This window comes from Neovison vison, chromosome 1 (assembly GCF_020171115.1).
Source record: "Neovison vison isolate M4711 chromosome 1, ASM_NN_V1, whole genome shotgun sequence".
Taxonomy (NCBI): Eukaryota; Metazoa; Chordata; class Mammalia; order Carnivora; family Mustelidae; genus Neogale; species Neogale vison.
The window spans coordinates 164,755,073-164,861,221 of record NC_058091.1 but is presented as its reverse complement, the minus strand read 5'-3'; the positions used below and the strand labels follow the sequence as shown (position 1 = coordinate 164,861,221).

General features: G+C 45.1%; 3 protein-coding genes, 2 non-coding genes and 1 pseudogene across 9 annotated transcripts; 3 read left to right on the top strand and 3 right to left on the bottom strand.

Moving 5' to 3' along the window:
* Positions 1–1,015: 1,015 nt before the first annotated feature.
* On the top strand, positions 1,016–12,792 carry LOC122916180 (annotated as a pseudogene).
* Positions 8,890–8,961, bottom strand: TRNAE-CUC. The gene has a single exon. It is a non-coding gene; the product is annotated as a tRNA-Glu (tRNA).
* TRNAL-CAA lies at positions 9,261–9,366 on the bottom strand. Its single transcript has 2 exons — positions 9,329–9,366; positions 9,261–9,306 (listed from the first exon to the last, which is right to left on the bottom strand). It is a non-coding gene; the product is annotated as a tRNA-Leu (tRNA).
* Positions 12,793–21,295: 8,503 nt separating the features above from the next.
* On the top strand, positions 21,296–29,634 carry ZNF692 (zinc finger protein 692). Of its 5 annotated transcripts, none has more exons than XM_044261989.1 (12): positions 21,296–21,352; positions 21,990–22,177; positions 22,448–22,479; positions 22,820–23,083; positions 23,615–23,663; positions 23,783–23,905; positions 24,227–24,445; positions 24,533–24,610; positions 24,721–24,799; positions 26,205–26,319; positions 28,919–29,018; positions 29,153–29,634. In XM_044261989.1, exons 2-12 carry the CDS (start codon positions 22,002–22,004, stop codon positions 29,454–29,456), a joined length of 1,539 nt encoding a protein of 512 aa, XP_044117924.1. In that variant the 5' UTR covers positions 21,296–21,352; positions 21,990–22,001; the 3' UTR covers positions 29,457–29,634. The 5 variants fall into 5 exon arrangements, with proteins under 5 accessions (XP_044117924.1, XP_044117914.1, XP_044117904.1 ...); XM_044261979.1 differs by having other exon boundaries at positions 23,780–23,905; XM_044261969.1 differs by having other exon boundaries at positions 21,297–21,352; positions 24,224–24,445.
* A 546-nt stretch (positions 29,635–30,180) lies between these two features.
* Positions 30,181–51,811, bottom strand: ZNF672 (zinc finger protein 672). The gene is given in 7 exon segments (XM_044262011.1): positions 30,181–31,694; positions 31,696–31,827; positions 31,830–32,036; positions 32,038–32,992; positions 33,930–34,876; positions 38,230–38,313; positions 51,343–51,811. Coding segments are annotated over 4 exon segments (1,353 nt in total). The 5' UTR covers positions 32,419–32,992; positions 33,930–34,876; positions 38,230–38,313; positions 51,343–51,811; the 3' UTR covers positions 30,181–31,061.
* A 595-nt stretch (positions 51,812–52,406) lies between these two features.
* Positions 52,407–65,650, top strand: SH3BP5L (SH3 binding domain protein 5 like). The gene is made up of 7 exons (XM_044261947.1): positions 52,407–52,496; positions 52,966–53,578; positions 59,452–59,514; positions 59,676–59,804; positions 61,404–61,565; positions 62,304–62,477; positions 63,016–65,650. The coding sequence occupies exons 2-7, from the start codon at positions 53,396–53,398 to the stop codon at positions 63,460–63,462; spliced, it is 1,158 nt and encodes a 385-aa protein (XP_044117882.1). The 5' UTR covers positions 52,407–52,496; positions 52,966–53,395; the 3' UTR covers positions 63,463–65,650.
* The last annotated feature ends 40,499 nt before the right edge of the window (positions 65,651–106,149 follow it).

Here is a 106,149-nt window from a genome sequence, read left to right as displayed (position 1 = left end):
AAACAAACTGAGGGTTGCTGGAGGAGAGGCGGGTGCAGGAATGGGATAATTGGGTGATGGGCATTGACAGGGTACATGATGTTCCATGCAACTGATAAATTATTGAACACTACATCTGAAAGTAATGATGTATAGTATGTCGGGTAATTGAAATTATTTATTTTTTAAAATATTTTACTTATTTATTTGACAGACAGAGATCACTAGTAGGCAGAAAGGTAGGCAGAGAGAGAGAGAGAGAGAGAGAGAGAAGAGGAGGAGGAAGCAGACCTCCTGCTGAGCAGAGAGCCCGACGCAGGGCTCAGTCCCCAGGACCCTGGGATCATGACCCCAGCCGAAGTCTGCCTGAACCACCCAGGTGCCCCGGGTAATTGAATTAAAAAAAATTTTTTAATGAATTATTGAGATTTCATCTATAAAAAAAAGTTTACAGCAAAGGAAACAATCAAGAAAACTAAAAGGTAAACTTCACGATGGGAGAACATATTTACAAATGACATTTCTGGTAAATGGCTAATTTTCAAAATCTAGCAATAACTTATCACTGTCAATACCCCAAAAACAGAATAATTCAAATAAGTAATGGGCAGCAGATGTGAATAGATACATTCATATCTATTATTATATCTATTATATATATGGAGAAAGCATAAGGAAGATGTGGTATGTATAGATATGTATGTATAGATATCAGATATAGAAAAATATATATTCTTATTTTTATTTATTTTTGTGTGTGTGTGTATGCAATGGAATATTACTTGGCCATCAAAAAGAATGAAATGTTGCCATTTGCAATGACATGGGTGGAGCTAGAGTGTGTGATACTAAGTGAAACAAAGTCAGTCAGACAAAGACAAACCCCACATGATTTTATTCCTGTGTGGAATTTAAGAAACAAATTGTTGAACATATGGGAGAGGGAGAAAAAGAGAGGGAAACAAATCATGAGACTCTTAACTATAGAGAACAAAGTCGTCAGGGGAAGGTGGGTACGGGATGGGAGAGATGGGTAATGGGGATTAAGGAGGGCACTGGTTATGATGAGTGCCGGGTGTTATATGTAAGTGATGAATCACTGGCTTCTATTCCCAAAACCAATAATGCACTGTATGTTAACTACCTAAAATTTAAGTAATACAAAAATAAAAATAAATAAAAATTTAAAAAGTACAAAGGAGGCTAAATAGTATTTTCCCCTAGAGCTAAAGCTGGGTGGCCCTTTATGATCAGTACACTCAGTGGGAGGGAGTAGTTCCTCCCGCTTTGTGGGGAGGGGCTTGCTGTCCCGAATCTCTGGTGGACTTGCCCTGGTGGAAATACACCTCCAGGGCGCCTGGGTGGCTCAGTGGGTTAAGCTGCTGCCTTCGACTCAGGTCATGACTCAGGGTCTCGGGATTGAGTCCCGCATTGGGCTCTCTGCTCAGCAGGGGGCCTGCTTCCTTCTCTCTCTCTCTGCCTACTTGTGATCTCTCTCTGTCAGATAAATAAATAAAAAATCTTTGGAAAAAAAAAAAAAAAAAAGAAACATACCTCCAGAGCACAAGGAGGCCCAGCTTGGGGCGTGTAGCTCCTGTCTCCACTGGGTGGTGGTGTTTTGCTCCCTGAAGGTTTTCAGCACTGATGGGCACCAAGAATATGGCAGTGCCTTGCTGTCCAGTCCCTGAGCTGAAAATGCAGTCTCCCCTACTCCACAGTGAGCCTTCACAGAAAAACACTCAGTCGCTCTGGTCTTGCGGGTTTTCGTCAGAATCCTGTGCTTACCCTGCCTGTGTCTGAGCATTTTTTTTGTCTCAGGTTTGCGACCGAGTTTCAAACCTCCAAGGCCTGGGACTCCCTCCAGGCCTGGACCCATGCGGTTCCTCCCAGGAAGGGTGTCTCACCAGCTCTCTGCTGTTTGCTGGGCCATCCTAGGAAAGCGGTCACAGGACCACAAAGCAGTTCCCAGTTTATGGCCACATAGAGCAGAAAGCCAGCATCTCCACCACCAGGCTCCCACACCTGGGAACCATCCAGCACCTGGGCATCACCAATTCTTCCTGTGACCCAGGGGATCCTCAGACCCCACTGTCCCCTGAGATTCTGCCCTGCTTCACCACCTGAGCACCTGTAGGTCAGGCCCATCCCCCACTGTAGCAGACTTTTGAAAGTTCAGATTTTGCACTCAGCTGCTTGCAGTAGTACTTAGTATACCCTCTGCAAGAAGGCTCCCTCCCTGCCACCCTATCCACAGCTCCATCTCCCCAAATGCAAGTCCCTGCACCTCCTACCTTCCAAACGGTGGTCAGTTTTTCACTTGTAAACTTGCAGTTTTCTTCCATCAGACCTCTGACTGACTGCTCAGGGGTTCAGAATAATTTGATGACTATCTAGCTGTATTCAAGGAGGAGACTAACCCTCTGCCATCTTCACTCCCATCTCTGCGTTTCTTTATAGCTTTATATCACCCAAAGAACTTGCCTGGACATGATGATTAAGTCCCATCCTTCACGCTTTTCAGAATTCAAAATGTCTTAAGTCTCTTTTAATTTGTAAGTTCCTCCTCCACCTCTTCTTTCCTTTATCTGTTAAAAGGTCCCTGTCATTGGACCTGCAGTTTCTCCCAGTGTGGATGTTGCTGTTTGTGGATTCATTGTGCTGTTCCGCTTGCTTCTCTGTCCTCAGAGTTTCCTGCAGACTGGTTCAGAGGTTCAATCAGATGCAAGTTTGGTTGCAAGTTGGCAGGAGTATGGAGGATACTGTTGTGTTCCTTCATCAGGCTCCTCATGCCTAATTTGTCTTTTATGATATTAGCAGCTGTTGATGCTCAGTGCTTAAATCCATTAAATCCACTGTTTTATTGGAGACTAAAAATATGATTTTCTGAAAACTATTCTTTTTTTCTTTTTAGTGAGAGTACTTTTATGAAGACCGTTTCTCCCTCTTTCCTTTTTGTTTACCCATTGTTTAAAACCACACAAGAAAGGCAGGGTAAATACCTGATTTTCCTCCTTAAATCCTTTCCAAGATGATAAATCTGTCCTATATTATTCTCCAAATGTAGTGCAATTGTTGCACAATTGTAGCTCTATTTTTTAACTAATTGAAGAAACTCCATATTGTTTACACAGTGGCTGTGCACCAGTTTGCATTCCACAAACACTGCAAGAGGGTTCCTGTTGCCCCATATCCTATCTAACACCTCTTGTTTCTTGTGTTGTTGATTTTAGCCATTCTGACAGGTATGAGCTAATATCTCTCTTTTAAAAGTTTTAATTTTTTGCACTTTTTAAAATTTAAAAATAAAATAATAATAAATAAACATATATAAATAAAATTAAAAGTTTTATTTAAATTTTAGTTATTTAACATACAGGGAGGGAGGAAGAAGGGGGCAGGGAGGTAGGGAGGGCCCTCACAAGCCCTGAGTGCCACCTAGGAAGACACCTGGTAACAAAATGGCCTCTGAGGCCTGAAGATAAGCAGCACTGGCCAAACAAGAAATCAGTGAAGCTACAGAAGGATCCAGTCAAGGATCACACAGCAGCTGGAATTGTCAGGGTTTGGGAGCTTCTGCTGATGTTGCCTCATCAGTAAACATGTTAGTATCCCAGCTCTCCACCTCTCCAGGTCCTCTGTCCTTCACCCCCTTCTTGCAGAGCCAAGGAAATCCCAGAAACTCCTTGACTCACCCTGAAGAGTTAGTTTCCAAAAGCTTCAATGCAAACAGTACTGTGCTTTTGTCTGCCCAACTTTGGAAAGATTAGTCTGATGCCCATTAAAGGGATTTCTAGCAGGGGCAAAAAATGTACAGGACATTTAGGGACCCCATGCATGCTTGACCGATGGAATTATGTTGCTCCCTGAGCACTCAGGCTGCCTCTGCACCATGGGCCCCGGGGGGGCATCTCTTCCCTCACCCACTCCACTGCTGAGGGGAGTCAGAAGACACAGAGTGACCAGGAGCCAGGCTCTGCTGTTTCTACCATTTCTGGATATGTGGTGTGATCTTTCAAGTTACTTAGTGTCTTTGAGTCTTGCTTTCCTACATGGCACACTGTTTCTTTCGAGGCAATAGTGCTGTCCTGTTAAATAAACTACAGTTATCAAAGTACAGACTTGGCTCAGAAGAAGTCTCAACCATGAGACTCTTCTACCCTGGGGACGCTGTGGCCAGAGTGATTCAATTCGCTTGTTCCCTACACAGCTGTGAGCTGGGACTCTGCCCCTCCTCTCCCCTCTTTTACCCCCCAGCACCACCCCACCCTGGCAGCTAAGCCTGCAAGTTCTGCCCCCATGAGGCTCCCAACACACAGAAGGGGCAATGCACTTACCTTCAAGGAGCACTAGAGGGGTGAAAGGTGTTATACACTGAATGTCATCCATCTTTCCCAAATGTATATGTGGAAGCCCTGATTCACAAAGTGATGGTGTTTGGAGATGGGGCCTTTGGAGGCAGTTAAGTTTAAATGAGGTGGGAGGTGGGGGTGGGTGAAATGAAGACGGTTAAGAGGTAGAAACTTCCAGTTATAAAATAAATAAGTCTTTTGCCATTTGCAACGACATGGATGGAGGTAGAGAGTATTATGCTAAGCCAAATAAGTCAGGCAGAGAAAGGCAAATACCATATGATGTCACCCGTATGTGATGTCATTCACATGTGAAATTTAAGAAATAATACACATAAACATAAGGGAAAGGGGGAAAAGGAGAGGGGGAAACAAATCATAAGAGACTTGTAGCTATAGAGAACAAATAAAGGTTGATGGAGGGAGGTGCATAGGGGATGGGCTAAGTGGGTGATGAATACTGAGGAGGCCACTTGTTATGAGCAGGGAGTGTTGTACATAAGTGATGAATCACTAAATTCTACTGCAGAAACCAATATTGCACCATATGTTAACTAAGTAAAATTTAAATAAATAAATAAATAAGTCATGGGGATTTACTATATAGCATGGTGACTATTTTTAATAATGTAATACAATATACAAGAGTATATTTGAAAGTTACTAAAGAGTAGATCTTAAAAGTTCTTATCACAAGAAAAAAATGTAACTCTGTGAGGTGCTGGATGTGAATTAGATTTATTGTGCTGATCATTTTGCAATGTATACATATATCAAATCATTATTTTGCACAGCTGAAACTAATACAATGTTATATGTCAATTATATCTCAATTTTAAAAAAAAACATTATGAGTGTGTCTGTGAGAGTGTTTCTGGATGAGACAAATTAAATAATTAATTAAATTAATAAAATAAAATAACTGGTACATCATGACCCTTCAGATTGATTTCAAAACTGAACAGTATTGTTGCAATGTTTTGTGAGTGTCATTGTTTGGGGTCGCCTGGGTGGCTCCGTAGGTAAGCATCCGCCTTCAGCTCAGGTCATGATCCTCCAGGCTTGGAAACTGAGCCTCACCACCGGCTCCCCGCTCAGCAAGGAGCCTGTTTCTCCCTCTGCCTGCTGCTCCCTCTACTTGTGCATTCTTTTTCTTTCAAACAAATAAATAAAATCTTTAAAGATAAATAAATAATTGTGTCCAAGAGACAATAAACAAATTATGTAGTTTTCACCTTTTTATCTTTGTGTATCAATTTTAAATATAATATACCTGCATGTTATATGATAAAAGAGAGGGGCAGTGGGTGAGAGACTCTCCTCCTTTGCCTATAGTTCTCTGTGGACTAGGGGATGATTTCTGGAGCTCTGGGTACACACAGCAGATGTATGTTGGGAATGTTGCAGTACCCATATACAGTGTATGTTGCATTACCCATATTCCGACTGAGAGATTAAAGAAAGGCATAGGCTATTAGACATAAACCAATATATTCACCTCCAGAGATGGTTCCAGAGATGCACATACATACCCTCACAGAGACAGGTGGCTGCGTCTACCCACCATCTCTCTATTCAACACAAAATACATGATAATTACCTCTAGTAATGTAGACTTACGTCCACACCAAGCCCATAACGCTACCCCTGCTCACCCCAGAGATCCATGTAATCACCCACCACACCCTCTTCTCTCCACCCACATCCACCCAAACCAAGCTGCTGATGGAGAATCAGAGGTACTCTGGTGCCTAGGCCTGAGGAAGGAGCCTTGAGAGGGGGAAGGAGGACCTTGCCTGCTGAGTTCCTACTGTTCTGGGAATTCCAGGGGGGCACTAGAAGCCTGGTCAGAGATGGAGCAACTGCAGTGCAACCTCCTTCTGGAAGAGTCCCTGTGCTCTGCAGGTATTCAGGCAGATTTCAGAGTAACTAAATGAAGATATTTGAATGAAGGATGGATTGAGTAGTTGAGCTGTTTTTCAGTACAGCTGTTTACTCATGCAAATAAGGTGGTCTTGAAGGTAGGGGCTTTTTCTTATTCTTTTCAGTGACTTAATAAACACTATTACGTGTCTATTCTTTAATTGACTCTGCATGTCCATTTGGCCATTTTTTTAAAAAGATTTTACCTATTTACTTGACAGAGAGAAATCACAAGTAGATGGAGAGGCAGGCAGAGAGAGAGAGAGAGAGGGAAGCAAGCTCCCTGCTGAGCAGAGAGCCCGATGCGGGACTCGATTCCAGGACCCTGAGATCATGACCTGAGCCGAAGGCAGCGGCTTAACCCACTGAGCCACCCAGGTGCCCCCATTTGGCCATTTTTACCCTCCCTCCCTCTCCTTCCTCCTTCCCTGTCCGTTTCCTTCCTTTTCCCTTCCTCCCAGTCTCTTTTCTTTCCTTCTTCTCTCCTTTCTTCATTCAATTGTCCCTTGTTCCAACAGACATTTAAGGGAACACAGAGCCTGGCACTTTTTTGATGATTTCCTCAATCAGTCTTTAACTAGGAATGAAGGAATGAGGGAAGGAAAAGAGTAGGTCCAGGGAAGATGACAAAGCCTCCTTCAAGTCAGTTTCCAGCCCACCATTCAGACAGATGAGTAATTTTCCTGTCTTTCCTATTTTAACCAGTCCATTAAGTGCTTCAGAAAAGGGCTTCTGAGGTCAGACTGAGTCAGCAGAGATGGAGAAATGGGAAGCTGTCTTCCTAATAACCCTAAAGATCGTGAGTCAGTGTCTCATCTCTTCCTCCGAAGTTCTCTCCTCCCAGCACTTATCTGGGCAGGGAGGCCCTAACTCTCTACTACCCACAACGTTATAAAAGTACTTGACCTTCTGAGATTGAGACTGTGTCTTTCGCTCTGCATAATTACCTGAGCTCTCTATCCAAGCTGTTTCCTATATCAATAATTCTATGTGTTGTTTTTGCTAAGTAGCATTCTATGGTATTCTATGGTGTTAGTCTATGGAATCCTATTCTACAGTTTGTTTAACCATTCACCCACTGACTGGCATTTCAGCTGTTCCTGGTTTTAGTTGTTACAAATAAATATGCTATGAATATTTGTGTAAAGGTTTTTTTGTGAACGTAAGTTTTTCACTTCTGTTTCTCTATCAATCCTGAGATAAATGCCTAAGAATGTAATTGTTGAGTTGTAATGTAAATACATGTTTAATATTGTAAAAAATTGCCAGACTCCTTCCAGAGTGGCAGTACCATTTACCTTCTAACAATGAATAAGTGATCCAGTTTTTCTTCATTCTCACTACTATTTGGTGTTATCACTACTTTTTATTTTAGCCATTCTGCAAAGGGAGTGGTGGTATCTCATTATGATTTTAATTTGTACTTCAATAAAATATATATTAATGCCTTTTCATGTCTTTGGCTCATTTTTAAAAATTGGATTGTTTTACTTTTTTACCACTGTTTTGAGAGTTCTCTGTGTATCCTACATATGAGTCCTTTATCAGATATGTGGTTTACAAATATTTTTTCTATCTATACCTTGTCTTATCATCCTCTTAATGAGGTCTTCTTTAGAATAAATTTTTAATTTTTACAAGGTCTGATTTAATGATGTTTTCTTTTATGGATTATACCTTTGTTGTTATCTAAGAGCTCTTCATTAAGCCCTAAGTCCTGACGATTTTCTCCCAAAATTTTTATAGTTTTATATGTAATATTTAAATATGTAATTCATTTTGAGCTGATTTTTGTGTAAAATGTGAGCAGTTTTTCAAATAAAGTGATTCATCTGCTAATAAATTTTATATACCCATGGTAGAAAAATTAGCATATGCATAACATTACAACAAAGAAAATTAAGACTTTTCATAATCGTACCACTTATAGAAAATCATTCAAAAAGTAAGTTAAATTTAGAATTTTGTCCTTTCAAATTTCTTTTTCCTTTGTTTTTATATATGTTTGGGTCCCTTCCAATTGGTTTTGAAGATGGGGGAAGATACAAAAGATATTTTGGGAACAATTGGGAGAAATTTGAATATGAATTGGCACATGATGATAAGTTAATGTTGAATAGCTTAATGATGTTTGCAATTTTCACATGAGTGCCAAGCTGGGGATGCAAGTAAAAGAAAGAGAGAGAAATTCAGCAAAAATATTAACAAATGGTCGTATCTAGGTAGCGAGAACACGGTTGTTTGTTTGTGTATTTTATCAGTATTTTAACTATTCAACATATCTTCAGAATAAAAAGGTAGATGTTGTATGGGGGAGAATGACCAGACTGCTTTCCAGCAACACCTGTCTGAGTCCTTGTGAGAAGCTAAGACCCCCCTGAGAAGCCCCTCTAGGTGACAGGTCCCGTTCTAAATGTCTTTTGGACACCTGGAGAGACTTCTTAACCCCAGGGATATCTTTTCGCATCATTTGGTGCTGCCTGCGTCGGGGTATACGACAATGCCAGACACACAGCCAGCGCTCACTAACCATAGTACCGTCCTCTGATCGTTACTTTTTCCCAAAAGTAAAAGTTACCCGATATAGTTAGAAGTTTTGTAGTAAAAAGAAAAGGGGAAGAAGAAAGAGGAAGACCTATTCCCTGACCGGGAATCGAACCCGGGCCGCGGCGGTGAGAGCGCCGAATCCTAACCACTAGACCACCAGGGAAGATCTGATTGTCCTTTCTTTGTTAAGCTAGACTAAATATATAGTATATGACACAAATTGGGGGCATGAACACGATTGGCTAAATTTTAGGTGCCTGAACCTCCTCCTTCTCCTCCTCCTCCTCCTAGTAGCAGTCCCTCCGCCCCGCAGATCTGGAAAGGCAGGTAACGGAGGGCTGCGGCGGCATTATATTCTGAGAATGGCTGCCCTCTATGAGAAGAAAAAAAAAAAAAAAGAAAAAAGCGTCAGCAGCCACTGGATGATTTTGGGGTCCTTTAGGGGAAGGGAAAAAAGGTATGTGTCAGAAGTGGGATTCGAACCCACGCCTCTATTCAGAGACCAGAACACCCGCAGGGAAGGTGAGCACCTTGAGTCTGGCGCCTTAGACCACTCGGCCATCCTGACACCCAGAGCGAAGATTGGCTGTGCCGAACCCGCTTCCTGTGCGGGTAGCCGCCCCGCCCCCGCCGCGCGGGCTGACTCTCGCTCTTCCGCTTGCAGCTCGCCTAGAATTCCGAAGAGTGCGGGGTCTGTGATGCACCCGGAACCGTCCAACCTTTGTCTCCCGCGCAGGGACTCGAACTAGCCTTTAAAATAGAGGCAAGCGCAAAACCCTTGGAAAACTAAACGGGCTGGGGACCACTGCGCAGGCGTCGGACTCAAACCTCTTGGAAAAACCAAAAGGGTTGGTGATCACTGCGCAGGCGTCGGACCCAATCCCCTGGAAAAACTGAAAGGGTTGGCGACCACTGCGCAGGCGTCGGACCCTGCGAAGGCGTCGGACCCAGGGCAGGCGCAGCCGTGCAGCGGCAAAGGCAAGGAGAAATACCGGCTCCTGCAGGGCGCGGCTACTTGCTGTGTCCAGACGCCTGGCTCCGCCGCTTGTCGCTGGCGCTCGCTGGTGAAATCCCGGCCAGTTAATCCAGGGAGAACACGTGAAAATATACTCTCCACAGAGCAAGTGGCGAGTTTTCACTGTGATTCTGTTTCTGCCTTCCTGTCCCTGCCCAGCCGTCCTTCAAGATCCGCCTCTCCTTTGCTAAGTCGCACACTCGTGGTTGGAGATAACGGAGAAACAGTGCTAAAGAAAACGATTATGCTAACTATTAAAAAAATATTCATTCGCGACACTTGTTGAAGTACAATAAAGAAGACTGTTTAAGGGCGGTGTAGGTGTAGGGACCACTGCAGTGGGGTCTTGCATTGGGGGTTGGGGGAGAGATTGGACTCCATTCGGAAGACAACAAAGAAAAGTGAAATTTTGAAGTTTTGTAGCTAAGGAGCCAGATTTTGGGGGGGGGGGCGGTCAGTGGATGGAAAATTAGTAAGAGATAACATCATCAAAGGTAAGGGGGGGAATTCTATCTTAAACGGCCAGACAGGGTGGTAAGATACCACCTTGCGGGGTGGTCGAGGATGAGGAACCCCCATTAGATATCCAGGATGATCAGATATCAAGGATGGGAGATTCTGGCTAACCTGATCCAGCAGGAATCTTGCTAAGACTGGACAGTGCAAAGACAGACATGGAAGTCCAAAAGTCAGGCCTAGCCGGAAAATAATTTAGGGGGACGGTTAACGAAAGAGTGCAAAAACAGCTAGTGTGTTTTCGCAACCAGTGGGAAGGCCTAGCTCCTCTGCTCCAGACCCTCACTGGTTCATTCATTCATTGAGTATTGAGACAACTGAAAATACAGCAGTGAGCAAACTCAGAAAACCCCCGCCCCAGAAAACTGACTGCTAGTGAGGGAAACAATCTGCACAATGAATACACGGGATGTGGGAACAAAAGTAAGGCAGTGAAATAGCAAGTCTATCTTTAGACTGGGATGATCAGTAAGGCCTGCTGACGTGACATTTGCAAAAATAATTTTGAGAAGTAAAACACATGACTCTCATGCAATATGTGATCCACACATGACAAGATTTTATTCAGTTTATTAATGAGGGACACAAATGGTGCTAAGACCAATTCGAAGGGAACTTTGAAGATTTTTTTTTTTAAATAATGAGTCAATCAAAGGAATGTTGAAAAAAGATTGCTAACAGATGGAAGGGAGGTTAAGATCCCAAGGATCAGTAATAAACTATGGTGCTTAAAGTTGTGATTTCTACTTGGGTTTGGGTTTTTTGGGTTTTGTTGTTGTTTTTGTTTTTGTTTGTTTGTTTTTTACCGGAGAGAATTCAGAGATATCTCTTGACAAATTTTATTTGTATTGCTTAAGTAGGAATCTCTGGCCTTGCTCTCAAACAGAAACCGTTTTGTATTGCTATCACTTTTCTTCAAGTTAACCTCTATACCTGCAAAATTATAAAATAGCCAAGTTAATCAAAGGTGCCCATGGAATCAGTTAATCCCCAAAAGGTCTGCTACACAAGGCTAAGTACTCCACTCTTACGACACCTAGCATGCAAGAGGACAAGAGCTGGACGGTAGTTAAGTAGTAATAACAGATTTTATTCAGAAACTGCTGTAGTAGGAAATATGAAATCTCATATAGAACTGGGCTCAATTCTAAATATAGCAAGGACAAGCCAGAATTAGTAGTCAAGGAGAGGGATGAGAGTCAGTGGATGAAAAATGATTGAGAAGAGAGAGTAAGGAGATTCTTGATAACAGGATTTCTGCTAAAGGCAGGCCAGTCATGAGATACCACCTGGAGGATGGTGGGAGATGAGGTATATGATTAGATATGGAGAGCAATTAGATATCAAGGGGAAAGGATTCTGGATGAACTATCAGGATTATTGAAAGTACCCATTTATTATTATTATTAGGAATTAAAGTTAGACTCCATAGCTCTGGGCAAACTAAGGCTCTGTGGCCCTAGGAAACTACTGGGCAGTTCCCTACCCAGTCTGGACAATTTGGCAGCTACCTTTTGCATCACAATGGCCTTGCAATAAGTGTGGATACAGCTCAGTCCCAGTGCCCACCTTATCCTGAACCACCCAATTCTAGGGACTCTTCAATGCCTGAGACTTATGGGCCTGAAGAAAATTATGCATCCTTGCAAATTTCATCTACAGTGACACCCAGATGGAGACCGTCTCTCTCCTCTTTCCTCCTCCATGGATCTGCCTATTCAGGACACCTTGATTTTTTTCACCAACCCTAGAGTAAAACTTCCACCCACTTCCGTAGAGTTCTACCCACTTCCATAGAGGAGAGCACAGTGAAGAAGGAAGATACAGTCCAGAGCAAGAAACAGAAGACCAGAACCATATTCTCTCGGATCCAGCTATATGTACTCAGTGACAGATCTCAGAGACAGAAATACCTGTTTCCAGCAGATGCAAGAACTTTCTAACTTTCTTAACTTTTGCTATAAGCAGGTGAAGACCTGGTTCCAGAACCAGAGAATGAAATGTAAGAGGCAGCAGGAAAACAACTGGCCAATGAATAGCAAAAGTGTGACTCAGAATAGCTAAGCAACTAGAGAATACCTAGGCTTATCTGCCTACTCCCAGGGATTCCTGATAAATGCTTTTGGAAACCTTCCAACATGGAGCAGCCAGACCTGGTATAACCCACATTGGAGCAATTAGACCTGGAAAAGCCAGTCTTGGAGCAACTGTTCCTGGAATAGTCAGACCCTGTGGCCCCAAGCCTGGCACAACCAGGCATGGAACAATCAGCTGTGGAGAGGAATCTCTGTAGCCCCAGATCCAATTCCAGCAAAGTTCTGTCAACGATTTGGGGTCCATCTTCAAAACTGCTGGGTAAAGCCATAGTGTAAAAGAGCAAACTGCCCAGTATTTTAGTACCCAGCAAATAATGGATTTTTTTCCCCAAAGTACTCTGTGAGCATACAGCCTGGAGATGTGTGACAATGAGCATATTATTCAATCTCAGTTTGGGTAGTGGCTGTATTACTTCTTCTAGGATTTGTCTGTTAGGGTCCCGTACCTTTGCCTTGATATTGTTTCTCTTTAAGCAGTTGAGGGGGTATGACTGGAGTCTAATCAAAGAGGTTTCAGTAGCATTAGCTGCTGTGGACAACATAACAAAAGATGTTTCTGGCAGTAGATAACTAGATATAATACTAATTTGAATATTTTTAGGTTCTAGAATCTAACCTCAAGAATAGGAAGTGATGGATCTCTGAATTCTACTCCTTAACTATATGTTAACTAACATAAATTAAAAACAAAATAAAATAGGAAGTAAAAATACAGAGATGTGTGATGAAGGATTACCCATAGTTTCTAAGATTGAGAGGTTTTACTTTTTGACAACCTCAGGTGTTACAGTAAAGAGTTAAACTATGATATGCTTTTCTGATTTCTTCTGCCCCTTGTGCTGTTTTACTACAACTCCTAATTTGTTCCTTATTCTACTATTTATAGAAAGAGGTTTTGTATTTTATTTAAGATTTTACTTATTTGTTTGAAAGAGGGAGAGAGCGTGAGAGAGAGCATGAGCAGGGGATAGAAGCAGAGGGAGAGGCAGGCTCCCTGCCAAGAAGAGAGGAGAGAGCAAGGAGCAGGGAGCCAGATCCAGGGCCCTATCCCTGGACCTGATCCCTGGACTGGATCCCTGGATCCCGGGATTATGACCTAAACTGAAGGCTTCGATGTCTTTTTACTACATCTGTATCTTTGGGGTAAATACCACTTTACCTTAAAAAAAAAAAAAAGTGCAAGGATGAACTTGGAAACCCAAGGTTGAGGCCTCGTTGAAAAAAGGGCTCAAAGAGTTATTGGACCAAAGTGTGCCTGCTCCCCAGTGAGTTACAGACAGAGATTACACCAGGTGGAGTTGCCTTACAAGGCCATCTTTATTTGTATGAATAAGGAGATGACAGGGAGTAATTTCCAAAGCTGTGTCTCCGCAAAGGAGGAAACTCTGGATCTTTTAGTGTGCGGGATGAATATTCAGAAAGGGATTTTAACAATATAATGAGGCTGAAGTCACTGTTGGTCACTCCTGGCACTTTCTGATTCATCTGGGCAGGCTTTTCCTCAAATGTTTCTTTTTCTGTTCTAGTAGTTTGTTAGCTTGTTTCTAAAAGTTAAGACTAACAGCTACACAGAAGCTTCTAGGAGTTTAGTTTCTACAAGAAAGATTGACAGTTACACAGAAGTGTCTACTAGAAATTTCCTGAGTTCAGGGGGTCAGGCCAGTGACAAGAGGAGCCTAAGTAAAGCTGAGTCAGGGAGAATGTTTGTCACTATTTATCTGTGTTGTCTATTTACAACTTTTGGATAATCATTTCTTACCACATTGTGCCCCTGATTGAAGGGAGGACATGAGCATTTGGAGATGGTGTTTTCTATACTGTTTGTGATAATATTCAAGTTCTCTGGTAGCTTACTTGGTCTTCGTGACCTTTTGGCCAGCTTGACTCCACTTCATGGTCTCCCATGTGCCCCAGTGAGCTAGCTTCCTTTCCTCAGCTTGCTTGGTCTGCCTTCACCCCCACTGCCATGGCCAGAGAAGGCCCTACTCTACCTAAGACCTGGAGGCAGCAGAGAAGAAAACAAAGTATCTGTTCTTAAGAAACTTATATTCCAGTGAGAAAGACCCAGAATAAACAAAATTATTATATGTTGGGAGTGATAAGTATTGTGACAAAAAATAAAGCAGAGAAAGAAAGGTAGAGAGAGGCAGGTGATGAGAAAGACCTCTCAGGAAGTGCCTTTTGAGCAGAAATTTGTGGAGTCAGGGAGCAACCAGGTAAAGTATCTGGGTACAGAGGGCTTCAGGTAGAGGGAAGAACAAATGCAAAGGCCAAAAAAGAAAGCCAAAAAACAGTATGGTTGAAACTGAGTGAGAGGGACTGATGCCAGTCTGTGCAAGACACGGAGTGAAGAGGACAGCTTTGAGCTGAGGTGTGGTAAGGTATGGTCTGCTGTCCCAGGATGTCCTGACTGTCGTGTGGCGATTAGACATTAGAGTGCAAGAGTGAAGCAGAGATAACAACTGACAGGCTACTACAAGGCCCTCTGACTAAACTAGGTGGCAGCAAGCCAAGCAGTGAGAGAGAGTTGAATTCTGGATATAGCTGGGACTTATTGTTGCCAACACAAATGAACAAACCTTGTAGGATTTAAAAAAAAAAAAAAAGGGAAGAGGGATGCCTGGGTGGCTCAGTTGGTTAAGCATCTGCCTTCAGCTCAGGTTATGATCACAGGGTCCTCAAGTCCAGTCCCACATCGGGCTCCTTGCTCAGCAGAGCTCCTCCCTCTGCCCGTTGCTCCCCCAGCTTTTGCTCTCTCTCTCTCTGACAAATAAATAAAACCTTAAAAAAAAATAAGGAAGAGACGTTTATTTGAGCCCAAGGACTCAAATTGTATCCAAGGATAGCAACTTAGTTACACAGAAGGGAGTACTCTGGGGAAAAACATTTGAGGCAGGGCTATATATGTTTTCACACAAGTTACAAATCAGGAATATGACCCAGTAGGAGGACCCTGAGCTCAGCACATCCCATGTTTAACACCAAGTCAATAAAGTAGGAAGTGATCCAAAGACTGACAGAACAAATTCCACCACTAAATACAGTGAAGAAGCTGCATCTCATAGGTTAGGAAGGTCAGAAAGATGGAGGGAGACTGCCCCAAGGAGGACATACATGGAGAGGGCAGAGAAATGGTCTTTCCCATCCTGAGCTCAGAGGGGTAATACAAAACCACATAACATTTGTCTTTAAAAACCAGAGGGACTGAAATCCATGAGTTTGTAAAAACAGTTGGGACTTGGAGCCTGGAACTTAAAAAATATGCTGACTCACCACAGGGTTGGCCAGGAGTGTGAGTGATAGCTGGGTTGCATCCCTTCAAGAGACAGTAGTCCACGTGGAAGGCAACATGAAAATGGCAGTTCACACAATGCCAGGGGGCAAATGGGAGACAGACCTATTTGTAATGTTTTTGGAACATGTTACAGGACTTCTCTGAAAACAAGGGAGCTGGCAGGTGCCATTTTCCACCCCCATCCCCCACTATAAATACAAGGACTCTGTGGAAAGATTTAACTCTGTAGAACATTCCATCCTAAAAGAGCAAAAATGAACTTTGGGACTTCACCAAAATAAAAAAGCTTTTGCACAGCAAAGGAAACGTCACAAAAACTAAGAGGCAACCCACGGAATGGGAGAAGATATTTGCAAATGATGTTACAGATAAAGGGCTGATATCCAAGATGTATAAAGAAATGATCAAACTCAATACCCACAAAACAAATGATCCAGTCCAGAAATGGGCAGAAGACATGAATAGGCACTTCTCCAAAGAAGACATATAAATGGCTAACAGACACATGAAAAAACACTCCACATCACTTGTCATCATGGAAATCCAAATCAAAACCACTATGAGATACCAACTTCTACCAGTCAAAATGGCTAAAATTAACAAGACAAGAAACAACAAATGTTGGCGAGGCTGTGGAGAAAGGGGAACTCTCTTACACTATTGGTAGTAAGAGAGGCTGCAAGCTAGTGCAGCCACTCTGGAAAACAGTATGGAAGTTCCTCAAGACTTTAAAAATAGAGCTACCCAACGACCCAGCAACTGCACTACTGGGTATTTAGCCCAAAGATACAGATGTAGAAAAAGAAGGGGCACATGCACCCCAATGTTCATAGCAGCAATGTCCACAATAGCCAAACGGTGGAAGGAGCCCAAATGTTCTTCAACAGATGTAAGGATAAAGAAGATGTGGTTCATATATGCAATGGAATATTACTCAGCCATCAGAAAGGATAAATACCCATCATTTGCATCGACATGAATGGAACTGGAAGGGATTACATTAAGTGAAATAAGTCAAGCAGAGAAAGACAATTATTATATAGTTTCAGTCATATGTGGAATATAGGAAATAGCACAGAGGATCATAGAGGAAGGGAGGGAAAACTAAATGGGAAGAAATCAGCAAGTGAGACAAACCCTGAAAGGCTCTTAACTCCAGGAAACAAACTGAGGGTTTCAGAGGGAAACCCTGTTATGCTGCTATAAACATATGGGCATTAAAGAGGGCATGTGATATGATGAGCACTGGGTGTTATGTACAACTAATGAATCATTGAACACTACATCAAAAGCTAGTAATGGCTAATAGCATATCTAGAAACTAAACTAAACAAAACTAAAATGTCTATACTTTCCTTTTTTTTTCCAATTTATTTATTTTCAGAAAAACAGTCTATACTTTTCAAAGCAATCTATACATTTAAGGCAATCCCTATCAAAATACCAGGAACATTTTTCACATAGCTAGAACAAACAATCCTAAAATTTGTATGGAACCACAAAAGACCCCAAATAACAAAGCAATCTCAAAAAAGGAAACCAAAGCTGGATGCATGAGGATTCTGAATTCAAGCTGTATTACAAAAATGTAGTCTCAAAACAGAATGGTACTGGCTGCAAAATGGACACATTGATCAATAGAAGAGAATAGACAGCTCAGAAATGGACCCAAAACTATATGATCAACTAATCTTTGACAAAGGAGGACAGTATATCTGATGGAAAAAAGACAGTCTCTTCAACAAATGGTGCTGGGAAAATTGGACAGCCACATGCAGAAGAATGAAACTGGATCACTTTTTTACACTATATGCAAAAATAAGCTCAAAATGGACGGAAGACCTAAATGTGAGACAGGAAACCCCCAGAATCTTAGAGAAGAACACTGGGAACACTCCCTTTGACCTAGGCAGTAGGTTCTTTTTTTTCCAATTTATTTATTTTCAGAAAATCATTATTCATTATTTTTTCACCACACCCAGTGCTCCATGCAAGCCGTGCCCTCTATAATACCCACCACCTGGTACCCCAACCTCCCACGCCCCCGCCACTTCAAACCCCTCAGATTGTTTTTCAGAGTCCATAGTCTCTTATGGTTCACCTCCCCTTCCAATTTACCCAAATTCCCTTCTCCTCTCTAACGCCCCTTGTCCTCCATGCTATTTGTTATGCTCCACAAATAAGTGAAACCATATGATAATTGACTCTCTCTGCTTGACTTATTTCACTCAGCATAATCTCTTCCAGTCCCATCCATGTTGCTACAAAAGTTGGATATTCATCCTTTCTGATGGAGGCATAATACTCCATAGTGCATATGGACCACATCTTCCTTATCCATTCATCCGTTGAAGGACATCTTGGTTCTTTCCATAGTTTGGCGACCGTGGCCATTGCTGCTATAAACATTGAGGTACAGATGGCCCTTCTTTTCACGACATCTGTATCTTTGGGGTAAATACCCAGGAGTGCAATTGCAGGGTCCTAGGGAAGCTCTATTTTTAATTTCTTGAGGAATCTCCACACTGTTCTCCAAAGAGGCTGCACCAACTTGCATTCCCACCAACAGTGGAAGAGGGTTCCCTTTTCTCCACATCCTCTCCAACACATGTTGTTTCCTGTTCTGTTAATTTTGGCCATTCTAACTGGTGTAAGGTGATATCTCAATGTGTTTTTTTTTAAAAATTATTATTTATTTATTTATTTTCAGAAAAACAGTATTCATTATTTTTTCACCACACCCAGTGCTCCATGCAAGCCGTGCCCTCTATAATACCCACCACCTGGTACCCCAACCTCCCACCCCCCCGCCTCTTCAAACCCCTCAGATTGTTTTTCAGAGTCCATAGTCTCTTATGGTTCACCTCCCCTTCCAATTTACCCAAATTCCCTACTCCTCTCTAATACCCCTTGTCCTCCATGCTATTTGTTATGCTCCACAAATAAGTGAAACCATATGATAATTGACTCTCTCTGCTTGACTTATTTCACTCAGCATAATCTCTTCTAGTCCCGTCCATATTGCTACAAAAGTTGGGTATTCATCCTTTCTGATGGAGGCATAATACTCCATAGTGTATATGGACCACATCTTCGTTATCCATTCATCCGTTGAAGAGCATCTTGGTTCTTTCCATAGTTTGGCGACTGTGGCCATTGCTGCTATAAACATTGGGGTACAGATGGCCCTTCTTTTCACGACATCTGTGTCTTTGGGGTAAATACCCAGGAGTGCAATTGCAGGGTCCTAGGGAAGCTCTATTTTTAATTTCTTGAGGAATCTCCACACTGTTCTCCAAAGAGGCTGCACCAACTTGCATTCCCACCAACAGTGGAAGAGGGTTCCCCTTTCTCCACATCCTCTCCAACACATGTTGTTTCCTGTTCTGTTAATTTTGGCCATTCTAACTGGTGTAAGGTGATATCTCAATGTGGTTTTAATTTGAATCTCCTTGAGGGCTAAAGATGATGAACATTTTTTCATGTGTCTGATATAGGCAGTAGGTTCTTAATAGACACATCTTCAGAGGCAAGAGAAACAAAAGCAAAAATGAACTGTTGGGACTTTATCAATAAAAAGCTTCTGCACAGTGGAAGAAACAAGTAACAAAACTAAAAGGCAGCCTATGGAATGGGAGGAGATAATTGCAAATGATAAATCTGATAAAGGGTTACTGTCCAAAATATATAAAGAACTTATTAAACTAAACACCCCCCAAAAACAAATAATCCACTTAAATAATAGGTGGAAGACATATTCACGTCTATTCAGACATTTTTTTCCAAAGAAAACAGACACATGAAAAGATGCTCAACATCATTCATCATCAGGGAACTACAAATCAAAATTATGATGAGATACCACCTCACAGTGCCATGATGGCTAAAATTAACAGAGAGAACAACAGATGCTGGTGAGGATGTGGAGAAAAGGGAGCTTCTTTCACTGTTGGTGGGAATGCAAACTGGTACAGTAATCCTGGAAAACAGTATGGAAGTTCCTCCAACAGTAAAAATAGTAATACCCTATGATCCAGCAATAGCACTACTGGGTATTTACTCAAGGGATACAAAAAATACTGATTTGAAGTGGTACATGCACCCCCATGTTTATAGCAGCAATGTCCACAATAGTCAAATTATGGAAGAGAACAAATGTTCATTTTATCAGCTAACGAATGGATAAAATAGATAAAGATGGTAAACATATATTCATATATATATTCATATATATATTTCTATCTCTCAGCCATCAAAAAGAATGAAATCTTGCTATTTGCAGCAACAGGATGGAGCTAAAGTAGATTATGCTAAGTGAACTGAATCAGGGAACGATAAATATCACATGATTTTACTCATATGTGGAATTTAGGAAGCCTAACAGGTAGGGAGAAGAAAAAAAGGAGGAAAAACAGACTCCTTTTTTTTTTTTTTTTTTAAAGTTACTTGTTTATTTGAGAGAGAAACCACACACGAGCAAGGGGGGTGAGGGCAGGTCAGGGTGGGGGCTCAATCCTAGGACCCTGAGATCATGACCAGAGCCACCCAGGCGCCAGAAAGCTAACTCTTAACTATACAGAACTAAGGGTTGCTCGAGGGTAGTTGGGTGTGGGAGATGGGTGAAATAAGTGATGGATATGAAGCAGGGCACAGGTTGTGATGAGCACTGTGTGTTATATGTGAGAAATCACTAAATCCCACACCTGAAACCAATATTACTCTGTGTTAACTAACTGCAAGTTAAATAAAAAACTTAGAAGAAAAAAAAAATCCATGGGACAAGTAGATCACTCAAGAAAAGATCCAAGAGAATATTTGATCTTGGTTCCAATCCATGGGCACAGAGTATTTTGGTGGTACAGTGGTGGAGGGTCCAGCAAAGGAAAGGAGGAGCAAATGAGGAAGGTAGAAAACCAGGAAAAGTGTGAAGTTCCAGAAGCCATTGGGGTTTGGGGTAGAGGAGTATGGAGGGAAACATCTGCATTGTCAGATGTTGCTCTGAAGGTGGAGAGGCCGCCCCAATTGACTTTGAGAACCATTCCAACGGCTTGATGGGGAGGAACTCCCCCCCAGAGTCATCTGAAGAGAGAATGGGAAGTGAAAAAGAGTCCGCAGTGAATCTGGGCCACTTTTCAGAGGACTTTTGATGCCCCAGAGGGAAGGGTCCGTAGCTGGATGGGCCCTTGGGTTCTAGAATGGCGTCTAAGCGGTTTTCAGGGTGGCTGATTCTGCGGCACGTGTTTGCATGTTGGTGGCAACTGAGAGGAAGAAATTGTTGGTGAGGTACAAAACAGGAACAGCTGTGGAGGCGACATCCCTGAGCAGGCGGGAGGGGCTGGGGCTGGCACCCAGGGGCAGGACCTGGCTCTATACATTTCCCGCATCAAGCGCAGATACTCGCGACAGAAGCCACCTCCGCACTGCTTCCCCGCAGCTCAGTAGCGAGCTGGAGCCATCCCTGCGGGAACTACGCCTCCCGGCAGGCAGTGCACGCCGTGGCCAATGCGCAGGCGCATGCCACGGCCTCGGCTCGTCCCCTCCCAGCCGCCCCGGCCCCACTTCCGGGCTGCAGCCACCGACGCGGAGGGGGACGGGTTCCTCTTAAAAGAGAAACGGCGGCGGTGCGCGCGAGGTGGGCCCTCGTCCTCCCGCGGCTCTCCGGGCCTGCGCGCGAGGCGGGGGAGGCGCAGGCGCAGTTGAGCTGAGGGCGGGTGGGGGCTCGCAGGTAAGGCCAGGTGTGGGTGGACCGCGGCTGGCGCTCTCGGTGGCCTGGGCGCTGCCTTCGGAATCGGCGTGTCCTACGCACAGCTAGCGTTAAGTGGGGCGACCCGAGCCGGGGTGGGGACGCCGTCCTGACCCGGCCCCAGCCACGGTCGCCCCGCCACGAAGAGCGCCCCCCGGCGGCGCCAGCTCCGTCCCCCGCCCGCCAGTAAAGGCCCGTGCTCTCCTCAGGGGAAACTGCCCCTGCCCCCTGAGCAACCCCAGTTGAAAGTCCTCCGTGAGTCTCACGCCCTTGCCCAGCCCTGTGCCAGCGCTTCGGCATCTCAGGTCCGGCCATTGTTCGGCCTCGACCCCGTCTCGCTGCCGCCCGCCGCCCGGCGGTCCACGCGCCGTAACGTCAGCCGGGGCGGTGAGGGCGCCGGGGCCGCGGACGCCGCCGGAATGACTCGATCCGGCTCCCAGGTGGCCGACGAGCCAACCGCGGCCCCCGCGGCAGGCGGAGCCGGGGCCTCGGGCCCGCCCACACGCGCGTCTCCTCCGCCCGGTAGGTCCCGGTGCGCATGGCTTCCTCCCCGGTGGACGCGTCCCGCAGGCGGCAGGAGAAGCGGCGGCAGCTGGACGCGCGCCGCAGCAAGTGCCGCATCCGCTTGGGCGGCCACATGGAGCAGTGGTGCCTCCTCAAGGAGCGGCTGGGCTTCTCCCTGCACTCGCAGCTCGCTAAGTTCCTGTTGGACCGGTTAGGGGCCGGCGCGGGCCTGCGGGGGAGGGCACCCAGGTTGCCACGCCCAGTCCCCTCCCCTGGTCCGGGGCCTACCCTCTGCTCCTCCCCACCTGCACGGGCCTCGGTTGGGCCGAACGGCCTGTGCGATTGGTGGCTTCTGTGGGTCCCTTGCCGTCCTCTTGGTCCCCGCCGAAAGTGTGTGCGTGCTGAAAGCTGAAGGCACCCGCTGGCTGGGATCCCTCCCTAAGCTGCCTGTCTTCTCCCCCCGCCCCCTTCCCCTCGCAGGTACACTTCTTCAGGCTGTGTGCTCTGTGCAGGTAGGGAGGAGATCACTAGAGGTAGGGGGTCTGGAGCCAGGGAGGGGAGAGGGGCAACAGGACCCAGAAGCAGCCTTAGGAAGGACTGGAGCAGAGGGGACCCTGAGTGAGTTTGGGAAAAGGTGGGGGAGTTGGGGAGCCCAGGGTAGTTTGAGGGGGACAGCCTGCGGAGAAGACAGCAACGTTTCAGGACCTTGGGGATTCTGGGCTCTGAAGAATGGTTAACTGAACTAGGGACTGTCCTTGCCCAGGGCGTTGGGGGACATGGCTGTGAGGGCGTGTCCGAGGGTGAGAGTGGGAGGCTTCCCAGCTTGCCCTGACTGTTGCCTTCACACTTCAGGTCCTGAGCCTTTGCCTCCCAAGGGTCTGCAGTATCTGGTGCTCCTGTCTCATGCCCACAGCCGAGAGTGCAGCCTGGTGCCAGGGCTTCGGGGGCCCGGGGGCCAAGATGGGGGGCTTGTGTGGGAGTGCTCTGCAGGCCACACCTTCTCCTGGGGCCCCTCTTCAGGCTCCATATCTCCAGAGGAGCCCAAGCCAGCTTCCTGCCCAAATACTTCCCAGAGAAGCTGTTGTCTGGAGGCCAGGAGCGGCCAGGAGCCTGCAGGTAGGCTTCAGGAAAGAAGAGTTACGAAGAAAAGCAAGGGAGAATGGTTCCCATCTCTGTGGCTTAGAGCCCCATTTTCTAAAAATGATCCTTTCTCAGTGGAGAAACTAGGCTGACAAGGAAGTCAATCCTCAAATATATTTTTAGGTATAAAAAGCAAAATACAGAATAAGATTTATGTTGTGTTACCATTGGTGGAAAAATAAGAGGAGAATGAATATATGTATATTATGAACGTATATAAAATTTCTCTGGAAGGGCATGTAGGAAGCCAGGTTTTCTGTGGGAAGAACTAGGTGATTGGGGGACAATATCAGAAAAGAGATTTTTCAAAGTGTATCTTTTTATACTTTTATTTTTTGAACCATGTGAATGTATCATCTCCAAAGAAAATACCCCTTCCGATCCCTGTAGCCTCTGCACCCTCCTCCTTCCCAAGAGTCTTCCCACCACTTCAGACCTTAGAAATGTATGTGTACTCATGCCCCCAGCCCAGAGTTCCTTCCCCTCTGACCCTACCTTTGTCAACAGGTTTGGCATCTGAGCATGATGAGAGGACTCTGGAGGCCAAGTTGCCCAGGTGAGGCGGGGGCTGGGGGGGGTGGGTCGGTGAGGGGTGGTGGGAGGGAAAAGCTAGACTTGGGTGAATTTCAAGGGTGAGTGAGCAGAGCCTGAGGCTTCCCTTTCTTGGTCCAGCAGGGAAGTGGGACCCCTACTGGAGACCTTCCCAACCCCAGGAGAAGATGGGGAGGAGGAAGATGAGGATGAAGAGGAGATGCTCAGTGATGCCAGCCCATGGACCTACAGCTCCTCCCCAGACGAGCAAGTTGGGGCTGTGGAAAGATGTTGAACAGAGCAGCAGGGAGGGAACAGCTGGTCAGGGATCCCAGGCTTTCCAGACTCAAGGGAAAGGCTTATTGGTGGGGAAGGCAGAAAGAATTGGAGGCTCTGAATTGGGGAAAGGGGATGAAGGTAGGCTCAGAGGAAAATGAAAGATGAAAGTAGTTGTGAACATAGATCCTAGGGTAATGGTAGCATTGTTCTGGAGATTGGGATCTTGGCAATTTAGGGGCTGGGGTTGGGTTGAAAGCTAGCTAAGAGCCCGGGGAGATAATGCCCTTCTTTTCCTTCTCTTTTCAGCAGTGATCCAGATGCCCCCAGAGTACTTCCTTCCCCTGTCACCCATGCACTTAAGGATGGGGAGACACCCCTGGCCCCACCAGCTCCCCTCAATCCTCTTGCTGTACCATCTTCATCAACATCCTCATCGGGTTCTGGAGCTCTTCTGCCTATGGAAATTGGGGTACAGCCAGAACTCAGAGGGACCCCTCAAGCAGCCCAGCAGACTGAGCCCCTGGCCAGGTAACCTGATGGCTGAGACAGAGGGCAGGGGCATCCTGGGACATGGCCCTCCCTCGAGGCCCTCTGCTCCCTCTTTGCTGCCCATAGCCCTGGGAGTCAGGCCCAGTCTGCTCTGACCTTGGCCTGGGAGGAGGACACAACACAGATCGGCCCCAAGAGAATTAGGTAGGCCTCGGGGAGGGGGCCTTGGGGAGGGGAGTGATAAGAGGGGGTTGAGGAGAGCCTGTGGGAGTCCTTATGCTCCTGCCTATATCCCCCCCGCCCCCCCACCCCAGGAAAGCTGCCAAAAGAGAGCTGCTGCCTTGTGACTTCCCTGGCTGTGGAAGGATCTTCTCCAACCGGCAGTATTTGAATGTGAGGACATGAGGGTCACAGACTGGGCTCTATGTGGCCTCAGAGGTATATGAGAAGGGCTTAAGAAAATGCGGAGGTGAAGGAGAAGCTGAAGCAAAGAAGCTCGTGGTGTGGGTGGATTTGGAGATAGGAAGAGAAGAGCTGGACCTGCAGAGCTCACCTAGGGTTAATCACTAAACAAACAGCTGTAGATAAGGAAGAAAACTAAGCGTCAGGTGCACAGCTGCTGCTTGCCACTGCTGGTTGTGTCGGCCCTCCAAGGGTCACATGGGGATGACAGTGGCATTCCTCAGGGTCTTGGAGTGCTAGCATTTTTCTAAGCAGTTGATGTGGATCATCAACTTCTGGTCTCCAAAACATCCCTAGGGAGTAGGTGCCAAGACTTTTCCTCCTACAGGTGAGGCAACTGAGGCACACTGAAAGCTAGTGCGTGGTTGTGCTGGGGTTCCAGAGTCCGCACTCAGCCACTGGGCCCTGCTGGTTGGAGTGGGTAGTTCTAGTGCCAGAGGACCAGAAGATGTAGCCTAACTGCAGGAGAGGTTTGAGGCACAAAGAGGGAAGGGCCACAGACCCACACCTAACCCAAAGCCCTCCCAGATGATGTCCTGAAGCTGAGGGAGAGCCCAGACCAGAGGGATGGTGAAGCAATGGTGGATGGGATTTGGGAGAGGAAACGGGTACGTCAGCCCCCTGTGGTAGGAAAGCTCTGGGATAAGGACTTTATTGGGGCCAGTCAAACATAGGAGGCTCTTAATGAAGAAGACTGAAGCAGCCTCAAGCAGCAGTTTAACTATGGGAAAGTGGGATTATAGAAAAGAGGACAGCCCATGCAGTTTACGGAGCCAGGATGTAAAATTCGGTCAGACAGGAGAACAATTTCCCAGACATACTCAGGGAGTTAAAGAACACACTACCCTTAAAGTGTTCCAGGTTGAGAGCATGCATGTGTGTGTGTATGTGTGTTTCCAAAGCAGATTTAGGAATACGTCATATAATAAATACTCATGATGAGCTATTAATAAAGTAGGCAGTCTGGGCAACATTGTCGTACACTGATACTGAAGAAGGTAGTCATACCTACGTAGATTGTGTTCTCATTCCCAGAAGACAGCAACTTCATGATTAGGGAACCAAGAGCGTCACCAGAATGGCCCTTTGTTCAGAGAACTGGGCTTTGTAAGGAGGGTTGTGGCAGAAATGTGAGATAATGCAAGTCAAGGACGGGATAGGATGAGGGCAGTGTTTAGTGTCAGGATGGGATGGGGTGCTCGCAGTCGGATGAGGACTGGCCAGGATGATGGGAGCTGGTGGTGACAGAACTATTGGGGGAAGGGGGTGGGCAGAGGAGCCTGCCTGCTGGGCCAGCTCTGGTGGCCTCCCTGACATTACCTGTCTCCTTTCCTAGCACCACAAGAAGTACCAGCACATCCACCAAAAGTCCTTTTCCTGCCCAGAGCCAGCCTGTGGGAAGTCCTTCAACTTTAAGAAACACTTGAAGGAGCATGTTAAACTGCACAGTGGTGAGTGGTAGAAATGCCTCCTCATTTTCTTCCTGTGGGTGCTGTCCCCTGCCCTTATGGGTCCCTTCACTTCCCTGTGGGGCCCATCACCTCCTATCTGCATGTCCCATCACCCCTCCATGGGATGACTCTCATACTCAGTTCTCTGTGTGGTGAGCACCCGCCTGCCTGAGATTGTTCTAGGTGCTGAGATACAAAAGTGAACAAAGAAGGAAATCCTTACTTCATAAGACGTCCACTCTAGTGATAAGAGGGCTACAAAGAGATGTAAAAGCCCGGAAGGCGAAGGAGAGCACAAGGGAGGAGTCTCTCTGGTAGAAAGGGAAGATGCTTTGAGCAAAGACATAAGTGAAAGGAGAAATTGAGGCTTGTCCATGTCTATGGGCAGCTCTGGGAAGGCCCTGACCTGGCTTCTGTGTCGTGTGTTCCGGAAAGGGAGAGGAGACCAGGAAGTTAGAAAGGAAGGAAAAGAGATCAGACAGGTGGTTGGGGTCTCCAAGGCTACCATCAGCATGGCTTGGCTTCTGGCCAAACGAGATAAGGTCGTGTATGGTAGAAGGACACAATTGACTTTAAGAGGAGCAAAGTGACTGCCATGTGGAGAAATGGGACTGTAGGAACACACAGTGCACAGTGACAGCAGGTCCAGTTGGGTTGGTAGGGGGGTGTGGCTGGAGGCTGATGGGAGTGTGAAGGTACAGCCCAAAGGCCACTGTGAGAAGGACACACTGGCTACAGGTGGATTGGCAAGAGGGCATCAAGGCTGCCTTGAAGGATTCCAGCCTGAGCAACTGGGCAGAGGTGATGAGATTTCCTGGAAATAAGGGAGAGGCAGGCTTTAGGAAAGGGACATTTTATTTGGGACATGCTAATTTAGACATCCTAGAAGATGTGAGTCTGGAGTTCAGAGATGATGGAGGAAAAATGTGTTCATCACAAGCAGGTGGGTGGTCTTTGGGGTTGAGGGTAGAGGGTACCTACATGGAGTGAGCTTAGGTAGAAGAGAGTTCTGAGCGGTGCAGGTGGGAAGGGCAGCTCCCAAGCACCTGGTGAAGCAGATGAACAGTATTTGAGGACCCAAGTGGAGAGAGTGTTCTGTGGGGTGGGGGGGTAGGTTGTGCCAGTACTACGAGACTGAGTAAGATGAGGACAGGCCACCAGATATGGTGGTGGGAAGCCACCTTTGACTAGACGACAAGGTGGTGTGTGACAAGGGAGGACAGCCAGAATGAAGTGAGTTCAAGGCAGGGAGCAGTTGGGGAAGTAGAGGTAGCAAGTATGGGCCACTCTCTGGAGTGTTGCTGTGAAGACAAGTAGAGAAATGGGGTCTTAGCTGGAGGCTGTGAGTTTGCGGGTACAGAGATGGAAATGATCCCACTGAGAGAAAAGGCTTACTGATGTCTGAGTTTGGGGGGTAAGGGGGAACCTCTGGTCAGGGAGAAGCAGTGGGCCTCTGCACAGTTGGAGGGCGACTGCAGTGGACGGAGAAAGGGATAGTCACGTATATGGGCAGAGGCGAACTGGTGGATGGATCAGGTCAGGGGACTATATTCTTTCTGGGTTCTCTATCTCCCTGGTGACTTGAAGAATGAGACCACTGCTGAATGAGCTAGAAGAGAGAGGAGGTGGTATGGAAAATGGCCTTCTGGACTCTTGAGAGCGGCAGAGTGAACTGGCCACGAAATGCAGAGGCATATGGTGGGCCCTTGGGACTTGTGGTTGTGAATGAAAAGGAAAGGCTGAGGCGTAGGCGAATGGATTGTGGGTTGTGTTTCTGCTCCCCTACCCCACGTGTGTGTTCCTGGAACAGGCCAAGGGTTGTGTTTACCTTGATGCAACTAAGGGAGAGAGCAGCTAGTGAGTTCATAGTGTGAGCAAAGGAGGCTAAAAAGATACCCCCAGAAAGGGATCTGGTTAAGGAGTGTGGAGGGGGACAGTGGGAAGGCAACAGGCTGCTGGACTGGCAGCCTGCAGTCACAGGCTTATTGTAGCGGGACAAAGTAGAAGGCCGTTGCTGGAGCTGGGATGCTTGAAATGGAGATTTCAAGGAGGTGCAGTGCTCTGGGAGTGGTGGCTGAGAGTGGTGGGAGACCAGGTCAGTGCAGGTCCGGGAAAAGAAATGTGGAGTGCTGGACGTGTAGAAGGCAAAGCAATAACACGAGTAATGGCTGAGGAGAGGGCCTGGGGCCGGAGGTTTGGGGAATGTGATGGAGTAACGGGGAAGAAGGCTGCAGGGGTACATGTGGGGTTATACACGTGGTGGTGAGACAGATGTCTAAAGAATGCCCCAAAAAGCAGGGATACCTCATGTAGAGCCTGCCCAGAGACTTGGGAGGTATAGGAGAAAAACCACAGTGGGACTGAGAGAAATGCTGGAGAAGCACAGAGGGCAGGTGGTCAGTGCTGGTAGGGAGGCAGGTTCAGGGAAAATGGAACAGATTGGCAGCTGACAGCCAAGGGGCACTGTTGGGGGCCTGGGGGGCGGTGCATAAGCTGGTTGATTGGGGCCAGTACTCCTGTGAGGGTTGGCAGGTGGGCTGGGCTGAGGAGGGGCCATGGCCTCGGGATGGTTGCTGGGGTGAGCCCTGTGAACCCGCAGACACCCGGGACTACATCTGTGAGTTCTGCGCCCGGTCTTTCCGCACCAGCAGCAACCTCGTCATCCACCGGCGCATCCACACTGGAGAGAAACCCCTGCAGTGAGTGTGCAGGGAGGAGGGTGGGAAGGTTGGGGTGTGGGTGGGCAAGCAAGACAGAGCTAAAGGAGGGGGAGCCCCTGGGGAAGTCATGATGGGCCGAAGCCCTGTCCTTCCCTCCGCTGTCCCTGGCTCAGGTGTGAGATCTGCGGGTTCACCTGCCGCCAGAAGGCTTCCCTGAACTGGCACCGGCGCAAGCACGCGGAGACAGCCGCTACTCTGCGCTTCCCCTGTGAGTTTTGTGGCAAGCGTTTCGAGAAGCCAGACAGCGTTGCAGCTCACTGCAGCAAAAGCCATCCAGCCCTGCTCCCAGTCCCACAAGAGTCATCCGGCCCATCGGAGCCCTGTCCCAGCATCTCTGCCTCTCTGATCCTGGGGTCTGGTGATGAGTCCAGGCCCTCTGTGGTTCCTCAGGCTCTGACCGTGCTCCCTCAGCAGTGAGCATTCCTGAGCTCTGAGGAACCAGACCCTGGAGACTGAAGAGGAGCAAGGAAGAGAAGTGCCAGGTGCCTGGTCCCCAGAAACCCGGGTGTCAGGGAGTTTAGGGTGGGGGCAGAAAAACAAGCCAGGCTACTTTAGTCTTCCTAAAGGACAGAATAAACCCAGTATTTCACATGGACGTACGTGGGCAGAGTGACTATTTTGGCACCTGAAGTGCAGGAATCCTGATTTCTCAAGGAGCAGGCGCTACTAGAATATGCCTGAGTTTACCATGGGTGTGGGCTGTATTACTCTCTCTGCAGGCCCCTACCTCAAGGACCCAGCTTTCTTTCTCAGTTTGCTTTGGCACTTTGCAGTCCTTTTCTGTGGAGTGTCATACCTGTTCTTGCACTCAAGAAGGGCAGGCTGCGACATATGGAGAGCACTGGGTCATTCCAGTGACCCAGAGCACTGGGTCAATCCAGTGGATTAGCTGGAACAGGAATGGAGGTATGTGAGCCTGAGCCACATTCGTACTCTGCATTGACCAAGAGAACCAAACATACATGCTTGAAGAGTCTTGCCTTCCAGTGCAAAATCAAGCGGGTGTTGCATGCAAGATCCCTGAGCTACCTTGGGAGGGGACATCTTAGAACTTCAGAAAAGCTTGGCTCTTGGATCACTCCTGAATTCTGCAAAGATGGTAGCCTCTGGTATGACAAAGGAGGCTCTTGGCTTCTGGAACCCCCCGCAAAACACCAAGCTTTATTTCACCAGTCGTAAGCAAAACAACCACCGGCCAATTCCAGATTTTCTGCCCTGCACTATTGGCTCTGTGGAGCTCCATTTGCCCATGGCTCCAGGCTTGATTTGGAAATAGTAATCTGATGCTCCCCTTGGCAGTACTCTGCTTTATAGATCCCACAGGGTCTTGGTCTAGGTCTGAAAGTTAATGTTCCCCCACCTAGCTGGAGAATATTGCCCTGAGGGGCACTTTGATGTGGATACCATCAGGTGTGCTCCATGGGACTGGTGGCTGCTTTGCTGAGAGGGCTTCTGGCATAATGTCTTTCACTGAAATGTGCTGTCCCATCACCTCTCTGCCTACAAATTTCCCATCTCTGAGCCTAGGGAGAAAGCAGCAGAGACTCAAGTAGAACCAAGAGTCAAGAAGACCACAAGGTGGGTGGGTTGTCCCTGTGGCCACATCTGTGATCATTACCTGAAGAGGCAGGACAACAAACGAACACAGGAAGGAGAGCTAGAGGAGACTCGGGCTGGAAAAGGGGATGGGACAAGAGAAGTTCGAACCCAGGTGGGAAAGCAGAAAAGAGATCTTGGGGGGCACAACAGCAGCAGTGGGAATATACCCATACCTGGGCTCTTTCCTGTCTAGGAGGTTTTCCTGCTTCCCTACACCCCAGGGGGAGGACAGGAAGGATGGAGGACAGGAAGAGCTGACCAGGGAAGTAGATGTAGAGGCCCGGCCGCAGTCCAGGTGAAGGGCTACCACGGAAGATGGGGAAAGGCGACAGCCGGCCGTGCTGTCTTTACACAGACCTCCCTGTGGCAGTGGCATCCGTACGTGCCCAGCCTACGACAGAAAAGCTTCTCAGCAAGTGTCCCTCAGCTGGGACACAAGAAGTCCGGCTTTTCCTTTTCTGCCCGCCCAGCAAAGATGAGTGCAGCTCCTGCGGTGGCTTGGGCGGCGGCAGCTCGAGCGCGCGTGTGCGCCCGCTCGTGCTGGGAGAGCGAGCGGCTGTGGCTGAAACACTTGCCGCACTCGGCGCACTGTGCCGGCCGCTCGCCCAGGTGGGTCTTGTGGTGCAGCGCCAGCTTGGAGGTCACGCTGAAGGCCCTGCCGCACTCGGGGCACTTGTGGCCGGCGTGGTTGCGCCGGTGCACGTTGAGGTTGGAAACGCAAGTGAAGCGTTTGCCTCACAGCTCACAGCGGTAGGGCTTCTCGCCGGTGTGCGTGCGCCGGTGCTTGGTGAGGTCAGAGCGGTCACTGAAGCGGCGGCCGCACTCGGTGCATGGGAAGGGCCTCTCGCCCGTGTGGATGCGCTGGTGCACCACCAGGTCTGAGCGCTGCCCGAAGCCCTTGCCGCACGTGGCGCATGCGTGCGGCCGCTCTCCCTGATGGCTGTGCCTGTGGCGCAGAAGGGTGGAACTTTCGCTGAAGCGGCGCCCGCAGTCCCCGCACGTGTATGGCTTCTCCACCGTGTGCGTCCGCTGGTGGCGCACTAGCGTGGCGCTCTCCCAAGAATCCCTTCCCACACTCCGGGCACTTGAAGGGCTTCTCACCTGAGTGCGTCTGTAGGTGTCGTGTTAGCGTGGAGCTCTTACCGAAGCTCTTCCCGCACACGCTGCACTGGTGCACACCCGGCGCGTGCGGCTTAGGTGCTGGACGCTGTGGACGCGTGTGTGGCTCCGCAGCCCTGCAGAGCTGCGGACGGCCCGTGGGCACTGTGCGCAGCGGTGGAGGGGGTCAAGAGGTGCGATGGCTGTCCCCCACGGGTGTGCCCGCGCCTGGTGGAAGCGGAGCGCACTGTGACGGAAGGCACGCGCACACAGGGGGCAGCGGCAGGGCCGCTCAGGGGGGGTGCCGGCGGCGCCGGTGCAGCAGCAGAGCTGAGAGGTGTGGAAGGCTGCGGCCGCATGTGCGGCAGCGGCAGGAGCGGCCGCGCTGTCTGTGTGTGCTCTGGTGCAGGTCCAGGTGGCCACTATGATGGAAGCTCTGGCCGCATTCATTGTAGATGTAGAGTGTCTGGCCAGTATGCACGCGACGGTGTGCGCGGAGGTCAGTGGCCAGTGCATAGCGCTCCCCGCAGTCGAGGCAGCGGTAGCGGCAGTCGCCGCCATGGGCACACGTGTGGCGCAGCAGCACCGAACTGTAGCTGAAGCTCTTGCCACACTCGCTGCACACGTAAGGCCTTCCTGCTGCCGCCGTGGCCACCGCCACCGCCTCTGATGCAGCGAACATGGTGAGGGCTGGGCTGGGGACGCCCTCGGGACGCAGGCTGGGGGCCAGGCTGGCAGGGACGTGTGCCACTCCCACGCCAGGGTCCACAGCCTCAAACTGCGTGTTATTTTCAGTTTCCTGAAGGCCTACTAAGGGAGTAGCAGAGGGAAGAAGGGGAGGCCTGGAAAACTGGCCTGCAGATGTCAGCTTCCTTCTTTTGTGGGCAGGCTCTGCAGCTTTTTCTAAGGTTGGCTGCAGCTAGGTTCACCCTTCACCCTTCACTCTACAGGGAGAGAGTGACTGTAAGCCACAGTAACAGCTGCAACAGCTACACCTTGGGGAAATGGAGAGGCAAGCACAGGGCCCCTTTTTCTTGTAACTTCCTCATCTAGATCATCTCCTGGATTCCACCCTCCAAGAGGAGGCAAAGCCATAGGACTCCTAGAAGTATTGGGGGGTGGTCCTCATGCCATCAGGAAGGGCAGGAGGGATTCAGAGAGGGAGTTTGCTTCCAAAACTCTGCTTGGCAGGGAATGAGGAGTACCCAGCAGCCTGTTTTCTGTCCTTAGATCAGAGGTCTTGGCCTGGACATGCACTAGAAAACAACAAGGAGGGAGAGGCAATGAGAGGGCCCCTGGGCCTCAACTACATCAACACCTTCTTCTGAGACCCTGATTTCTAAAGTCACCAATGTGAACCCAGCCAAATCTGGGCTGGAAGGACAAGGAGGGCAATGAGATAAAGCATAAACCTATAGAGAAGTAGCAGTTTGGGCAAAAATCTCAGAAAGGGCTGGGGCCTGGGCAAGGGATGGTTATCTAAGAAATGGCAAAGTATTGCCTTGGCTTTGGACAGTAGCTGATAATCACTCCACACCAGTGCACAGCCTCAACGTTCCCTGGCCTAGCCTTGATAAAGCAACTCAGGATCGAGGGAAAGGCCAAAAAGGAACATACATAGTCCAAAAAGAATAATAATGAAAGTTAATGGTATTAGCCTAGAAGTGCTTTTCACATTCTCAGGAAAACTGTGGAGAAGGAAGACGCATTCCTTCCTAATTCTCAGGTCATCCAAGTTGTTTGTAAACATTCCACAAACCTTTCTCATTGCCCTAGCTCCAGGGATCTGAGAACCCAGATTAGCAGAGAAACCCCTTTATGAGGATGGGATCTGATCTGCTATCCTTTTTATCTCAAATGTTATCCAACAGTCCTTTTGACAAGTTGGTCCAGGGGGCTGTCTGGGAGCAGGATCAGCTTTTCTGTATAGAACCTCCTGTGGGCCTCATCACTGACTGCTCTTCTCCTCAAGGCTCATGGATTAGTCCCAGCTAAATTCAGTGGAGATTAGGTATAGCTGCTATGAGTTACAGGCTATAGGCTGTGTCAGTCAATAGGTCAGGGAGAGGAAGCAAACAAAATGATCAGCAGTCATTTTCTTATTGGCAGATGGAAACATCATAAATACCCAGAGCTCAGGCTAAAACACCCAAAAATGGGATCCACTGACAAAAAGCCTTGAAAGCCACAAACCTTCAGGGGTGGGCTCTGGAGTTTCTGCTCCCCTCCACATTGGGCAGTAGTGGCCAATATATGATGTTCTCTTCTCATGCCTTGGGAGCAGAATGTTCTGTACCCTGCAGGGATGAAGTAAGAGGGACAACATGGATTTACAATGAACCAAGGGGACAGAGGCAGGGAAAGAAAGAAGAGAGGAGTACTTTTTGGAGGTGAGTATTGTTTAAAATGGACATTTTCAAATATAAAAAACTGAAGAATAATATCATGAATCCCTCACCTTTAGCATATATCTATCTACATTTTGCTATTCTGTTTCATCTATCATACTCCTTTCCCACACACACACTCTCTCTCTCTCTTTTTTTTTTTTTTTTGGCCTGTGGTATTTTAAATCCCAGACATCTTATTCACAGAGAATGAGTTTAAGCAAAAGCTGAAAGCAGGGACAGGACCCCCTCTGCAGACCTGAAAGCAGTCTTCAGAGAGAATGTCAAAGTTCTTCCAGAGGGAACTTTCAGCCCAGATACTTGGGCTGTCTATTCTGGGTTGTCAGTTCAAAAGAATGTTTGCCCTCATGTGAATAAAACTTTCCCTCAGGACTCAGTGTTTGATCCAAATGCCAAAGAGAGCAATGCACCATGCTGGTGAGGGTTCCACCTCACTTGAGGGACACCAGGGACCATGGCACTGGTCTCAGGCCAAGTTTCTGGGAACCCACCCTCTGCCTTCCAGGGCACAGGCCCAAGGAAGGTAAGACGAATGCACAAACATGCATACATAAATGGCGTATAAACAAAGATAAAATTTCCCCCCATTATAGATGTGGTGAGACAGACCCTGATCTAGGGGGCAGGTTTGGTAACTGAGTGCCAGAGTACACCCCTGAAGTCTTTCTTCTGTACCTCACCCCATGCTGGAGTTGGCCCTGGAAGGAAAGGGATCTATGCTTGGGAGGAAATCTGAAAGAAAAAAAAATTATTATTGTACAAAAAAAAGAATGATTTCTAGACTATCCTAACCAGTTTCCCAATTGAGAGTTTTTTTTTTTCCCCCAACTGAGAGTTTTATAAGTTGTTATATTACCAAATTCATTTTAAGTAAAAAAGTAAGTACAGGAGGAAAAAAAAATAAGTACAGGAGGGCTTGGAAAGAGGGAAGGAGGTAATAATGTGTGAGTTGGTGAAAAGTCCTAATCGTTCAATACTTAAAATATTTTAGTATTTATCAAGCATTTATATTAGTTACAAGTACAAATATTTAAAAATATCATATATGTAACTGAAAACAGGTACTAAGTAAGATAAGCTAATGAAAAAATTAACATTCACAATTCATTAAAAATAAACGGAGTTTCATATATCCCTTTATTTTTGTTTCTTAATAGATATTGCAGGTGTTTCATTCCACATCTAACCACATCTAACATATTACAGATCAAGAGTGTGGTAATTAACCAGCATTTAGTACATTAACTAACAATCTACTATGAGAGCAGCTTAGTTTTTTTTCTTCTGAGTTGTGTCCTTCAGTTAGTACAAAGATTTTCTTTCCTGGCTATCTGTTCTGCCAGGCCAATACTTCTAGGGCAGGATGAAGAGAGAAGTGATCATCTTGCAATTCCTCCATCTTGAAGCCACAGCCGAGTAAAGCTGGTGCAGGAGTGGGGCTGAGGGCTGTCCCCAGATGTGCTGTGCACTACAGTAGCCATGAGCCATATGGGACTGAGCGCTGGAAATGTGGCTGGCTGGTCTAAATTGAGATAGGCTGTAAGGGTCAAATACACTCCTAATTTCAAAGATTTAGTATGAAAAAAAGAATGCAAAATATCTCAATAATGTTTAATGTTGATTATATATTGAAATAATGTTTTGGATATATTGGGCTAAATGAAATGTATTATTTAAATTAATTGCCTACTTTGGGGCCTTCCCATTTATAGTTCCAGCTGTAAAGTCCCTTCGCCTCTTTATTCAGGGCTCTGCTCCAATAACCCCTCCTCAGAGAAGCTCTGCTAAGCACCTTCACACCCCACAGTCCTGTCCCCTTACTTGGCTTTATTCTGAGTAATCAGTGAAAGTAACAGGGAATAGTAGTAGTCCCATCCATTCCAGGAAGGTTTCAGCCCCTTTTCTAGGTAAGGATGGAGTGTGGAATCTAGAGCACCAAAATAGCCACTCCTGACCTAACAGAAACAAGGTCCCGTACTTCAAAAGAAGTTGCCCATTTCAGCTTCAGATCCAGTCTGGCATGTTTAAGGAACTGCTAGAAATAGGAATGACAGCTGCTTTCCATCCCAAGTGCCCAAGCCTGATCATGATCCAAGTACACTGTTTTGGACGTTTTGCCTTCACACAGATTTTCCTGTGAACTGGAAACTGTGGAGAAGATCGGGATCTTGGCAGGGAGAGAACACACGTAGTAGGATAGTCTATTCTTTACTTCCTCTGACACATGGGCAAAACTGCAACCCAAAAGGGGACAGAGCATCACAGAACCGGGATGTGGGAAGGGATGATAAATGGTGTTTTGCAATTCCCTGGGCCTAGCAAGAAGTTGGGCATCCAGTGCTTTTTAAACATGATGTGTTTATCTGGAATACAATTCTTCCCAATGGCAGGGTACTGGAGGAGGAGGCCTCTCACCAGTCAGCTTATCCTCCATAGCCCTATCTACCTCATATGCTGCAAATGCTCTGCTTTGGTTTACTGAAATGGAACCATAACATGCGTAGGCAAGTGTCCAAATTCTGCTTCTTCCATTATTAGCTGTGTAATCTTGGACAGGGGACAACAGGTGTCGGACACTCCTGTCTGGGAGAACTCAGTAAAGGAAGCAATCACATTTCATATGAAAAATTGGTTGAATTATGTGTAAGTCTGAGAACTGTGGTGGCTGCGTTTTTAGGTCTTACTCTCTTCAGGACAGTTCCTCTGAAGAGGATCCCGAGCACAGGGGCTGACTCCTTCCTCTACTTCAAGGATTCTGAACGTTCTGCAAGTTTATAAGTCCTTCCCTGACCCCCAAAGAACCCTGCTTCACATGGTTAGAACAGCGTGGTCATTCTGTACTGTAGCCCCACGACACACCCCGGGAGCTTTCAGAGGAAATCAGGGAGACGGGGCACTTAGCTTAAGGCTTGTTACCGGGTTCAGACCGGGAAAAGGCGTTGAAGTATCCACCGGAAGAGGAAGGCCACACTTGAGTAGGTCGCAGGGCAGCCAATCCGGGCGCCTCAGTCACCTTTCATCACGAGTCGCTAGGCAGATTCTCCAAGGGCGAAACTTCCCACCCACAGTCCTACCCCAGCATCTCGCCCGCGGCGCCCGCCCATCGAAAACCTAGCGAGAAGTCGGGGACGATTAACGCCGACGGGGTGGGTCAAGGCCTGGGAGGAGCAGGCCGCCGGCGTTGGCAAGCGGGAACTGGCCAATCGCTCGTCCCGCCCCGCTGCAGCGTCACTCGTTGCCGAGCAGCGCTCGCCTCTGCCGCAGACGCTAGTCGCCAGGAGCCGAGGGGAGAAGACGGGCGGTAGCTGGGGATCGCTGCCCCGCGCCAACCCTGCCCTCCCAGCCCCAGTCCCCTCACCGGTCGCCGACAGGCTTCTTGTACACCGCGCAGTTCCTACTCGGCTGGCTCGCTGACTCCCGCCTCCCGGACTTCGGGACTAGGGCGCTGAAGGGAGGAAGGGGCTGGCGGAGCGTGCGGCCGCCGAGTGGGGAGCTGGGAGGCTCCTCGGGATTGGGAGTCACGTTCTGGCCCCGCTTTTCCCGCTGGCCAGTGGTGGGCCTCATGAGGGCCGCGTCACCGGTTGCTGGGATGACTAGAAGGCCTAAACTCTCTCCGGACTGCTCAGCTTCGCCAGCCCGCGCCCGAGACGCCGCAAGGGGGCAGGGTTACCACTGGGAGCCAAGTCCCGCCTCCCTCCCTGACAGGGCTCCGCCCTCTTCCCAGGGTTAACCAGTCTCTGCCTTCTCCGGGCATGATTCCGCCCAATCCGAGGAAAGGGTGCTGTGCACCGTCTCAGCCGGCTGTGGCGGAGTTCCACGTGCCCAGTCCGCTACTCCCGCTGCTCGCGCACGCCCGCGGGGACGCGCACGGGAGTCCTGCAGCTGCCTCCGGGCCAGTGGGTTCCTGCAGTGGACGGACCGCGGGGGCCACCTTCCCAAATCGTCCCAGTAGAAGTCAGTGACTGTCTATAGTGAGGGCACACTAGGTTAACAGAGAATGCGATCCTCCCTGCAACTCGGCCCTGGAGGTTCCCGCGAATTGGCGACTCGCCCAGGGCGCACTGCCAGGTTTGGGGATACTTTACCTCAACTGCTTTTCAGCCTCCGGTCTGCTTCCCAGCCTCCTCTACAAGAGCTGCTAGGCGGGGCTTCTTGTCCAAATGTTGAGACTGCAGTGTCTTCCACTGAGAGATGGAAATGCAACTGGGAGCCCAAGAGCCCCTTCTTCAAGGCTTATCCAGAAGAGACTCTCGAGGATGGCACTCAGGGTCATTCTTTACCTGCCCTAATGTTCCTTTCGAGAACACTTTGTACTGCTCCTGCTGCACATCCATAGTTTCCATCCATCTGCTCTGCTCAGGAGCCCAGTAAACCACTGTACTCAAGACCCCTCCGGCCCCACCTCTTGGTTCAGCCTGGAATGCTCTCCTGCTTTTAATTCCAACCATTCTTAAAAGTTTAGTCAAATGTCGTCTCCACTAATCTATGCTGGAATGCTGTTTTCCACCCTTGGTCTTGGGTGTGCACCCATGCTACAATGCAACCCTCTCTACACGTTGGTATAGTCACATGATGGCCCTCACCTCTGGAGTTAAAGGCCTTGTCTTGCTCATAATTGATGCTCTGAAGCATGAGCACTGCACATCACAATTAGTGATGCACAGCTCAACGAGTTTTCGCTGATTCACACGTGACAGTGCTTTTTAAGGAGTCCAGGGATGGCACCAGCAGGCAGGGAAGCAAAAAATGGACACAGGATGTAGGCCTGGGGTGATGAGGGCCTGAATCAGGAAGGGCTAGAGGTGGGAGAGTAGAAAAGAAAAACGTGCTTGCTGTCAAGTGCCATATGCAGGTAAGGTAGTTTTGCAGAAGAGGACTAGTTGAGAGTAATTCCAAAGACTTTCAGGTCTGAGAACGGGATTAATTAGGACATTTCTGGACTCATTTTTCAGCACTGATGACATGTGATTGAGTTGACCAGTTCTGGAGGAGTGACTAGGATAGTGATAAATACATTACATAATTGAAGGGTCTGGGTATATTTAACCTGCAAAGGAGAAACGTGTTCATGACTGTACACAAAATTTGACAAACTGTCATATGAAAGAGGTCTGGATAACTTTTTTTTAACTATGGAGGAAAGATCTCAGTGGAGATAAAATGTGGAGGTGTGGATTTTTGTTTCCTGTGGGAGTCATTACAGAGGGGCATAATAACTGGAACAGGAATATTGAGTTTACTGAAAGAAAGAAGGTCAAGAATTTGTGTGCATATTTATCACCTTGAAAATATCTGACCCAGATGGTTGCCTTTCAGTACAATATTTGTTGTCCTTACAGGCCATAAGAGGCATAAGACGCCGACTGAATTTATTATCATTTACCATACACTTTAGAATTATGTACATATCTTATCTCCCCTACTAAATTGTAAGCTTGAAGGCATTCTTAATGAATGCACTTTCATGAATGCCTGCTTACATTCAAGGACGTGAACTGAGTATGAGACAAAACAGGAATTGAGTCTCTTGAGGAGTGGTGTGGGAAGACAGACCTCCATGATTAATGCCTTCCCATTATGTAAAGCGGTATAAAGCTAGAACAGAATGGGATAATTCTGCTATAAGTCATCAGCAAATTTCATAGATTTAACACCTAGCCAAGATTTTGTATTAGGATGATGATGATAATGATTTCCACAACGTGGGAGCTTTCTGCCAATGCAGAGATGCTGGGATTGGGTTGGGACAGAAAGATGGGATAAGCAGGAAAGGAGTCTGTATACTCTTGCTCTAGAGTAAGGACAAAATGTAAGCAGATGCAGATCAGAATTCTGTGGAGGATGATGAGTGGGACAGGGCAAGAGTTCTAGGAAATGGAGGGGAAAGAGGTGTTGAGAAAGGAAACTCAAAGTACTTGGGCTAACTCAAAGAATCCCTCCCTCCCACAAGACTTTAATTGAGGGCACACCCAGTTTCACCTGGCTGGGCAATGGGAATATAGAAATGTGCTACAAGAGGAAGAGCCATGGTGCATCAGGTTTTGTAAGGACCAAGAAGTTAGAAGTGAAAAGATGAAACTACAAGAATGGATGACATTTCCCAGAGAGGCTGTGGATAAGAAAGACTGAGGATAGAACGCTAGCACTGGTCTCTGAAAGGAGGAAGCTGTAGAAGCAGTAAAGACTTTGAGAAAAAGAAGGGTCAAGACAGGCTAAGGTGTTTTTGGTTTTTTAAATTAAAAAAAACCTCAACTTGTTTTGTCTCATACTCAGTTCACTTCCTTGATTTATTTATTTGTGTGTGAGAGAGGGTACATGTAGAGGGAGGGAGAGAATCCCAAGCACACTCTGCCTTGAGCATGGAGCCTGACATAGGGCTCAATCCCAGGCCCCCAAGATCATGACCTGAACTGAAACCAAGTCTTGGACAATTAACTGACTGAGCTATCCTGGCACCCCAAGACAGGGTGAGGTTTTGGATCCCATGTGAGTAACAGTGCGTAAAACTTGTGTAAGTGCAGTAATGTCATGGCACCATCAGTTCATTGGGTTTGGCCAGAGGGCACTGTTAGTGGTTTAAGAAGAGACAGACAGAAAGGGGAGTAAAATAATTAAATATTCATTGTGGGCATGTGGCAGACAGCACATGCTTTGCATTACAGTTGAGAGGAAAATGAAAGGTAAGCAAACAGAGTTAAGGTTATAGACCACTATTTCAATCTGTTATTTGAAATGTGAGCCTGATCAAATAAAATTTGGAAGGCTTGCTGTTATAATGATATGAAGACTGAGAACAGTTTCAACTTCATTTACTTCCTGTATTACTAAATACAGTGTTTCTGTTCTTCAAGGATTCCAATTTTAGTCCCATTTACAATAAAAACATTGGACTCTAGAATATGATAACTTGTTTCCCAGATAATTCCACAGATGTCAACTGACAGTTTTCCAATAGTAGAAAGAACCAAGGACAGAAAAGCGAAATCTAACAATCTATAATGAAGACAGGAAAGAACAGGCAGCCTAATAGAATTCTGAATTGCAGATTTTATTTTTTTAAGCAATGAGAATTTTTATTTTTTATTAATTCCAAGTTGCATTTGCAACTTGTAAAGCCAAATCAAAATTTCTGATTTTAACAGTTAACAAAACCAAAAGACAACTGACAGAATGGGAGAAGATATTTGCAAACGACATATCAGATAAAGGACTAGTGTCCAAAATCTATAAAGAACTTAACAAACTCAACACCCAAAGAACAAATAATCCATTCAAGAAATGGGCAGAGGACATGAACAGACGTTTCTGCAAAGAAGACATCCAGATGGCCAACAGACACATGAAAAAGTGCTCCATATCACTCGGCATCAGGGAAATACAAATCAAAACCACAATGAGATATCACCTCACACCAGTCAGAATGGCTAAAATCAACAAGTCAGGAAATGACAGATGCTGGCGAGGATGCGGAGAAAGGGGAACCCTCCTACACTGTTGGTGGGAATGCAAGCTGGTGCAACAGCTCTGGAAAACAGCATGGAGGTTCCTCAAAATGTTGAAAATAGAACTGCCCTATGACCCAGCAATTGCACTACTGGGAATTTACCCTAAAGATACAAACGTAGTGATCCAAAGGGGCACGTGCACCCGAATGTTTATAGCAGCAATGTCCACAATAGCCAAACTATGGAAAGAACCTAGATGTCCATCAACAGATGAATGGATCAAGAAGATGTGGTATATATACACAATGGAATACTATGCAGCCATCAAAAGAAACGAAATCTTGCCATTTGCGACAACATGGATGGAACTAGAGCGTATCATGCTTAGCGAAATAAGTCAAGCGGAGAAAGACAACTATCATATGATCTCCCTGATATGAGGGAGTGGTGATGCAACATGGGGGCTTAAGTGGGTAGGAGAAGAATCCATGAAACAAGATGGGATAGGGAGGGAGACAAACCATAAGTGACTCTTAATCTCACGAAACAAACTGTGGGTTGCTGGGGGGAGGGGGGTTGGGAGAAGGGGGGTAGGGTTATGGACATTGGGGAGGGTATGTGCTTTTGGGTAAATTGGAAGGGGAGATGAACCATGAGAGACTATGGACTCTGAAAAACAATCTGAGGGGTTTGAAGTGGCGGGGGGGGGGTGGGAGGTTGGGGTACCAGGTGGTGGGTATTATAGAGGGCACAGCTTGCATGGAGCACTGGGTGTGGTGAAAAAATAATGAATACTGTTTTTGTGAAAATAAATAAATTGGAAAAAAAATTTCTGATTTTGATTTTCAGGAAGAGAGAAACAACTTATAAAATGCATCAATAATATACATATTAATTTTAATAATGTGACACAGAGGATTAAATGTCTTTTAAATACAGTTTTTCAAATTTTTATTTCAATTCCAGTTAACATATAGTGTAATATTGGTTTCAGGAGTAGAATTTAGGTGACTCATCACTTACATATAATGTGTAGTGATTCTTACTACAGTTCAAGTGATTTCTTACTACCCAACACCCATTTAGCATCCCCCATCCTTCCATCAAAACTGTTTTGTTCTCTATAGTTAAGAGTCTCTTATGGTTTGTCCCCACCCCCCACCTTTTTTCTCCTTCCACTATGCTCATCTGTTTTGTTTCTTAAATTCCACTAGTGAAATCATATGGTATTTGTCTTTCTCTGACTTGTTTCACTTAGCATCACACACCCTGGTTCCTGTGTCACAGCAAATGGCAAGATTTCATTCTTTCTGATGGTTAATATTCCATTTTGTGTGTGTCTGTAATATTCCATTTTGTGTGTGTATACGTTTTGTATACAGACACACACACCATATCTTCTTTATCCATTTGTCAATTGCTGGACATTTGAACTTTTTCCGTATTTTGGCTATTGAGGATAGTGTTACTATAAACATTGGGGGTGTACGTGCCCCTTTGAATCACTACATTTGTATCCTTTGGGTAAATACCTAGTAGGGCAATTGCTGGGTCAGAGAGTAGCTCTATTTTTAACTTGTTGAGGAACCTCCATACTGTTTTCCAGAGTGGCTGCACCAGTTTACAGTACAATAGGGTTTCCCCTTTCTCCCAGTCCTTGCCAACATCTCGTTTCCTGTGTTGTCAATTTGAGCCATCCTGACAGGTGTGAAATGATATTTCATTGTGGTTTTGATTTGTATTTCCCTAATGATGACTGTTGTTGAGCATCTTTTCATGTGTCTGCTGGCCATCTGGATGTCTTTTTTAGAAAAATGTCTGTTCATGTCTTCTGCTCATTTTTTTTTTTAAGATTTTATTTATTTATTTGACAGAGAAATTACAAGTAGGCAGAGAGGCAGGCAGAGAGAGAGAGAGAGAGAGAGAGAGAGAGGAGGAAGCAGGCTCCCTGCTGAGGAGAGAGCCCGATGCGGGACTTGATCCCAGGACCCTGAGATCATGACCTGAGCCGAAGGCAGCAGCTTAACCCACTGAGCTACCCAGGCGCCCCTTCTGCCCATTTTTTAACTGGATTATTTGGTTTTGGGGTTTTGAGTTTGTTAAGTTCTTTCCAGATTTTGGATCCTAACACTTTATCAGATATATCATTTGCAAATAGCCTCTCCCATTCTGTAGGCTGCCTTTTAGTTTTCTTTTCTTTACTGTGCAGAAGCTTTTTGTCTTGATGAAATCCTGATAGTTCATTTTTGCTTTTGTTTCCCTTGCCTCCAGAGACCTGTCTAGTAAGAAGTTCCAGAGGTGCCTGGGTGGGTCAGCCATTTAAGCATTTGCTTTCAGTTCAGGTCATGATCCGTAGTCCTGGGATCCAGCCTTTCATTGGGCTCCCTGCTCGCAGAAAACCTGCTTCTCTCTTCCTTGCTAGTTCACGCGCTCTTTCTCTCTCTCAAATAAATAAAGAAAATCTTAAATAGTAAGAAGTTGCTATGGCTCAGGTCAAAGAGATTACTGCCTATGTTCTGTAGGATTTTGGTATTTCATTTAGGTCTTTCATCCATTTTGGATTTATTTTTGTGTATGGTCTAAAAAAGTGGTCCAGTTTTACCAACACCATTTGTTGAAGAAATTGTCTTTTTCTATTGGTTATTCTTTCCTGCTTTGTTGAAGATTAGTTTACCATGTGGAGTCCATTTCTGGGTTTTCTATTCTGTTCCATTGATCTATGTGTGTGTTTTTGTGCTAGTACTATAGTATCTTGATGACTACAGCTTTATAATATAGCTTGAAGTCTGGAATGGTCAAGCATTCAGCTTTGCTTTCCTTTTTCAAGATTGCTTTGGTATTTGGGGTATTTTCTGGTTCCATACAAATTTTAGGTTTGTTTGTTCTAGCTTTGTGAAAAAATGCTGGTGGTATTTTGAGAGGGATTGCATTAAATGTGTGTGCTTTGGGCAGTATAGACTAAATATATTTTAATTTAAACAGCACTCTTAGAGAGATGCAAACTGTAGGAGATCTTAAATATAGAGAACAAATTGCGGGTTGGTGGAGGAGAAGCAGGCTGGGAATGGACTAAATGGTTGTTGGGTATTAAGGAGGGCCCGTGTGTTTAGCAATTGATGTTTATATATAAGTGATGAATCACTAAATTCTACTCCTGAGACCAGGATTACAGTCTATTTTAGCTAACTAGAATTTAAATAAAAAATTGAAAAATATAAATAGCACTCTTAATAGGAAGTGATTGGAAGTTGTGCAGCTCAAATTCTGCAGTCAACTTAAAAGTCTCAGTTGCTGATTCAGAGACTGCTACTTATTTTTACATTTATGTAAGTAAACTAATTGTGAAAAGCTCTAGTAAACTAGATACGGATGATGTCTAAACCCTTAGTGATGAAATTTCTCAGTCTTTTCTTCCCCTTCACCTGAAATTTCTTAGTCCTTAGTGCTAACTTAAAAAAAAAAAAAAAAAGTTATGCTAGACACATGAAAAAGTGCTCAACATCACTCGGCATTGAGGGAAATACAAATTAAACCACAATGACACCACCTCACACGAGCCAGAATGGCTAAAATTAACAACTCAGGAAACATCAGATGTTAATGAGGATGTGGAGAGAGGGGAACCCTCTTACACTGTTGGTGGGAATGCAAACTGGTGCAGCCACTTTGGAAGATGGTATAGAGGTTCTCTGAAAGTTAAAAATAGAGCTATCATATGACCAGGCAATTGCACTACATATTTACCCAAAGGATACCAACATAGTGATTCATTTATTTTTTATTTTCATTTTTTTTCCAATTTATTTATTTTCAGAAAAACAGTATTCATTATTTTTTCACCACACCCAGTGCTCCATGCAAGCCGTGCCCTCTATAATACCCACCACCTGGTACCCCAACCTCCCACCCCCCCACCACTTCCAACCCCTCAGATTGTTTTTCAGAGTCCATAGTCTCTCATGGTTCACCTCCCCTTCCAATTTACCCCAGCTCCCTTCTCCTCTCTAACACCCCTTGTCCTCCATGCTATTTGTTATGCTCCACAAATAAGTGAAACCATATGATAATTGACTTTCTCTGCTTGACTTATTTCACTCAGCATAATCTCTTCCAGTCCTGTCCATGTTGCTACAAAAGTTGGGTATTCATCCTTTCTGATGGAGGCATAATACTCCATAGTGTATATGGACCACATCTTCCTTATCCATTCATCCGTTGAAGGGCATCTTGGTTCTTTCCATAGTTTGGCGACCGTGGCCATTGCTGCTATAAACATTGGGGTACAGATGGCCCTTCTTTTCATGACATCTGTCAACATAGTGATTCAAAGGGGTACATGCTCCCCAATGTTTATAGCAGCAGTGTCCACTGTAGCTGAAATATGGAAGAGCCCAGATGTACACTGACAGATGAATGGATAAAGATGTGGTCTATATACATGATGGAATATTACTTAGCCATCAAAAAGGAATGAAATCCTGCCATCTGCAACAACATGGATTGGAACTAGATGGTATTATGCTAAGCAAAATAAGTCAGTCTGAGAAAGACAAATAGCATATGATTCCACTCATATGTGAAATTTAAGAAACAAAACAGGTGAACATAGGGGAAGAGAAGGAAAAGTAAGATGAAAATAGGGAGGCAAACCATAAGAGATGTTGAACACTAGGAAACTGGTTTGCTGGAGGGTGGTGGGCAGGGGGAAGGGATAACTGGATGATGGGCATTAAGGAAGACACTTGATGTAATGAGCACTGGGTGTTGTATGCAACTGATGAATTATTAAATTCTACTCCTGAAGGTATTAATACAGTGCATGTTAAATTCAATTTAAATAAATTTTAAAATGTTATGTAAGATAAAAATTATATTCAAAACTCACATGTAAGAATCATTGGTTCACAAAATAAGATTTGGAAAATGAGCTTAAAATTATGAGGCATAACTTCTGGGGGAAAACTGAAGTAAAATACATGATAAGGATAAATTCAGATTTTATGATTGAAATCACTTTAAAGGCACTTTAGGAGCAGAAGTGTAAAACACTGCTAGTATCACACGCAAACCTGTAGTATCTTTAGAAAATATTTGATTTCAGTTCCCTTCACAGATTTTGAGGCATTTAAAATGTAAGTAGGTACCGTTAAACCTAAAATATTATGTATTACTAAAAACATTTTAAGTAATATTAAATACTTTTCTGTATAAAGCTTAATTGAGGCAATTTATCATTGTGACTAAGGGCCTGGACTGTCTTAGTTCAAAGACTAGTGCCATCACTTACCAGCAGTATGATCTTGGGCAAGTTATTTAACCTTTAGTCCTTATATTTCCTCAATTAAAACATGGAGGTACAATATACTTGTTAGTTGTTGTGAGGAACAATGATAGAAATAAACCCACTCAACAGTACCTGGTAGAGGTTAACACAACATATGTGTCTGGTGTTTTTATTGTTCAGTGAGATGACAAGCTAAGGGGAAAATAATTTATTTCTCAAAAACTCAGCAGATTTAACAAGAGTAGAAATAATTCAGGGATTTTAGTAATATAGGCTACCCCTTTAATTAACATTTATTAGCAAATTTTACATTATATATTTCCTAGAGCAAGTTTCCAACCAATTTTTTTAAAAAAAACTTTATTGAAGTATAATAGACATAAAATCTCACATACTGAAATGTACAATTTGAGCAGGTGCCTGGTAGTTCGCGGTGTTCCTACAGTGGTTAGTAATTTGCACTGCAAAATGCGCAATTTGAAAAGTCCTGACATGTATATACAAATCATATTCTCACTACAGTCAAGGTAGAGAACACATCGACTAACCACAAATTTCTCTGTTCCAGTTTATACTCCTTCCTTTTTCTCCCCTTGGCATGACTGTCTGTCTTCTGTCACTATCCATTAGTAAACTATTATGTTTCATTAGCAGATGCTGGTATGTATTAAATATCTGACTCAAGGTAAGAGAAAAAATATCAAAGAACATAGATGGGCAGTTAACCACAAAAGGAGTTTTTAAAGATGAAGGTAATTTAAAGTATTTCTGTGAAGAAATTAAAAAAATAAAAGTTACCAATGAAAGCCTGATGGGGTGCCTGGGTGGCTGTCAATTAAGTGTCCTACTCTTGATTTCAGCTCAGGTCATGATCTCAGGATTATGAGCTCTGCATCAGGGTCCATGCTGGGTGTGGAGTCTCCTTAAGATTCTCTCCCTCTCTCCTTGCCTCTCCCCACCCCCTCCACCCCCACTAGTACTGTCTCTTAATGTCTTCTACATTTCTCCCCAGGTAAATGGGTAGATGGTAGAACCATTTACCAACACAATATAGAAGGAGGAGTTGGGAAAGGGGATGAAATCAGATTTGTACTCAGTGAGAGGTAATCCTTGCAAAGGCCACTGGTCTGAGAAGCTGCTGGATCTCATGCTGGTGAGGATGTGGAGAAAGGGGAATGCTCCTACACTGCTGGTGGGAATGCAAGTTGGTGCAACCACTCTGGCGAACAGCATGGAGGTTCCTCAAAAAGTTGAAAATAGAACTACCCTATGACCGGTGTCACTGATTTATAAATCGCAGCAATCGCACTACTGGGTATTTACCCTAAAGATACAAACGTAGTGATCTGAGGGCGCACGTGAACCCGAATGTCTACAGCAGCAATGTCCACAACAGCCAAACTGTGGAAAGAATCTAGATGTCTGTCAACAGATGAATGGACAAAGGAGATACGATATATATATATAATGGAATACTATACAGCCATCAAAAGAAATGAAATCTTGCCATTTGTGATGATGTGGATGGAACTAGAGAGTATTATGCTTAGCGAAATAAGTCAATCAGAGAAAGACAATTATCATATGACCTCCCTGATATGAGGAAGTTGAGGGGCAACATGGGGGGTTTGGAAGGTAGGAAAGGAATAAATGAAACAAGATGGGATCGGGAGGGAGACAAACCATTTACCTATTATGGCTTGTGAGGGAGACAAACCATAAGAGACTCTTAATCTCACAAAACAAACTGAGGGTTGCTGGGGGGAGGTGGGAGGGAGAGGGTAGTTGGGCTATGGACATTGGGGAAGGAATATGCTATGGTGAGTGCTGTGTAAACCTGGCGATTCACAGACCTGTACCCCTGAGACTAATAATACACTATATGTTAGTAAAAAAATAAAGAAAATTAAAAAAGAAAAGAAGCTGCTGGATCTCAGAATGTGATCTATGGGGGGGGTCTGGGTGGAGATAGTGTTCTAAGAAAGGAATAGTAGCCATGGGTAGGGGCCATGCGCTTTAGCAAGGGGTCTCAGAGAAAGCAGGCTGCATGATGCATGAGATGGTCATAAGCTAGCATCAGAGCCTGAGAAGTCCTGGCATGTAGGGTAAGTTTTTCAAACATGAGTGAGTCATGAAATCAGTGGCACAGGTCTCTACCATCATTTAAAAACAAAAACAAAAACAAAAACAAAAAAGTACAGAAAATATTAACAAGCTTAAGCTTTGCAGGTAATTTGAGTAAAGATCTTTTCCTGAAACTTTTGTTATATTTACACAAATATACATATATTGGGTTACAAGGTAAAACATATTTTTGGGTTGTGGTCCCATTAGTTTGAATGTCACTGATTTATAAAACAAGTACCACAGACTATAAGCTACATGCAAACTGAAGAAGTGACTTTTTCTTCATTACATAAAATCCTGGCAGAGTAGACACTCATAGATATAATACATGAAGGAATAATCAACAGGCCAGAGAAGGGGAAACCCAGGACAAGGGTGACTCAGAAGCTAAAGAAGGGTGAGAGAGAATAAATAACCTAGTAACAGATGTCAGTGATTTGCTGATATTCAGAGCATGGGTGATGACCTTATGTCTGCAATTTCTGTGAACTGACAGAAGCAGAAGCTAGACTGCAGAAGTAAATGGGAGAGTAGAAAGGAGGAAAATGACAATGGAGAGACATCTGTTTTGTATTGAAGATGTGAAAGCTGAGTATGTGCCTGGAAGAGATGTAGGAAAGACATGCTCTAGAACTAATGATTCCATTCATTAGCCATATGTGGCTATTTAAACTAGAGTTAATTTTTTCCTAAACTTTCTATGATGAGTTGAAATGTCACCTTCTTTTTAAAAAACGTTTGTCAGAGATAGAGAGAAAGAGCGCGCGCACAAGCAGGGAGAGTGGCAGCCAAAGCAGACAGTGGGAGGAAGCAAGCTCCTCACTGAGCATGATGCCTGACGTGGGACTTGATCCCAGGACCTTGGGATCATGACCTGATTTGAAGGCAGATATTTAACCGACTAAGCCCCCCAGATGTCCCTAGAATTAAGTTTTAAAATGCTGTTCTTTAATAATACTAGCTCCATTTCAACTGCTCTATGGCCACCTATGGCTAGTGGCTACCATACTGCTCAGAGCTGACACAGAAACATTTGTCATTGCAGTAAGAGAGTGCTGTTCTAGAGAAAAGTTTTAATTCATCATGTCTGTGTTGGCCTCTATAAAACAGCCAGTGTACACTGCTCCCAAACGGCTACTTGAAACATTATCCAAATCCAGCAAAACACAAAAAACACCCTCCCTCCCAAATCCCAAAACTGCTAGAGAAATGACAATCAATCAATGATACTACATTTGGTCTCAGTAAGAGTTAACCCTAGGAAAGGTCGGTGGAGATAACAGGGAGGCTAGCGCACTTGAGGATGTGATCTAGGTTACAAGTGGTGTTATCCCACCCGATGCAACAGAAATACGCTGACAACTAGAAGGAGCTCACCATTGCTAATGACCAAGTGCACAGGGTAAAGGACCTGCAGCACAAGGTGTAAGGAGGACAGGTATGGCAGTAGTGTTGGCTAGAAAAGGTCTGGAGAATTCAGGCCAGGTTCTAGACAGAAGACGGTGGGTAAAGTGGGAGTCGTTATGGTGAAATTCCAGTTTTAAAAAATCAGTTACTAGCAGAGGACAAAGAAATACATTGTTTCTAATTTCGGTATATAATTTTCCTGGCTGCCTTAGTAAAAAAAAAAAAAAAGGAATGTGATGGAAAACAGGTATCATTTTCCATGAGATCCGTCCACTTAGACGCTTTAACTCAGTTTTCCGCGGACTCAGTGTTAAAAAAAATTTTCCAATTTTGTGGAAAAAAAATCCGTTTTAAATCACTCTTTTTCTTTCCTTTTTTCTTTTTTAAGATTTTATTTATTTATTTGACAGAGACCACAAGTAGGCAGAGAAGCAGGCAGAGAGAGGAGGAAGCAGGCTCAGAGCAGAGAGCCGGATGCCGGGCTCAATCCCAGGACCCTGGGATCACGACCTCAGCCGAAGGCAGAAGCTTTAACCCCCTGAGCCACCCAGGCGCCCCTCTTCTCTTTCTTTCTTTCTTTTTTAAATGATCTTATCTAGGGGGCGCCTGGGTGGCTCAGTGGGTTAAAGCCTCTGCCTTCGGCTGAGGTCATGATCCCAGGGTCCTAGGATCGCGGCTCTGCTCAGCGGGGAGCTCCCGGGAGCCCCCCACCATCTGCCTCTGCCTACTTGTGATCTCTGTCAAATAAATAAATAAAATCTTAAAAAAATAGAACAAAACGATTTTATTTATTTATTGGAGAGAGAGAACTGGAGCGCGGTAGGGAGAAGCAGGCTTCCTTTGAGCAGGGGGCCCCACGTGGGGCTCGATCCCGGGACCCCAAGATCATGACCTGAACCACCCAGGCGCTCCTTAAATTACTTTTAAAAGGATACATTTGGCTCCACCGCTTCTTCTTCATTTATTCCTGGATGTGGTCATTCGTGCGGCGAGGGAACGGAGGGACGAAATCCAAAGGCGAGGAAGAACATTCAGTTCACTCGCCTTCCCTGAGGCGATCAGAGCAACCCCTGAGGTGGCTCTCAGTAAATTAGATCTTTTTCAAAAATAAGACTGGCGCCCTCAAGTCCTCCCCGTAAGCCTCGCCTGCGGGTACCTAGAAGTGACCACCCCCCCCCCGGCTCCGCTCCCAGGGTCGTTCAGGTCAGGTCCCCTCGCCACATGCAAGGCAAGATAACAAACTCCTTGCGGGCTCTGAAGCACCGAGCTCAGGTGGCCTAGGGTTCTAATGGGAGTTTGCGCGGGAAACGTCGTTTCCCGTCTGTGGGAGACTGCCGGGCTGCGCACGGGGCTGCCGAGGCGCCGCGCCGGGACCACCGTCATGGCGCCGGCCGGCGGCCCCGAGGGGACACATCTACCTATTACAGCTGTCCGTTCAGCCATCGTTACTAAGGCACTGCGGACTTCCCGTAGTGATCAGTTACTTCAGGACCACGACCTTCCGTCCTAACTGCGGAGCGCGCTTGTCTCGGTACTCCGGCCGCCACACCGCCTTTGCGACGGAAGCCAACATGTTCACTTCAGGGGCCATTGCGGCCTTCACCGGCGAGGCCGGAAGTATCTTTCCGGACGCCTGCGCCGCCGCGCCTGAAGCAAGATGGCAGCACTCTCTTCGAAGGGACTGTCCGATCTTCGCTTTATTTCTACCCCTTCCCTATCCACCAGGGACTCTCGACTGCTATCCCAGATCCGGCGTTTCTCAGCACAACACGCTGATGTTTCCATTTCATTCAGCCGGGGTGCAGGATGGGCTAGAGGCAATGTACGGCGGCGACTATGAGCGCCGCAGAACGCCATTTTGTACGGAGACCAAAGGCCCAGCGGGGACGACGTACTGGGGTATCCAGACGTGGCCGCACGAACCAGAGCGCGTGTCGGGAGGGGCGAAAGGGAGGGGGCGGGGTTAGCGGATGATGTATTTCCGCTTCCTCTAGGCCCAGTAGTATTTGGTTGGACGGGATTGTTGCGGGGAGGGAGGGGAAAGATTGTTTGCGGTGGAAGAGCTCGCTGTACGGGAAGGTAAACTGAGGTAAGGTTGGGCGCGCGTGTGGCGGGGGTTGGAGGCTTTGCACCCGTCTGCGTAGGAGGACTGGGGGCAGGGTCTTCGGGATTTGAGGGAGCGAATGGGGTTGGGAACGGGAGACTCAGGCTGTCCTCAGGTTTGAAGAGAGGAGGTGGGGCGGGGCTGGGGGAGGGTTACTAGGGGGAATTGCTGAGCCCGGGTCCCGGGTGGGGTGGAGTAGGGGTGGGCTGAAGGAAGGAGGGTGTGGAGAGAGGACGGGAGCTCGGAGGGAAGCCGGGGAGGGGCTGGGACGGGGGAGGTGTCGGACCTCAAGCTCTTGAAGGCTGGGGAAAGTAGTCGCGCCGGGGTCTGCTGAGGATATGGGAGTCTGTGAGGACAAGCGTGCGCTTCCCGGGGGGCCGACGGTGCGGACGGAGCTGGTGGCCCAAGTGTGTTCTGACGCTGCCCGTGCATTTGGCCTTTGTTTCCCCCGCAGCTCCCCCGAGACGGGCACCCTGCAGCCTCGGTTCGGGCCCAGCCTCGTCTCTCCAGCTGCCGCCACAGCCTGGAGGCGCCTGCCTCCGCCCTCCCGAATGGTGCTACTCCTCGCAGGCCTCGGCCCCGGATCCAGACCTCCTTTGCCTCCTGCCTCGGAGCTTCTGCTCCGGGTCTACCCCGGTGGACTGCTCGTGGCGGGCAGGGAAGAACTTTTCCACAGACCAGGCTATCGCTGCAGGAGCGCCTCCGACGCCTTGAATCTCGGCCTCTAACCCGGTGTGGGGGTGTCCCTCTCTCCCCTCTTCCACCTGCCGAGAGGAGAATCCCTTCTTCTTGCAGCCCAGAGCCCGGGAGGTCCCAAGCTGGGGCCCTGGTCCCAGAATGTCAGTCCTCTCTTGTGCATAGGGCTGTGCCCTCTCCCCGTTAGCATGGCCGAATTCAGGCCGGCGCCCGGGGGGCGGGAGACCCCGCAGGGGGAGCTTCGGGCCGAGGTGGTAGAGGATGAATCCCCGCGGAGCCCGGTCGCGGAGGAGCCGGGGAGAGGCGGCAGCCACAGCAGTGAGGCCAAACTGTCTCCCAGGGAAGAGGAGGAGCTGGATCCTCGGATACAGGTGAGAAGACGCAAGGCGCCCACATTCCAGCTCTCTGGGGGAGCTGTTCCATGAGCGAAGGGTCAGACTGACCCTCTGTCCCCTGACCCTCTGTCCCGTGCCCTGTGCACGGGAGCAGGAAAGGGAGGCAGGCTTGTCAGCAGGTCGTCGCAGGACAGCGTAGCCGGTGCTGAGAGCGCTGTGTGTGATGCCAGGGCAGAGAGGGCCTGCAGCCGGAGGCCTCCCAACCACGCGAAGCCGCAGACGGGCCTCAGGTGCAGGGCCTTCTCTGGGTCAGCCGAGAGGAGGACTCTTGTTCTCCTTTCCAGACAAGCGAAGGGGCTCTCACCTCAGAGACGCACTGTTTGACACGGTGGTTTTGGGATCGGGAGGCAGTTTCGTATCTTCCCTTCTCTCCTTTCCTCATCAGCGCTTCCCCAGGGAGGGTCGCACCTCCCTGGTGGGACAGGACACATCCTGCAGTGGCTCCACAGAGGGAAGCCTCCAGGGAAGTCCTGATGTGTTTAGGGAGTGGTCGTGAGCCATGGTCAGCCCTTAATAACAGATTGCCAGTTCTGAGGATGCTGGTTACAACTGGTGAACAGACAAGTCGATTTATTACCTTGGAGTATGAACAGCCTAGTAGTTGTTAGGATGGGCAGATCTTTGAAGGGGACCTTCGAGCCGTGGGGGAGGAGGACAGGCACGGGTGAGATGCTTGGTCAGAGGAGGTGGGACTGTAGTGTTTCCGGGCAGTGACGGGGAAAGCTGCTTGATGGGGTGAAGGCGGGAGGTTCCCGTGTGTTGGGGGTTGAGTCTGCTGTAAGGTCTAGCAGCATCTCCAAGATGTGGATGTAGAGGTACCTGTAGATGAGAAGAGCGTCTCAGGGCTTGCATTCCTGGGCTTCTCTGCCAATAGGCCTTTGTTAGGTTGTTTCTGTGAATCAAGAAGAAATAAAATCTGGTCCTAATATCCTCCTGCCCTCTTGCTGGGGGTTCCCTGGACGTGGGGGCAGGAAGCTGTGTCCACACTTACACTGGAGCTGTGGTGAGCCGTTTGTTTACTGGCGTGAGCCTGTCTCATGGGTGTCTCATTGAAAATAGCTTAGTTTCTCCTGCTAATTCTACAGATTCGTCATCTACTGAGGAAGTAAGTTGTAGGGAAAAACGCGTTGGGCCGAAATTGGAGCAACCTCCAGCCCCCTGCTTTGTGATTCTCATGTGAGTTATGTAATCTCTGAGCTTCCCCTCCTTCATCTATAAAGTGAAGAGTTGGTGGAGCTGATTGGCTCAGCTCGTTGCTCTGCTCTGCCGTGGTCCTGATTCTTTGCTCACAAACTCTTCTGCTTATTTCTTGGTGAAAGTTCGTAGGTAGTACTTTGGGAAAGAGACCCCTCTCTGTTCTGTGGGGAGGACGGCTGGGTGATGTGCCTCATGCATCTCCTTCCAGTGCTCCTTGCTCTGCTCCAGGGGAGAATCTGCTGTGGGTGGTTTCTTTGCTCAGGCTCTTGCTCCTGTGTGTTTTTCCAGTGCCCACACAGGCAAAGGCCGCAGCACGAAGAGGCACTCTCATGTTGTGCTGTTCAGTAAAGTAGCGGTTAGCCGCATGTGGTTACTTCAGTAAGATCAGTTAAAATTAAATAAAAAATAGAATTGCAGTTCTCCAGCTGCCCTTGGTATTGCAGAGGTAGAACAATTACCACCATCAGAGTCCTCCTGGATGAGGGCCAGAGAATACTACGAAGGCATAAGATTTGAATCCAGGGAGCTCACAGTGTTACCAGAGCAAGAGGGACAGGCAGACTGTAGTCTCTCTTGCTAAACAGGGAGGCACATTGTGGAGTGGTGTGGGTCAGGTATGGAGGGAAGGTCTTGTCATAGGGGCCACAACCTTGGGTGGCACACTTGTGGCTGGGCCAGTGCTCTGCCCTTAGCAGGGCCTTTGCATCTTCTTGCCATGGGAAGAGGTAGCCGGATGTGAGGGGCACCTCACAGAGAAAGCTGGTAGCATTCAGCCCTTCTGCGTTTGGAAGACATTGGGACATGTATCATGTGAGCTCCCTCTTGGTGTTGACAGTACAGAAGACCATGTTATTCGGGAGTAACTGTCTCAGTAGTTTAAATGGATTCTCAGTGTATTTTGTGGGTCTCCACTAACAGACCTGTCATAATCCACCAGCAGGTTTTAAAAAGACCTGTTCCTGAGCCATGCCCAGAAGTGTGAATTCTGGTGTTGATTGGGTGAGAAGTGGACATGCAGCCTACATGTCTGCTGAGCCAGGGGATATCCCAAGGGCTGGGGACTCTGTTCAGTTATTTTCTGAAACTCCAAGATATGGTCACTCTTAAGGCAAGGCTCTTACTTCTGTCGGGAGTAGGGTTTCTTGGCAGGCAGTTTGTGTCTCTATTGTCTGGTGGGATGCCTTTGGAAGTTGGAGGGAAGCCAGCTGGAGGCCAGCTCTAGGCCTGCCTGGAGTGTGCTGTCCCCCAGGGAAGGCCACTGGCTTTGTCTCCATGCCTTGACCTCAGCGTAGTTCTCTAAGGCCTTCAGTCTGGTACTCGACTTTCTGCAAGGGTCCCAGTGGAGGGAAGAAATGAAGGAGGGTGGTGCTAGGATGGGTCTGCGTCTCTTCCCCTGCGACTTTCTTAGTTCTGTTTGTGATGGGCATGTTCATCCTCCTCAGGTGAATGGACACAGTCACTTACCTCCTCTGTAGCCTCTTCAGAGTGACCTCTTCATCCTCCTCCTAAGTATCAGTTTAGCTCTCACAGGACAGTCAGATTTCCCCTATTTCTCAATCCTTGGGCCATGCATCACCCTGGCTCTGTATCACCATGGGCTTAAATGTTTCAGTAGCTTGCGCAAGGTGGGCGGGAGCATCTGTCGGCTGAGCACCCGTGCCTTTGACTCAGTGGCCTGGCATCTTTGGAATGTGCCCGGTGTGCCCCAGGAAGGTCACCCTCCCTGCTGTTTGCGGCCTCCCTGATGGATGATGTGTGCTGACTCAGACTTCATCGTTTTCAAATTCCATTTCATCTGGGTGCCAGGAGTCCCTGGTGGAGCAGGCCAAATGGAATGTGTTGCCAGCTTCCCCAAACAGAGCCCTGAGTGCTCGTTGGCTTCCCGCTCAGCCTTGCTTTGGGTCTGCCCCAGCCTGGTTGTCCACCCTGCCCTCTAGCCTATTCTGTTCCCTGGTCTCCTGGTCCTGTTAGAAGAAGCTTTGCTGCTGAGTGGTGGACCTCATCATCAAAATATTTTAGTCGCTGGAAGTGCTGTGTGGGCACAAGTTCCCTTACAGGAAGATGTGCCCACTCCTGCCTTTTGCCAGTAGCCAGAGCCCTTCATATCCTTTTCCCAGTGGGATGATTTATGGAGAGCCGTTCACTCCTGTGATGATCTTGTTAGGATCTGGAAGCATGCTGGGCCATGGAACTGAGTGGGATCCAGTATCGGACCTTGGTTTGCCCACGGGAATGTTGCAGGGTGGCCTTTACTGACCTCCTCATCTCCTCTAGCCTCAGTTTATTGCCTCCTGAGGCCTGCATGTCCTTTTCCTACCAAGACTGTGGTTTTTCTAGGTGATTGTACTCCTGTCTTCTCTGAGGCATCCATCCAAGGATGTCCTTAGTTCTAGGATGGTGGTCACAGTAGCAGGAAAGCCAGATTCCTCATCAGGTCCTAGGTCCATTTTCAGTTCTGCCCCTAATTTCCCTGCTTTATTGTTTCCGATCTAGCAAACTTGAATGAGCTGAGAAAGAGTATTCTTGCAGGAGCTGCTGAAAGCACTGTTATCTCCTCTCCCGGATAGCCTGAAACCAGCTCCGGGCCTAATCAAGCTAGAGGAGAGTAGGCTCACGGTGGGAGAGGTTGCCTCTCATCCTGACAAGAACTGTGGTTTTTGAGGAATCTTTCCATCGACTGAAGGTGGTGTCCTGGGTAGGAAAGTTCTGTGAAACTCAGAGCTGTGTGTCGGGAGGTGCTGGCTCTGCCCCTGGTCCTCTTCAGGGGTCCTTTGAGTCATGTCACTGCTTGTAGTTCATAGCATTTTGATGTGATCTTATGGTCACTGGGTTGTGTGACTAACGTGCACCAGCTTCTGGACCCACAGTGTCCAGGGTGGGAGCCACATGCTGCTGGTCAGGTTGAGATGTGCCCTAAGGCTCAAATGTGCAAGGATTTCAAAGGCATAGATTGAAAGGAATGTAAAAATATTTTATAATTTATGTTGATAACATGTTAAAATTTTAACATTTTGGGTATTTGGGATAAATGGAATGTATTGTTAACAACTTAACCTGTTTGCTTTTGCATTTTTTTTAAAATGGTTGCCAGAAAACTAAAAATTCAATGTGAGGCTCACATATATTTGTTGGATTGTTCTGCTCTGTAAAGTTTGGAGCCAAATTTATGGCCTTCTTTGAGGCAGGGTGTGCATTGTTGTCGGCATGCATATTTCTCTGTCCTTGTTCCTGGTTCTGTTATATGTTTCTTCCTTTCACTGTAATTTGGGCATATAATTTGGTTTCCTGGATTCTTAATTGCTGATTCAAACCTTTTAGGGGTTGAGGAAAGGCATAGAAATAAAAAGACTAAAAGGGGATCATATACTGAGTTGTTGGAAGGGCCAGATGAGGTGTTTGGGGGCCAGTGATGGAAGCATCAGTCATTGCCAAGTGCAGGTCATGTCTGGGTCGTGGGCAGCAAGCAAACTCAGGCTGGGTTCCACCACCCTGTCCAGGAGCTGCAAGGCCCCTGGGAGAGGATCCTATAGCTGAGTGTCAGGAATCTCACTGGGCATTGCTCTTTCTCAGGAGTGTCCTTGGCATGGTGGGCTCATGATTTCTCCCTGAGGTTCTCCCTCCTTGCTACAGACTCTGTTATGTGAGGACCTGGGGTCTCTGACAGCCCACTGCCCAGGCAGGCCTAGAAGCCTCTTGAGTCATGTGATACTCCCTAATTTTGACCTTACTTACCTGTCAGACTCAGAATTCCGTGTCCTGCATTTGTCTGGTATCCTCCCTATTCTCGCCCACCTGGAATACTACAGACAGCCTCTCCCTGGCTCTTGTAAACGTCCCTCGTATTGCTCAGATCTGCCTTCCTGAACCACAGACCAGGTGGTGCCACACTCTGAGGGGCTTCCCCTGCCACTGGGAAAAGTTGTGGTATCCTTTCTCTGTGCCCTAGCCTTGCTGGCTTCTTACTTGACAAGCTCCCTGCCCCAGGCACCTGATCTCCTGATTCTTGGCTCCTTCCTGTCACTGGTGGTTTTCTTTTCTCTGTATCCATCAAGGCCCAGCTTAGGAGCAAGTACTTTGAGCATCCTGCCCTGGCCTTTCCTGCCAAGGCAGATGACCCTGCTGCCCCCACCATGCCCACCTGTTATAGCTGCTTACACTGCTGAGGCCCTGTTCCTTGCTTACTGGGCTGAGAGTGGCCACCTCTTTGTTTTCTGAGTGCTGGGGTCTCAGCAATGCTGAGCTGTGATGCATATGTAGAAAACCTGTGATGGGTGAGTAGCTAGGGGTAGTGGTCTCTGACTTAGCTCTGCAGAGACCTCTGGCTGGAGTGTGAAGAGAAGGTGGCATGATCTGATGAAGAGAGGGCAGGCTTGCTGCCATTTTGCTGTGGGTGCATGCGTGTTCCATTTGCTGAATGTTGATTTCCTCATTGTTAAAATGGGGGTTTAATGATCGGATGCAGAGATGGAGTTGGGGAGGATTGCAGGAGACTATGTTATTAGGTCTCCTTCAAGGAGCCATTCCACAGAACCTCCTGCATCTCTTCCCTTCTCTGGTCAGGTGGACTTTCCCTCCTTGCACTGCCCTTCCAGCCCACGTGGTTCGCATGAGGCTACTTTCTATTGCTCTAATTTTTTGCCCCTCTCCGGCAGGAAGAGCTAGAGCATCTGAACCAGGCCAGCGAAGAGATCAACCAGGTAGAGCTACAGCTGGATGTGAGTATTGCTACTTTTCCTCACACCCTTGGGCTAGTCCCGGAGGTGTCTTCTCTCCCTGTTCAATATGGCGGCAGGGAAGGGGCATGTATGAAAAGCTGGAGGGGCTGGGACCCACACATATGGCTTCCCTCTGCCCTATGTCCCTATCCCTTTGCCAGGAGGCCAGGACCACCTATCGGAGGATCCTGCAGGAGTCAGCAAGGAAGCTCAACACGCAGGGCTCCCACTTGGGGAGCTGCATCGAGAAGGCCCGGCCTTACTATGAGGCTCGGCGGCTTGCTAAGGAGGTATGGCCAGCTGATGTATGTTCCAGAATGGCCATGTACAGAGCCTGGCCCTGGACTCTAGTGTCTCTGTGTGGTGTGAGATGGAACACTTTCTCATTTCTTTTTTATGTCTCTTCCCTTTGGTTCATTTCTCTTTTCTTTGCTCACCCCGCCATTCCTTTACCCTTTTCCTCCCCTTCTTTTTCTTTCTTTCTCCTCTCCTCTCCTTTCCTTTCCTTTCCTTTCCCTTCCTTTTTCTCTCCCTTCCCCTCCTCCATCCCTCCCCTTACTTTCTTTTTTTTCTTTCTTTCTACACAAATACTGTGGGTTCATTATTGGAAGACTGCGGTGTAACCATAACTGTAAGACCAGAAGAAAACCAAAATCACCCCAAATCCTACCATGTGCATGTTTCATGTTTTTTGTACCTAGGATTTGTTTTAGTCAAGTATGGTAGGGTGGCAGACACAGAGAGAGCTGCCTTGAAAGGAGAGTTTATTACTTAACATTTCCAAGAAGAAAGGACATGCCACACCATGTAGGGGATGGAAGGTACTAGAGGAGACCTTGGCTTAGAGCCTTTATTGTGCTTACAATGGGAAGGAATGGGTAAGGCAGGGTAGGCAACCTTTTAGCAAATTTAGAATTTAAAAGCTTGAATAATTGTGGGCTCTGGGCTATGGGGGTGGTCTCTGTGTTTTGGTACCCGGCCCTGGGGTAACATAGGGCAGAGGAAATACTGGCTGGTGTGTGAGAGTTAGATAAAGGGGGTGGTGGGATTTGGATTGGTTGGTTTGCATTTGAGAGGTGTGCTCAAAGGGGAGTTTACTATTTTTAGGAGTTAGCTAGCCCTGGAAGGGCCACAAGGCCCCCAAGATTTCAAAGCATCAAAAAATATAGAAAATAAAAAACATACTTAATACAGCACAGGTAACCCCTTAATTTTTGGGGGGGGTGTATATTTCGCCAAAATGAGATGACATGGTATGTGCTATTTTTATTCCTTTATTTTACTTATATTATGACATGGTACCATGTCAAAAAATACATATCCATGCTGTAATTTTTAAGAACTGCGTAATATTTTCTCTTTTTATTAATATTTTTCATTTAATCAGTTCCTTGTAACTGAAACCTTAGGTTGGTTTCCATTGTTTTGTGGTAAGTATAGCTATGATGCCTGTCTCTGAGTGCTTGTCTTCCTTCCTTCAGCTTACCTGCTGGGCTGGAGTTGATGAAATCAGGGGTGTGTTTTCTCTAAGACTTGGTCTGTGTCATAACCACCTTGTATCTAAAGTGGTGGGAATTTTTCTTTGTTCTCTGCAGGGTAGAAAAGTCCGGTGGCCTTTGCAAATGCTGATTTCACACACTCACCCTCTAGTGGCAGTATCATTTTCCAATTTTTGTTTCTACATTTCTTTATTTAAGTCATAGCCTTACAAAATACTCTTTATAGGTAAAATATTAACTTTTTTGGCCCTTACGCTCAGTGCAGTTTGGGAAGTGAAGCCGACATTGCAACCGGCAATGTCCTCCTTCTCTTGTCCTCATCTAAGCGGGGTCTCCATGGGTGGGCGGGGGTCCTTGGGGCTCCGCATCCTGATGATCCTCTCTTCCCAGGCCCAGCAAGAGACCCAGAAGGCAGCACTGCGGTACGAGCGGGCCGTGAGCATGCACAATGCCGCCCGGGAGATGGTGTTTGTGGCTGAGCAGGGTGTCATGGCTGATAAGAACCGGCTAGACCCCACCTGGCAGGAGATGCTCAACCATGCCACCTGCAAGGTGAGCCAGGCCGTGTCAGCAGGTCTTCCCAGGTTCAACTGCTTCCTTTGCTGTCCTTTCATCCCATCGCCCTCTTGCCTCCTCTCTGTCTTCTCCACTCAGGCCTTTCCTCAGCCTGGATTCTGTTTCAAGCCAAACCTCTTTCTTGCTCTCTGTCCTGTCTAGGCTTTGCTAGTGTACCATTCGCAGTGTAGTTTATGTATCATTTCTCAGCTATTCAAAGGAGAGGGTGGTATGGGAGGATCCCTGGCATCAGCTCCAGTCGGCCACCTTCACCTTGTGAAGATGTTAGTCCATTGGAGTTGTTAGAGCAGAATCACATAGACTGGGTGGCTTAAGCAACAGTTTATTTCTTCCAGTTCTGTGGGCTAGGAAGTCTAAGCTCAGGTGCAGGCCATTTTGTATCTGGTAAGGGCCTGCTTCCTGATTCCTAGACAGGTGGGGGTCTTTTCAGTGTGGTGAAAAAGCTTTCACTGAGGTGGAAGGGATGAGTGGGTGCTCTCCAGGACCTCTTTTATGAGGGCACTAATCACATTTAAACTGCTCCCCCAACCTCTCAAAGGGCCCACATCCAATGCCATCACTTAAGGGTTAGGATTTCAACATAGGAATTTTGGGAGGATACAAACATTTAGTCTCTAGCAGCAAATGCCAGCTCCTGAAGGATGATCATGTCTCAAGAGGCAAAAGCATGCGTCCTCGGTCAGTGACGGATGTCCTCTGCCCCATCTGGGCCAGGTGAATGAAGCAGAGGAGGAGCGGCTTCGTGGTGAGCGGGAGCATCAGCGGGTGACCCGGCTGTGCCAGCAGGCTGAAGCTCGGGTCCAGGCCCTGCAGAAGACGCTCCGGCGGGCCATTGGCAAGAGCCGCCCCTACTTCGAGCTCAAGGCCCAGTTCAGCCAGATTCTGGAGGTAGGGGAGGAGTGGGAGAGGGGGAGGGTCTGAACAGTCAGGAACGGGATAGGCATGGAGAGTGAGGGCAGTTAGAGGGGATGTTGGTGCCTCTCCAGGTCATCTGCTAGACCAGTGTGGTGGGACAGGTGGTAGGACAGGTGCTTAGAATGACCCACAGGAGTGGGAGTTGGGCTTGGAGGATGGGTGCTGGCAGAGAATGGAGTCGAAAGGAGATAAGTGAGAGAAAGTGGGAATTGGGAAACCAGGGAGAATGGGGATCTGGAACTGGCCAGAAAGGGAAAGGGAGCAGTGGGGAGAGGAGGAGTAGGTGGGAATGAGGACCTGGTGGGAAGGTCTTAAGACGGTCAGGTTTAGGTGAGGAGCTGGGCAGGAAGGCTGGGGAAGAGGAATCCAAAGAGGAGGACTGAAGGGGGCTGGACTGAGTGGGGTAGAGCCCTGTTTTTTTGTGTTGGATGGTCTGGGAAAGGAGGCACTGTGCAGAGTGCTCAGGGGGCTCAGAGTGCTTGATCACCTCATTCTGTTCCTCCTTCCTCAGGAACATAAGGCCAAGGTGACAGAGCTGGAGCAGCAGGTGGCCCAGGCCAAGACTCGCTATTCAGTTGCCCTGCGCAACCTGGAGCAGATCAGCGAGCAGATTCACGCACGGCGCCGGGGCCAGCCCCCGCATGCCCCAGGCCAGCGGCGTTCCTCCCCTGTGGGGGCAGAGGCTGGGCCTGATGGTGGGGAGGATGGGGACAGTGGGATCATCGAGGGGGCTGAAGGCGGGGGCCTGGAGGAGGGCAGTAGCCTGGGTCCTGGGGCTGCCCCTGACACAGACACGCTTAGTCTGCTGAGCCTGCGCACGGTGGCCTCGGACCTGCAGAAATGTGACTCTGTGGAGCACCTGCGGGGCCTCTCAGACCACACCAGTCTGGATGGCCAGGAGCTGGGTTCCCGGAGCGGGAGCCGTGGGGGCCGCCACCAGCGCAGCATCAGCCTGTAGTCCATGCTCAGGGTGGCTAGTCCTTTCATCACCACTGGCCCTCGTAGGGCTGGACAGGCTCTGTGCTCCCTCTCCTCAGGTCCTTTCTTCCCTTGGAGAGGTCAGGTTGGTCCTTGCCTCTGGTGGATTTCTCCCTGTCCCTGCCCTCCCAGCTCCCTCCTCACAGGTGGCAGCTCTCTTTGCCTTACCCTTTCAGAAAGCTTTTCTCTGGCTCTCACGTTTGCCCTCTCCTGCTAGCTCCTCATGGTCTGATGCCCTTTGCTGCCCCCTTTCTGCTTTCCTTCCATCTGTCTGGCTTTCCCCTCAGGGAACTTGGTTTAGAAGGCACAGGGAAGCCCATCGGAGAAGGTGGGTGTGGGACCCAAGTCCTGGCATCTTGGCCCCTAGCTTGAGGAAATCAGTGTTCCTTCCACCTCCCCATCTCCCAAGGTCTAGGGATGCTACAGAGCTCTTCTGGCAGCCCTGTGTCCTAGGCCTCCATCCCGGCCTGCCTATATGGAACCTGAAATGCACTGTAGGACTGTGTACGTCTGGAAGACACTACTGATCCCTACAGTGCTCCCTCCTCATGACCTAAGCCACTTTGCTATGTGTGCCACAAAGCAGGACTGGAAGGGTACCAGTGTCAGAGAAGGTGAAACCCAAACCCACTGTCAACACACAGAGGACACCACCCACTCCAGATAGGCTCCCATGTGTATGGTGTTTTCCACAGCTGGGCTGGGCTGTTAACATTGCTAAGGTGCTAGTGGGTCTCTAACAAGGGTCCACGTTGGCAGGTGGACATGAAATGAGGTCCTGATGGTTGAGGCCCTTGCCATTCCTGCTGCAGAGTTGGGTTTACTTTTTCTGGGTAGAGGATGTTGAGCTGAATCTCAGCACCCTCCTGCGGGGTGGAGTTAGGGAAATTGGTGCTCAGTTGCTCTCCCTCTTGCTCTCCCAAACCAAACAATACCTACTTCAGGATCCCTTAGGGAAATGCTTAAGTTTGGCTGCACAGCCTTCTCTGTTGTAGGTAGGGGTTGCCCTGGGGTGAGGGAGCCCACCCTCCATGGGGAGCAGCTCTGGGTGTTTGGTGGTGCTCCAGGCCCTATGGTGGGGAAGGTGGGGAAGCCATGCTAGATCTGGGTGCCTTGGGAGAACTGGTCCTTCTTCCTTTGCCACCCTAAGAGGTCTGAGAGCTGGACTCTGGGCAGGACAGCTTGCACCTAGGCCTTTGTGCTGCTGCTGTCACCTGGGAGGAGTGGGCTTTCATATGGAGGGTGGTGTCTCCCTGTGCTAAGGTGGTCACTATGAGAACCACTGGGTTTGAGGTGGCCATGGGTGAAGGGAAGAAAGGGAGGGAGGACGTGGGCATGCGTGTGTGCATGTGCTGGGTGAGTGTGTGTGTGTGTGTGAGAGAGTGTGTGTGAGAGAGAAAAGGGTATGCCCCTGATTTTATTTAAATAAAATAGTTTATGTATCAGTAATGTTTGCTGTCCCTGTCAGGGGAGGGAGGAAGAGGAAGGGCAGAGTGTGTGTGGGGAGGCTCTTTATGGGGGAGTCAGGGCAGGGAAGATGGCTTCTCCTCCCACCTTTCAGGCGAGGAGGGGTCAGCAGGGTCAGGCGAGGAGGGGTCAGCAGGGTGGAGAGGACATTGTTCTAGTGGTCCGGAAAAGACAAAGGTGCCAGTCCTGGGTGTGTCTGCAGTTGAGCATGAGGGAAGGGGAGGGACAAAAGTAGGGTTGTAGGAGACTTAAATTTCAGATGGAGTTTTTGCCTCCTGCAGTGTTTAGGACATAATACTAAGTTTTTATGTTGTCTGTCTAAAATTTAATGTAGATGAAAGGTGACACTCAAATCACGACTTGACGTGTTGTGGGGTGCAAAGGATTTGAGTGTGTTTGGATTCACAGCCTGTGAAATACCTGGAGTCAGGTTGGGGCGGGATGAGAACTTCGGGAGCCATGGATGTGTAGAGTGAAAGCTTTGGATCAAGCGCCCTCAGCTCCAGCCCTAGAGGTGCACCTACATTTCGGGCCAGGTGAGGAGGACATCATCCAAAGGGTGGAGAAGGCACTGCCATGGAGGAGGGCAGGAGACCCACTGGAAATTTGATGGGAAGTGGTTGTCTTGAAGACCCTTGAGGGGGGCGCGCCTGGGTGGCTCAGTGGGTTAGGCCGCTGCCTTCGGCTCAGGTCATGATCTCAGGGTCCTGGGATCGAGTCCCGCATCGGGCTCTCTGCTCAGCAGGGAGCCTGCTTCCCTCTCTCTCTGCCTGCCTCTCCATCTACTTGTGATTTCTCTCTGTCAAATAAATAAATAAAATCTTAAAAAAAAAAAAAAAGACCCTTGAGGGGAAGAGTGAAGGGCAGAAGTTGGGATGGAAGGGCAGAGCAGTGACCCTGGTGATCTCAGATGGAAGATGGGCCTTCAGGAGCCACTGTGTTTTGAACATGCGCTGTATACCCTTCGACAGTACTGTCCAGGTGTGAGACTACCTTTCCCAACCTGGACTTTTTTTTTTTTTTTTTTTAAACAAATTATCTTTCTCATAGTTCCAGAGGATAAAAGCCTGAGGTCAAGCCACGAGTAGGATTAATTCCTTCTGAGGGTTGTAAGGGAAGGATCTGTTCCAGGTCTCTCTCCTTAACTTGCAGATCTGTCTTCTCCCAGGGTCTTCATCTTCCCTCTGTACGAGTCTGTTCAGATTTCTCTCTTAAAACGATACCAGTCATATAGGATCAGGGTTCACCCTAATAACCTCATTTTACTTTAATAACTTCTGCAAGGACCCTATCTCCAAGTACAGTCACATTCTGACTAGGTTACAGCTTCAGCATATGCATTCTGAGGGAGACACAATTCAGTCCATAACAGCACAAAAGCACGTCATCACAATAAACAATGTAAATGGTATCTGATCCTGTCTTTCCATTACAATATCACTGGATTTAATCTACTATTTTGCTTATTGGAATGCCGTTCAACTGACCTCTTTTTCTAATTGAGAAAGTGTGGTGAGGCAGATGGGTGCCAAAGTATTCCCTTTATTACTGGAGAAGTTGTGATGAGAATACATGGCCTATGTCCTTGGGCAAGTAGGCTTTCTGAGATGACACTCCACGGTCATACTTCCTACCCACCCCTGCAAGTCACTTGGTGTGGAGGAGACCCAGAAAAGAGGGGCTGGCTGTGCCCACTCAGTTTCTCTTCACCAATCACCTACCAGATAAGAATGGAGAGCTAGTAGGAGAGTTAAGAGCCAATGGTGCTGCTTCCATGTGGAAGAAAATAGCCACAGCAAATATGCCTCCCCCACCTCCCTACACTATCTCAAGTGGTCTTGTACTTGCCCACTGTGACTCTTGCCAGGATATGAATTTACCTGTTTCCACAACAACCTTAGGAGGTAGGTGGCACCATGATTGTCTTTTCATAGATGCTAGTACAGGTGGGGATGCCCAATTTGCCCCCAGCCTTGTAGAAGGTAAAGGAGGCATTTGGCCTTGAGTCCACAGGGACCAGAGGTGAGAAAGTGGCGTGGGCAGAATCACCTCTCAAGAAGTGTTATTGGGGAGGGGAAGCGAGAAGTATCAGGAAGCTTGAGGAATTTTATTTCAAAATGAGCAAGAGATGGTCAAACTGAGAGGCTGTCTCATTTCCCCCATTCCTGTACCATGTCAAAACATGGTTGGTAATAATTTCTCCTAAATTATGTCTTCCCCAAGTGAGCAGTTGGGCCTCAGTCTTGCCAGCACATAATACATGCCTGGCACTATATGTTCAGTAAATATACTTTTCCATTTCCCTCTTCCCCCAGTTCAGATCTATGCCAGGTTACTTTGTTAGACTGTTGCTAGGAAGTCAGCATTGTATCCACAGCCCTGTGATGATATCTCCATGTCCCTACAGGTCGTTCTCAAACTTCTCTAAGCTCCAACTTACTGTAAAATGAGAAAATCTGGGTATGCCTAACCCTCTGCCAGGTCGGTGGGTGTCAGCCACAATGATCCCATATTAGCAGCTTCCAGATGAAATGAGCGTCGCATTAGGAGGCCTCCTTCGGTCCAGTGCTAGAGAAGGAGGCTTTTCTCTTTCTCTCCCTTTCCTTTTCCTTTCCCCCTTCCCTCCCTTCTCTCCTTTCTCCTCTTTTTGCCCCTTCCCCTTCTTTCTTTTTTAAATAAAGGCCCTGATGAAGTTTAGGTTTACCTCTTTGTCCTGTTGTAGTTTTGGTAGTCACCCTTACTTTTTCCTCCTGTGTGGTGAAGAAGGGCTTTTTGCCGGTTGTCATGGTCCCACTCTGTCAGCAGAGGGCAGCAGCCACCAGAAAGTGAGTAAGTGAACGGAGAGAGATCTGAGTCAGCTGGGTCCTGGTCCTCATTTTCCTGCAGTCCTATGAGGTTTGCCTCCTTGACACTTGGCAGGTGGTCCTGGGAACCTGGAGGGGGTAGGGGTTGGGGTGTATGTATTAGAGTGCAACCCTGTCTGTCCCCATGTGGTCATCTTGCATCCCTGATGTGCTTGGGATGGTCTGTTGTGTGTGAAAACTGCTTCAGGTTGGGGGGCACCAGATCATTTGAGGCCAGATGTTCTGTGTTTCTTGATGTCCTGTTCTTAGAACTCACCTCCTTCTTTGTCCTGCTTAGTGCTTTATCCCTCTACCCTTCACCTTTTTGCATATTCTTCTCTTGGGAAGTCCCTTTGGCTTCCCTCTACTACAACTCATAAGCCTTGGGCTTCTTTGTCCACCATCCACGAGCCCTGGGCTGCCATACAGCACCGTACCCTGAATTAAGGGAACCAGGGGACCATTTTGCTGACTGGCAAAAGAGTGTGTAGTTTGTTAAATATTTAGCAGTATCTTTTAGAGTTGCAAACACTGTGGTAGGGCTTGTTAGGAATACCAGAAAGTATAATAATCATGGGTTAGACATCCAGTTAAGGAACACAGGTGGATATAGGTAACAGGTCACACACGGTAGTACACAAATAGGTGTTTATTTTATTTTTTAAGATTTATTTATTTAAAGAGAGCAGAGGGAGGGGCAGAGGAAGAGGGAGAGAGAGAATCTCAGGCACACTTCCCACTGAGCTTGGAGCCCGACTTGGGGCTCTAATCTTGTGACCCTGAGATCATGACCTGAGCTGAAACCAAGAGTCTGACATTCATCCTTTAACTGACTGAGCCACCCAGGTGTCCCAGACAAATAGATAAAGAGGGCTGTAGTCAAGGAGAGGTCTGGGAAGTTAAGAGAACAGAGAACTTTGAGCAGAGACCTACTCTCTGAAGCTCTGGACCAGCAGCCCCTGTCCTCGGACTGGAGAGGTGGTGGTAAGAATCTTCCCCTTGCACTCCATTTTACCAGTCCTCTTGCCCCCATGCCTTACTCTTCTGAAATTGTCCTAGGCTCCTCTGGTCAGGTCCTGTGGTGACCTGTGGTGACCTCACCAGAGGTCAGGTCTCGGTGTTTTCAGGGTATGGCATGGGGTACTTTTCACCAGACATCTGTCCATTGATTTGTTTATACTTGTGTTACTCTTGGCACAACTTTTTTCCCTGCTTAACCTATTAGACTTCTGCCTGTGGTTTGAGGCCCAGCTCACATGGACTTCGGAACAAATCCCCAAGGTTCCTTTGACTTGTGGGACTGGCTCCGTGTCACTCCTGGTGTCATCCCTGACTCCATCTCACTCAACACTTAACTTGGTACAATAGACATTATACAAAATAGGGTGAGCATACATCACGTATAGTCAACTGGGACACGAGTATGAAAGGGAGCAGATCCAACCCAGGACTGAAAAGCACTGACTGTACTGTCTAGAGAGACCTGTCATGCAAGGATGTGTGCATATGGATGAGGAACTTAGCTCCTCTGGGCTCTGGTGTTCCAGTCTTCAAGAAGGGGGGCCAGACTGGGTAGATACCACCTCAGTTTATCAAAAGCACTAAGATGATACAGCTGGTGGAGGAGGTTGGGGCCTGTGAGAGGTATTTTGGTGAAGGCTGTCAGATTGTGGATGTGTTTGTAGAGTTTTGGGGTCTGAGCATGAGGACTCCCAAGTCCAGGGTTGGTTAGGGCCCAGCCTGGAAGCAGTAAAGAGCTGCTAGACATTTCTGCTTGGACATGAGATGGTGTCAAAGAACTTGGGCAGTGATGTTTCCGTCCTCAGGGCAGGCAGGTGGTTATCGCCCACAGTGGAGATAGGCCAGCTGACTTCTTCATCAACATCGTTGGGAGGAGGGGCATAAAAACAAGTTTCTTCCCCACTTGAGACAACATTTTGATTTAGGATGGCATGGAGATAAGGACTGAAGTTTGTCAAGAGCAGACAAATTCATCCTTTCTTAGCTGCTGTGATGTCCTAGGCTACCTTGTCCCTTTTTCTCTCTCCTTGTGATTTCTGCAATAACATGCTAATAGGAAAGGTCTTCTCCACACCCAACAGGGCCTGTCCTCCTGAGATGAGGCAGGAACTCTTACAGGGGTTGGGAGACTGAGAGAGCAGTGGAGGAAACAGTGGAAGCAGAGGGTTTCCTGGTATGAAGCTCCTTGAGCTGCTGAACTTGCAGAGGCTGCTGCTGGCTAGGGGAGAATGAAGGTCTCTCAAAGTCACCCCTTTCTCCTTCTGGCCTCAGTAATACTGCTGTGGTTTCAGCCTACCACTCTCCTTGGAGAGAGAGGCCAGAAGTGCACCTGCCCATGCACCACAGGGTGGGAGTATGAGTTTTTGTTCTCCCATTTGGCCTTCCTCCAGCTGATCTTTACCCAACCACCAATTCCACTTTGGACATGATTTCCTAAGCCCCTCTGATCACAAACTCTTCCTTTTTCAAACAGTTGAGTTTAGTGGAAAACACTGTATAAATCTATCCAGTTGTAAGGGGTACCTGCCAATAACAAGACAGTACATGAGGGAGGAAGCTGTGTCTTCATGGCACCAACACTAATGCAAAGTTAAGAAGCGCTATCAGGTATGTTCATGTGCCACTTTAGATACGTTATTTATTTCTGAATTGAATTAGTTTTCCTTAAAAAATATAAAAAATGCTTCCAGAGAGAAAGCAACAAGACAAGAAGGCAGAATCTCAAAGATAGGCAAATTCATCTGGAAGCGTAAAAAGGTGGGGAGGAATGAGAGAAAACACTCTGTAACTAGAGGAACCACAAGAATTGGAGAAAGTGAAAGAAGTAGAGAAGTGAGGAAGAGAGACATGAAGATGTATGTAGTCATCTGGAGGGATGGACCTGAGATAAGAAGAGGAAAATCCAGGTGACTGAGCTAGTACCAGAAATGCTCAGAGGTACCTGGACATTGAGTCCAGGTCAAATATTATCGCTCTCCCTTGACCTGTCTCAGGGTTGCTAGGTGTGGGCTGCATACCTTTCGAGAACAGCTAAAATGAACAACACAGGAAATAAGAGATTTTGGTGAGGATGCAGAGAAAGGGGAGTTCTCTTCCACTGTGGAGGTGCAAACTGGTGGAACCACTCTGGGAAACAGTACAGAGGTTCCTCAAAAAATGTAAAATAAAACTACCCTGTGACTCAGGAATTACACTACTAGGTATTTATCCAAAGGATACAAATGTACTGATTTGAAGGAGTACATGCATTCCCCCCAATGTTTATAGCAGCAGTGTCCACAATAGCCAGAATATGGAATGAGCCCAGATGTCCATCGACAGATGAATGGATAGCGAAGATGGGCATACATATACAATGGAATATTTCTTAGCCATGGAAAAGAATGAAATCTTGCCATTTGCAATGACATGGATGGAACTTGAGAATATGCTAAGGGAAATAAATCAGAGAAAGACAAATACCATATGATTTCACTCATGTGGAATTTTAGAAACAAAACAGATGAACATATGAGAAGGGGGAAGAAATGAGGAGGCAAACCACAAGAGATTCTTTTTTTTTTTTCAATTTATTTATTTTCAGAAAAACAGTATTCATTATTTTTTCACCACACCCAGTGCTCCATGCAAGCTGTGCCCTCTATAATACCCACCACCTGGTACCCCAACCTCCCACCCCCCCGCCACTTCAAACCCCTCAGATTGTTTTTCAGAGTCCATAGTCTCTCATGGTTCATCTCCCCTTCATTTACAGAGAACAAAAAGGGTTGATGGAGGGAGGTGGGTGGGGATGGGTTAAATGGATCATAGGTATTAAGGAGGTACTGAGGATGAACAGTGGGTGTTTAATGTAAGTGGTGAATCACTCACTACTCCTGAAACCAATATTACACTATATGTTAACTGACTAGAATTTAAATAAAAACGTGGAACCCCTTCCCCAACAAACAAACAAACAAAGATTGCTAGGTGTGGGTCTATTCCTGGAGTTGCAGCTGACTGCCAGGTAGAGATTTATGGTTCTGATGTCAGGGAAATCACTGATAAATCTAGTTTCAGACATGCCCCACCCTCTCCTGACTCCAACAGTGTTTGAGATCTAATAATAAGAGCCATATAATGAGTTTTTAAAAAAATGAAATTCAGCTGAGTAAAGTCTAAAGACCTTATTGACTTTACTCAGTGATTCATGAATGAGGCAGTATCCCATTTAGTAGATAGAAAGGAGCTCTGAGGAACTGTACAAAACGAAAGAATTTTACGGACAGAATGGAATAGGACAAGGAAGCGATACTAACAGAATGGATTGGTTGTGGCAAGGTCACCTTTAGGGAATGGCAGGGATCTGTCCTGTGGATTACCCCACTAGTGCTGAACAGGTAATTTCTGATTGGACTGGCTTAAGATTCCATTCTTGGGAGAGGCTGAAAGTGCAGTTAAATAGTGAGTCTCAGTTTGCCAACATGGGGACTAACATAAGTGACTATTTTGAGTCTGTTTTATTTTTAGCAATTCCCCCCTTAACTGAGAGATGTGATAAAAATTTAAGGCATTAGTGCCTTAGCTAATTTGTGCCTAGCTACTTTGCTGAAGTTCTCAGTTTTTGCTGATCCTTTGTGTGGTATTCATAGGCCTTGACGTCTTTCTGCTAAATCTCTATGGTATTCGTAGGTCACAACTTCAGGTTAACATTTTTAAAATCAGTCATTCTCTTCATTTTCTGACATTCCAGTTTTAGGGAGATCATTTTTTGGTGGTTTGTGGTGGTGAACATGACTATAAAGCTTTTGAGAGAATACAATGTGCCAGGGAGACTACTATAATTATTATAAACAGAACAATTACCAGTGTCTGAGATTAACTTTAGAACCCTGGTCCCCAAGGCTCAGATGAATTAAGAACAATTAAGTCAAAGAGGGATCCCACTGAGGGACTCACTTAAGCCAAGTGGTTTTTTAGTGACCTGATATAGCTAAGTTTTACCTTGCGTAAAAGCATTAATTTGGGTGCAGCTAGTGGTGTTAGCTATACCACAGGCACCTTGCTCATCTAAAAGATAGTCAAGAACTGTCCTATCATCAGGAACTGTTTTGGGCAGAGAGTCTAAGAAATTTTTTGGGGCAGTGATTGCTTTAACAGTATCTGCAGTGTTTTCAAGAGTTGAAAGTTTCCTGATTATAGCTCATTCATATTCCTAACCAAGGAAGTAAGGACCTGCCAAAGGAAGTAAATCCTGACTTATGAATGTCTCCTGGTACATCCATTCTAACTTGATGACATAAATTTAGGGAAATTTACTAATGAGTGTCTCAGTTTGATTGTGGACAGTTAGGGGCACAATTAGATAACATAAAAGTCATTGCCCAGTTATGTGCCAGCCATCTAGGTGTTCACAGGCCAAAGGAAAATGATAACCGCCCAAGACAAGGATAAATTCTGTTGGGGCACAAACCATTCCCACTAATGTGGCACTATTAATAGAATTTGTTCACAACAGTTTTGTCCATTCAAGCCAGGAGCGAGTGATATTTTCAGCATATTCAGGAAATGAATCTCTGAGCTTGAAGTAAAGGTTGTTCTAAATTTCTTGCAAACAATGGGTACTGCTGGAAAGATTTTCATGGTTGGGGGTAGTCCAGCTTAGATAATAATAAGAACATGGGAGTGCAAATTTACTATTGTTTGTGTAGGTTGTGTCTAACTGGTCAAGTATGACAGTTATAGTTGGAGTAAGGTAAAAATGAAGCACTCTGGCCATAAAAGTCAAGTCCTGTAAGTGACTTATAGGAGGGGTTGGTTTTAGTTTATGATGACACTGAGGGTAGAAGAAAAATTGGCCACAGGGAGAACCAGGGGATCTCTAGCATCATGGACAGATCTCAGATGGTTTTTGTTTGTTTGTTTTTAACTGAAGTATAATTAATACAAAGTGTTATATTAGTTTCAGGTGTACAATATAGTGATTCAACAGTTCTACACATTTCTCAGTGCTCTTCAAGATAAATGTACTTTTTAAAAAGATTTTATTTATTTGTTAGAGACAGAGAGTATAAGCAGGGGGAATGGCAGGCAGAGGGAGAAGCAGGTTCTCCCCTGACCAAGGAGCTTGATATGGGACTCAACCCCAGGACACTGGGATCATGACCTGAGCTGAAAGCAGACACTTAACTGCTGCACGTGTCCCAAAGTAAGTGTACTCTTAATTTCTTTTATTTCATCCATTCCTTCATCCACCTCACCTCTGACAGTCACCAGATTGTTGTCTGTATTTAAAAGTCTGTTTTTTGTCTTTTTTTCTTTGTTCATTTGTTTAGTTTCTTAAATTCCACAGGTGAGTGAAATCATATGGTATTTGTCTTTCTCTGACTGACTTATTATACTTGCATTATTGCCTCTAGGTCTATCCATACTGGCTGTAAATGGCAAGATTTCATTCTTTTTGATGGATGAGAAATATTCCATTTTGTGTGTGTGTGTGTGTAAAAACCACACTCCACATCTTTATTCATTCATCTGTGGGCTGCTTCCATATCCTGGTTATTGTAAATAATGTTGCAAAAAGAGAAGGTTACAATATAGACAGACTATAATTTTTGATGATAAATCCAGAAGACTGAATGACCTTTAGCAGGCCTGGGAGATATGCACAATGGCATTATCATTCCAAGCCAATGTCAGAGTCAGGGAAAGAAAGAAAAGAAGAAAAAAATGTCATTAAAAATATTTTATTTATTTATTGAGAGAAGGAGAGTGTGAAATGGGGGAGGAGCAGAGGGAGAGAGAGAATCTAAAGCAGATACTATGCTGAGTGTGGAGACTGACATGGGGGCGCAGTCTCACAACCCTGAAATTATGACCCAAGCTAAAATCAAGAGTTGGACACTTAACCACTGAGCCATCCAAGTGCCTCAAGGGTTTCATGTTTAAAATGGAAAGCCTTGATTTGTTATCTTGGGAGAAAGCAATCTCCCTCTATGCCAGGTACTTCATATCAATTTCAGTTGGAGGTCTCTAGGATTTCACAGGACTAGATGACAGGTAGAGCTGAATTCTTCAGCTATAAGATTTGTGCCGAAGGTTCAATGCCTTCTGTTTCACAATATTAGTGGTCAAGAGCAGCTGGCAAATCCCTTTCTAGGAATCTCACTTTTGCAAAAACATTAGGGAAAAACCCCAATAACTTTTTGCAAATGACAAAGGACTAAAAAATTTCCATTATTAGAGATATGATGAGAATTCAAATGATAAGGAAATGTAGCTATTTCTTAAATATACAAAATTTTTATATAACAACTAGGATTATGACTGATAGGAGCACCTGCGTAGCTCAGTTGGTTAAGCAGCTGCCTTTGGCTCAGGTCATGATCCTGGAGTCCTAGGATTGAGTCCTGTATCAGGCTCCTTGCTCAGCAGGTAATCTGCCTCTCCTTCTGAGCCCCCCCCCATGCTTGCTCTCTCCCTCTTTCATTCTGTCTCTCAAATAAATAAATAAAATCTTTTAAAAAAAGATTAAAAAAAAGAATTATTACGGATAACAGATTCCCAGGAATTACATATAATTTCTGGAACACATTACATATACCTATATAATTACAACATAAAGAAGGTTTAGTATTACACCTTACTTAACAATGCTTCCCATGTAACATAACATATCAAAGAAGCCTAATTAGTTTTAAGCTCTCTTTATAAGGAGAAAGAACAAATTATTTTTTCTTTAAAGTTTTAAATTCTGCTCACTTAACATATGATAAAATTGGTTTCAGCTGTAGAATTTAGTGATTTATCACTTACGTATAACAGCCAGTGCTCATCACAACAAGTGCCCATCTTGATACTCACCACCCATTTAGAACAACCCTGACCCACCTCCCCTGCAGAAACCCGCAGTTTGTTCTCTGTAGTTAAGAGTCTCATACAGTTTGCTTTTTCCTTCCCCTATGTTCATCTGTTTTTTTTTCTTAAATTCCACAGATGAGTGAAATCATGTGGTATTTGTCCTCTAATTGACTTATTTTGCTTAGCATAGTACCCTCTAGTTCTGTCCATATCACTGCAAATGGCAGGATTTCATTCTTTTTGAAGGCTGAATAGTATTACATTCTCTCTGTATATCACATCCAGGTGATGGACATTTGAGCTCTTTCCATAGTTTGACTGTTGTTGATAATGCTGCTATAAACATGGGGGTTCATGTACCCCTTTGGATCTGTACTTTTGTGTCCTTTGGGTAAATATCTACTAGTGCAATTGCTGGATCATACGTAGGTTAGTTTTATTTTTAATTTTTTAAGGAACCCCCATATTCTTTTCCAGAGTGGCTTCACTCTGGAAATTTGCATTCCCACCAACAGTGTGAGAAGTCTCCCCTTTATCTGCATCCTTGCAATGTCTGTTGTTTCCTGTGCTGTTAATTTTAGCCATTCTGAAAGGTGTGAAATGATACCTCACTGTGGTTTTGATTTGTATTTCCCTGATGATGAGTAATGTGGAGTGTTTTTTCATGTGTCTGTTAGCCATCTGGATATCTTACTTGGAAGTGTCTATTCATATTTTCTGTCCATTTCTTTTTCTGTTTTTTTTTTAAAGATTTTATTTATTTATTTGACAGAGACCACAAGTAGGCAGAGAGGCAGGCAAGGAGTGAGAGATGGGGAAGCAGGCTCCCCACTGAGCAGAGAGCCTGGTGCAGGGATCAATAAATCCCAGGACCCTGAGATCACTACCTGAGCTGAAAGCAGAGGCTTAACCCACTGAGCCACCCAGGTGCCCCTCTTTTGTCCATTTCTTAACTGGATTATTATTTTTTGGGTATTAAGTTTGATAAGTTCTTTATAGATTTTGGATGCTAGTCCTTTAAATATTCTTAAAAATTTTTTTTTTTATTTGAGAGAGAGCAAATGTGAGAGAGATCACAGCAGGAGAGGGAAAAGCAGGTCAAAGAGGTTGCTGCCCATGTTCTCCTCAAGGATTGTGATGGATTCCTGTCTCACATTGAGGTCTTTCATCCATTTGGAGTCTATTTTCGTGTGTGGTATAAGGAAATGGCCCAGTTTCATTCTTCTGCACATGGCTGTCCAATTTTCCCAACATCATTTGTTGAAGAGACTGTCTTTTTTCCATTGGACATTCTTTCCTGCTTTGTTGAAGATTAGTTGACCACAAAGTTGAGGGTCTATTTCTGGGCTCTCTATTCTGTACCATCGATCTATGTGTCTGTTTTTGTGCCAGTACCATACTGTCTTGATGATGACAGCTTTGTAATAGAGCTTGAAGTCTGGAATTGTGATGCCACCGACTTTGACTTTCTTTTTCAACATTCCTCTAGATATTCAGCATCTTTTCTGGTTCTATATAAATTTTAGGATTATTTGTTCCATTTCTTTGAAAAAAATTGATGGTGTTTTGATAGGGATTGCATTAGACATGTATATTGCTTTAGGTAGCATAGACATTTTCATAATATTTGTTCTTCCAATCCAGGAGCATGGAACCTTTTTTCCATTTCTTTGTGTCTTCCTCAATTTCTTTCATGAGTACTTTATAGTTTTCTGAGTATAGTTAATTTGCTTCTTTGGTTAGGTTTATTCCTAGGTATCTTATGTTTTTGGGTGTAATTGTAAATGGGACTGACTCCTTAATTATTCCTTCTTCTGTCTTGTTGTTGGTGTAGAGAAATGCAACTGATTTATGTGCATTGATTTTATATCCTGACACTTTACTGAATTCCTATACAAGTTCTAGCAGTTTTGGAGTGGAGTCTTTTGGGTTTTCCACATAGAGTATCATATCATCTGCGAAGAGTGATAATTTGACTTCTTCTTTGCCGATTTGGATGCCTTAATTTCCTTTTGTTGTCTGATTGCTGAGGCTAGGACTTCTAGTACTATGTTGAATAGCAGTGGTGATAATGGACATCCCTGCCGTGTTCCTGACCTTAGCGGAAAACCTTTCAGTTTTTCTCCATTGAGAATGATATTTGCAGTGGGTTTTTCATAGATGGCTTTGATGATATTGAGGTATGTGCCCTCTATCCCTACACTTTGAAGAGTTTTGATCAGGAAGGGATGCTGTACTTTGTCAAATGCTTTTTCAGCATCTATTGAGAGTATCATATGGTTCTTGTTCTTTCTTTTATTGATGTGTTGTATCACATTGACTGATTTGCGGATGTTGAACCAACCTTGCAGCCCTGGAATAAATCCCACTTGGTCGTGGTGAATAATCCTTTTAATGTACTGTTGAATCCTATTGGCTAGTATTTTGGTGAGAATTTTCGCATCTGTGTTCATCAAGGATATTGGTCTATAGCTCTCTTTTTTGATGGGATCCTTGTCTGGTTTTGGGATCAAGGTGATGCTGGCCTCATAAAATGAGTTTGGGAGTTTTCCTTCCATTTCTATTTTTTGGAACAGTTTCAGGAGCATAGGCATTAATTCTTCATTAAATGTTTGGTAGAATTTCCCTGGGAAGCCGTCTGGCCCTGGGCTCTTGTTTGTTGGAGATGTTTGTTGACTGCTACAATCTCCTTACTGGTTATGGGTCTGTTAAGGTTTTATATTTCTTCATGGTTCCCAGTTTTGTTAGTTTATATGTCTCCAGGAATGCATCCGTTTCTCCCAGATTGTCAAATTTGCTAGCGTACAGTAGCTCATAATATGTTCTTATAATTGTTTGTATTTCTTTGATGTTGGTTGTGATCTCTCCTCTTACATTCATTATTTTATTTACTTGGGTCCTTTCTCTTTTCTTTTTGGTAAGTCTGGTACCAGCCTTTTTGGTAAGGCTGTGTACTTGAGACCTTTCCTCTTTCTTTCTTTCTTTCTTGTTTTTTTTTGATTTTATTTATTTATTTGACAGACAGAGATCACAAGTAGGCCGAGAGGCAGGCAGAGAGAGAGGAGGAAGCAGGCTCCCCACTGAGCAGAGAGCCTGATGCCAGGCTCAATGTGGGGCTTGATCCCAGGACTCTGGAATCATGAGCCGAAGGCAAAGGCTTTAACCACCGAGCCACCCAGGCGCCCCACCTTTCCTCTTTCTTGAGAAAAGCTTGTATCGCTATATACTTTCCTCTCAGGGCTGCCTTTGCTGTGTCCCATAGATTTTGAACAGTTGTCTTTTCATTATCATTTGTTTCCATGAATTTTTTCAATTCTTCTTTAATTTCCTGGTTGACCCATTCATTCTTGTTTTTTTTTTTTTCAGTGTAACAGTATTCGTTGTTTTTGCACCACACCCAGTGCTCCATGCAATCCGTGCCATCTCCAATACCCACCACCTGGTTCCCCTAACCTCCCACCCCTTGCCCCTTCAGAACCCTCAGATTGTTTTTCAGAGTCCATAATCTCTCATGGTTCACCTCCACTTCCAATTTCCCTCAACTCCCTTCTCCTCTCCATCTCCCCTTGTCCTCCATGCTATTTGTTATGCTCCACAAATAAGTGAAACCATATGATATTTGACTCTCTCTGCTTGAATTATTTCACTCAGCATAATCTCTTCCAGTCCCATCCATGTTGCTACAAAAGTTGGGTATTCATCCTTTCTGATGGAGGCACAATACTCCATAGTGTATATGGACCACATCTTCCTTATCCATTCGTACATTGAAGGGCATCTTGGTTCTTTCTACAGTTTGGCAACTGTGGCCATTGCTGCTATAAACATTGGGGTACAGATGGCCCTTCTTTTCACTACATCTGTATCTTTGGTAGGATTCTTTTTAGCCTCCATGTATTTGAGTTCTTTCCAACTTTCCTCTTGTGACCGAGTTCTAGTTTTAGAGCATTTTGGTCTGAAATATACAGGGAATGGTCCCAATCTTTTGGTACCAGTTGGGACCTGACTTGTGACCCAGGATGTGATCTATTCTGGAGAATGTTCCATGTGCACTAGAGAAGAATATGTATTCTGTTGCTTTGGGATGGAATGTTCTGAATATATCTGTGATGTCCATCTGGTCCAGTGTGTCATTTAAAGCCTATGTTTTCTTGTTGATCTTTTGATTAACTTATCTGTCCATTTCAGTGAGTGGGGCTGTTAAAGTCCCCTCCTATTATTGTATTATTGTCAATGTGTTTCTTTGATTTTGTTATTAATTGATTTATATAATTGGCTGCTTCCTTGGTAGGGGCATAGATATTTAAGATTGTTAGATCTTCTTGTGGGGCAGACCATTTGAGTATGATATAGCATGCTTCTTCACCTCTTATTATAGTCTTTGGCTTAAAATCTAATTGATCTGATATGAGGACTGCCACCCCAGCTTTCTTTTGATGTCCATTATCATAGTAAGTTGTTTTCCACACCCTCACTTTAAATCTGGAGGTGTCTTTGGGTCTAAAATGAGTTTCTTGTAGACAGCATATTGATGGGTTTTGGTTTTTTATCCATACCCTGTGTCTTTTGATTTAGGCATTTAGACCATTTACATTTATGGTAACTACTGAAAGGTATGAATCTAGTGCCATTGTATTGTTTGTAAGGTGACTGTTACTGTATATTGTCTCTGTTCCTTTCTAGTCTACTACTTTTAGACTCTCTCTTTGCTTATAGGACTCATTTCAATATTTCTTGTAGGGCTGGTTCGGTGTTTACAAATTCTTTTAGTTTTTATTTGTTCTGGAAGCTTTTTAATCTCTCCTTCTATTTTCAATAATAGCCTAGCTGGATATAGTATTCATGGCTGCATGCTTTTCTTGTTTAGTGCTCTGAATATATCACACCAGTTCTTTCTTACCTGCCAGGTCTCTGTGGATAAGTCTTCTGCCAATCTAATATTTTTACCATTGTATGTTACAGACTTCTTGTCCTGAGCTGCTTTCAGGATTTTCTCTTTGTCACTAAGACTTTTAAGTTTTACTGTTATTAGGTGACAGGGTGTGGACCTATTTTTATTTGATTTTGAGGGGTATTCTCTGTGCCTCCTGGATTTTGATGCTTGTTCCCTTTGCCATATTAGGGAAATTCTCTAATTTGCTCTCGTATACCTTCTGCTCCCCTCTCTCTCTCTTCTTCTTCTGGAGTCCCAATTATTCTAATATTGTTTCATTTTATGGTATCACTTCTCTCTCAAATTCTCTCTTTATGGTCCAGTAGTTGTTTGTCTCTCTTTTGGTCCATTTTTTTTTAAAAATTCTCCTTTATTGGGTCTTCTCTATCACTAATTCTCTCATCTATCTCATTTATCTTAGCAGTAAGAGTCTCTATTTTTGATTGCCCCTCATTAATAGCTTTTCTGATTTCAGCCTAGCTAGATTTTAGTTCTCTTTTATTTCTCCAGAAAAGGCTTTTATTTCCTCAGACAGGGTTTCTCTAATATCTTCCATGCCTTTTTTTGAGTACAGCTAGCACCTTGAGTATCATCATTCTGAACTCTAAATCTGACATATTACCAATATCCATATTGATTTGGTCCCTAGCTGTCAGTACTGCCTCCTGTTCTTGTTCTTGTTCTTCTTCTTTTTTTTTTTGTGGTGAGTTTTTACACCTTGTCATTTTATCCAGATAAGAATTTATGAATGAGAGAAAAAAATACTAAAAGGGTGTCAAAGACCCCAGAAAAATGTATGCTAACCAAATCAGAAGAGACCCCACATTGAAGGGGAAGAAAGGGAGTATAAGGAAAAGACTGGTGAATGGAACAGAGCCATCCACTTGATTTGGTTGTATTTTGGTCTCTTAGAAGAAATTACATCCCAAAGTTTTAAAGAAAGAAAAACATATGTACCAAAACAAGGGTAAACATGAGGAAGGGATGGAATTATTACCATAAAGATAAATTAAAAGATTCTAAAAAAGGAAGTGATAAGTTGATTGGAAAAAAAAGTGGAGAGTATTTGCTCAGGTTGGAGACTCAAAGCCCTGTGCTAGATTAGGGTATATTTTGATCTATTAGAAGAAGTTGTATCCCAAAATTTAAAAAAAAACCCTATATGTATACAAAAAATAAACTTAGATATATTGAATGATGAAATATGACTATAGTAGTGCAGGTTCAAAAAGATTTTTTTAAAAGAAAGGTATTGTTAAATAAACTAGTTAAAAAACATTAAGAGGAAAGAGGAAGAGTTAAAAAATTAGAATAAGAAAAAAATAAAATTAAAAAATTAATTAACTTTGCGAGACTAAAGAATCATGGGGAAAAAGCCATGCATTCCATGCTTTGCTTTCCCCCGGCTCTGGAATTCTTCTGTTCTTCTCAATCAGTGAGTTTCATCTTGACTGGATGTTCTTGCTGATCTTCTGGGGGAGGGGCCTGTTGTAGTGATTCTCAAATGTCTTTGCTCTAGGCACAATTGCACCACCCTTGTCAGGGGTCGGGCTAAGTAATCTGCTCAGTTTTGCTATTGGGAACTTTTTCCCTGAATGCTTTACATAGAGCTCTGGAGGAAGGGAATGAAAATGGCGGCTTCCCAATCTCCAGCCCAGAGGAGTCAAGAGCTTGGGGCTCCACTCCTCAGTGCACCCTCGGAGAAAAGCAGTCAATCACTCCCATCTCCCTGGTCTCCATCCATGCTCCAAGCTCACCCGGCTGTGACCAAGCATTTCTGTCTCTGGCACACAGCCCCTTTTGGAGTCTCCAAACCCAGCAGATTCCTACCATGTTGCTCTTCTGGCAGAGGATGGTGGGTCTCCCTGGATCTTCCACTTGTGGGGTCCTTGCTTAAGAGCAGTTTAAGAGCCATGGATCACAATTTAAGGTGACCCCAAGCTGAGAAGTCACTCCTCAGCTCCATCTCTGTAGTTGACTTCTCCACTCTGATACCCATGAGCTCTGCTATACTCAGACACCCCTGATCCTTCTGTGACCTGTGGGACTTGAGACTACACTGTTCCCGTGAGGGCCCCACCCCTGCTTAGCCTCTGGAGTGATGTCCCTCAGTGGAGCAGACTTATAAAAGTTCAGATTTTGTGCTCTATTGCTCCACCACTTTCCGGGAGCCAGCCCCTCCCCCGTGGTTGATCTTCCCATCACTTTGGATTCACTTCTATGCACATCCTACCTTTCAAAAAGTGGTCAGTTTTATGTTTCTATAATTGCTGTTATTCTTCTCTTTTATCTCCTGTTGGGGTTGTAGGTGTTTGAAATGGTTTGATAACTATCTAGCTGAACTCCTGTGACCTGATGTCATCTCAGTCTGCTACTCTGCCGCCATCTTAACTCTTCTCCTACAACATCCTTTCTTGATTAAAACTCTCCAAAGCTTAAGGGTAGAAGAAACATACCTCAATATCCTAAAACCTTGTTGACCTCAGCTACAGCAACTTCTTTCTAGATACATCTCTGGATGTGTCTGATAAATGGACTATTGGGATTTCACCAAGACAAAATGTTCTGCAGAGTAAAAGAAACAGTTAACAAAACTAAAAGGCAACCTATGTAATAGAAGATGTTTGCAAATGTCTTATCAGATAAAGGCCTGGTATCCAAGATCTATAAAGAACTTCTGAAACGCAACACCAAAAAAAAAAAAAACCCAAAAAATACAGTCAATAAATGTTCAAAGACGTGAATAGACATTTCTCCACAGAAGACTTATAAGTGACCAACATACTCATGAAAAAAGTATTTCCCATCACTTGTCATCAGGCAAATGCAAATCAAAACCACAATGAGATACCACCTCACAATGGTCAGAATGGCTAAAATTAACAACACAAGAAACAGCCGATGTTGGTGAGGATGTGGAAAAAGGGGAAGCCTTTCACATTGTTGGTGAGGATGCAAAATGTCGCAGCCACTGTGGAAATCAGTATGGAGTTTCCTCAAAAAGTTAAAAATAAAACCATCCTATGACCCAGCAATTGCACTAGTAGGTGTTTATCCAAAGGATACAAACAGTGATTTGAAGGGGTAGATGCACCCTAATGTTTACAGCAACAATGTTCACAACAGTCAAAATATGGAAAGAGCCCAGATATCATCAACATATGAATGGATAAAGAAGTAGTATATATACATACAGTGGAATATTACTCATCCTCATGGAGGATGGAATAATAAAAGAATGAATGAATGAATGAATGAATGAAATCTTGCCATTTGCAATGATGTGGATGGAACTATGGGGTATTATGCTAAGTGAAATAAGTCAGTAAGAGAAAGACAAATACTATATGATTTCACTGATATGTGGAATTTAAGAAATAAAACAGAGGGAAAGGGAAGGAAAAATAAATTTAGGTGAAAATTGAGAAGAACACAAAGCATGGGAGCCTCTTAACTATAGGAAACAAAGTGAGGGTTGCTGGAGTGGTAGGAGGGTGGGAGAATGGAGTAAGTGGGTGACGGGCCTAAGAAGGTCACTTGATGTAATGAGTACTGGGTGTTATATACAAAAGATGAATTGGTAAATTCTACCTCCGAAACTAAGAAGAGAAGTCTATTGGGACTACATAAAAATAAAAAGATTCTGCACAGTGTAGGAAATGATCAAAAAAATTAGAAGGCAATCTACAAAATGGCAGAAGATATTTGTAGATAATACCTCTGATAAATGGTTGATATCTAAAATTTACAAAGAACTGATAGAACTCAAAGTCCAGAAAACAAATAATCCAATTAAAAAGTGGGCAGAAGGGGGCACCTGGGTGGCTCAGTGGGTTAAGCCGCTGCCTTCGGCTCAGGTCGTGATCTCAGGGTCCTGGGATTGAGTCCCACATCAGGCTCTCTGCTCAGTGGGGAGCCTGCTTCCCTCTCTCTCTCTGCCTGCTTCTCTGTCTACTTGTGATCTCTCTCTGTCAAATAAATAAATAAATAAAATCTTAAAAAAAGTGGGCAGAAGATCACTTGAGTGGCTCAGTTGATTAAGTGACTGTCTTTGGCTAAGGTCATGATCCCAGAGTCCTGGGATCAAGACCCACACTGGGCTCCTAGTGCCACGGGAAGTCTGCTTCTCCCTCTGACCTTCTCCCATCTCATGCTCTCTCTCACTCTCAAATAAATAATTGAAATCTTTAAAAAAAAAAGTGAAGAGAAGGGGCACCTGGGTGGCTCAGTGGGTTAAGCCTCTGCCTTCAGCTCAGGTCATGATCCTGGGGTCCTGGGATCGAGCCCTGCATCAGGCTCTCTGCTCAGCAGGGAGTCTGCTTCCCTTCCTCTCTCTCTGCCTGCCTCTCTGCCTACTTGTGATCTCTGTCAAATAAATAAAAATCTTTAAGAAAAAAAGTGAACAGAAGACATGAACAGACTTTTCTTCAATGAAGACATACAGATGGTCAAGAGGAACATGAAATGTTCAACATCACTCATCCTCAGGGAAATGCAAATCAAAATTACAATGAAATATCACTTTACACTTGTCAGAATGGGTGAAATCAATGACAAAAGAAACAACAGGTGTTGATAAGAATGTAGGGAATGGGGAACCCTCTTGCACTATTGGTGGAAATACAAACTTGTGCATCTACTGTGGTAAACAGTATAGAGGGTCCTCAAAAATTTAAAAAGAAAACTATCCTAAAACCCAGCAATTGCATTACTGGGTATTTATCCAAAGAATATAAAAACACTAATTCAAAAGGATACATGCACCCCCTATGTTCATAGCAGCATTATTTGTAATAGCCAAACTATGAAAGCAGCACATGTATCCATTGATAGATGGACATATAAAGACATGGTATGCATGTATGAATCTACATATATGTATACATACATACACACATACATACAATGAAATATTATATTTCACCATAAAAAGTGAAATCTTGTAGTTTGCAAAAAACATGGATGGACCTAGAGAGTATTATACTAAGTGAAATAATACAGAGAAAGAAAAATTCCATATGATTTCACTCATATGTGGAATTTAAGAAATAAAACAAATGAGCAGAGGGAAAAAAGAGAGGCAAACCCAGGTAACAATAGTTAAGGCACACTCTTAACTATTAAGAAAAACTGATGGTTACTAGAGCTTGGGGGATGTGTTAAATAGGTGTTGGGGATTAAAGAGTGCACTTATCATGATGAGCCCTGTATAATGTATCATTGCTGAATCACTATTTGTACATCTGAAAATATATGTTAACAATACTGAACTTAAAATAAAAAGCTTAGTAAAAAAAAGATATAAATATGTTTAAAAATTTACCTAGATGATTTCAATTCATAATGAGGACTGATACCTATAGCTGTGGCCTCTCAGTTATTTCCTAGAAACTTCTACTTATGTCTGGGTGCCAGGGACATATCTTGGAACTATCTGGATCCTGCAAACACCTAGCATCAATAACTTAATTATTCTAAGATGAGAAAGAGTGAAGGTTGCTCGGAGAATATGTACGAAGTTTGGCAACCAAGATGAAACTTCGTACCTGGATGTTCTTCAACCCCAGGGGGCCCACCCAGTGTGAATACCATTTATTGATCCTCTCCACACCCTGTACAATGGGAGGTCCTGCTGCTATTCAGTTCTTGGAATTGACAGACATTCCAAGAGCATATCATACATGCCCTTTTATCTTACCCTTGCTTAAGCTGCCATTTATAACTTGCAGCCAACAGAATATTAATCAAGACACAGCCAAATCATTCATTTTTCTTGATTTCTCTGTATCTGTCAGGGTATGAATGTTTGCTCAGGACCACACTTGCAAATAATGTGTTTAATAAGAACATATTCATCAGTTGTATTTACAGTTCTGATATTTTTCTTGTTCTTCTTTTTAGTCTAAAGGTACACACCTTGGAGTTCCCAGTTCAGCTAAACATCTGGACACAGTTACCTGGAGGACACTTATGCCCACCCCCCACTTGCTTCTCCTATTTGGAATTTTTCTGACATCCCCATCACCAGTCCCACACCTATGCAACCTCTTACACCTCCTCCTACCTCAGTCCACTCTCCTGTTCTAGAACTGAACACTGATCATGCTAAGCTGATTTACTCTTAATCTAATATTTTTAAAAAATTTTACCTCTTTTATTATTTTCTCAATGGTTTTCCTTTCTTTATGTATTTCTGCATTTCTTTTTTTAAATTTTTTTCAATTTATTTATTTTCAGAAAAACAGTATTCATTATTTTTTCACCACACCCAGTGCTCCATGCAAGCCGTGCCCTCTATAATACCCACCACCTGGTACCCCAACCTCCCACCCCCCCCCCGCCACTTCAAACCCCTCAGATTGTTTTTCAGAGTCCATAGTCTCTCGTGATTCACCTCCCCTTCCAATTTACCCAAATTTTCTTCTCCTCTCTAAAGCCCCTTGTCCTCCATGCTAAACCTCCATGTGAAACCATATGATAATTGACTCTCTCTGCTTGACTTATTTCACTCAGCATAATCTCTTCCAGTCCCGTCCATGTTGCTACAAAAGTTGGGTATTCATCCTTTGTGATGGAGGCATAATACTCCATAGTGTATATGGACCACATCTTCCTTATCCATTCATCCGTTGAAGGGCATCTTAGTTCTTTCCATAGTTTGGGATGGAGCACTGGGTGTGGTGAAAAAATAATGAATACTGTTTTTCTGAAAATAAATAAATTGAAAAAAAAAAGAAATTAAAAATAGAGCTACCCTATCACCCTACACTTGCACTAGTGGGTATTTATCCCAAAGAGACAGATGTAGTGAAAAGAAGGGCCATCTGTACACCAATGTTCATACCAGCAATGGCCACGGTTGGCAAACTGTGGAAAGAACCAAGATGCCCTTCAATGGACAATGGATAAGGAAGATGTGGCCATATACACTATGGAGTATTATGCCTCCATCAGAAAGGATGAATACCCAACCTTTGTATCAGCATGGATGGGACTGGAAGAGATTATGCTGAGTGAAATAAGTCAAGCAGAGAGAGTCAAGTATAGTATGGTTTCACTTATTTGTGGAGCATGAGAAATAACACAGAGGACATGGGGAGATGGAGAGGAGAAGGTAGTTGGGGGAAATTGGAGTTGGAGATGAACCATGAGAGACTGTGGATTCTGAGAAACAATCTGAGGGTTTTGGAGGGGAGAGGGTGGGGAGTTGGGTGAGCCTGGTGGTAGTTATTGTGGAGGGCATGTATTGCATGGAGCCCTGGGTGTGGTGCATTAGCAATAAATTCTGGAACACTGAAAAGAAATTAAAAAATTTTTTTTAAAAAGAAAGAAAATACTTTCTGGTCCTGTGTTTAGTCAGTGGGGAAGAGTGCATAGAAGCTGGTAGTGAGAAGTAGTTAGTGTGATATTTTCTCTTTTTTAATCATTTCCTTTCTTTTCCCCATCTCAGATGGATCTAGAGTCTTGACTCCTACTGAGCAAAGGTCTCAGGGAAGAATTCCAATGCAGGGTCCAGATTCCCACCCAGACTTGCACCATAACCTTGGCCTCCCCTGGTTTACTGGCAAATTACTATGAGCATGATGAAAATGTGCACAATGTTCAGAGCACCAGGCCTTGCACCCTGCTTCTTATCACCAGACCATCTGCCAGTACATCCTTACTCTGACTTGCCTGATTCTGAGATGAACATTGGTTGGCCTCAAGATGACACCTCAGTCCTGGCTCTCCAACCTATGGCTTTTGATGAGTTCCATCTCAACTTCTTGAACCCAACTGAAAGTTGTGACTCAGGATTGGGATCCTCATTCTTTGGTGGTTTCTCCACATGGCAACTGCCAGTTCATTTCTAATCTAGGCCTCAGGGAGTGGGACTCCCATAGATCAAGGGCCCGTGAACTTACTTGAATGTCGTTTATCTTCCAAGCCCTTGATTCAGAAAAATGCTGCATATCTATGCTCCTGAATTATAAGCTCATGAAATTGATGAGTGAGACCATTATAGCAGTAGCTATAGATAAATCTTATTCAGACCTAGTCATTTTGGCACTGTTCTAAGTGCTTTGAGCCTAAGCACTCTGGATTCAGAGTCCAGGTAAGAAAACTGTAAGCTTTTATCCTTCCCTTATGCCCAGGTTCTTACAAGGGACATAATAGATATTTTTGGGTGCACCAAGGGCCAGAAATTGAGGGAAAGCTGCACAATTGGTCATCTTTTTCCGGGGTGGGCTCCACCATTGGACATCATCTGTTTTCAATACAACTCTATCACCTCCAGACCCTCTCTGCCTCTGCGAACTTTGACCAAATTCATTTTACATGTGCAGGAAGAGTGGGATTTTGATGAGTTGGACATCTGCCAGGTATATAAATGAATGCCATAAAGCAGGATTGAGTGTGTTTATGGAGCCTTTATTTCCTCCTCCACCTATGCATGACACAGGTCTGTCCTTTGAAAGAAGTACAAACACCATCTGCTACTTGTCAATGAAGGACAGAGGGCTTGGTTACTCAAAGAACCTACTCTCTTGGGTGGCAGGCAACCAAGGATTGTGCAAGCACTGGGTGGTTCCAGGCTGGGCCTGGACAATTTTACACCATTACATCTCTTCAGTTTGTATCTACCCATATCTTATCAGGGGTAGATAGCAATGAAAATTCCTTGTCTGAAATGATAGTAATTAAGGAACTTATTTCCTCTCTGCTCTGGCTTCTCTTTACCCCTACTTTTCTCTTTAGAATGAGAAAATTGACTGTGATGCCCTGTTCAAAGACTCACTTCTGAGGAAAATCTTTTCTCAACAATCCAGAAAATCCGTCCATTTGAGCATGCCCCATGCCAGTGAAAACACATGTTTTGTTGTAATACATTTGCCTTTGCTTTCAGATGTGTTTGTTCCTGGATTGTATCCTGCATCTTGAGGTTTTAGAAGGTAGAAATACTTTTGTCTACTTAGTTACAAAACAGATACAATTGCATGGAAACTTCTTCATGCAATGATGGTCTTTTGTCAGAAGTGTAGACAGCAAGTTGGAGATGATGGCCCTCTGTTATCCTGGGCATCAGCCAGGAGACACTAAGTACTGCTGTTGTAATAAGTGACTCCATGGTGTCAGAAGCTACAACATTAGAGATTTATTTCTTGCTTACGCTTATGTGGGTCATCTGCAAGTCTTGTCCAAGTCATATTAATCTGGGACCCAAGCTGATGGAGAAGATGCTATCTGAAGAATTGCTGGTTGTCATGGTAGAGGGAAACAGAGCCTGGAAATTAACACCACTGAACTGTGCAATTAAAAATGGTTAAGATAATAAATTTTTACCTTACATGTATTTTACCACAATAAAACAAATGAAGAGAGAAAGAGGAACCGTATACCAACTACACTCTAGCTTCTGCTAAAAAGTAGAACACACCTTTCTGCTCACGTTTTATTATTCAGAGAAAGTCATATGACTAAGCTTATTGTTCGTGAGACATGGAAGTATAATCTATCCCAACAGAGAGTTAGTGAATCTCTGGAAATAATAATCCATTCTTCCAGACCCTGGTTAGATCCAAGCGCAAGTCCTTGGCTCTTACTCTTAAGAACTGGGGAGGTGGCGGTGGCAAGAGGTACAGCTAGCCTTCTGTGGTTCTGAGGTCAATTGGTGGTAGGCAATAAGCACTAGAGGGAATTAGGAGATCCAGATCAGCTCTCATTCAATGTTAGCCAAGTTTTGCATATTCTCTGAGCTTCAGATTCCTCATGTTATAAAGAGATTAGATTAAACAAGTGCTGATGTTGGTGTCAGCTGGAGCTAATTATAACTATGTGGACAGCCCAGATCCATCAGGGAAATGACGAATAGCAGAGAACAAAATGAAATATGGTGGGAACTTTTCTCCATGCCCTTACCAGCACATGACCCTGGAAGTTGTACCTGTTCCATACTTTGGAATACTTTCCCCCAGCTTGGTGTTTTTTTCTCTTTTTTCTCTCCTTCCTCAAAACCTGCTAAGAATTCCTTAGAGGATTCTATGAAGGTAGAGTGTCTTATCTCATGCCTTATCTTCCCAACCATCTATAAACTTCTTGAAAGTTGACATTTAAGTCTCTCACTTCCTTTTTTTGAGCTTCCTACTACTCTTCTTCTTCTTCACTTCCTGCCATATCTTTCACAGAGCTGGAGTCAAACACAGTTTTTAAAGCACCAGTTACAATTTGCAAACTTGACCACACTTGGTTCTCATGCCATTACCATAAGGAAGATTTATTATTTCTCTCACAATAGCATCTGCCTCAAAGCTCTTCTGTCAATCCAATGAAATGTGAAACATCTTGTACATTGTCTGGCCCAAAGTAAATGATCAAGAAGTAGCTGGTGCTCTGATTATTATTACTATTACTGTTAAAGAAACTGAGGTTCAGATGGGCCAAGTAATGGCACACATTGCAGTTAGTAAGTGCAGACTGAATTTGAATCCAGGCTTTTCTGATTCCAAAGCCCAATACTGTAGTCTGTGGAACCACTAGCTAAATATCTCTGTTTCTGTCTCTCCTGGGTGTATGTTGGATTGCCTTCCCTACTCTCTAAGTGCAGTAGTATGACCATGTGATTGCTTTCTTTGGTTAAGAAGTGACATTTGTGGGTGCCTGGGGGGCTCAGTGGGTTAAAGCCTCTGCCTTCGGCTTGGGGTCTTGATTCCAGGGTCCTGGGATTGAGCCCGGCATGGGAGCCTCTCTGCTCGGCAGGGGGCCTGCTTCCTCCTCTCTCTCTGCCTGCTGATCTGCCTACTTGTGATCTCTGTCCAATAAATAAATAAAATATTAAAAAAAAGAAGTGACATTTGTCACTTGAAGGTGGAAACTTTAGAAACCCAAAGTGCCCCATACTTGCTTCTTAACACAGCTGTGTAAATGAGCTCAAGGTTAAGATGAAACCCCTGTCAGGCCTGATTGCTGAGTTGTAAAGATGAGCAGAGTGCTTTTGTTAATGCATTCCAGGTATGTAACAGGAGGGAAGAATAAGCATTTGTTGTTTCAGCCCACTGGGATGTAGAGGTTGTTTGGCACTGCAGCATAACTTAATTCAAGTGACTGTTAGACTCAGGAAGAAATGTTTATACAAATATTAACATATCCTTTTGAAGATCTATGATATTGATCCCTCTCAATGATGCTGTTTTCTTGTTATTCCAATCAATATTTATCTTTTCATTAACAAAATTTTTACTGGTAGGCCAGGGATTCTAAATAGGAAGGTACCATCCCCTGAAGAGTGTTTTGGGGATTTATACAGATGTTTTAGAATTTTTATAGTTATTATTAGTGTTGGTGGTAGTACATGACATTTAGTGGGCAATAGAGATGCTGGGCATCTTGCAATTTTGGGGACAGATTTGAATAACAAAGATTTGCCCTACATCTCTCATGACTCTAGAATGCCCAGGAGGACACTCACATTAATCAGAAGCTTATCTTTATTATTGTCTAGAATCCAACTCAGTTTTATATATAAATACAAAGCATGTGGGGTCATGGCTTTTGGACTGAATTTTCTAAGTGTGCAATTTTCATGTAAAGAGGACTAAACATTTTGCTTAGAACTTTACTGAAAGCCATTCATTTTGGAAGGCTCCATCATCCATAGCAATAGCATTCATGGTAATTTGAGGGGCTGAAACAATTACATACACCTGCCCCAGCTGGACTTTGTTCCTCAGGAATTCACTGTGGTTCTATGCATATTTATCCTTCATTTTAAAATGTCATACTGTCTCCCCTGAATCCAATCTCTTAAATCTAGTTATCTGGCTTCTTTCTTATATTTCCTACTCTAGTTGTGTTCAAGCATTTCCACATGGAAATACTCATTATTTTATTATAAATGACCTTTCTATTGTTGGTCCATTATATAAAACTTCAGGACATTAATCTGTTTAGAAAGATAAAGCTTGTAGATGGGTGAATTTATCCATATGTTGCATTTTTAGTCTGCAATGGAGTATTGTACAGTATCTATTAGTGACTGGCTTTGGGCCCGAGTGAGTTAGGAACTATAGGCTAGGTTCCTAGGTCTGTAGTCTTCTCCTGAAATATGCTAGACACAGAATAAAGAAAGGAACCACTTCTGGGTAGGTGCTAATATTCTTCCACTTGCAAACAAGGAAACAGAAACTCAGAGAAGGCATTAAGTGTCAGCACTGGATAGCACAATGAGAGCTCCTCTACTCAACATCTTCCCTATGTTGCACCCCAAAAGCATACACATTGTAGTTCTAGAGTCAGATGAGAAAGCATTAGTAATAGGCACATTAATAGGCACATTAGTATTAATAGGCACATTAGTAATAGGCACATAATAGGACTCAAGTAACATGAGCACTGTGATGTTTGTGCATTTATTATTTCAGAAAGCTTTTTCATCTGCTCAACAGTGGGAGTCTCTCCTATCATCACCATCACATGGCACATGCTAAACTGTTCTTCTGCTTCTCCGTGTCTGGATCTCCATAGTTCACAAAGTACTTTGATAGACATGTACTATTTCTTTGCTCTGCATTAGCCACCTACAAAGGGCAAGGTGCTTCCTGCACAGCACTGCTGGGTGCTGCTGCCTGGCAAGGTGAGGGACTGTGTCACAGACATGCTTACTCATGGAGTAAGGACAAAAATGGGGACTCTCTCTGTCTCTCAAGACCTGGGGTTCCTGGTGCATCTATGTATCTACCTGACACATTATTGCTATATGCTGACCTAGATCAGTCTCTTCTGAAGGCAAGAATGGTGAGGCTCTCCTTTCTGAAAACCCCCAAGGTGGAATTCCACACTGATAGATAAAACCTCACTTTGAACAAGTACAATGTCCTTGGGTAGGGGCTCAGTGCCTCCAACTCAGAGGAGCTTTCAAATTGCTTTTCATTTGCTTTCAAATTGCTCCCAGGAACAGTTAGGGTGGAAGAGACAGGATGAAAAGCTTCCTTGGTAGGGATTCCATGTAGCCAGTATGGAGGACCCTATTTGGGTGCCGGCTATGGGACCGGCTGTTTGACTCCACAATGACACCCCTTCTGATGTCACCTTTCACTGATGGGTATATGAAATCATCCCACCTGGTTAGAACACAGCAGATGGTCACTGTGGACACTGCTGTCCTCACCCTGATCTACAAGGGTGGAGGCTCTGGCAGGTTACATGGGTACCCACTCTTCTGTGAGGGTGAACTCAAAGGAAGTAACTAACCAGCATTAGGGGTGTCTAAGTCTGGGCTCATGTCTGAGGTGTAAGGCCAAGGGAGAAGCAGAAATAGTGGGATGAAGCTGCCACAGAGTGGGTGTGGAAGCCTAGAAGAGAAGGGCACATGTGCACTGGCATTCTTTGGCTCTTTGATATTCTCCCCTTATAAAGAGATAAACACCAACAGAAATTAAAACTATGACCCAGTGACCTAGCTCAGGTCTGGATGTGCCCCAATTAAGAGGCACAAAGGAGTAGAAGGAGAGGGAACAATTTAAGATGACTCCCTGGCTTCTGGCATGGCTGACTGGCTAGAGGATTATGGTACCATTACCTACAATGGGAAAGGAGATAGGAGAATAAGATTTGAGAGATAAAGTAGGGGAAGGGTTGAGTTTAGCTGGAGTGGTATTGAGTTTCAGTTCCCTATCAATATCTTTGTGGAGATAGAGATACTGGAATGACACCCAGGAGAGAGACATCTGGGATGGAGTCACAGACCTGTGGAAGGGGTAACCTTGATTCCCCTTCAATGGTGGGGGTGTTCTTTATCTTTGGTTCTTTAATATTTAGTAAAGGTTGCTTTGGAAACATCTCACAGCTTATTGGCAAACTGTACAAACCACCATATTTGGAGAAGTGGTCCTAGGGAAAGCCTCAGTTTTCTGGGTTGGTTGTGTGTGTGTTTGATGTTGATTTTTTCCCATGTTAGGAATATTAAAACCCAGCTGAGAACAATCCTATCCCAAAAGTAAAGGACTGGTTCCCCATCTTCCTTGCCTCTGGCTACACCTCCCACTGAGGAAGAAACATTTCAGCCAGCGTTCCATACATAACCTGAACACAGGGTTGTTGCCAGGAATTCTCTGGAATTACTTTCATATGCTGGGATCCTGATTTTCACACAGTAACTCCATTATAAATATACAAAGAAATACAATTGATGGTTACCTGCTTTGCTGCCTGCTCTTAGTCTTCAGTGTAAGCAGATGACACCCAGATAGAAATGGAAAAGAAGGAGGAGTTGGAGGGCACCTGGTGCACTTTCTAAGATCATGACGGGAGTGGTCTGAGACCTGTGCCAAGGGTGGACAATGCATGTGTAAGGATCACTGTAGAATGTTCCAGGGACCCAAGCTGGGCCTGCCCAAAGTGTGCAGGAGTGGGACCTGTGATAGAGGCAGGATGTGGCTGTGGTCTGTTGGGGTGGTTTAGAGTTAGAAATCTTGATGTTGAGTCCTAACTCTGCTCCTTCATAGATGTGGATTCTGGAGGTTTTTCTTTGGAGGGCTAGCTTCACCCCTCTTTGGGTCTGAGGAAATGTCCATGATTTTCACAGTATGTTTTCAGTAGTATTCTTGACTATGTAGGAAAGGGTGTGACATTTTAGATTTACTATAAGGAGATGTAGCTACAGCTGGAGATACCACCTTGAGTAGAGACACAGGAGGAATTAACATGGCTTTTCCCTTCATACAACCTTCAATATCGCCCTTCTTAGGGCTTGCTTTCTTAGGAGACCTCCTGACTGAACCTAGTTGGAAACCTGTGGGCTAAAGATCCTGGGAACTGTTGTTTGTAGGAAAAGCCAGTATCAGAAGAGAAGAATGCAGAATGGATCAATGAGGAAGCAGACTGTAGATGATGAGCTTAAAAATATGATAGTTCAGGATTATGAATCTCCAAGTTAGAACTAGTAGCTGTGTAAGGATGACCCATCCACGGAGGAGATAAAGAAGCTACTCCCTGAGGATAGATCATTGCATCTCAGGGCTGACAATTTAGAAAGTTGAAGCCAGGGGTTTTGGTCAACATAACACTGGAAGGCCATGGAGAGATTCATCCCGAATCTTACCATTAATCCTAGACTCTCAAAATTCTCCTCCTTCCCCAAACACCTAGAAAATTTTGAGAGTTTTAGGACACCTAAAAGGAACTAGACTTCCACATATGGTGTGATGATTTGTTTTTATGTCTCCAAATCTTTTATTAAACTGCCAGTCCCTTAAGATTAAGGTGTATGCATACTTATCCTGTAAAATTTTAGAAACTGTGTCCCCAGGCCTCCCTATGCCACCACCCATAGCAGGAATTGGAGGGGGTATGGCTCTCTATAGTTCACAGAGCACTTTGATGGACATATGGTGTCTGTCTTGGGAAAATTGGGACAATGACCTCATTTTATATAGAGTCTGAAGTCTAGAGAGTACCCAGTTGTGAGGCCAAGGCCACACAGTGAGTCAGAGTCCTAGTGTGGAGAGAAATGCTCTTCTAACATTTTCTGGAGTTCCCATAAATTACTGGAGAGTGATCTACAGTCAGGCCTTGAGTCCAGGGTGAATGACATGACATGGCGGAGAATAGCCAGGACTTCCTCATACCAGATCTCAATGTGGGAGATGAAAGACTGACCCTGAATGAAGGGTTGGAAGTGGGAAGGATGTATCCTTCACTTCCAGGCATTAAAGAGATAAAGGTATAGAGAGATGAAGAATAATTCTTAGTCTGGACTCTGCAGCTAGGACCAGAAGTCATCCTGGCTGGGGCCTTTGCTGCCCTCTACCCATGCTGTCCATATATCTTCACCATATTTCCCATCCCCATGTCACTGCTTTGTATTTTTAACTTGGATGGTCCTACCTGGAAGAACATATAACATATTTTTGAGAAATTGCCAAGTGGGGATTGGATTGTGGTGAGCAGAGGAGGGGTAACACCAAGGACCTGTGAATCTCTCCCTACTTGCCCTGCCCAGAGAAACAGAGAAGAGTGCTCCACCCTCCTGTCTCACTCTACGGAGAGATGATTAGCATTCTAGGCCTCTCTCCTCTGCCCAATACATAAGCCATTGCCAGACATGGAGCTAAGCACAGATAAGCTTCCCCTTCCCTTAGAACTTTGGAAACTCCCTTCATTCTAGATTCTCTCTCTTCCAGAGAAGGAAAATGTAAAGTTGTGTATCACACTTCATACCACCTAGAGTTCATAATCAGAGAGAATTCTGTAATGCCTGAGGCCCAGCACATACTGTTTAGTGCCCATGTCACTAATCTTATGCTATCAGATATCTAACCTCTTTAACATACTGAACAATGAACAATCCCTTAAATACCTGCATATGGGTTTACCGGTTGCATTTCCCCAAATGTATAAATATCAATTGTAAAAGTAACAAAGCACCTCTAGATACTGAATTAGAATCAAAGCCTGATGTATCAGTTTCTCATGAAATACTCTGATCCCTTTAGGGTACTGAAAAAGCATGCACAGTTTTATAGGATTACAAAACCTGCCAGCATGGAGACATCACCACTTCAAACTGTTCTAACGCAAGTGATTGACAATTGTTAACTTTTTCTTAGGGTTTGCCTTCCTCAGGGCTCAGGAATTTCACTATTATTACTCTTCCCCATCATGCTGTTATCTTACCAACCTTACCAGAACTTTTTTTAAAATTTATTTTTAATTTAAAAAAATTTTTTTCTTTTAAGCGTAACAATATTCATTGTTTTTGCACCACACCCAGTGCTCCATACAATCCGTGCCCTCTCTAATACCCACCACCTGGTTCCCCCAACCTCCCACACCCCACCCCTTCAAAACCCTCAGATTGTTTTTCAGAGTCCATAGTCTCTCATGGTTCACCTCCGCCTCCAATTTCTCTCAACTCCCTTCTCCTCTCCATCTCCCCTTGTCCTCCATGCTATTTGTTATGCTCCACAAATAATTGAAACCATATGATACTTGACTCTCTCTGCTTGATTTATTTCACTCAGCATAATCTCTTCCAGTCCCATCCATGTTGCTACAAAAGTTGGGTATTCATCCTTTCTGATGGAGGCATAATACTCCATAGTGTATATGGATCACATCTTCCTTATCCATTTGTCCATTGAAGGGCATCTTGGTTCTTTACATAGTTTGGCAACTGTGGCCATTGCTGCTATAAACATTGGGGGTACAGATGGCCCTTCATTTCACGACATCTGTATCTTTGGGGTAAATACCCAGTAGTGCAATGGCAGGGTCATAGGGAAGCTCTATTTTTAATTTCTTAAAGAATCTCCACACTGTTCTCCAAAGTGGCTGCATTCCCACCAACAGTGGAAGAGGGTTCCCCTTTCTCCACATCCTCTCCAACACATGTTGTTTCCTGTCTTGCTAATTTTGGCCATTCTAACTGGTCCTTATCAGAAATTTTAAAGCAGAAACAGCATCCAGCTAGCCATGGCTATGGGGTAATTTTCCTTATTTAATTTAATTTTTAATTTAATTTAATTTTTTTAGTGTTCCAAGATGCATTGTTTATGTACCACACCCAGTGCTCCGTGCAATATGTGCCCTCCTTAATACCTACCACCAGGGTACTCCTTCTAAAACCTTCCCTTCCAAAACCCTCAGTTTGTTTCTGAGTCCTCAGTCTCTCATGATTTGTCTCCCTCTTTGATTTCCTCCAATTAACTTTTTCTTTCCTTCTCCTAATGTCCTCCATGTTATTCCTTATGCTCCACAAATAAGCAAAACTATATAATAATTGATTCTCTCTGTTTGATTTATTTCACTCAGCATACTCTCCTCCAGTCCCATCCATGTTGATAGAGAAGTTGGGTATTCATCCTGTCTGATGGCTGAGTAATATTCCATTGTAAATATGTACTGTATCTTCTTTTTTTTTCTAATTTATTTATTTTCAGAAAAACAGTATTCATTATTTTTTCACCACACCCAGTGCTCCATGCAAGCCATGCCCTCTATAATACCCACCACCTGGTACCCCAACCTCCCACCCCTCCGCCACTTCAAACCCCTCAGACTGTTTTTCAGAGTCCATAGTCTCTCATGGTTCACCTCCCCTTCCAATTTACCCAAATTCCCTACTCCTCTCTAACGCCCCTTGTCCTCCATGCTATTTGTTATGCTCCACAAATAAGTGAAACCATATGATAATTGACTCTCTCTGCTTGACTTATTTCACTCAGCATAATCTCTTCCAGTCCCATCCATGTTGCTACAAAAGTTGGGTATTCATCCTTTCTGATGGAGGCATAATACTCCATAGTGTATATGGACCACATCTTCCTTATCCATTCATCCGTTGAAGGGCATCTTGGTTCTTTCCATAGTTTGGCGACTGTGGCCATTGCTGCTATAAACATTGGGGTACAGATGGCCCTTCTTTTCACGACATCTGTGTCTTTGGGGTAAATACCCAGGAGTGCAATTGCAGGGTCGTAGGGAAGCTCTATTTTTAATTTCTTGAGGATTCTCCACACTGTTCTCCAAAGAGGCTGCACCAACTTGCATTCCCACCAACAGTGGAAGAGGGTTCCCCTTTCTCCACATCCTCTCCAATACATGTTGTTTCCTGTTTTGTTAATTTTGGCCATTCTAACTGGTGTAAGGTGATATCTCAATGTGGTTTTAATTTGTACTGTATCTTCTTTATCAACAGTTAATCATGTCAAAAAATGGGCAGAAGACATGAACAGACATTTCTCCAAAGAAGACATAAATGGCTATCAGACACATGAAAAAATGTTCATCATCACTAGCCATCAGGATAACTCAAATCAAAACAACATTGAGATACCACCTTACAGTTAGAATGGACAAAATTAATAAGACAGTAAACAACATGTATTGGAAAGGAGTTGGAGAAAGGGGAACCTTTTTACACTATTGTTGGGAATGCAAGTTGGTGCAGCCACTTTGGAAAACAGTGAGGAAATTCCTCAAAAAATTACAAACCGAGCTACCCTATGACCCTAAAATTGCATTACTGGGTATTTGCCCCAAAGATACAGAGGTAGTGAAAAGAAGGGCCATATGCACCCCCGTGTTCATTGCAGCAACGGCCACAATTGCCAAAATGTGGAAAGGGCCAAAATGGGATCATTTTCTTTGGGGGATCTCCACTAGACACATTTCAGTAAGATTTTAAAATACACACTTTTCAAACCCCTCAGATTGTTTGAAGTGGTGGGGGGGTGGGAGGTTGGGGTACCAGGTGGTGGGTATTATAGAGGGCACGGATTGCATGGAGCACTGGGTGTGGTGAAAAAATAATGAATAATGTTTTTCTGAAAATAAATAAATTTAAAAAAAAATCCACACTTTTCTCATTGTTTGTTTCAAACACAATGTCCTTCCCCCAGTCGTGTTCTCTTGGCATTGTACTTGGCCAGCACTGTGTATCCAAGGGCCTGACCAATATGATATGGAGACTTGCCCTGTTAGCAGAGTTAAATGCCCTCCAACCTTCCTCAGTATTTTTTCTTTTTTGCAATTAATGAGGGCCCTGAATTTGATTCCCAGGAGGTAGCGTTGTCAAAACTAAAGAAAGCTGGACATTAGTTAAAGTGGTTAGGACAAATTTCAATCAGTAATATTCTCTTGCAATAGGGAAGAGAGTCCAGGGTGAAGTGAACTCAATCTGTATAGAGGTGACTGGGCATTTTAAAGACAGAATGAAGGAATATGGAGGAAAAATGGGGTTCTTAAACAAAGTCAGGGAAGTAAAAAATGACAAAAGTAAGGAAGAGGGCATTTGTCCATGTTAAACCCATGTGGGTTTGCTAACTGGTGCTTGTGGAAGTTGGGCTTCTCCCCCAGAAGCTGGAAGACAGGAAGCAATATCTTGAGGTGCTGATTGGAACAAACAGTAAATTCCTTTAGTAGGTTTGTTTTTTCAGGCAGGGATTTTGAGGGACTCAGGGTCATTCTAGAGATACAGACTTGGATTTTTAGGGATTATTTTGATGTTTTGTTTAAGACTTTATGGGCCAGTGCTGAGGTCCAGTCAAGAAGAGTGCTCAGAGTAGTATAGCTAGAGTTTAGTCAGGGAGAGAATCTTTGCAGGATGGCCCTGCTTGGCCCCTATCCTTTTGGATTGTGTAGAAGCACCCTACTTTCTGGATAGAAAGCATTTCAGCAGACCCCTTCTCCATCAGCAATAGGTTCTCAATTCCCCATCTCTGGCCTTAATTGACAAAAGAAGGAAATCTTGCCATCAACATATCCCTTTTATGTTATCATAGGAGCAACTTATTTTTCACAGATGCATCTTCTCCATTCTAGAGCAGACTCCTTGTGGGCAAGCACTAATAGCAGTTCCTAAGTTGTCCTGGTGAGCTATGGATCAGAGAAAGGGGGAGAGTGCTGTGACATTGGGGTGCAGACATCCTGTTGTCACTGTCTCTGTGCTGGGCTCCTGCTGTGCTAGCTGCTTGTTTGGGGAGTCTACTGCTACAGGGTGCAGGCACTCTGTAATTTAGGTGATGTGTGGCTGGGCAGTCTCTCATGATCTGGAAGATATAGTCAGTCCAAAAACACAGAAAGGGAAATTAGAGAATCGATTCCATTTACAATAGCACCAAGAACCATTAGATACCCGGGAATAAACCTAACCAAACAGGTAAAGGATCTGTACTTGAGGAACTACAGAACACTCATGAAAGAAATTGAAGAAGACAGAAAAAGATGGTAGACCATTCCATGCTTTTGGATCAGAAGAATAAACATTGTTAAAATGTCTATACTGCCTAGAGCAATCTATACTTTTAATGCCATTCTGATCAAAATTCCACCAGTATTTTTCAAAGAGCTTGTGCAAATAATCCCAAAATTTGTATAATCTTTTGGTATTGGTTGAGCCCTGATTTGTGACCCAGTATGTGGTCTATTCTTGAGAAGGTTCCCTGTGCACCCAAGAAGAATGAGTATTCTGTTGTTTTAGGGTGGAGTGTTCTGTATATATCTATGGGGTCCATCTGGTCTAATGTGTCATTCAATGCTCTTGTTTCTTTATTGATTTTCTGCTTGGATGATCTGTCTATTACTGAGAGTGGCGTGTTAAGATATTCTTCTATTAATGTATTCATATCAATATGACTCTTAATCTTGATTAACAGTTTTCTTATGTAATTGGCTGCTCCTATATTGGCGGCATAGATATTTACAATTGTTAGATCATCTTGGTGGATAGTCCCTTTAAGAATGATGTAGTGTCCTCCTTCCCATTGAGATCAGGAACAAGACAAGGATGCCCACTTTCACCACTCTTGTTCAACATAGTACTAGAAGTCCTAGCAACAGCAATCAGACAACAGAGAGAAATAAAAGGTATCCAAATTGGTAATGAAGAAGTCAAACTCTCTCTCTTCGCAGATGACATGATTCTTTATATGGAAAACCCAAAAGACTCCACCCCCAAACTACTAGAACTCATACAGCAATTCAGCAACGTGGCAGGATACAAAGTCAATGTGCAGAAATCAGTGGCTTTCTTATACACTAACAATGAAAATACAGAAAGGGAAATTAGAGAATCGATTCCATTTACTATAGCACCAAGAACCATAAGATACCTGGGAATAAGCCTAACCAAAGAGGTAAAGGATCTTTACTTGAGGAACTACAGAACACTCATGAAGGAAATTGAAGAAGACACAAATAGATGGAAGACCATTCCATGCTCTTGGATCGGAAGAATTAACATTGTTAAAATGTCTATACTGCCTAGAGCAATCTATACTTTTAATGCCATTCTGATCAAAATTCCACCGGCATTCTTCAAAGAGCTGGAGCAAGAATTTGGGTAAATTGGAAGGGGAGGTGAACCATGAGAGACTATGGACTTTGAAAAACAGTCTGAGGGGTTTGAAGTGGCGGGGGGGGGGTGGGAGGTTGGGGTACCAGGTGGTGGGTATTATAGAGGGCACAGCTTGCATGGAGCACTGGGTGTGGTGAAAAAATAATGAATACTGTTTTTCTGAAAATAAATAAATTGGGGAAAAAAAAAAGAGCTGGAGCAAATAATCCTAAAATTTGTATGGAATCAGAAGAGACCCCGAATCGCTAAGGAAATGTTGAAAAACAAAAATAAAGCTGGCGGCATCACGTTACCTGATTTCAAGCTTTATTACAAAGCTGTGATAACCAAGACAGCATGGTACTGGCATAAAAACAGACACATAGACCAGTGGAACAGAGTGGAGAGCCCAGATATGGACCCTCAACTCTATGGTCAATTAATCTTCGACAAAACAGGAAAAAATATACAGTGGAAAAAAGACAGTCTCTTCAATAAATGGTGCTGGGAAAACTGGACAGCTATATGTAGAAGAATGAAACTCCACCATTCTCTTATACCATACACAAAGATCAACTCAAAATGGATAAAAGACAACATGAGACAGGAATCCATCAGAATCCTAGAGGAGAACAAAGGCAGTAATCTCTTCGATATCAGCCACAGCAACTTCTTTCAAGATATGTCTCCAAAGGTAAGGAAACAAAAGCAAAAATAAACTTTTGGGACTTCATCAAAATCAAAAGCTTCTGCACAGCAAAGGAAACAGTCAAAAAAACAAAGAGGCAACCCACGGAATGGGAGAAGATATTTGCAAATGACAGTACAGACAAAAGGTTGATATCCAGGATCTATAATGAACTCCTCAAACTCAACACACACGAAACAGGCAAACACATCAAAAAATGGGCAGAAGGCCTTTAAGAGTATGATGATTGGGGAGGAGTCAAGATGGCGGAGAAGAAGCAGGCTGAGACTACTTCAGCTAGCAGGAGATAAGCTAGAGAGCTTATCTAAAGATTGCAAACACCTGCAAATCCATCGGCAGATCGAAGAGAAGAAGAACAGCAATTCTAGAAACAGAAAAACAACCACTTTCTGAAAGGTAGGACTGGCGGAGAAGTAAATCCAAAGCGACGGGAAGATAGACCCCGGGGGGAGGGGCCGGCTCCCGGCAAGTGGCGGAGCAATGGAGCGGAGCACAAAATCAGGACTTTTAAAAGTCTGTGCCACTGAGGGACATCGCTCCAGAGGCTAAACTGGGGCGAAGCCCACGCGGGGTCAGCGTGGCCTTGGGTCTCACATGGTCACAGAAGGATCGGGAGTGTCTGAGTGTTGCAGAGCTTGCGGATATTGGAACGGGAAAGCCGGCTACAAAGACAGAGCTGACAGTAAGCTCGCAGTTCGATGTTGCCTTGAGCCAGTCGTGGGCTCGGTGAGCTCAGAGCGCGGCCGGAGGTTGGGCAGACGGGAGTTACTAGGAGCTGTTCGCTGAGGGCGCACTGGGGAGCGGGGCCCCGGGCTTTCGGCTCCTCCGGGCCGGAGACCAGGAGGCCGCCATTTGTGCTCCTGTCCTCCAGAACTCTATGGAAAGTACTCAGGTAAGAAAAGCTCCTGAAAGCAAAGCCGAGCGGATCACTCAGCTCGGCCCCTGCTAAGGGCGGTGCAATTCCACCTGGGGCAAAGACACTTGAGAATCACTACAACAGGCCCTTCCCCCAGAAGATCAACAAGAAATCCAGGCAAGACCAAGTTCACCTACCAAGGAGTGCAGTTTCAATACCAAGGAGAGCAGCAGAATTCCAGAGGAGGAGGAAACAAACCACGGAACTCATGGCTTTCTCCCTGTGATTTTTTAGTCTTGCAGTTAATTTAATTTTTTTCTTTTTCATTTTTTTCTCTTCTTCTGCTAAATTTTTTTTTAACTTTTACCCTTTTCTTTTTTAACGTTTTTTAACTAGTTTATATAATATATATACATATATTTTTTCTTTTTTATACTTTTTTTATTCGTTTTTTTTTAATTCTTTTTTTCTTTCTTTATTTTTGAACCTCTTTTTATCCCCAAATCAGAAGAGATCCCAATCTCTTCAATCTCTTTTTTTAATTCTTGATTGAATTTTTAATTCAATCTCTTTTTTTTAATTCTTTTTTTTCTTTCTTTCTTTTTGAACCTCTTTTTATCCCCAAATCAGAAGAGACCCCAATCAGAAGAGATTGGGAGATCCCAATCAGAAGAGATCCCAATCAGAGGAGATCCCTCACCCAATCGTGAGGGGATAGAAATCCCCCCTCACGATTTGGGATCTCTTCTGATTAGGTTAAAGCATATTTTCCTGGGATTGTTGCCACCCTTTTAGTATTTTACTTGCTCCTTCATATACTCTTAGCTGGACAAAATGACAAGGCGGAAAAATTCACAACAAAAAAAAAGAACTAGAGGCAGTACCGAAGGCTAGGGACCTAATCAATGCAGACATTGGTAATATGTCAGATCTGAGTTCAAAATGACAATTCTCAAGGTTCTAGCCGGGCTTGAAAAAAGCATGGAAGATATTAGAGAAACCCTCTCCAGAGATATAAAAGCCCTTTCTGGAGAAATAAAAGAACTAAAATCTAACCAAGTTGAAATAAAAAAAGCTATTAATGAGGTTCAATCAAAAATGGAGGCTCTCACTGCTAGGATAATTGAGACAGAAGAAAGAATTAGCGATATAGAAGACCAAATGACAGAGAATAAAGAAGCTGAACAAAAGAGGGACAAACAGCTACTGGACCATGAGGGGAGAATTCGAGAGATAAGTGACACCATAAGACAAAACAACATTAGAATAATTGGGATTCCAGAAGAAGAAGAAAGAGAGAGGGGAGCAGAAGGTATACTGGAGAGAATTATTGGGGAGAATTTCCCCAATATGGCAAAGGGAACGAGCATCAAAATTCAGGAGGTTCAGAGAACGCCCCTCAAAATCAATACGAATAGGCCCACACCCCGTCACCTAATAGTAAAATTTACAAGCCTTAGTGACAAAGAGAAAATCCTGAAAGCAGCCCGGGAAAAGAAGTCTGTAACATACAATGGTAAAAGTATTCGATTGGCAGCTGACTTATCCACAGAGACCTGGCAGGCCAGAAAGAGCTGGCATGATATTTTCAGAGCACTAAACGAGAAAAACATGCAGCCAAGAATACTATATCCAGCTAGGCTATCACTGAAAATAGAAGGAGAGATTAAAAGCTTCCAGGACAAACAAAAACTGAAAGAATTTGCAAACACCAAACTAGCTCTACAGGAAATACTGAAAGGGGTCCTCTAAGCAAAGAGAGAGCCTACAAGTGGTAGATCAGAAAGGAACAGAGACAATATACAGTAACAGTCACCTTACAGGCAATACAATGGCACTAAATTCATATCTCTCAATAGTTACCCTGAATGTTAATGGGCTAAATGCCCCAATCAAAAGACACAGGGTATCAGAATGGATAAAAAAACAAAACCCATCTATATGTTGCCTCCAAGAAACTCATTTTAATCCCAAAGACACCTCCAGACTTAAAGTGAGGGGGTGGAAAAGAATTTACCATGCTAATGGACATCAGTAAAAAGCAGGAGTGGCAATCCTTATATCAGATCAATTAGATTTTAAGCCAAGGACTATAATAAGAGATGACGAAGGACACTATATCATACTCAAAGGGTCTGTCCAACAAGAAGATCTAACAATTTTAAATATCTATGCCCCCAATGTGGGA

Excerpts from the sequence above, each read along its gene's own strand:
- ZNF692 (XM_044261997.1), top strand. The coding sequence starts at position 21,883 with ATGACTCGATCCGGCTCCCAGGTGGCCGACGAGCCAACCGCGGCCCCC. Across the intron at positions 24,611-24,720 it reads ATCGGCCCCAAGAGAATTAG|GAAAGCTGCCAAAAGAGAGC; the intron begins GTAGGCCTCGGG and ends CCCCCACCCCAG. Across the intron at positions 29,019-29,152 it reads ACTGGAGAGAAACCCCTGCA|GTGTGAGATCTGCGGGTTCA; the intron begins GTGAGTGTGCAG and ends TCCCTGGCTCAG.
- SH3BP5L (XM_044261947.1), top strand. The coding sequence starts at position 53,396 with ATGGCCGAATTCAGGCCGGCGCCCGGGGGGCGGGAGACCCCGCAGGGG. Across the intron at positions 59,515-59,675 it reads AGGTAGAGCTACAGCTGGAT|GAGGCCAGGACCACCTATCG; the intron begins GTGAGTATTGCT and ends TCCCTTTGCCAG. Across the intron at positions 62,478-63,015 it reads AGTTCAGCCAGATTCTGGAG|GAACATAAGGCCAAGGTGAC; the intron begins GTAGGGGAGGAG and ends CTCCTTCCTCAG.